Source organism: Balaenoptera acutorostrata, chromosome 6, assembly GCF_949987535.1.
Source record: "Balaenoptera acutorostrata chromosome 6, mBalAcu1.1, whole genome shotgun sequence".
In the NCBI taxonomy this organism is placed as follows: Eukaryota; Metazoa; Chordata; class Mammalia; order Artiodactyla; family Balaenopteridae; genus Balaenoptera; species Balaenoptera acutorostrata.
This window is the reverse complement of record NC_080069.1, coordinates 28,079,152-28,204,757: the sequence shown is the minus strand read 5'-3', so window position 1 is coordinate 28,204,757 and position 125,606 is coordinate 28,079,152. Positions and strand designations below refer to the sequence as shown.

Genomic DNA, 125,606 nt, shown 5'->3' with positions numbered 1-125,606 from the left:
CTGAAGTATATGCAGAAATGAAAGGGTTAAGAGGAGGCAGAAGCAGAAGAAAAGGCAAAAAATGATGAAAGGACTTACCCTATCAGATACCAAGACTATCATAGGGCTGTAATAAATAAGCAATGTGGTATTGGTTCACAGATAAAAACAGATAAATCAGAGAAACTTATTCTTAGCAATCTTGTATTCTTAAAATATTCATTTTGTGCTCATGTGGCTAAAATTCTGTAAGCACTGCAGTCACAGAGGTGACTAACAGTGCCACAGTCACTGCCCTCCAAACTCTTATTAGAGGGCAAAGCACAGTAAACTCCAGTTGTTGCTTTCAGGGAAGAGTCTGAGTGTCCCATATGTCTTTAAAGATGTTTTAAGGATCTGGCCTCTGCCTGTCTGTCCAGCCACATTTGTAGACTCTAAGCTTCAGTCTAGCTCAGTTTCTGGTGTCCCTCACCTTCGTATGAATGCAAGGCTGTACCCAAACCCTGACCACTGACCCTCAGCCAGTTCCACTCACAAAGACTCTAAAGCTTCCACCCTGACACTGACCCTCACCTTTACCTTAAACCTTACACTTAACCTGACCCTATCACCCTGACCCTGACATATACACTGACTATCACCCTCACTGAATTCTTTGCCAGCCCCTTCCCCACCCATGCCTGGCTTTGATCTTGGCATTGACTCTGACCCTCACCCAAACTCTGACCCCGTTTGACCTAGAACTAAACCTTGTCCATGAACTTGTCTCTTATCTTAACCTTAACCCTGAGTCTCTAATTGACATTCCTCTTACCTTGATGCTCATTATGATCCTGATCCTGACCGTTAACATGTCCCTTACACTTGCCCTGAACTTGACTTATCTTTGACAATGACAGCTTCTCTCACACTGATTGTGAATACTGTGATAAATGAGATACTCACCACCTTCAATCTGATTCTGACCCTCAACTTCACTCTGCCCCTAGACTGAATCCTCACCTTGACAAGGACCATCATACTGACACACCCTGTCCTTGAACTTGCGCCTTGGTGCTGAACTACACTGAACACTCAAGCTGAAACTAGTCAGCACCCCAAGCCTGACCATGATCCTGATCCTGACCCTCATCTTGACCTAGACCTCAATTTCATCCTGACCTGGGTCCTCATCCTAATGCTGAGCCTCACACAGAACATGGACTCACACTTGGCTGTCACCATTGACACCCTAATCCCATCATGACCTTGAACCTGATCTAGACCCTGACCCTGAAATTGAACTTCACACTGACACTGACTTTCATTATTATGATGACTCGTCCTCAGCCTGATCGTCACCTTCATCTTGACCCATCCTCACTTTGAAACTTAACCTTGAACTTGATTTTGACTATAAACCAAACTCTGACCCTCTGTGGTAAGCAGAATAATGTCCCCCCCCCCACCAAAGATGCCCATGTCCTAACCTATGAATACATTGCATTACACACAAAAGGGACTTGACAAATGTGATTAAAGGGTACAGACTTTGAGATGGAAAGAGTATCCTGGATTATGCAGATTGGGCCAATGTAATGGGGGTTGGGAGGAGGGTGAGTTGGAGGAGGAGGACTTAATTCCTTCCAGCAGCAATGGAAAAGGGACCCACCTTGACTTTTAATTGACCTTGACCTTCACAATGAACATCATGCTCACCCTGACATTACCTCACATTGATCTTGACCCTGAACCTGACACTGACTCTAATCCTGAACATCAACCTCACCCTCACCTTGACCCTGAATCCTACACGGAACTGGACATCCACTGTCAACTTGTATCCAACTTTCAATCTTACTTTCACCCTGACAATAACCATCATCCTAATCCTGACATTCATCCTCTCACTGATCCTCTCTAATGGAGCCTCAACCTGATCCTAACCTTGGCTCTCACACTGATCTTGAACTTGATCTTGAACCTAACCCTGCATCTAAAATTTCCCTCATAGTGATCTTGTCCTCGAACCTGATTCTGACACCATGACCCTGACCATTGTCTTATCTTGATCCTTAACCTGACATAGAATTTTACCTTGAACTGGACACTCACCCTCACACTGATTCTGATCTTCATCACTCTGTCTCTGACCTTACCCTCATCCTGACTGTGACCCTGGCTGCTCTGACATTGAGCTTGATCATGACCTTCACCCTTACACTAACTCTGATCTGATCTTGGCCAGGGCCACGACCAAAACCAGGGTGAGGTCCAGGGTTGGGGCTAAGGCTAGGTAGGGTGAGAGCCCGGGCAGGGGCCATGATGAGGGAAGTACCAGGTTAGAGCCAGGGCTTGGGCAAGGGCCAGTGCCAGTGTAAGACGGAGGCTGAGGGTCATTCTGAAGGTGATTGTGAAGGCCAGGGTCGGGGCTAGGGCAAAGCTCAGGATGAAGGTGTGCATTAGGGTGAGTCAGGGTCAGGTGAGGGTAGGGACAGGAGTATGGTAGATGTCAGATGCTAATGAAATCAAGGGTGATGATTAGGGCGAGGTTGAGGAAGAGGGTCAAGGTCTGGATAAGGGCCAGCACCAGGGCAAGGGCTCGGGAGGTGCTGGGTTCAGGGGCACCACAAGGTCCCGCGTGGGGGTCAGGGCGAAGGTCAGAACGAGGATGAATGTCAGTATAAGGGGGTGGGCGAGGGTCTCAGCGAGTGTCAGGACAAGGGTTAGAAGCCAGTCTAAGGCCAAGTAGAAACGGGGCTGGTGAGCGGATTAGTAGAAGTGGGTGTTCCTAACAGAAGCGCGGAGGCTGGGCGAGGATGAAGTGAGCGGGTGGGGCTCGGCCTGCGGGGGCGGAAGCGCAGCGAAGGCGTAGCCCGACCCAGGCAACCACGGGGGCTGGCGCCGTGGAGCCGCAGATGGGTTTGCCCGAGCTGCTGCACGTCTTCTCCTTCTTGGAGGCCCGAGACATGCTCTGCGTCGCCCAGGTGGATAAGGTAGCGCGTCCTGTCCCAGGCGGGAGGCAGGGCTGGGCTCCTGGTCACTGGCGTGTCCATGGTCGGCCCGTCCCCTCGGAGCCTCCGTTTCCCAAATCTGGGAGGGGGCGTCGGACGGCCCTGAATCCGCGATCTGCAGAGGACGCTCTTGGCCCCTGGGGTGGCAACCTCGGCACCTATGAAGGCGTTGCTCTGAAAACCTCTTATCCCTCTGTTCCTCCGTCTGTCGGTGTGTCCAGAGCCCCTGCGCGGTTGGCTTGCACTGGGCACCTGTGAACAGGGTTCACCCCTAAGATTGGCCTAGGGATCCCACCTCTTCTGGAATATTCTGGAATTTCCCTTCTGGGGCCTGCCTGGAAAGCCGTGCCCTCCCTGTGAGTGGCACCTCTTCCTGCGGGCTCCGCCTGTCCCTTCCCAGCCAGTCGAACTCCTGTACTGGCTGTGCTCCCTAAGTGCCTGTTCAGTGCGTTAGTCTGATCTGCGCTTCTGCCCCTGTTGTGTTCCGAGCTCTTCCTCCTCTGTGCTCTTCCTCAGCACAACTGTGACTAAATGATCACATACTGTGCTTGTTAAATGTTTGCTTCCCCCCCACCCCCGCTAGACTCATTCTTTTGTCTCTTGCATCACTGTGTGTATAACCACCGTATGATCACTGTGTGTATACACTCAGCGTATGGCTTGATATTTAGTGTACTGTAAGTAAATGTTTGTTGAGTAAATGAATTTCTTTACTTTTAAAATACATTATTATATCATTTTACAAAAAGATTAATAAACAGACCCTTACCTGAATTGTGTAATTATAACTTAAATGTATCAAGTAAAATACTGGGTTGTTATCCCCATTTTTACCAATAGGGAAAGTGAGTATCGTGCTGAGAGTGCATTGGCTGAGGCCACCCAGGTAGTCTCCCAGCAGATTTTGAAAGGGGGGTGCCTTTTACCCTTTGATAGCAGCAACTTCTCCAGGTTCTGGTTTCCCTGTTAGGTAAAATGAGGTCAATAAACCCTGCCTCACAGTGTCATCATGAAGATCAGCATCTAACAGAGGCATTCTCCAAGGTGGGTAACACCCATTTTGCAGGTTATATTACATATTATAATTTTATGTTAGGGAAGTAAGGACATCTCAGTTGGGTTTTGAACTGGGAACTATAGAAAAAAAAGAATGCGGAAATCTTCTTACCTGGTTTGATTATTGCAAAATATCAACTTTACATTCCTACTAGCCAAAAAGATTTCTTAAGGACTGAGAAACTTTGATCTCGGGTGAGTGAGGGCTGTGGAAGTAGGAACCTGGGCTCAGACAGGGTGGTTGTTATTTCTGCCCGGGCCTGGAAAGCCACGTATCTGGCTGGGACCCTCAGTAGGTCTGGGCCACAGAAAGCTCCAGAGTGGTTTCTACTGAAGCTGTATAGGCTCCAGAACCCAGGGTGGCCCAGCTGGAGAGGCCAAGAAGTTCCAGGATGCAGGTGTGGGCCTGAGGGAGGGGGAGGCAGGGTACTGTGATCCCTTCCCAGGGCCACCTGAGCCTCTTCCAGATACTTCTGCAGAGAGCAGTTTGTGGGAATACGGCCTGTGTGCCCTCCCCAGGTAGCAGTTCTGTTCCTCCACCTTGGCATCTCTGGGACATCCCTTTAGCCAGAGCCTTAATTTACTCCATTGCAGCAGCCTTCTTATGGGTCCTGCTGCTCTGCCCTCATTTCCAGTCCTTCCTTCTCTCTCTCTTTTTTTTTTAATTGGCCCTACCACGTGGCTTACAGGATCTTAGTTCCCCAACCAGGGATCCAACCCGTGCCCCCTACAGTGGAAGCTCAGAGTCTTTTTTTTTTTTTTTAATATTTATTTATTTATTTTGCTGCATCGGGTCTTAGTTGCGGCACACGGGATCTTTGTTGTGGCACGTGGGATCTTTCGTTGCGGTGCACGGGCTCTCTAGTTGTGGCGCATGGGCTCTAGAGCGTGCATGGGCTTAGTTGCCCCCGCATGTGGGATCTTAGTTCCTCGACCAGGTATCCAACCCATGCCCCCTGCATTGGAAGGCGGATTCTTAACGATTGGACCACCAGGGAAGTCTCCAAGTCCTTCCTTCTCATAGCAGCCTAAAACACAGTTTGACTTGCCACTCTTCCATTCACAGTTCTCAAGTGACTTCTCACTGTTTTTGCCCTTCTGACTTCCAAGAGTTGGTCTAAGCCTGTCTCCAGCTCCTTTCTCTATGTTCTGATTAAGGCAACTTACTCATCATCTTTTTCATACTTCTGAATCTTTGCCCAAGTGGATCTTTCTCTCCCTGAAATGCTTCAGCCGTTTGCTTAGAGGATAACTACTCATCCTTCAGGAGTTGATCAGTAGTTACTTCTGAACCCCTTGGCTCCAACTGAGTTGGTCATTCTCTCCTTTGTCATTCATTATTTGGTGTGTTTTATTTGATGGTCTGAATTTGTCTCTAGCTCCCCAGGGTGAGTGTTCTTGAGTGCAAGCACTGGGTCTCATTTAGCTCTCTGTCTCCTCCACAGGGCCTGGCAGGCTAGGCACTAATTGCATGTTGACTGACCAGATACTCTTCTAGGTCTGGAATGAGGCTTCAAGGACCAAGGAACTGTGGAGGTGAGTGGAGGAAGAGCCAGGCCTGCTCAGGAGAGTATCCCTCAAAGGAGAGAGGGGTGTACTTTTCAGCACTCACTGCGTTTCTGTTAAGTAGACAAGAAGGGACAATCCACAGCCCTTACCAGCAGGAAACTCCTCCCTAGTTGGGGGTGTGAGACTTTTTTTTTTTTTTTTTTTTGACTTTTTTTACAGTATATTGAAATATAAGCGATTTTGTTAATCAAGTGGAGGTTGATGTAGGTGGGGGTACCAAACTCAGGGGCAGAAATGTACAGCAAATTGAATGCAACTGGCTGATAGACAAATCAATAGACAAATAAACCACTTTTATTTGATTTCAACTTTGGTGTAACAACATAGTTATATAAGCATGTTTGATATGAGAACTTAAATAAAATTCAAAAAATTAAAAGTAGAAAATAAAAAATATTTTAATCATTAAATTATTAAATTTTTCTTTTCTGTTCATTCCTCCTTTGGAACCTGACATCTTTTCTTTTGTCCCAAGAGGTAAGTGTCAGATCTTCTGCCTCTTGCAGAATATAGGACAGACTATATAGCCTTGACTATCAACTAGGAGCTATATTTAGTTTTAGTCTTTCCTGATGGAAAACAACTGTTCACATGAAGTTTCCTCCAAACATGGAGGGAATCTTTGCTTGATGGTTTTTATTTTTAGAATAACTGTGAATTGATATATTTGAGAATTGTGGAATGCCAATCTTGCCATATTTATTTTTCAGTATCATACAGTACTGTTCTGTTTGTTGCTTTTTATTCATTTTTTTTTATTGCTAATAATATTAATTAGAAAAATGATGTTAATCTCTAGTCAATTTTGAAGTAAGGGAACTTTTATTGGATTTCAGTCTTTATCTCTACAATTTGGGGGATGTACTCTAGATAGAACATTCAGTTCTGGAAATTGATTTCTCTGTAGATAAGTGGACAAGAGAATGTCTTGCCAAATGTGATTCTCAAAGACACTGTGTCACTAGAAATAAATGAGTTGACTCATAGATTGGTGTAACTATTTGTGGAAGCCCTTGGAGGGCAATTCTCACAGTTGAAATGGGTAGGATGCCAACCTTAAACCCTAGTCTTTGTTCTCATCTTTACTGATAAGCTGGGGTAGGAATTTCCCTTTGAGTAACATAAGTAATATATTTCTTTCAGCAGTTCAAAAAATCTCTTGAGCAGCTTATCACCTCACCCCCACATGTATGCATGTGTTACCATATTGTGTGTACCTCCAGGTTCCTCAAGCAGATTCTTCAGCTGTCTGCAAGCCAAGTCACGAATGGGTTTTCGGTTCATTACTATTTTATAGTTTTTGGTGCTAAACTCTGTTTAGCATACAGTCATTCTTTGGGATGGTATCCTTGACCTATGTTCATATAAAAAACACTGGGTTTATGTTTCTGGAACTGGGACAACTGCAACAGCATTCCAGGAGCATCGTCACATGCACGTGTCATTTCTAATGTTGTACCTGTCATGGGTACTAGGCCCCAAAACTCTCCAGGCCCATAGGAACTCTTACGGACACGGTAAATGAACATGGTTAACCAGTCATATGTTTTTAATATGTACTCTATAATTCTAATTTAAAACACTGCAAGTTACTTCTTTAAAATGCTTCATGACCTTTTAAATTCTGCCATCTCTTTAACACACTATGTGTTAGCTTTTTGGTTAAAAGAAAAATTGCAAATATTTGCTTTTGTTTAAGGTACAAATATTTTTTTTTGTTTGTGTACAGTAGATTTTTTTGCTGTTAATTGCTATCTGAAAGGTTTTGGTGCCATGGTGTTTTATCACTTGCATCCTTGTATTTCAGAGGCTTGTATTTCTCATACTTTACTCATGTGCACACTTTAACCATGTTGACAGTCTGCCCTTTTTTTGGTCAAATCACTTGGTTTTATTTCTTCTGAATATTGGTCATGGTTCCTACTTATGGTTTGATGTATAATGGCCTTAAATATGTAGAAATAGACTTCACTTCCACAAAGAAATGTTATCCCCCCTTTTTCTTAAACCACATTATCTTCTTAGTCTAGCTTTTATTTTCACACTGTTTAGGTTGAGATATGGGTACAAGAAATTTCCCTTTCCGATTATTTCAACTAAAAGAAAATCAACAACATAAGAGTGATGATGTGAGGCAGCTGATACTCAGCCTCTTAGTCCAAGAGATAAACGGGATGGTGAAGGCCACGGTGGAGCTGAAAGCTCATTCTTTTTTTTTTTTTTTTTTCGGCTGTGCCATGCGGCTTGCAGGATCCTAGCTCCCCGACCAGGGATAGAACCCAGGCCCTCAGCAGTGAAAGCGCAGAGTCCTAACCACTGGACCACCAGGGAATTCCCTGAAAGCTCATTCTTATCTGAAGAGTACCATTCTGTGTGGCCCCAGATAAATTTTTCCAGGTGAGAATTTGATTTCAGTATAGTTAGATCTTCTTCTTTTACCTAATTAGTATGTGAAATCTCTCGATTTTTAAGTATTGGCAGCTAGTTCACATAGGCCAATCCTATGCAGGCCAGACAAGGTAATCTGGATGCCCGTTCTGCCTGCAGGCTGTGAGTATGCTACTTCTGGTAGAAGGAACAGGGTTTCAGAGGGTACAGGAAAACCCATATCCAACATAAGCACTGGATCCTTCACAGTGTGTTAGAAGGTCACTGGTGCCTAGTACAGAGCCTGACACATAGGTGCTCAGTGAGTGTACAGGCTTTGAATGGAGAGAAACTCTTTGCGTTGTACTTATTGGGACCATGGGCTGTGAGCTACTTATTTCCCACCCAGCCTCATTTTTCTCCTCTGTGAGATATGACTGGAGTCCTCTGATGCTGTATCAACTCTGGTGACTGTAAATTTTGAAAGCCTTTGTCCATGGGGCCTCCCTAATCCTCTCCCAGATGTTCACTCTCCTTGTGTTTTACTCCCATGGCACCATAGGCTGCCCCTTCTGAAACTTAGCATTTCTTTCCAGAATTTTAGTTTTACTTATCCTCCTAACCACCAGCTGCGAGTACTCATAGGGCAAGGACCATGTCTCACTTACTTTGGGGTCCACAGACTAGGTGGGGATTCAGTATTCTCCATAGTGTGGATGAGCTAATGTTTTATCTTCAACAACCTTATAAGCGAGTTGCTATCATAGAATTCACAGTAGTTATTGATACATACAAGTTAAGGATGCAGACTCTTGGAAAATGGTGGATTAATGACTTCTGAAAATTTTCTCCTCCGTAAAAGCAATGAGAAAACTGGCATAAATTGTCAAAATCAACTTTTACAGAACTCTGGAAATTAACCAGAGACTTACAGTAGTCTGGGAAATGTTTATTCAAGAAAAAAATGGCTTATTCTCAGTAAGAGCAGCAAGTGTTCACTTGCCCTGTTCCCATAACAACCTTCCAGCTTTGTGTTAGCCTTGAATACCAACAGTTCACAATCAATCACAGTGAAAGCAGGAGCCGCAGTCACTGGAAGGGTAAGAATGGGATGAGAGATTCTTCAAAGCCTTATTCCCAGAGAATTGTCATTGTTCGACCTGTCTGGTGTTTCCTGGAAGAGCTCACGTGTAAGCTGTCTTTATTTTACATTGCTTGGAGTTCACCCAATGTGAAAAACCTTTACCTTGGGGCATTTGTCAAAACAACTAAAGAGAATTGATTAACTTTTTAATTAGTCTTTAATCAGAGTTGATGAATGATAGTTAAGGAAACAATAGGCTAACCAAAGAGTTTAAAAGGAAAAGCTGGGAATGTGATGTCCTTAGGGGTTTTGGAAAGCTCCAACACATTCCTAGGAATCTAGAAGGCCAAGTGCTTGTGCAGGGCTGTGTGCTAACTCAGGGAAGATATAAAAGGGCTCTAAACTTTTACCTCTGGTTAACCTTGAGGTTCTGTGGAAGCAGGAAGTGAAGACTAAGGCAGAGAAGTCAACTGCCTGGCTGAGTGTTGCACACACGCCCCAACCTGCACATAGAGCCTTTGGCAATGACTAGGAAACTTAGTGGTTCCAGAAATTTAGGAAACCTCTGTCCTCTCATTACTGCACATTAATTTAACTGAGCAGAGACATAAGTGGCCCTACATAACAAAGAATACAGACTTTCAGAGTTACTTCAGAAACTTTTCAGAGTTACTTCACTAAACAAACAAAAAATAATAACGGCAATAATAACAACCCGGGGGTGGGGTGGAATCAGATTTCCAGAGTTCTACATTATGTTATTTAAAATGTTCAGTTTTCAACAGAAGTTATGTCATGCAAAGAAAGTGTCGCTAATATGCAGGAAACAAAGCAAACAATAAAGACTGTCCCCAAGGAAGCCCAGGCATCAGACCTACTAGACAAAGACTTTAAATCAACTATTTTAGTATGTGCAAAGAACTAGAGGAAACCACGTGAAAAGAACTAAAGGGAAGTATGAGAAGAGTGTCTCATTTAATAGAGAATATTAATAAAGAGAAAGTATAAAAAAAATAAACAGAAATTATGGAGTAGGAAAGTACAATATCAAATTGAAAATTCAAGAGCAGATTTGAGCAGGCAGAAGAAAGAATCAGTAAACTGGAATATAGGTCAGTTGAGATTATCCAGTCTGAGGAATGCAATGAAGCTAAAGATGAAGAAAAATGAATAGTGCCTAAGAGACCTGTGGGACACCATCAAGCATGCAAGCAACAGATAATAGGGAGTTCCAGATGAGAGGAGAAAGAAAGTAGAAAGTACTTAAAGATATGGCTGAAAACTTCCCAAATTTGATGAAAAATGTTAATTTACACATCCAGAAGCTCAGTGAGCTGCAAGTAGGATAAAGTCAAAAGAGTTCCATGTCGAGACACATTATAATCCAACTTGAAAGCCAAAGACAGAATCTTGAAAGCATCAAGAGAGAATCAACTCATCATGTATGGGACAACCCCAATGAGGTTAACGGTTGATTTTTCATAAAAAACCATGGAGCCCAAAAAGGAGTGGGCTGATATATTGAAGGTGTGGGAAGAAAAAGATTGTCATCAAGAATTCTATATCCTTTGCTGTGAAAAGCTTTGAAGTTTCATTAGGTCCCATTTGTTTATTTTTGTTTTTATTTCCATTACTCTAGGAGGTGGATCAAAAAAGATCTTGCTGTGATTTATGTCAAAGAGTGTTCTTCCTATGTTTTCCTCTAAGAGTTTTATAGTGTCCAGTCTTACATTTAGGTCTTGAATCCATTTTGAGTTTATTTTTGTGTATGGTGTTAGGGAGTATTCTAATTTCCTTCTTTTACATGTAGCTGTCCAGTTTTCCTAGCATCACTTATTGAAGAGACTGTCTTTTCTCCATTGTATATCTTTGCCTCCTTTGTCATAGATTAGTTGTCCATAGGTGCATGGGTTTATCTCTGGGCTTTCTATCTTGTTCCATTGATCTATGTTTCTGTTTTTGTGCCAGTACCATATTGTCTTGATTACTGTAGCTTTATAGTATAGTCTGAAGTCAGGGAGTCTGATTCCTCCAGCTCTGTTTCTTTTTTTTTTTTTGCACAGCAAAGGAAACCAAAAACAAGATGAAAAGGCAACCCTCAGAATGGGAGAAAATATTTGCAAACGAATCAACGGACAAAGGATTAATCTCCAAAATATATAAACAGCTCATTCAGCTCAATATTAAAGAAACAAACAACCCAATCGAAAAATGGGCAGAAGACCTAAATAGACATTTCTCCAAAGAAGACATACAGATGGCCAAGAAGCACATGAAAAGCTGCTCAACATCACTAATTATTAGAGAAATGCAAATCAAAACTACAATGAGGTATCACCTCACACCAGTTAGAATGGGCATCATCAGAAAATCTACAAACAACAAATGCTGGAGAGGGTGTGGAGAAAAGGGAACCCTCTTGCACTGTTGGTGGGAATGTAAATTGATGCAGCCACTATGGGGAACAATATGGAGGTTCCTTAAAAAACTAAAAATAGAATTACCATATGATCCAGCAATCCCACTACTGGGCATATACCCAGAGAAAACCGTAATTCAAAAAGACACATGCACCCCAATGTGCATTGCAGCACTATTTACAATAGCCAGGTCATGGAACCAACCTAAATGCCCATCAACAGACAAGTGGATAAAGAAGTTGTGGTACATATATACAATGGAATATTACTCAGCCATAAAAAGGAACGAAACTGAGTCATTTGTTGAGACGTGGATGGATCTAGAGACTGTCATACAGAGTGAAGTAAGTCAGAAAGATAAAAACAAATATCGTATATTAACGCATGTATGTGGAACCTAGAAAAATGGTACAGATGAATGGGTTTGCAGGGCAGAAGTTGAGACACAGATGTAGAGAACAAACGTATGGACACCAAGGGGGGAAAACCGCTGTGGGGTGGGGATGGTGGTGTGCTGAATTGGGCGATTGGGATTGACATGTATACATTGATGTGTATAAAATTGATGACTGATTATAAATAAATAAATAAATAAATAAATAATTGTATATCTAGCAAAATGAAGGAGAAAATTAAGACATTCCCAGGTTAACAAAAGCTCTGAGAATTTGTTGCTAGTAGACTTGCCGTACAAAAAATACTAAAGAGAGTCTTTCAGATTGATATGAAAGGACATTAGACAGGAACTTGAATCCACTTGAAGAAGTAGCATCAGTAAAGTAACCATATGGGTGTATATAAAAGGCAACATAAATGAATTCTTTTGTTTGTAACTCCTTTTTTCCTATGTGATTTAAAGGACAACTGCATAAAACAATAATTGTGACTCTCCATTGGGTACATAATGTATGAAGATGTAATCTGTATGACAATAACAGCATGAGTGAGCGGGGCATAAAATGGAGCTACACAGGAGCTAAGTTTTTTGATACTATTAAGTTGCTATTAATCAAAACTAGATTGTCATAAATTAAGATTTTTATCCAGTAACCCCCAAGGCAACCACTAAGAACTAAAAGAATATACAGTTGAAGAAATGACAAAGCAATAGGACACAAGAAAATACTTAATACAAAAGAAGGCAGTAACAGAGGAATAGAAGGAAAAATGCATAGAAATAAGCAAAATGACATATGTAAATCCTATCTTATCAGTAGTTGTATTAAATATATATGGATTAAATACTCCAATGAAAAGGCAGAGATTGGCAGAAGGGATTAAAAATATCCAAGTATATGCTGTCTACAATAGACACACTTTATATTCAAAGATACAGGTTGAAAATAATAGAATGGAAACATATACCATGCAAACAGCAACCAAGAGAGAGCTAGAATGACTATGCTAATATCAGACAAAACAGACTTTAAGACAAAAAGTGTTACTAGGGACAAAGAGGGGTATTTTATAATAATAAACAGATCAATCCATCAAGAAGATCTAAAAATTATAAATGTATATGGACCTAATAACAAAGCAACAAAATGCATGAAGGGCTGACAAAATTGAAGGGAGAAATAGACAGTTCAACAATAGTTGGCAGCTTCAAAAAAATGCAGACCCTTGAGTTCCAGTTGCATGACCAAGGCTGCATGACCCTGGGTTAGTTGTTTAACCTCTCTCTCATGTCTAAAATGGAGATGAGGACCGACCTTATGGGGTTGTTATATAGATTGACTGGAAACACAAAAAGCACCTATTCCTGACATGTGGTGAGCACTCGTTCAGTGTCATATCATTATCCCCATTTAACGGTGGAGGAAACTGAGGCCTACATAGGCAAAGTGAGTTGTCCAAGCTAGTAGATGGTGAAGCTGGGAATCAAAGCTAGGCCTATTGATGCCAAAACACTCCTGTTCTGCCTGGGACTGTGGGTCTTTGTTTCAGGCAGCTGTGTCTGAGACGCTGGTTCTCCTGTAAAGCCTCCCAGACGACCCTGGGCACACAGACATGGAAACAGCACTATCTCTGCTGATCCGAGCTGGAGTTCCGAATGGAATCTGGGTGGCCAGAGAAGGACTTTTATCTGCAAAGCCATTGCTGGGCACAAAGGTATGGGGTGGGGAAGGTGGTAACTCTGTGCATTCCCACTCTTTCCCTGGTCAGATCTCTAGGGATTTGGTTTTTCAGCCAATTAGTTGGAAAATGCCACATAATGAGGACATACCCTGCTATGTTCTATACCTGTGTTTTCATTTGATCCTCACAGAGATCATTACATCTATTTCAGGGTAGAAAGAAACAGAAACTAAGAGATAAGGATGTTGTAACTGTTGTTCACAGTAACATGGCTGGTGGGTGGTAGGCAGTCCTGGGCATGATACCCAAATTGTAAGTCTGAAGTCCCAGCTCTTTCTGTCCACCACTGTCCCCAGAATCAGCACCTGTCATGCTCCTGAGAGAGAAGAGGAATGACTTGCCTGCCTCCCCTTCACCAAGTTGACTGTTCACATGCCAGGCATCCATGTGTGTGCTTAAGGCAAGTCTGTGTTCTCTTTCAGGAGAGACAGATGAGCTGGCCTACATCTCAACCAAAGAGTACTGGTTTGATGGGCGGGAGAAGTCCGTGGTGTGCACCGTGTCGTCAGATGGCTCCGTGTGTGCCTGGGATCTGCAAGAGGTGAGCTGTCCAGGAGGGGGCCAGGATGAGAAGGGACCAGATGCTGCTATGTCCTCAGTCTTAGCGAGGCCCTTTGCCTTTATTCTCTTTAACCATCACAGCCAACTTGTGAGGTGAGGAGTGGGAGCCCCATTGTACAGATGAGAAATCTGAGCTGCAGGAGGCTCAGTCGCTGTGCCAGGTCACACTTCAGACTTGAGTCTGATTGATCGCAAATGCCCTTGACTCTCTGCTCTCCTGCCTCAGGGAGATGGGCATTTTTGCAGTGCCTGATGGAGGCTGTTTATGCAAGGGGATGACAGCTGCCATGCCCAGTTCTGTGATGTCCACATTGGAGCCAATGCCAGCCTCTGGGTGGTTTTGCCCAGATAATGCAGCTTTTACTCACCCCACTTGCAAACTTAAGTGTTAAAACCTCGATAACTTGATTAGTATTTTGGACTTGGTTGGTACTAATTGTTAAAAAGCTTTCCTATCCATTTTCATATTCTCTGATTGCTCTTTTTTGTTGTTTAAAGGATACAGTTATTTGCATCATATGTCTTTCCTCCATGGTCTGTTTTTCATTTGTTTATCATGTTTTTTTTTCTCTTCCACGTGCTTTATTTTCCTCATAGACAGTGATGTTTGACATTATAATTTCGAGTGAAGGTCTCTGGTGACTGATGGGTGCAGGTGTCTGGTTTCTGTTTCATTGCAGTTGTGTTGCCCTGAAAGAGACCCACCTTAGGCTGTGGACATGAGACCACACAGGCTTAGATGAGGGGCTCTTGGGCAGGAAGAAGACCTGAAGGCTGGGAGGTTCCATAGTTGCCAAAACAAAAAGGTCTTGACTTGAACATAAAGAGCTTTGGTGCTGGGGTGGCAGACCTTTTCTGTAAAGGGCCAGAGAGCAAATATTTTAGGCTTTGTAGACCACATGGTCCTGTTGCAACTACTTAACTATGTGGCTGAAATGCAGAAGCAGCTGTAGACAACAAGTAAACAAAAGGGGAGTGGCTGTGTTCCAATAAAACGGTACTTATGGACACTCACATGTAAGTTTCTTGTTTTTTTCATGTGTCATGAAATATTCTTTGATTTTTTTTTTTTAACGAAAATACAAAAATGGTTAGTGGGCTGGGTTTGGCTGCAGGCTGTGGTTTGTTGAACTCTAGTGTGGTCCGTTGGTCACAGTGTGGGACTGTTAGACAGGGCTAGACCCCTCTGCACCCATTCTGCCTGGCTTGCCAACCTTAATCCTCTTTGTGAACACATCTCCAATCTTATTTTATTTTTAGAAAGCTCAATCATTTTGTTGGAGTCATGCAGTATGTAGCCTGTTTCTGTGCTCTGTTCCCCTGGTTGCTACTTTCTATTCTGAAATGGGAAGGGGAGTTTCACTGCTTCTTTGCCCACTTCCATACTACTAGCCACTGGTGAATAATGTGTATTCTCCGAGACCTAGTTGACATGACACAGTCACCAGTGCCGAGTTCCTACTAGTAATAGTCTTGTTAGCTGTTTAAGCAACAGAAATCAACTGTTGATTTGTTGATGTGAGGGGGAAGAAAGAAAGGAATGGAAGAATACTGGGATATCATGATTGGAAAAAGATCATGCTAACATGATAACACCTGATAGAAAAAGAACCGTAATAACTCCAAATTGGAAAGAAACCCCATGTGGCAACTCTGAGAAACTCGGAAAGAGCAATTAGAGGATTGGTTCTCTGACGCCCTGTCCTAATGTGCCGTGGGCCTGCTGGACCCGGGCTCTTTACCTCGCTGTTCTAGCTTTCAGAATCCTGGGAGAGACCATGTATCTGGGAATCAGCCCATCTCGGACCAGTCATTTTCCTCTGTGCTAATGGCCGTGACAGGGCATGGGCCTTCACCAGGCCTGGCCCGCGGTGGCACTGCTGGGTACACCACTGGGAAGGGCATGTTCTGAGCAGGGCAGTTGCAGATATGCAACAGAAACTGTTTACAACCACAAGGCTGAATTAGCTTATCTGTAAACCTGGGTTCCTTGGGGACCAAGTGAGACGTTCCACGTGGAAGTTCACTTTATGCAGCCCTGCAAAGCCCAGGTCCTGAGTACAGCCCAGGTCCCCAGCACAGCCTAGGTCCCAAGCACAGCCCAGATCCCGGGCAGGGTGGGTAGTGTTGGGTCCTGCCGCCCTGCCCAGCCTTCTTCAGTTGAGCCATAGGTAACCACTGGGAGTGCTTCAGACATCCTGTGCCCAGTGCACATGAAGGACCCCACCCTCAATCCCCCTGCAATGGCGCCAACCCCAGGCAGTCTCAACACCCACGCTCAGCCACTGCTCTCCTCCAGGACACACCTGTCTCCTCTATGGTGGAACATTGCTTCTGTGTTGTGTTCCCTACCATGCTGTGCAGCCTGTGAGGATGGGGATCATATCCTTTACAGCTACATGTCCCCAGTGTGCACTGGGTGATGGTCGAATGAATGAAAATAATAAGTGTTTAGGAAATAAATGGGCCCTATGTGAGTTGTTACATTAATTTTGTTGTTGCCTAGGGCACGGAGATCTGTCGAGCCCTCTACAGCCTGCAGCTCTGGTGAATTTGGTGACTTACCCTCGGCTGCAACTGGTTGTCACCGTGGACGAGCGGGGACTGATCAAAGTATGGAAAGCAGAGAACGGGTGTGAGCAAGCCTCCTGCCTGCCTACATACTGTGACTTTCCAGAAGGCCCCCTCCTGCTGGTGAGTGACCCAGCTCTCAGGAACCTCTGCTGTTTCCCAGGGTCTGTGGACCTGGCACCAGACCACTGTGCCAGGTGGCACTTCAAGCCAGGCCCTCCACATGGCAGACCAAGTGACCACATAATTCTGCTCGGTCCCCCAAGCTCCTCCTTGCCTGCCATGTGGAGGGCAGACTCCTCATCCCCCTTCGGCTCTAGTGTGCCACAGCCTGTTCCTTGGCCCCATCTCTGCAGCCTCTCACCCTTTCAGAGTGAGGTCCAGCCCTGTGGGCTGCCTGTGTTTTCTTGTCCACGGGCCCCTGCTTTCCTGTCTCCTGGTCCTACTCATAGTCTTTCTTCCCCTTGCAGTTCCTTCTCACTACTGCATTCTCACCCTTCTTTCCCCCTTTTCAAGTCTCCACGAGGGCCCAACTCAAAGGAAAACTGAGGCATGTTCGACAGAATGCAAGCATTTGCCTCAGATGATGAAGGCCTTCTGCTGCCAGGACATTTGTTTTAGAGGTGATTCTTGGGCATTGGGAGGGAGCATTTGGCCAGAGAGAAATGGCAAAAGTGGGTGTTAGCTGGCAGATTGAGGAAGTAGCTCTCACCTGGGGGCAGTATCCTCCTCCTGGAGGGAAGGAGGTCTTTGAAAGTGTGGGCAAACTGGCATCCCAAATATCAAGATGAGCAGACATCCAGGAACAGTTTCATATGTAAACAGAACTAACTCTGTAAAAGAACTAAGCTCGTAAACAAAAAAAGTAAAACCTGATGAAACAGATTTCACATAAACAACTCTAGTTGTTTAAAGAAGACTTTGGAATAAGTGTAATTAACATCTCCAGAGCAATTTGAGAATATATTGTTTAGATGAAGAGGATGCCACTAAGTTTCTCTCCTGGGAATGGTAGAGCACATGATTCACACATACTTGTCAGTGAAGGACAATTAGAAATATTAGAATATATATCAAGTCAGAGAGCTAAAAAGAGCAAACGGTTTCTAGGCCAAGATTCAGAAGATGGCAGAAATCAAAGTGCTGAGCCTAACAATGGGGCTGCTTTTGCCCTGGAGATGTTTACTACAAAGCTAAGGGGCTGAGCAGAGCTTAATAGCCAAGTAGACAAAAGTTGGACTGCAGGGCCACCAAGGAATGGAGCCCTGTGAATCCTCTTACGTTGGGTGGGTTATCAAGTTTCAACCTAAGAGTGAGGGTGGTCTGAAAGTAAACAGTCCCTGAACTGGCTGCAGCTGCCCAGTTACTGGCTGGGAGTAAATGAAAATCCTTTCTGGAGAAGGTTAACAACTCCCAAGGCCTCTCTTTTCAAATACAGTGTTCAGCACTCACTTAGAGATAAGTAGGCACATGAGGTAAGATGATATGAACTACCCAAGGCAATCTACAGATTCAGTGCAATCCCTATCAAACTACCATTGGCATTTTTCACAGAACTAGAGCAAAGTTTTTTTAAAATTACATGGAAACACAAAAGACCCCGAATAGCCAAAGCAATCTTGAGAAAGAAAAATGGAGCTGGAGGAATCAGACTCCCTGACTGCAGACTATACTACAAAGCTACAGTAATCAAAACAGTATGGTACTGGCACAAAAACAGAAATACATATCAATGGAATAAGTTAGAAAGCCCAGAAATAAACTCACGCTCCTATGGTCAATTAATCTATGACAAGGGAGGAAAGAATACACAGTGGAGAAAAAGCAGTCTCTTTGATGTGTGGTGCTGGGAAAACTGGACAGCTACATGTAAAAGAATGAAATTAGAACATTCTCTAACACCATACACAAAAATAAACTGGAAATGGATCAAAGACCTAAATGTAAGGCCAGACACTATAAAACTCTTAGAGAAAAACATAGGCAGAACATTCTTTGACATAGACTGAAGCAATATCGTTTTTGATCCACCTCCTAGAGTAATGAAAATAAAAACAAAAATAAACAAATGTGACCTAATTAAACTTAAAAGCTTCTGGACAGCAAAGGAAACCATCAACAAAACAAAACGATACCCATAGAATGGGAGAAAATATTTGCAGATAATGCAACTGACAAGGGGTTAATCTCCAAAATATACAAACAGCTCATGGAGCTCTATGTCAAAAAAACAAACAACCCAATCAAAAAATGGGCAGAAGATCTAAACAGACAGTTCTCCAAAGAAGATATACAGATAGCCAAAAAGCATATGAAAAGATGCTCAGCATCACTAATTATCAGAGAAATGCAAATCAAAACTACAATGAGGTATCACCTTGCACCTGTCAGAATGGCCATCATCAAAAAGTCTACAAACAGTAAGTGCTAGAGAGGGTGTGGAGAAAAGGGAACCCTCCTACACTGTTGGTGGGAATGTAAATTGGTACAACCACTATGGAGAACAATATGGAGGTTCCTTAAAAAACTTAAAATAGAGCTACCATATGATCCACCAATCCCGCTCCTGGGCATATAGCTGTAGAAAACCATAATCCGAAAGGATACATATGCCCCTGTGTTCATTGCAGCACTATTTACAATGGCCAGGACATGGAAGCAACCTAAATGTCCATCAACAGAGGAATGGATAAAGAAGATGTGGTACATATATACAATGGAATATTACTCAGCCATAAAAAAAGAATGAAATAATGCCATTTGCAGCAAAATGGATGCTAAAACCTAAAGATTATCATACTAAGTCAAGTAAGTCAGACAAAGACAAATATCATATGATATCACTCATATGTGGAATCTAATTAAAAAAAAAAAGATACAAATGAACCCATTTACAAAACAGAAGCAGACTTAATAGATATCAAAAACAAACTTATGGTTACCTAAGGGGAAACGTGGTGGGGAGGGATAAATCAGGAGCTTGGGACGAATACATACACTACTATATATAAGATAGATAACAATGACCTACTGTATAGCACAGGGAACTCTACCCAATATTCTGTGATAACCTGTATGAGAAAAGAATGTAAAAAAGAATGAATATATGTATATGTATAACTGAATCACTTTGCTGTACAGCTGAAACTAACACAATGTTGTAAGTCAACTATACTCCATAAAAAAGAAAAAAAGATAACATGAATTAGAACCTGCAGGATAAACAGCTGACAATGTCAGTAGAGCCCCAGGGGATTTGGATATTGTAGTTAATAGACACAAACACTAGCACACCTGTGGTTGCCCTGCTCAAGGAGATAAATTTCAACAGAGAACTTAAAGCCGTGAAAAATGACATACAGATTTGGAAAAGAACCAAATAGAAAGAAATTCTGGAGTAGCAAAACTGAATAACAAACGTTAGGACTCAGTGGATGAATTTAATAGCAGAGTGGACAGTTGAATCCCACAAAAGTCTGGGGTGGGTGGGGGGAGCTTGTGGGCCACTGGCAGTGTTCTTAACTTCGGTGGTGACATGAATATTTACTTTGTAAAAATGTACTGGGCTCTTATGTTTATGTCTTGTGCAATTTTCTATGTGTATTATATACATCAATTAAGAAGTTAAGAGTATGAAAGAATTAGTGAACTGGAAGATAAAAGTAATTATCTACAATGGAATGGGGAGACGAGGAGTGGTAAATGTGGAAGAGAGGCTGAGAGATGGAGACCAGTGCTTCTCAGACTTGAATGGGATGTGACTCACCTGTGGATCTTGTTTAAATGAAGATTCTGATTCAGTGGATCCCTGGGGATGCCTGAGATGCTGAGTTTTTAGAAGCTTCTTGAGAATATTGATGCTATCAGGTCATAGACCACACTTTGAATGGCGAGGCCATAAAGGATCCATGAAAAAATTTTAGTATTTGTTTATTTTATATCCTAGGAGTAGGTGAGGCAGGGGCGCATAGGAAACATTTGAAGAGATGACGGTAGATATTTTTCCAAAATAGACTAAGGACAGTACTCCATGGAATCAAGAAGGCCCTGCAAACCCCAAGCAGGGTAAATAAAAGTAAATCTGCATATAGACCCATCAGAGTGAACTGAGATAACTGAAGGCTAAGAAAAATGTATTTAATAGCAGCGAGAGGAAGTAAAATGACCTTCGGTGTAATACTAATGAGACTTCTTCAGGCAGAGGGAAAATGATCACAGACGAAATGTCAGAGAAGCAGGAAAGATCGATGAGCAGCAACAGTGGTAAATATGAGGAAATCTAAATATTGACTGTATAAAACAGCAACAACAATGCCTTGTGGACTTTAAACTATATGTAGAAATAAAATGCATGACTTTAGCATTTAGGGTAGGGGAGGTTTATGAGGAACTAAAAGGTCTAAGCTCCTTGAATTGTTGGAGAAGATTAAATGTACCAATTAGCAGTATACTTTATAAGGCAGGCTGCAAATAGTAATCTCTCGTCTAACTCCTAGAAGAATAGTATACAGCATATAGCTTCTAAATCATAAGAGGAAGATGAATGTGTTTTGTGGTTGCACCATAGGGAGCAGGATCAACCTGACCCAAAATGTGGCTTGGTTATTGTTGACTGAAAAAAAAAAATGCACAACCTAAAAGTTGAGAGTTATGTTTTATTGGGTGGACTTTCTGAGGACTTCAGGCCCGGGACATGGCATCTCAGATGACATTGCAAAAACTGTTCCGAAGAGGCAAGGGTGGGGAGCCAGGATATATAGGAGATTCTCAACAAAAGACCAGGTAGTCAGAACATCAAAAGATTACTGTTAATAAAAGAAAACCAGATTTCTCATGTTATGGAATTTAGCACTTTTCTATGTTGGGGAAGATGCAAGAGCCTGGGCTCACTGAAATCATTCCTTTGATATGCACCTTAAATATCTGGGGCCAGTATCCTGTGTTTTCTCATCCTGAGTTTCCTCAGGGTGCACTCGCAGAACCGGGGGGTGCGGCAGTGGCTGAGGGTTTGGCAGTGAGCAGCCTGTTTGTCTACATCCTGGGTTCCCTTAGGGCTCACCCTCCGGTGGCTGTAATGTGATGGCTTGATGGCTGCAACATCCTTTGTTTACTGATATGGCAGGCAACATTTTAGTTCTCATTATCAAGACTGATGATGCCACACATGCAGCGAGTGGGAGTGAAAAGGTCCATTTTTCACATAATGAGACTTTGCTGGGAGAGCAGAGTGGGCTCCCAGGAGGCAGCTCTGGAAATGGCTTGAGGAAGCAGGGAGGAGTTACTGACTCTGGCTTTCCCTGTGGTTTGGGAGGTGGAGTTCTTACCCTGGGCCAGGGTTTACTGGTGTGAATTCTCTGCAGGTGCCCCTTTCTTATCAGCTTGCCCTGGGGTAAGAGAGGGGGGTGGTCCTTAAAGGCTATCAGCTGTCAAACATCAAAAATGGAGTAAGTTATTATGATGCATTTCGGATGTTTGATGACTGACAGGTGCATGTTTCATTTCCCCGAACCTGAACTTGTATAAGTAGGCCATATGGTCCTCTGTGAGGCCTGCGTTCTAAATTGGCAGATGAAGGGAAGTTCTCTTGAATGACTTGCTCAAGAGCTTGGTGTTGTGTGTTTTTAAAGTAAAATGAGAGTCTTGGTCACTGTTGGTAATGTCTGGGTCTCCAAAGGGGATAGGAGTGCCTGCTATGTGCAGACATGTGTGACTATCATTTATATTTGGGGTGTTTGGGGGGCAAGAGGTCCTGAGGTCTTCCTCCCAAACGGGAAAGCTTGGATGAGAATTTAGTTTCTGCTTTGGCTGGCCACATGGCCATGCCACTGGCAATGGCCAAAGAGTGTAAACATGCTGGTTGTTTGCTGGGGCATCAAGGGCTAAGGTGACTGAGATGACAGCCTGAAGGTCAACCATTTGTGTGGACTGTTGTGTCTGTCCTTTATCAGGGACACCCGGTAAGGTACGGGCAGCAGCAGTGCTCTGGTGGGCCGTGTGGCATGGGACAGTGGCAGTGCTGTCTATACCACGAGAGAATCCCCTTTCTTGTCTACTCAGAGGGTGGCCTGCTCTAGTGTCATTGCCTGTGGCAAGGGTCTGAGGACAACAGGAAGCTACTTCCTCCTGCACCAGATGGCCAGGCCTGCCTTCATCCTGAAGATGTCATTTCTGTCTTAGCAAGGAGGCTCCAGTGGCTGTGCGGAGCCTGCAGGATGCTACCTCCACGTCCCAAGGCATAATACGTACCTGGGAACAGAGAGCCACCTGTGATCTGAACCCGAACCTGTGATCACCTCTGTCACCGCTAGCGCCCAGATGTGGCCTGCAGCTTTCACTTTGATGGTGCGTTGTGTGGGGCTGAGGTCGGTAGGTTTTGTATCAGAAGCACTGATTTTCTTGAGGTTGCCCTGTCGGAGGATGGGGCAGGATCAACCCCCTACACAAAATTTGGCTCAGATTTGGAGACTGCTGACTTTACACATGCACCAGTGGGGTACGGAAAAGGGTATCCCCCCAAAATTCAGGTCTACCCAGAGCCTCAGAATGTGACCTTTGGAAATGGTGCTGCTGCGATGTATGTATGTATGTATGTATGTATGTATGTATGTATGTATTTATTTATTTATTTATTTAACATCTTTATTGGAGTATAATTGCTTTACAATGGTGTGTTAGTTTCTGCTTTATAACAAAGTGAATCAGCTATACATACATATATACCCCCATATCTCCTCCCTCTTGCATCTCCCTGCCACCCTCCCTATTCTGCGACGTGTTTAGTTAAGGATCTCAAGATGAAATCATCCTGGATTTAGTCTGGGCCCTTAATCTAACGGTATCTTGCTAAGAAGAGGAGAGGGCACAGAGACACACACAGAGAAGCCATGTGCAGATGCCGCAGACATTGGAGTGTGCTGTTACACGCCAAGGAAAGCCCTAGAACCTTCAGAGGAAGCAGAGCCCTGCTGGTACCTTGACTTTGGGCCTCTAGCCTCCAGAACTGTGAGGGAGTAAATTTTTGTTTTTTTAAGCCACCCTGTTTTGTTACTTCAGCTCTAGGAAATTAATACAAGACTCATCTAAAACAGAACACTTAAGGAGGATGGAATTAAAAGGATGGGAAAATGACAGGCGTTGGAGATGCCAACCAGAAGCAAGCTCACACAGCTGGTAATGTTAGACGAGAAGACCAGAAGATAAAAGTTTTTACTAGATCTTAGGGGTCATTTCAAAATAATAATTTGATCAGCCTCCCAGAAAGATACAGCGAGGCTAATTTTGAATGCACTTTAAAGTATGGCCTAAAATATATATGGAACAAAAATGTGTGGAATTTCAAGGAGAAATGGTTAAAGTTACAAGCATCACGAGAAATTTCTGTTACCTGGCTAAAGAGAGATGATCTGGGCGGGCCCACTTTAATTCCATGAGTGCTTCAAAGGCAGAGAGTTTTCTCTGACTGGTCACAGAAGAGGAAGTCAGAGACTCACGGGTGCGGGGGCCTCACGTGCTGGCTGCCAGGCTGTCGGTGGGCCTGAGAACAAGAATAGTCTCTGCCACCAGCCAGCAGGCAGGGAAACCTTAGTTCTGTAGCCACAATGTCCTGGACTGCCAACAACCTGAATGGGGCCCCAATGAGAGCCCAGCACCTTGACGCCTTGGCTTAGCTTTGTGTGACTTCGTCTCACGGGTTATTGGGAAGATGATCTACATATAGGTCTGTGGCTCATTTCAAGTTAAATTATATTTGTGTGCATGGTCAGTGTCAGGGTTCATTTTTATTTACAAATGGGTATCCAGAATTTGTAGGAAAGACCATCCTTTCTTCATCAAATTATATCATCACCTTCATTTGTCAAAATATCAAATGACTGTATGTGTTATATGTGTTATATGTTGAACATGTGGGTCAGTCTCCACTGATCTGTTTGTCTGTCCTCATGACAGTAACACAGGGTCTTGTTTCCCGCAGATTACAGTTAAGTCGTGACCTCCAGCATTTTCTTTTTTGGAAAATATATCCATTTCCATAAAATTTGTCAAGTCAGCTTGGAAATTTCTACAAAACTGCTTACTGGGATTTTGATTACTTTGAATCTATAGATTGATTTGGGGATAACTGACATCTTAATGTTTAGTCTTCTAAGCCATGAACATGGCATATATGACCCCATTTATATAGGCCTTCATTTATTTCTCTCAACAAAGTTTTGTAGATTTAAGTGAACAGGGCTTGCACATATTTTGTTAAAATTATTCGTAAGTATTTTTATACTATTTAAATGTTATTTTAAAATTTGATTTTCCAATATTTTCATTGCTAGTATACAGCATATATAGAAATACATAAATAATTGTATGATCAAGCCACCCAAGATGGCTCTTCTCTTGCTCGCTGTACAACCCCTGCCCGACCAGTCCTCCTTCATCTACACACTACTCACATCACCAAGCTTCCCTCCTAATACATACTTGCCCCCGGCCCCAGCTAGTGATTGTTCTAATCTTTAGATCAGAGCACCTCCACCGTGATAGCTTATCAAAGGGACGGTGAGGGACGTGCCCCTGCTTGTTTCCCTGGTAACCGATGAGCCAACCTGATGTCAATTCCCCCTATAACCGGTAACCTCCCCGAGCCCTGGGAGCAAAGACTACTACCATGTCCTGCCCGCTGTCTGCCGCACACCGTGGAGTGTTGCTCCAGGACATGTAAGCTCCTCCATCCATTAAACCATTGATGTCTATGTCGCTGACTCCAGGCTCTTTCTTCGGTGTCGAGGCTGGGCAAGTGCAGGGCTTGCAGGCCTGTAGGGTGCAACGCAACAGTAATACATAGGGGAATGTATAGTTTTGTATTTACAGAAAAAATTCTGTGCATACTATATGTAGCATACATAGAAATCATTTGTGTATAAATATAAATAGAAATGCATTCGATTTTTGTATATTGACCCATATTCAACTGCCTTGCTAAATTTACATATTAATTCTTTTTTTATGTGTGTGTGTGTGTTTTGAGCACTTAGAGTAAATCTAATTTCTTGTTTTTTTAAACATCTTTATTGGAGCATAATTACAAGGTGTTAGTTTCTGCTGTATAACAAAGTGAATCAGTTATATGTATACATATATCCCCATTTCCCCTCCCTCTTGCATCTCCCTCCCACCCTCCCCATCCCACCGCTCTAGGTGGTCACAAAGCACCGAGCTGATCTCCCCGTGTGATCCAGCTGCTTCCCACTAGCTATCTGTTTTATATTAGGTAGTGTATATATGTCCATGCCACTCTCTCACTTCGTCCCAGCTTACCCTTCCCCCTCCCCACGTCCTCAAGTCCATTCTCTACATCTGCGTCTTTATTCCTGTCCTGCCCCTAGGTTCTTCAGAACCTATTTTTTTTTTTTTTAGATTCCATATATATGTATTACCATATGGTATTTGTTTTTCTCTTTCTTACTTCACTCTGTATGACAGACTCTAGGTCCATCCACCTCACTACAAATAACTCAGTTTTGTTTCTTTTTATGGCTGAGTAATATTCCATTGTATATATGTGCCACATCTTCTTTATCCATTCATCTGTTGATGGACACTTAGGTTGCTTCCATGTCCTGGCTATTGTAAATAAAGCTGCAATGAACATTGTGGTACATGACTCTTTTTGAATTATGGTTTTCTCAGGGTATATGCCCAGTAGTGGGATTGCTGGGTCGTATGGTAGTTCTATTTTTAGTTTTTTAAGGAACCTTCATACTGTTCTCCATAGTGGCTGTATCAATTTACATTCCCACCAACAGTGCAAGAGTGTTCCCTTTTCTCCACGCCCTCTCCAGCATTTATTGTTTGTAGACTTTTTGATGATGGCCATTGTGACCAGTGTGAGATGATATCTCATTGTAGTTTTGATTTGCATTTCTCTAATAATTAATGATGTTGAGCATTCTTTCATGTGTTTGTTGGCAATCTGTGTATCTTCTTTGGAGAAATGTCTATTTAGGTCTTCTGACCATTCTTGGATTGGGTTGTTTGTTTTTTTGATATTGAGCTGCATGAGCTGCTTATAAATTTTGGAGATTAATCAATCCTTTGTCAGTTGCTTCATTTGAAAATATTTTCTCCCATTCTGAGGGTTGTCTTTTCATCTTGTTTATGGCTTCCTTTGCTGTGCAAAAGCTTTTAAGTTTCATTAGGTCCCATTTGTTTATTTTTGTTTTTATTTCCATTTCTCTAGGAGGTGGGTAAAAAAGGATCTTGCTGTGATGTATGTCATGGAGTGTTCTGCCTATGTTTTCCTCTAAGAGTTTCATAATATCTGGCCTTACATTTAGGTCTTTAATCCATTTTGAGTTTATTTTCATGTATGGTGTTAGGGAGCATTCTAATTTCATTCTTTTACATGTAGCTGTCCAGTTTTCACAGCACCACTTATTGAAGAGGCTGTCTTTCCTCCACTGTATATTCTTGCCTCCTTTATCAAAGATAAGGTGACCATATGTGTGTGGGTTTATCTCTGGGCTTTCTATCCTGTTCCATTGATCTATGTTTCCGTTTTTCTGCCAGTACCATACTGTCTTGATTATTGTAGCTTTGTAGTATAGTCTGAAGTCAGGGAGCTTGATTCCTCCAGCTCCGTTTTTCTTTCTCAAGATTGCTTTGGCTATTCAGGGTCTTTTGTGTTTCCATATGAATTGTGAGATTTTTTTTGTTCTAGTTCTGTGAAAAATGACAGTGGTAGTTTGATAGGGATTGCATTGACTCTGTAGATTGCTTTGGGTAGTAGAGTCATTTTCACAATTTTGATCCTTCCAGTCCAAGAACATGATATATCTAGAGTAATATAATTATATATATATATATATATATGTATTTTATATATATAATATATTAGAGTTAGATATATTTATAAATATATTATATATTATAATTATGTTATTTATATAATAAATATAAAATAAATACATTTATATTATAATTATATATTTATAAATATATATTATATAATATATATTTTTTATATATATAAAAATATATATACTTTGTGGTATAAAATTGGTTAAATCAGTCAGAAAATAACTACCCATGAGGAATAGATTTATAATTGAACTACATTAAAATGTAAAAGTTCTGTACATTAAAACACTATTTAAAAGTTGAAAGATAAAGTAATGAGTGTCAGAGAATATTTTCTAAAGATATAAACAATAAAGGATTAAAATGTATATAGATATATATATTTTTAAATTTAAACATATAATTTTAAATCTCTTTGATTCAATAGGAAGGCAGGCAACATATAGAAAATAGGTGGTGCTTCATAATAGAGAAAATAAAAATGGCCAAAAAGATATGAAAATTTACTTAAAATCATTATTATTCAAGGAAGTGCATATTAAACTATGCTGAGCTACCACTCTATCCCCTCAGACTGGCAAACATTAAAAACCTTTAGAGTTATGAGTGTTGTTGAGGATATGTCACAACAAGAACTCATTCAGCACTGGACGCAGTGCATATTAATCCGTCCCTTTGGAAAACAAGTTGTTATTAAATGGTAAAGTGGTGATATTCCTATCACCACCCCTAGGAATATATAACTTTGAGAAGCTCATGCGCACATGAACCATTACAGTATGAACAAGATTGTTCATAAAAGCAAGCATAGTAGTCCCAAATTAGAAACAACCCAAGTATTCATAAATAGTAAAATGGATAAATATGCTGCAGTAGAGTCATACAATGGAAATATTCTACAGAAATGCAAGTAAACAAACTAGAGCTCCATACAACAACATTGATGAATCTTACAAAAGGTTGAACAGAAGAAGGCATAAAAAACTAAATCTATGATTCCATAGATTCCATTTATATGCAACTCAGAAATAAGCAAAACTAACTTGTATTGTTTAGAGATGTAAACATAGGAGATAAAATCATAAAGCAAAGCAGAGAAATGATCACTATGACAATCAAGATTGTGATTGCACATAAACTGGAGCAAGAGGGTTTTGATCATGAAAGAACACTCATATTCTTTTAGGGGACCTGCAATTTTTAATTTCTTAAGCTGGGTAGTAATTACATTAGTGTTTGCTTTATAATACTTTGTTAAATTGTACATCTATGTTTTGTTTGCTTTTGCACATACATTGTGTTTAACAATACAAAATTTTAAATTATATATTACTTATATGTTGTAAAAAGATTTACCACAAAATTCAACAGTTTAAGTAGGCAAATACTTATTATCTCACATATTTTCTGAAGGCCAGGCCTTTGTGAGTATCTTAGCCGGGTGGCCTTGGGGTCAAGCCATTGGCCAGGGCTGTAGTCATATGGCTTGACTGGGGCCGGAGGATCCACTTCCATGAAAGTTCACACACATGTCTGTTGGTTGGGGGCCTCAGCTCCTTACCATGTGGGCCACTTCACAGGGCTGCTTGAGTTTCCTTACCACATGACAGCTGACTTCCTCCAGAGTGAATGATTCAAGAGAGAAAGAGAAGAGGGCAATGCCTTTCATAACCTACTATCAGAAGTCAAACACTGTCACTTTGCCACATTCTATTCATTAAAAGGAAGTCATTAAAGTCCAGTCCATGATGAAGATAGAGGAATTAAACTCCATCTTTTCAAGGGAATGATGTCAGAGTATTTGTGGACATATTTTAAATCACCATAAATTTTATCAGAAGTCTACTATAAACAAATTCAATGTAGAGTACCTATATTAGGAAAAGTATTTGCAACATATAGGAAAGCAAAATGACTTTATCTATTATAAATGAGGATAGGAACTCAATATACACACTGAAAAAAGACATGAAAAATTCTAATGAGCATATAAGAGGAAAATATAAACATTGCTAGTGAAAATGAAAATCTGAGTTTTTACAGCTTTTCTGGAAGAAATGTCACATATATTGTATATTAGTGTGGAGACTTAAACCACTTAATATACGAAGAATGTATTTCTTTAAAAGGGAATAAAGACACAGACCTACTAGAGAATGGACTTGAGGATACGGGGAGGGGGGAGGGTAAGCTGGGACAAAGTGAGAGAGTGGCATGGACATATATACACTACCAAATGTAAAATAGATAGCTAGTGGGAAGCAGCCGCATAGCACAGGGAGATCAGCTCGGTGCTTTGTGACCACCTAGAGGGGTGGGATAGGGAAGGTTGGAGGGAGGGAGATGCAAGAGGGAAGATATATGGGGACATATATATGTTTATAACTGATTCACTTTGTTATAAAGCAGAAACTAACACACCACTGTAAAGCAATTATACTCCAATGAAGATGTTTAAAAAAAAAAAGGGACCAATATGTATAAAATATGTATGGAGATGTTTATTTTACATTATTTGTAGAAGAAAAAAGCTGAAACAAATTGAATGACCAATAAGTACGGAAATGTTTGAATACATTATGACACATCCATGATGTGAAAACATTTTTTAAACTTTCTATTGACAAATAGTGTACATACAGAAAAGTGCAATATTGCATGCATAAAGCCCAAAGAAATATCACTATCTGGTCATACTCATGATATCAGCATTCTAATCAAGAAAGAGAACAATGCCAGGACCCCCAAAGCCCTCTCAGCTTCCTTGTAATCTCAAACTTCTCTGAGTAACCACTATCCTGACATCTGAGAACATAGATTAATGTTGCTTTTTTTGGTACTTTGCATGCGTGAAATCATAAAGTATGTTATGTGGTATATTATATAGTTGACGCTTGAACAGCACTGCTTTGAACTGTGGGTTCACTTATATGTGGCTGTTTTTCAATAGTAAATAGTATAGTACTACACAGTCAGTGGTTGGTTGAATCTGCAGATGCAGAGGAACCAGGGATATGGAGAGTTGACTATAAGTTATACATGGGTTAACTCCCATGTTGTTCAACGGTCAACTGTAGTTTTATTTTCCTTTGTATTGTGTTTGTCAGATTCATCCATACTACATGTAGTTATAGGTAATTGATTCTCATTGCTGCATAGTACTTTACTGTGTCTCAACTTATTTATCCACACCAGTTTTAACAGGTATTTAGTTTCCAGCTTGGGACTATTATGATTAGTGCTATGAATATTCTAGTACATGTCTTTTGGTAAATAAATGTGCATATTTCTGATAGATATATACCTAGGAGCAGAATTGCTGGGTCATAGGATATGCATGTGTTTGGCTTTGGTAGACTCTGCCAAACAGTATTCCAAAGTGGTTGGACCAATTTATGCTCCCAGTAAGAGTGTATGAGATTTGCTGTTGTTCCACATTCATACCAACACTTGCTTATTCCATGTTTTAGATTTCAGCTTTTGGATGTGTGTCATGAAGTGGTTCTCATATATTTTCTTCTAGAAGCCTAATTGTTTTTTCTTCACATTTAGGTATGCAATCCATATGGAATTGATTTTTATGTATGGTATGAGGTAAGTGTCAGGTCACATTTATTTTTTCATATGGATATTCAATTTACCCAGCACCACTTATTGAAAAGATCCATCTTTACCATGCTATTTTGATGATGATAGCTGTTTAGTATAGTTTGAAATCAGGGACCATGATACCTCCAACTTTGTTTTCTTATCAAGGTTGTTTTGACTATTTGGGTCTTTTGTGTAGAAAGATACACTGTGTTCATGAATTGGAAGAATTAATATTGGTAAAAATGACCATACTACCCAAGGCAATCTGCAGATTCAGTGCAATCCCTTTCAAAATACCAACAGCATTTTTCACAGAACTGCAATAAATTATTCTAAAATGTGTATGAAAACACAGAAGACACAGAATAATCAAAACAATCTTGACAAAGAAGAACAAAGCTGGAGGTATCATGCTCCCTGATATTAAACTATACTAAAAAGCTACAGTCATCAAAACAGTATGGTACTGGCACAAAAATAGACACATAAATCGTTAGAACAGAATAGAGAGCCCAGAATTAAACCCACACTTATATGGGCAATTCCTCTATGCCAAAGTAGGCAAGAATATACAATGGGGAAAACATAGTGTCTTCACTTATTGGTGTTGGGTAAACTGGACAGCTCCATGAAAAAGAATCAAACTGGAGTACTTTCTCACACCATTAAAAAAAATAAAACCAAAAAACTCAAAATGGATTAAAGCCTTAAACGTAAGACCTGAAAACAAAACATCTAGAAAAACATAGTCAGTACACTCTTTGACATTGGTCTTAGCAATATTGTTTTGGATATGTGTCTTCAGGCAAGGGAAACAAAAGCAAAAATAAACAAATGGGACTACATCAAACCAAAAAGCTTTTGTATAGCAAAGGAAACTTTTAACAAAATGAAAAAACAGCATGCTGAATAGGAGAAGGTATTTGCAAATGATATCCAATAAGGGGTTAATATCCAAAATATACAAAGAACTCATATAACCCAAAAGAACTCATATAACTCAATACCAATTGAAAAATTTGCAGAGGACCTAAATAGACATTTTTCCAAAGACATACATATGGCCAACAGACATATGAAAAGATGTTCAGCATTACTAAATATCAGGGGAATGCAAATTAAAACCACAATGAGATATCACCTCACACCTGTCAGAATGGCTATTACAAAAAGACAAGAAATAACAAGTGTTGGTAAGGATGTAGAGAAAAGGGAACCCTTGTGCACTGTTGGTGGTACAAATTGGTGTAGCCACTATGGAAAACAATATGGAGGTTCCTCAAAAAGTTAAAAATAGAACTACTATATGATCCAGCAATTCCACTTGGGGTATTTTTCCAAAGAAAACAAAAACATTAATTAGAAAAAATATATGCATCCCTATGTTTATTGCAGCACTACTTACAAGAGGCAAGATATGGAAACAACCTAAGTGTCCATTGATAGATAAATGGATAAAGATGTGGTATATTATACACAGTGGAATATTAGCCGTAAAAAAGAATGAGATCTTTTGTGATTTCGATGTGACAACATGGATTGACCTAGAGGTTATTATGCTAAGTGAAATAAGTCAGGCAGAGAAAGAAAAATGATGTATAATTTTAACTTATATGTGGAATGTAAAAAACAAAGCAAATGAACAAATGAACAAAATAGAAACAGTCTCTTAGATACAGAGAAGAAATAGTGGTTGCCATAAGGTAGGGGGTGGGGGGTTGAGTGAAATAGGTGAAGGAGATTAAGAGGTGTAAACTTCCAGCTGCAATATAAATGAGTCGTGAGGATGAAATGTACAGCATGTGGAATATAATCAGTAATATTGTAATCTCTTTGTATAGTAATGTATTGTAACTAGATTTATCATAGTAACATTTTCTAATGTATAGAAATATTGAATCACTATGTTGTACACCTGGAACTAACATAGTGTTGTAGGTCAATTATACTTCAATTAAAAAAAAACAAACTAGTTCTTTGAAAAGATCAATAGAGCTGATGAGCCTCTAGCCAGGCTAACTAAGAAAAAAAGAGAGAAAATACAAATTAGTAACATCCAAAATAAAGGAGGGACATTACTACAGAGCCCATGGATAGTAGAAGGATAATCAAGGAATACTATGAACAACACTATGGCCACAAATTTGATAACCGAGATTAAATGGAGTAATTCCTTGAAAGACACATCTGCCAAAACTCACACAAGAAGAAAGAGATGCTGAATAGGCCTGTATCTATTAAATAAATTGAATCAACAATTAATAACCTTCCAAAACAGAAAGCAGCAGGCTCAGATAGGTTCACTGGTGAATTCAAACATTTAAGGAAGAAATTATGCCAATTTTATACAATCTCTTCCAGAAGATAGACACAGAGGGGAAACCTCCTAACTCATTATATGAGGGCAGCATTACCCTAAAACCAAAACCAGATAGTCTTTAAAAGAAAACTACAGACCAATATCTCTCATGAACACAAATGCAAAAATCCTCAGCAAAACATTAGCAAATCAAAACCAAAAATGTATGAAAAGAATTATACACCATGACCATGTGAGATTTATCCCAGGTGTGCAAGGCTGGTTTATCATTTGGAAATCCATTAATGTAATCTATCACATCAACAGTCTAAAGAAGAAAAATCACATGATCATATCAATAGATACAGAAAAAGTATTTGACAAAATCCAATACTCATTCTTGATAAAAACTCTTAGCAAACTAGGAATAGAGGGGAACTCTCTCAAATTGATAAAGACCATCTATACAAAATCGATAGCTAACATTATACTTAATGATGAGAAACTAAGCTTTTCCACTAAAAGCAGGAACAAGGCAGATGTCCTCTCTCACCACTCCTTTTCAACATCATACCAGAAGTTCTAGATAACTCAATAATACCAAAAAAGGGAAATAAAAGTTATACAGAGTGTAAAAGAAGAAATAAAACTATCTTTGTTCATGGATGACATGATTGTCTATATAGAAAACTCAAAAGAATTAACAACAAAATTTCTGGAACTAATAAGTTATTACAGCAAATTTGAAAGATGTAAGGTTAATGTACAAAAGGTTAACACTTTCCTTATCCCAGCAATAAACAAGTAGAATTTTAAATTAAAAACATATTGCCATTTACATTAACACAAATACTTAGGTGTAAATCTAACAAAATACATACAAGATCTATATGAGGAAAACTACAAAATTCTGATGAAACAAATTAAAAAAAGAACTAAATAAGTATAGAGATATTTCATGTTCATGGATGGGAAAACTCAATTTTGTCAAGATGTTGGTTCTTCGTAACTTGATTTATAGATTCAACGCAATCCCTATTAAAATGCCAGCATGTTATTTTGTGGATGTCAACTAAGTGATTCTAAAGTATATCTGGAGTGGCAAAAGACCCAGAATAGCCAGTATTGAAGGAGAAGAACAAAGCAGAAGGACTGACACTGCCTGACTTCAAGACTTACAATAAAGCTATAGTAACCAAGTGTGGTGTTGATGATAGAACAGTTAAATAGACCATTGGAACAGAATATAGAGCCCAGAAAGAGACTCACATAAATATCACTATATTTCTGTGAAAGTATCACTGATCTTGATGAAATACAATGGTAAAATGGAGAAAAGACACTCTCTTCAACAAATGGTGCTGGAACAACTAGACAGCCACATATTAAAAAACATAAGAATCTAGAGACAGACCTTTCAAAAATATTAACTGAAAATGGATGATAGACCTTAATATAAAATGCAAAATTATAAAACTCCTAGGAGTTAACACAGAAAAATTCTAGATGGCTTTTGGTATGGTGATAACTTTTTAGATACAACACCAAAGGTATGGTCTGTGAAAGAAATAATTGATAAGGTGGACTCATAAAAATTAAAAAAAAGAAAAACCTTCTGCTCTGTGAAAGACACTGTCAAGAGAATAAGAAAACAGCCACAGACTGCGAGAAAATATTTGCATAAGATTTATCCAATGAAGGACTGTAATTCACAATATACAAAGAACTCTTAAAATTAAATAATAAGAAAATGAACATCCTGATTTAAACATGGGCAAAAAACCTGAACAGATACATCATTGAGGAAGATAAACAGATGACAAAATAGCATGCAAAAAATGCTCAACATTATATGTCATTAGGAAATTGCAAATTAAACCAATAGTAAGATACCACTACACACCTATCAGAATGGCCAAAATCTGTAACACTGACAACACCAAATGCTGACAAGGATGTGGAGCAAGAGGAACTCTCATTCATTGCTAGTGGGAATGCAAAATGTTACCACCACTTTGGAAGACAGTTAAGCACTTTCTTACAAAACTAAACATACTCCTACCATATGATCCAGCAGTTGCACTACTTGGCATTTACCCAAAGGAATTGAAAAGTTATGAACCTGCACATGGATGTTTATAGCATCTTTATTCATAATTGCAAAAACTTAAAAGCAACCAAGTTGTCCTTCATTAGGTGAATAAATAAATAAACTGTGAAACATCCAGGCAATGGAATATTATTTAGCACTAAAAAGAAATGAGCTTTCAAGCCATGAAAAGACATAGAAGAAACTTAAATGCCTATTACTAAGTGAAAGAAGACAATCTGAAATAGCTACGCACTGTATGGTTCCAATATATGAAATTCTAGATAAGGTAAAATTATGCAGACAGTAAAAAAGAACAGTGGTTTCCAGGGGTTCAGAAGGAGGGAGGAATAAATAAATTTGTGGAGCACAGAGGATTTCTGGGGCAGTGTAGCTGTTCTGTATGATACTATAATGGTGATACATGTCATTATGCATTTGTCAAAACCCACAGGGTGAACCTTGATGAACTTTTGGTGATAATGATGTGTCAATGTAGGTTGATTATCAAATAACCTGCAAATGTACTCTCTGGTATGAGACATTGGTAGTGGGGGAAGCTGTGTGTATGTTGGGGCAGGGGGTAACTTTTATACTGTCTCCTCAATTTTTCTGTGAATATAAAATAAATAGAGCTTCTTAAGAAAATATTTTCAAATTAAAAAATAGAAAAGGAGAGATTCCTAACTCATTTCTGAGGCTAGTATTAGCCTTAAAAGGCCTTGTAAGAAAGTTACAAATCAATATCCCTTATGAAAATAGACATAAAATTTTCTAATAAAATTATAGCAAATTAAATCCAGAAATTTATAAAAGGAATAATACATCACAATCAAGTGGGGGTTTTCTTGTGATGCAAAGCTAGTTAAACAGACAGAGATCATTGATGCAATCCACTATATTAATCAACTAAAGGATGATTTGGCAATTGTTTTTCAGTAAAGAACCAGATAGTAAATAGTTTAGGCTTTGTGAGTGACATACAGTTTTTATAGCATATTCTTCTTCTTTTTACAATACTTTAAACATATGAAAAAATCATTTTTTGGCTTGTGGCCTCTAAAGAAATAGTCAAAGGGCAGGGTTTGGCCTGTGAGTCACAGTATGCTGACCCCTGGACTAAAATAATTAAAACCACATGATTATATCAATTGATACAGAAAAAGAACTTGAAAAATTCAACATCCATTCAACATTAAAACTCTAGTAAATTAGGAATAGAAAACATCTACAAAAAGATTCTATAGCTAACATCATACTTAGTAGTGAAAGATTTAATGTTTTACCCCAGGATCAAGAACAAAGCAAAGATATATATTTTTACCACTCCTATTCAACACCATAGGTTGGTTGACAAGCCAGTGCAATAAAGCAAGGGGAAAAAAGCATAGAGATTGGAAAGGATGACATGATTGTTAAAGTAGAAATCTCCAGAATCTATTTTAAAAGCTACTGGAATGAATAAGTGACTGTAGCAAAGTTGCATAATAAAAAGTCAATGCACAAAAATTAAAATGTAATTTATATAATATTAATGAAAAATAGGAAACCAAATCTGTTTTTTAAATACCATTTACAATAGCTTCTTTTAAAAAAAGGAAATACTTTGATATAAATCTAACAAACGTGCAGGAGCTGTACAGTTAAAACTAAAAAAAGCTAATGAAAGAAATCAAAGGATGTCTAAAAAATCTAAATAAATGGAGAGGTATATCATGCTCATGGACTGAAAGACTCAATATAGTTAAAATGTCAATTCTTTAGAAAATGATCTATAGACTAACACAATTCCAATAAAAATCCCAGCATCACTCACTGTATATATTGACAAGTTAACTTTAAACTCTTTATAGAAAGTCATAAGAATGAGAGTAGCCAAAATAAATTTGAAAAGAAAAGAAATTTGACTTTAAGACTTACTATAAAGTCACAGTTATTAAGACAGTGTGGTAATGGTGAGATGATAGACACGTAGATCAATGGAACAGAACAGAGAGTCCAGGTATGAATCCACGCAAATACAGGCTTTTTTACTAAGGTAAAATTTACATGAAATGAAATTCATCATGTTAACCATTTTTAAGAGTACAATTCAGTGCTATCGTTAGTACTAAGGTCTGTAGTAATTTCCTCACTTTCATTTCTGATTTTAGTAATTTGAGTTTTTCTCTTTTTTGGTCACTCTAGCTAAAGGTTTGTCAATTCTGTTGCTCTTTTAAAATAAATTTGGTTCATTTATTTTCCCTCTTGTTTTTCTATTCTCTATTTATCTCCACTCTAATATTTATTATTTCCTTCCTTCTACTAGTTCTGTGTTTAGTTTGCTCTTCTTTTTCTAGTGCTTTAAGGTGCAAAGTTAGGTGACTGATTTGAGATATTTTTTAATGTAGGCATTTAAAGCTATAAATTTCCCTCTGAACTTATCTCACTGCATCCCATTAAGTTTTGGTATAGCATGTTTATGTTTTTGTTTTCATTTGTCTTAAGGTATTTTCTAACTTCTCTTGCGATCTTTTCTTTGGCCCGTTCGTTGTTTAAGAGTGTGTTGTTAGTGTGCACATATTTGTGAATTTTCCAGTTTTCCTTCTGTTAGTGTCAGGGCAATTTCATAAGAATTTCTTGACTTACTTGGGCAAGGGAAGAAATTCATGAGTAGACCAGAAGAAGCAGAAATTTTGTGGAATGGATTCTGGCTCTCTTCACAGGGCTACTTTTTTCAACATTTAATAAAATAAGATTATATTTTACTGAAATGACTCTCTCCAGCATTGACAGTGACAACTACAGGGAAACTTAATTTTTGATCCTGAGATGGGGGGGAGGAGAAAAGGTCGACTAGAGACCTGCCTTCTCCCATAAGAATGAGAGATGATAATAAAGATGCTCATTCCTTCTACTCCAGCAATAAGATGTAAACCTTGCATTTGGTATGGTCTGGAAATAGAGCACTTTGTTTAGTCAGATATTACTGTTGTCAGAAAGTTACATACTTTCGTTTAAAATGCCAACTTTTCTACATTTCACACTAGTAAAGGCACATTTAAGTTGATTTTATTTATAACGGTCATGAGATAATGATAGCTGTAGTACCATAGTTCATTTCACCGCATCTCCAATTCCTAGAAATTCGACTTCATAGAAATGCCCAATGAACAACTGACTGGTAGCAGTTTAATGGTTCTCCTGTGAAACCTCTTAGAACTGATTTCAGATTGGAAGTATTACTACAATGAGAAGTGAATTACTGTAATACCTTCTTTGTTGGCTAACATTTTACAAATTTTTCTCTGAAGGGTTTCACAGATGTGATTTCAGGATGGAGTTGGAAAAGTGAGAGTCCACTACTGCAGAAGAAACAAAAGGACAGATTCCTCTTCAGGTATATAATACCATAAATAAATGATCATATTCGCCACTTTTTGAAATTACGATGGCTATCCTCAAGGGGAAATTGGAAGAGGTGAATTTCGAATTGCCAAAATATCTTGGCCTGTTTTTAGTTTCCTGAACAAGGTGCTGAGCTAGAGGAGCTCTGAAGTCCATTGCATCTCAAGGTTTTTATTCTCCCTGACCAGAGAGCACAAGGGAAGCTGGCAGCCATTTCGGGGATGATGGAAGTGTGCTGGGTTTACAGATGCCAAGCTGGCAAGCCCCAAGCTGGCTCCATGGGGTGAGCCTCTGCTCTCAGTTCATGCTGGAAGCCACCCCCAATTAGGACATAACCTGCACTGAGGTTAATTACTGAGGATATGGGTACCCTGTGGATATTTTCAGAAATGCAAAGTTCACACACTGTGGTTGACTATAATGGCTAATAAACTTTAACAATGTTTTTGCAAGGAACTTTATGACGAACACCATACTAGGCTGATTGTATGGTATTGTTAATGGTGTCTTCATGAAATTTATTACATATATTTATTTACTCATGAACTATTAATAATTTATGGGACATCATATTTGCTTTCTAATCCTAGTGATATTCTTTCCTACCAGAACAAAAAATTAATTCTGTGTCAAAGAAGCCTTGGTTTGATTAGATTCTTATGGAAATACTCAATATTGATAATCCTCTAACAGATGTATTCTCACCAATTTTTCTTCTATTATGAAAAATTGTGTCACATTTTATATTTATATACAAAGTGTGTGTGTGTATAGAGACAGAGAGGTTGGCTTTCAACTTTCAGAAGTGACCTAAATTTGTTTTTATTCTCATTTTGTATTATACAACTCTAAACCATTATTAATATTTTACTTCATTTTAAAGTAAAAATAAAATGATGGTGTTTGTTTTGAGGCTTCAAGTTGTTTCAGGGATTGAGGCAGGAGGTAGTTGGGTCCCAGGCTGAACAGTTTCTCCCCTGTGGACAGGAACTCCATAATAGCAGGAACCCCATAAAAGCAGGATGATGGAGGAGGTTGGGCCCTGCTCAGATAAGAGATAAAAGACCACATGTTCCTCATTCTTGAAGTCAAGGAGACCTTCTCGACTATACATGCACAGAAAGGCTCCATGGAGGTCAAAAAGGGAGGGGGGGCCACCCCATAGTAAGTGATGTCAACTACCTATAGGCCTCTTCACCAGAATCCAACTTGGCTAAGAGATGCGCACGCACACATGGGAGGACCCTGAGATAAACCAAATACAGACTCAGAACCAGGCAAAGCAAGATGATTGGTCTAAGGAAACCCAGAAGAAATGCCCCATAAAAGTGATACAAACTACCACGAGGGAGCGACTCTCTCTCTGAGCCCACCTGTGTGTCTATCCACATGTACTGTACTCTTTTCCTCCTAATAAACACTTTACTTGTTTCACTACTTTCCGTCTCTATGTGGAAATTCATTTCCACACAGCTGACGGGCCAGGAACTTGTCACTGGCCACTGGTCCCTGGCAGTGTGGTGGCTAGGATTCAGTGCTCTCACTGCCATTGCCCGACCTCAATCTCTGCCTGGAAACCGAAATCCTGCTTCAAGCCGCTACAGGCCAAGGCCACCTGTGATCAGGATGATGCTGTTTTACCAAACAAACATTCTTTTCACGTTAACAGGTTTAAAAATTGCTCAATATCAAAGTATTTCTTCAAGTCATCCTTTTAGAAATTAGATTTCCCCACAAATGCCGAACTTTGAATTCCAGCATATAATTTATTAAATTCTTTTTTCATACTTGAAATAATCACAAGAGTTGGTGGATGCCACATTTCTGAAGCCCTGACATTAAGGAACTAAGCTGAAAGGATATTTCCCAGGCCTAGGGTTTCAGGAAATTGCAGGTGGAGTAATGTCAACAATTCACAGGACTCTGATATAGATCACTAGTTTTCATTCTCCCAAATAGAAAAACTTGCCATGTGACCCTTCGTTGGCTGCTCTAGTAAAGCAATTTGAATTTTGCTGACCTAAAGTAAGTGAACAGTTTATACAAGCTTTAAGTATTGGTCATTTGAAAGAATTCTCTTGTTTCTGAGTATCGTGCCTTTTATGTTTCTAATGATACTTGCTTGGAATTCCTAAAAACTATAATTATTTTTACTTTGGAAAGTGCTGAAGTATAGAGTACAGTATAGGATAGATATGTGGTACGAGGTTTGTTATTTAATTTCCTTAATTTAGGGTTGTTAATAATTTTCCTGAATCAAACCATTTCATTTGTATACTGCCTTTGTCATGATTTTGGAAATGTACTCTATGTCTTATTGTCATTATTATGCATGAAATTCTTTAGGAATTTACATTCTTTCTTTGGTTGGGCTGTGCAAATGGGAAGCCACTTTTCTTCCTGCCATATACAAATTTATCCAGCCCACCATAGATATGTAAAACTGCATGAGATTTTTTCAAAGAGAAAAGTTAATACACATCTTCTTTTTTTATTTCCACAATTACCTGAACCATAACCATTTTATTTTGAGGGATGATTAGTGTACTGAAGGAGAGTGATGATGACAACTGCTTTTCTTGCTGAACTTGAGAAAATAATAAAAATAAAGAGGTGAAGAACAGGTTAGTGAGGTAAGATTATATTTTTATTTGTTATTTCCATGCTACTGAACCTCAGTATTAAAAATACTTCAGGTTAAACATTATCTTCCTTACGATAGCAATTATACTGCCCTTGTGAATGTTTTACTATACCTTTAGAGCTATGAATCTGAGATTGTAAGTCTCCATGTCATGATAGGAGTTACTCATCTGTACTTTTGTCCAACTCTCCCATTTTTCTGCCATGTTGCCTATTTTTCATTAATTTGCAAGAGTTGTTTATACATTCTTTCAATGAGCTGTTTGATACTTACAGCGTAAACTGCTGATCACTTTTTTTGTGGTGGTTTATGATAAACAAAGTATTCCATTTTAAGTTCCTAAACATCAATATTCTCTTTAAAGCTTAGGGCTATTTATTCATTGTTTTGGTGACACATTACAATTTTATTTCATTTTCTTACTTTTAAAGTTGAGGTAAAATTCATACAACATTACATAAAATTCACACAAAACAAACCATTTTAAAGCAAACAATTCAGGGGCATTTAGTATTTTCACAAGGTTGTGCAAACACTGTCTCTATCAAAACATTCAACACATATTCATCGCCCCAAAAGAAAACCCCATACTCACTGAGGAGTTACTCCCCACCCCCCTTATTGTTAGGGCTGAATAATATTCCATTGTATGTATACACCACAATTTGTTTATCCATTCATGTGTTGACGGACATTTGGGTTAACTTTTTGATTATTGTGGATAGTGCTGCTATGAACATTCAATAAGTTTTTGTGTAGACAGATGTTTTAAATAATCTTGGGTATACACATAAGAGTGGAATTGCAGGGTCATGTTGTAACTTCATGCTTTCCAAGTTGGCTGCACTATTCTACATTTCCACTACCAATGAATGAGGATTCCAATTTCTCCACATTTTTGCCAACACTCGATACTGTCTGCCTTTTTAATATATCCATCCATATAGGTGTAAAGTGCTATCACATTGGTTTCTTTTTTTAAACATCTTTATTGGAGTATAATTGCTTCACAATGGTGTGTTAGTTTCTGCTTTATAACAAAGTGAATCAGCTATACATAAACATATATCCCCATATCTCCTCCCTCTTGCGTCTCCCTCCCACACTCCCTCTCCCACCCCTCTAGGTGGTCACAAAGCACTGAGCTGATCTCCCTGTGCTGTGCGGCTGCTTCCCACTAGCTATCTATTTTACATTTGGTAGTATATATAAGTCCATGCCACTCTCTGACTTCGTCCCAGCTTACCCTTCCCCCTCCCCTTGTCCTGAAGTCCATTCTCTACGTCTGTGTCTTTATGCCTGTCCTGCCACTAGGTTCTTCAGAACTTTTTTTTTTTCTTAGATTCCATATATATGTGTTAGCATACAGTATTTGTTTTTCTCTTTCTGACTTACTTCACTCTGTATGACAGACTCTAGGTCCATCCACCTCACTACAAATAACTCAGTTTTGTTTCTTTTTATGGCTGAGTAATATTCCATTGTATATATGTGCCACATCTTTATCCATTCATCTGTCGATGGACACTTAGGTTGCTTCCATGTCCTGGCTATTGTAAATAGAGCTGCAATGAACATTGTGGTACATGACTCTTTGAATTATAGTTTTCTCAGGGTATATGCCCAGTAGTGGGATTGCTGAGTCATATGGTAGTTCTATTGTTAGTTTTTTAAGGAACCTCCATATTGTTCTCCATAGTGGCTGTATCAATTTACATTCCCACCAACAGTGCAAGAGGGTTCCCTTTTCTCCACACCCTCTCCAGCATTTATTGTTTGTACATATTTTGATGATGGCCATTCTGACCCGTGTGAGGTGATACCTCATTGTAGTTTTGATTTGCATTTCTCTAATGATTAGTGATGTTGAGCATCCTTTCATGTGTTTGTTGGCCATCTGTATATCTTCTTTGGAGAAATGTCTATTTAGGTCTTCTGCCCATTTTTGGATTGGGTTGTTTGTTTTTTTGTTATTGAGCTGCATGAGCTGCTTGTAAATTTTGGAGATTAATCCTTTGTCAGTTGCTTCATTTGCAAATATTTTCTCCCATTCTGAGGGTTGTCTTTTCGTCTTGTTTATGGTCTCCTTTGCTGTGCAGAAGTTTTTAAGTTTCATTAGGTCCCATTTGTTTATTTTGGTTTTTATTTCCATTTCTCTAGGAGGTGGGTCAAAAAGGATCTTGCTGTGATATATGTCATTGAGTGTTCTGCCTATGTTTTCCTCTAAGAGTTTCATAGTATCTGGCCTTCCATTTAGGTCTTCAATCCATTTTGAGTTTATTTTTGTGTATGGTGTTAGGGAGTGTTCTAATTTCATTCTTTTCCATGTAGCTGTCCATTTTTCCCAGCACCACTTATTGAAGAGGCTGTCTTTTCTCCATTGTATATTCTTGCCTCCTTTATCAAAAATAAGGTGACCAGAGGTGTGTGGGTTTATCTCTGGGCTTTTTATCCTGTTCCATTGATCTATATTTCTGCTTTTGTTCCAGTACCATACTGTCTTGATTACTGTAGCTTTGTAGTATAGTCTGAAGTCCAGGAGCCTGATTCCTCCAGCTCCGTTTTTCTTTCTCAAGATTGCTTTGGCTATTTGGGGTCTTTTGTGTTTTTATACAAATTGTGAAATTTTTTGTTCTAGTTCTGTGAAAAATGCCATTGGTAGTTTGATAGGGATTGCTTTGCATCTGTAGATTGCTTTGGTTATTATAGTCATTTTCACAATGTTGATTCTTCCATTTCAAGAACATGCTATATCTCTCCATCTGTTTGTATCATCTTTAATCAGTGTCTTATAGTTTTCTGCATACAGGTCTTTTGTCTCCTTAGGTAGGTTTATTACTAGGTATTTTATTCTTTTTGTTGCAGTGGTAAATGGGAGTGTTTCCTTAATTTGTCTTTCAGATTTTTCATCATTAGTGTATAGGAATGCAAGAGATTTCTGTGCATTAATTTTGTATCCTGCTACTTTACCAAATTCATTGATTAGCTCTAGTAGTTTTCTGGTAGCATCTTTAGGGTTCTCTATGTATAGTATCATGTCATCTGCAAACAGTGACAACTTTACTTCTTTTCCGATTTGGATTCTTTTTATTTCTTTTTCGTATCTGATTGCTGTGGCTAAATCTTCCAAAACTATGTTGAATAATAGTCGTGAGAGTGGACAACCTTGTCTTGTTCCTGATCTTAAGGGAAATGCTTTCAGTTTTTCACCATTGAGAATGATGTTGGCTGCGCGTTTGTCATATATGGCCTTTATTATGTTGAGGTCAGTTCCCTGTATGCCTACTTTCTGGAGGGCTTTTATCATAAATGGGTGTTGAATTTTGTCAAAAGCTTTTTCTGCATCTATTGAGGTGATCACATGGTTTTTCTCCTTCAATTTGTTAATATGGTGTATCACATTGATTGATTTGCATATATTGAAGAATCCTTGCATTCCTGGGATAAACCCCACTTGATCATGGTGTATGATCCTTTTAATGTGCTGTTGGATTCTGTTTGCTAGTATTTTTTTAAAAAATAAATTTATTTATTATTTTTGGATGCATTGGGTCTTTGTTGCTGTGCTCAGGCTTTTCTCTAGTTGTGGTGAGGGGGTCTACTTTTCGCTGCGGTGCGCGGGCTTCTTAGTGTGGTGGCTTCTCTTGTTGTGGAGCATGGGCTCTAGGCATGCGGGCTTCAGTAGTTGTGGTGCACAGGCTTAGTTGCATCCATGGCATGTAGGATCTTCCTGCACCAGGGCTCAAACCCGTGTCCCTGCATCAGCAGGTGGATTCTTAACCACTGCACCGCCAGGGAAGGCCCTAGCTAGCTTTTAACTATTCACCCACATTGTAGCATTTATGAGTACTTCATTCCTTTTTATGGCTGAATAACATTTCATTGTATGTATATATTACAATTTGTTTATCCACTTCTCTGTTGATGGACATTTGGGTTGTTTCCATCTTTTGGCTATTATAAATAATACTGCTGTAAAGATCTGTGCTCAGGTTTTTGTTTGAACCCCTGTCTACAATTGGTTTGAATCTATAGTTAGGAATGGAATTGCTGGGTTGTATGGAGTTCTGTTTTTAACTTTTCAAGGAACTGTCAAACTGTTTTTACACAATGACTGAACCATTTTATACTCCCTACAGCAATGTACAAAAGTTCCAATTTCTGCACATCCTTACCAACTCAGAACTTGTTATTTTTTTCTTTCTTTTTTAAAAAATTTTAGCCATCCTAGTGGGTGTGAAGTGGTATCTCATTGTGGTTTTGATTTTCATTTTCCTAATGACTAATGATGTTGAACAATTTTCATGTTGGAGAAATGTCTATTCAAGTCTTTTGCCCATTTTTTAATAGAGTTGCTTTTTGTTGTTGAGTTATGAAAGTTATTTATATATTCTGGATACCAAACACTTATCAGGTATATGATTTGCAAATATTTTCTTCTATTCTATAAGGTTATCTTTTCACCTTTTGATAATCTCATTTGGTGCACAAAAGTTTTTAATTTTAATGAAGTTCAATTTTTTCATCCTCAATAATATTAACAGCTGATTTCTCATCGGAAACCATGGAGGCCAGATGCAGTAGTATTGCAGGAAAATGGGGCATAAGAGGATGGTCAGGTCTCAGGTGAGTTCCTGGGATGGGCTGCCAAGAAAGGGTCCCTGGCTTCACGCAGGAAAGAATTCAAGAACAAGCCATCGTAAAGTGAAAGTGAGTTTATCTAAAGTGATACACCTTCAACAGACAGAACGCAGGCCATCTAAGAAAGTGAGAGTGGCCCTGAGGTATGGGGTTGTTAGTTTTATGGGCTGGGTAATTTCATAGACTAACAAGTGGGAGGATTATTCCAACTGTTTTGGGGAAGAGGCAGGGATTTCCATGACATGAGCCACTGCCCACTTTTTGGCCTTTTATGGTCAGCCTTGGAACTGTCATGGCACCTGTGGGTGTGTCACTGAGCATGCTAATGTATTACAATGAGCATATAATGAGGCTCAAGTTCTACTGGAAGTTGAACCTTCTGCCATCTTGGACCTAATCAGTTCTAACCATGTTTTGTCATATCCCATTCTTCTCAATGGCTATGTCATTCTTTTAATGGTTGTGCCCTGCCTCCTTCCATCTTGTCTCAGTATGAGGATATATTCGAGTGCTGAGAGGAAAAAAGCTTGTCAAATGAAGTATTCTATATCCAACAAAACTATCCTTCAAAGATGAAGAAAAATTAACATATTTTGAGCTATACAAAAACAAAGAATTCATTGGTAACAGACCTACCTCACTAAAGGGGTGACATTAGCAAAAATGTCAGCGTAGATAGTTCCAGGGGCCTACCCCTCAATAGAAACAGTGAAAAATCGAGTAAAAGTGATAAGAATCAACTTAGTCAGAATTGTTGAAAACAGGTTTATAGCAACCAAGAGAAGGCTGAATCAAGAAAAAGTCAACTTTAAAATGGTAGGAAAGCATTGCAACATTTTTACTTGTACTTGACCTACACCCTTCCTCAGCTTGGCAGCGGTCTTGAGAAAAGAAGCTTTCATTCCCAGCATGGGACCCTTGTCCCTGGTTCTAGAGGGAGCAGAGAAGACCTTATTTGCAAAGAATTGTGTTTGTCTGCTTTGACCTGTCTTGGATACTACCTGAAAGACTGATAGAAGGTGCCTGAGAAGATTCTGAGCTTTCACCTCTGGCTGATCTCTAGGCTCAGCACAAACAGGAAGTGAAGGTGAAGGCAGAGTTGTAATTGGCCTGGCTATGCAATAAAGGAGTGCCTATACACGGAATCAATCTGAGAAAACTGGGAGAAGTTTTTATTTTCCTTTTTTTATTCTTAGGCATTAGGGGACTTTTAGCTTCCTAGCAACTTTTCAAACCCTTATGAACATCTCATTACCCAGTTTTTCCTTTTACACTATTTGGCTGGTCTATTGTTTGCCCCCACTATTATTCACTGCCTCAGGTCACTGCAAATGTAAACAATTGCCTGTAATTGTTCTTGACAAACACCCCCAAAGAAGGCTTTTCACACTGAGCTCTAAGGTCAAATAAAGTTAGTCCTCAAAGCAGGGTTTCCAGGGAACCACTGGTCAGATCCAGTCATGATAATTCTCTGGTAATGGAGCTTTGAAAAATCTCCAAACGTGTTCTGATCCTTCCAGAGGCTGGCAGGCTGCTGGTTTTCACTGTAATTGGGGGCTGTTAGTTTTCAAAGCTACCATGGATCTGGAGAGTGGAGGATGGAACTCGTGCAAGTTAAAACACAACAAAACAAACTTAAAAGTTTTTGCACAGCAAAGGAAAACATAAACAGAACAAAAAGACAAGCTATGGACTGGGAGAAAATATTTGCAGATGATGAGACTGACAAGGGCTTAATTTCCAAAATACACAAACAGCTCCTACAACTCAATAACAAAAAAACAAGCAGCCCAATCAAAAACTGGGCAGAAGATCTAACTAGATATTTCTCCAAAGAAGACATACAGATGGCCAACAGGCACATGAAAAGATGCTCAACATCATTAATTATTAGAGAAATGCAAATCAAAACTACAATCACCTCACACCAGTCAGAATAGCCATCATTAAAAAGTCTACCAATATAAATGCTGGAAAGGTTTTGAAGAAAAGGGAAACCTCCTACGCTGCTGGTGGGAATGTAAATTGGTACAGCCACTATGTAAAACAATATGGAGGTTCCTTAAAATACTAAAAATAGAGTTACCATATGATACAGCAATCCCATTCTTGGGCATATATACAGAGAAAACTCTAATTCGAAAAGATGCATGCACCTCAATGTTCATATCAGTACTATTTACAATAGCCGAGACATGGGAGCAACCTAAATGCCCATCAACAGATGAAGGGATAAAGATGTGGTATGTATGTATATGTATGTGTATATATATTGATTAACCAAGATGGCGGAGTAGAAGGACGTGCTCTCACTCCTTCTTGCGAGAACACCAGAATCACAACTGGCTGCTGGAGAATCATCGACAGGAAGACACTGGACTTCACCAAGGAGGATACCCCACGTCCAAGGACAGAGGAGAAGCCACAGTGAGATGGTAGGAGGGGCGCAATCAGAGTACAAACAAATCCCATAACTGCTGGGTGGGTGACTCACAGACTGGTGAACACTTATACCACAGAAGTCCACCCACTGGAGTGAAGGTTCTGAGCCCCACATCAGGCTTCCCAACCTGGGGGTCCGGCAATGGGAGGAGGAATTCATAGAGAATCAGACTTTGAAGCCTAGTGGGAATTGACTGCAAGACTTCAACAGGACTGGGGGAAACAGAGACCCCACTCTTGGAGGGCGCACATGGAATAGTGTGCGCATCGGGACCCAGGGGAAGGAGCAGTGACCCTGGGGGAGACTGAAGCAGACCCACCTGCTAGTGTTGGAGGGTCTCCTGCAGGGGCGGGGGCTGGCTCTGTTTCACCGTGGGGACAAGGACACTGGCAGCGGAGGTTCTGGGAAGTACTCCTTGGTGTGAGCCCTCCCAGAGTCTGCCATTAGCCCCACCAAAGAGCCCAGGTAGGCTCCAGTGTTGGGTTGCCTCAGGCAAAACAACCAACAGGGAGGGAACCCAGCCCCACCCATCAACAGTCAAGTGGATTAAAGTTTTATGGAGCTCTGTCCGCCACAGCAACAGTCAGCTCTACCCACCACCAGAGCCTCCCATCAAGCCTCTTAGATAGCCTCAACCACCAGAGGGCAGACAGCAGAAGCAAGAAAAACTACAATCCTGCAGCCAGTGGAACGAAAACCACATTTACAGAAAGATAGACAAGATGAAAAGGCAGAGGGCTATATACCAGATGAAGGAACAAGAAAAAACCCCAGAAAAACAACTAAATGAAGTGGAGATAGGCAACCTTCCAGATAAAGGATTCATAATAATGATAGTGAGGATGATCCAGGACCTTGGAATAAGAATGGAGGCAAAGATTGAGAAGATGCAAGAAATGATTAACGAAGACCTAGAAGAATTAAAGAACAAACAAACAGAGATGACCAATACAATAACTGAAATGAAAACTACACTAGAAGGAATCAATAGCAGAATAACTGAGGCAGAAGAACGGATAAGTGACCTGGAAGACAGAATGGTGGAATTCACTGCTGCGGAACAGACTAAAGAAAAAAGAATGCAAAGAAATGAAGACAGCGTAAGAGACCTCTGGGACAACATTAAACGCAACAACATTCGCATTATAGGGGTCCCAGAAGGAGAAGAGAGAGAGAAAGGACCAGAGAAAATATTTGAAGAGATTATAGTCGAAAACTTCCCTAACATGGGAAAGGAAATAGCCACCCAAGTCCAGGAAGCGCAGAGAGTCCCATACAGGATAAACTGAAGGAGAAACACGCCGAGACACATAGTAATCAAAGTGACAAAAATTAAAGAAAACATGTTTCTAATGTAGTTCACTTTGCATATCCACATAGCAATTTTAGACTGTAATTGAAAAAATATTTGGATTCTTTTAAAATGAGAACAATGAGGGAATTCCCTGGAGGTCCAGTGGATAGGACTCGCATGGCGCTTTCACTGCCATTGCGTAGGTGTAATCCCCAGTCAGGAAGCTAAGATCCTGCAAACCGTGTGGCGAGGCCAAAAATAAAAATAAAATAAAAGAGAACAATGAAGAAATTGTTTTAGGGGTAGGACTTATTTTTAAGAGTATTAGATTATTTTAAAACAATGGGGAGGATTAACATAAAAGTAGCAGAATATATGACAACTGGGATATTTATTTTTTTAAATTTATTTATTTATTTATTTTTGGCTGTGTTGGGTCTTCGTTTCTGTGCGAGGGCTCTCCCTAGTTGCGGTGAGCGGGGGCCACTCTTCATTGCGTGCGCGGGCCTCTCACTGTCGCGCCCTCTCTTGTTGCTGAGCACAAGCTCCAGATGCGCAGGCTCAGTAGTTGTGGCCCACGGGCCCAGTTGCTCCGCGGCATGTGGGATCTTCCCAGACCAGGGCTCGAACCCGTGTCCCCTGCATTGGCAGGCAGACTCTCAACCACTGCGCCACCAGGGAAGCCCGGGATATTTATTTTTAATTAATTATTTTTTTGGCTGTGTTGGGTCTTCGTTTCTGTGCGAGGGCTTACTCTAGTTGCGGCGAGCGCGGGCCCCTCTTCATCGCGGTGCACGGGCCTCTCACTATCGTGGCCTCTCTTGTTGCGGAGCACAGGCTCCAGACGCGCAGGCTCAGTAGTTGTGGCTCACGGGCCTAGTTGCTCCGCGGCATGTGGGATCTTCCCAGACCAGGGCTCGAACCCATGTCCCCTGCATTGGCAGGCAGATTCTCAACCACTGCGCCACCAGGGAAGCCCCAACAACTGGGATATTTCTAATAATCTTGGAGGCATGATTAATTTGTTTACATTGCCATCCATTCAAGTAACTTAACATTTAAAATTTGTGACTTGCTTTTTATCTAAGGTTGAAAAAAAAAGAAGTAATTAGGAGCCTCTGTTGATCCTTAGAATTACAAATGTCTTCAAGCAAATATTTAGTGTGAGGATTTAAAGGTCCTCAGTATGAAAGATTAGGGTTCGTGACAGTGCTCGCCTGCCCTGTCTCAGTGTTTCCACCAGGGCACTTGCTTCCTGGCTAAAGAAATTATGTTTTTAAATTCTGAAGCCCCTTGAATGGACAGACTGGTTATTAAATGGTTTCCTCATTCTTGGGAGTCTACATTCATGCCAGAAATTTCTGTCTAAGACATCATAAGAAATCAAGCAAGTGAAAAATTCCCAGTTGGTTGACAGCTTCTTATACATTATTTTAGGTCTTGTAAACACTTACTTCATTTGTTTTTTCAGCTTTTCTGATCATGAAATTTAGTTAATTCTGACATTGTTAGAATTGCTTTCCTGACTGTTCTGATTTATACCTGATTACCATTCATTATACTCGGCATGTATGTAGGTGTGATACAATTCAATGACAGCTACCTCCTTTCTAAAATGAGAGATTTGGGTAGTTTGTTATGTTATGCCAATTATGCTAGGGCATAATTTGCAGTAGAAAATAAAAGCTTCTACAATGACAGTAACGTTTGACTTTTTTTTTTAAAAAGGACACTTATATGATCTCTGACCTTTCATTCCATCCCCCTTCATAAACTCCTTTTTTTTTTCATAGTTTTTATGATACTATTTAATCATGGCATTTTATCTTAACAGACTACATTTTGTCAGATTTCTTTTGTGAGTTTTGTCACTTCTGCTTAAAGTTAAGGATTCCCTTCTCCATCTCTATCTACTTTGCTAAGTGCTACCTTTTCTGTAAAGCTTTTTCTTTTCTCTTCTAAGTGAGAACCATTGCAGGGTCTTTCCTGTGCTCCCACAGACCCTCAGCACACATCTGGTAGAGCCCTTACCTCCCCCTTCTCCATATAAAATTGTGAACTCTTGTGGGAACTCTCCCTCTTTACCTTTGTTTTTGTATTCTGGGTCCTTGAAACAATGTGACTTATAGTAAGAATTAAACATGTTTTTGGTTTGATGAAGGGGATTATGAGAAGTTGTACAGATGCAGGCATATTTTATAAATTCAATGAAAAATTTCATACTTTTTGAGTGTTCCATATAATAATAGATACGATAAAGTAGAGAGAGGTTCTTTTTGGTAATACCAGAGAGATCATTTAGACTGTTGTCCTGTTTGACAAGAACTGACTTTTTTGTGTTTCTTTCCAGCATACAAGACGGTATCAGGAGTTAATGGTCCACTAGTGATCTTAGATCATGTTAAGGTAATACCACCATCATTATCGTCTAACCATTTAAGAAGTTAAAAGCATAGTATTAAGTACTGTTTAGTACACTTTAAGTTTTTTGTTATGATTCTTTTAAGCCATTCCTTGGTCGGAATGTCAGTGCTATATGGAGACAAGAATTTTAGGTCAGAAGTCAGAAGATGGGATTCTAGTACTGGATCTGTTGTGGATTCTGTTTGTGGCTTTGAGTCCCTTGTTTGTAAAATTTAAAATTTTATTTGTTTGTTAATCATACCTCACAGGTTTATTAGGAAAACAACAGTAATATTTGTGTGTTTTATGACTTGTAGGATATTATTTAGATATACGGTATCTTGTGGCTCTTGTCATAGACTACTGTGTGTTCTAACTACTTATTACATTTTTGTCTTCTCTACTAAATTTTAAGGTCTTTGAGTGAGTAAACAATGTTACTTTTGTCTTTGAGGGCCTGACACTGGTATTCAAGTAATGAATAAACAACAGATTATCTCAACAGTGACTAAAACCATAAAGCAGAGAATAGTTTTTACTTATTCAGTTTGTTGAAAGACTCTTTAGTTACATGGGTTTTTTTTTAGCCACACCTATACATAAGAATTATCTTAGAAAAAGAGGCATAGAATATAGTCTATAATTGAATAGACTTCACCCTGGGTGAAGCCTCCTGCCTGAGTTCAGTGATTAAAATATCTTCAGAGGAGATAATTTGTATACTATGCTCTGTAGAACAGTAATTCTGCATTGGTTGTTGTTGGGAGTGGATGAGGGGGAAAGGTACACAGTTATGAGTTTGTGGAGAGAAGTAATGGCAGAAGTATGTTTGGCATGTGGCCCCTCTGGAAGCAGAAAATAAATTGAAAACCATTTCTTAAAAGAAAGGGCAAAGTGCACTGTCTCTTCAGCTTTATCACTAAGATATTTTTGTGCATGACAAGGTACCTATACAAATTAATTGCAAGATTAAGCATATAGCATACTCCTGGCCACAGTTTCATACTAGTCTGCAGTTTGATTCAAAGCCTCAGTATACAAGTTGTACAGGGTTTAGGCAGGTGCCCGTTAATATTTTGTGAAAGGATGAAGCATACACTTTTATTTTTGGGGGAAGTATTGAAAGCATTATTTGCTTCTTTGTCCTTTATTTCTTCTTTTTTATATACTTTTTATTGGATAAAATTTTTGACTCATATTTTAAAAATATGAAGCTTTTATATTAGTAAATATATTTTCAAAAACAGTTAAAAATATTCATGCTTCAACTATGTTAAGCGCTGAACTCAGCACCAAAAATACACAATACAAATACGTAAGTGTCTAATTGGTAAGTGCTATGAAGGGTGAGTGCAGGATGCTATGAGAGTCAATAATGGGAAGGACTTAGAAAACATCTTGGGGGAAGTAATTTTAAGAAAGCTGAAAGGGCTTCCCTGGTGGCGCAGTGGTTGAGAATCTGCCTGCTAATGCAGGAGACACGGGTTCGAGCCCTGGTCTGGGAAGATCCCACATGCCATGGAGCAGCTGGGCCCGTGAGCCACAGCTGCTGAGCCTGCGCGTCTGGAGCCTGTGCGCCGCAACGGGAGGGGCCGCGATAGTGAAAGGCCCGCGCACCGCGATGAAGAGCGGTCCCCGCACCGCGATGAAGAGTGGCCCCCACTTGCCGCAACTAGAGAAAGCCCTCGCACGAACCGAAGACCCAGCACAGCCAAAAATAAATAAATTAATTAATTAATTAATTAATTAATTAAAAAAAGACCAATATGTTTAAAAAAAAAAAAAAAAAGAAAGCTGAAAAAGTTTTATTGAATGTTTGTTTGAGGTATAACTCCAGCTGAGGAAAAACTGGTAAATAAAGTTTATGTAGTTGTAAGAATGGCTTTATACCACCAGATTTAGAGTGATTTTTGTTTGTTTTTAGTTTTTGGCTCCTGTTTTTAACTTAAAACATACACATAGGATCAAGGAATAGATAATTTTATACAAATTGTATCAGAATAGATGATGATGGAGACTGCTGTCCAACTCATTTTCTGAAGGTAGCACATCTTTGATTCCCAAACCAGACAAAGGCTAGTATCAGAAAAGAAACAATGTAGCTATTCTCATTTACAAGCACAGATTCCAAAATTCTTAAGAAAAATGTTCTCATGTATTGGATATTAGCAAAAATACACTTTAAAAACTCAACAGAATTATGAAAAGTAGAATTTATCCCAGTAATACAAAGATGATTTGATATTAGCAAATGTCAGTATAATTCAGGTCATTCATAGATTAAGCTAGAAAAAGCTTACGCTCTTCTCAGTAAATACGGAATATGTACCTGATAAAATTACTTGTTTCTAAAACACAAAACAAAACAAAAGAAGAAGGTGGTCTTAGAAATAAGGGATAGAACAAACTTTTAAAACCTCTTTAAGGATATCCACCATAACCTACAGCAAACAGCGTACTTAAGGAGAGACTCTAGCAACATTCCCATTTAAATCAGGAACAAGATGAGGACCCCTGTTGTCAGCACCACTATCCATCTTTGTTCTGTCTTTGTGCTTGGACCCTAATCAATGCTGTGGGAAAAAGGGATTAAAAGGAAGAGGCACAGCTGTCATCATTTCTTGGTAGTATGATTAACTAAACAGAAAACACAAGTCATTCAGTGGACAAACTATTAGAAACAATGGTGTAAAACAGTGTTGCCGGATACAGAGGATGTCTATAGAAATCAGTAGTGTTTTGTATGCCAGAAGTAACTACTAGAATAATTAGGAACTTTTTACAAAAAACTGAAAGTTTGTTGAAAGACATAAAAGAAGACTTCAAATAACTGGAGATTCCACATTCATGAATGGAAAGACTCAGAATAGAAAAGATGTTGATTCTCTCCAGGTAACAAAATCAGTTAGAAATAGAGTAAGAATAAAGATTTGGTGAGGGAGTAAGCAGATATTTCAATGGAGCAAAGTTAAGATTCTTAAAACCAACTCTCCTCACACCTGAGAATTTGACTTGGTAAATGATAAAGGCTACATTACAAGTCGTGCTACTTGTAGCACAAATTACATTTGTGCCACTCAGTAAATATTGTTGGGGTATTTGGCTTCCTGTATGAAAAATAAAGATGAAAATGAGAAAAATAAAATTACATACCAAAAATAAATCCAGATGGATTAAAGACCAAAACATGAAAAACCTATTAGAAGACAGTATAGAAGGCCATTTTTATGACTTCAGATTGGAAGGTTTTCCTACACAAAAGACACAAATCATAAAGGAAAACAAGTCATTTTATTGCAAAAACTTCTGTATGATAGGATACCATAAACAAAATAAAAAGACAAGGAAGACTGGGAGCAGATATTCGCAAAAGGATTGATATCCAGAATCTATGAAACTTACCTAAAAGTAAATAAGAAGAAGCAGATGTAGTTGAAAAGCGAGGAAAAGATATTATTAATAAGGCCATTATAGGAAATGAAGTCTGAATTGTCAGTAAACATGAAAAGATGCTCAATATTAGTAGAATCAGGAAAATGCAAATTGAAAGATACTATTTTTTATTTTATCAAAATGGTAAAAATTAAAGTTTAATAATGTAAGATTGGCAAAGATGTAGGGAAAAGATACTTTTCTATCCTACTAGGGAGTTTGTAAAGTAAAAGGTTCCTTTGCAGAGTAATTTCACATAACAATGGACACAGCCTATAGCCCACCACTACGGAACCAGCTACCTTAGGGAAACTTGGGCCCACATGTGAGAATGTTCATTGCAACATGTTTGTAGTAGTTTAAATTTGGAACAGCCTTGAACACCAGTGGCAGAAGAACAGCTGAATAAAATGTAGTGTCACTTGATTTTATTTTAGCTATATCTGTTCTAACATTGGTTCTAGATGCCCATTTATTCATATTAGCATCTCCAGAATCAAGTGTCCTACAGTCAGTGTTGATTCACAGATGCATTGGCAGATGTTTTCCTTCACATCACACAACGTAGTGATGCATTTTTCAAAAGATTCTGTTAATCAAATAAGGTAAATATGACTATGACAGATCCAAAACATACGGTCAAGTGGGAAAAAAACGAGTCGCAGGATGATACATTTAGTATGTTGCCATTTAGGTAAGTGAAACACTACAGTATATTTTTGGAAACATGCAATTTAAAATATTAAAAATGGAATAGAAGAATACATTTCTGGTTAGGAGAATTAGATTGAGGAGGGAATATTAGCATTATTTGTTATAATAGTAATTATTTTATTGTTCAGTTGCATTTTATTCCTGTCCTCCCAAGGCACAAGGTGATTACACAGCCCAGAAGCAAACATCATTTCTGAGTAGTGGGAACATAGTTTTTTAACTTTCTGTAGTCTCAAAACTTAAAAACGTACACACAGAAGGAAAGAATTTAATTGCCGTGGTTTCATAGATTTAAGATCCTTCTCTCTGTACCTTATGCTGTGTTTGCCAGTATATGTGCCAGTGATCAGTGTTCTAAGGACTTAAACTACCTGAGGATATTCTAAACTCTGGATGTATACCTGTGTGCTTTGGGGAGGTGTGGGGTCTGCATGTGCATACATGCTGTGAAAGACATAGAGCATATAGAGTATTTTGAGGAGCTTTTAAAATGTTGGTTATTGAGCCTTTATTTTTTTCCTATTTAGTTTCCCAGATATGCTGAGATTGTGCACTTAACACTACCTGATGGCACGAAGAGGAGTGGGCAAGCTCTAGAAGTTAGTGGTTCCAAAGCAGTGGTTCAGGTAAGCATTGCTTTCAAAACCTGGCCAGTTGAACATTTTTCTGATCACAACAAACATAAGAAACACCATTAGTTCTTTTTAGTAATTATCACATAAGTATACAGATCTTCATCAGCTTATAGGTGGGGTGACATCTTGATAAACCCATCATAAGCTGAAAATATCGTAAGTTGAAAATGCATTTAGTACACAGAACCTACCGAACATCATAGCTTAGCTTAGCTTACATTAAAGGTGCTCAGAACACTTATATTAGCATACGATTGCACAAAACCATATAACACAAAGCCTATTTTATAATAAAATGTTAAATATCTCATGTGATTTTTTTTTTTTTTCCTCGTGATTTTTCTGAAGTACGGTTTCTACCAGATGTGTATTGCTTTTGCACCATCATGAAGGTGAAAAATCTTAAGCCAGGGACCCGACTGTTTACTGGCTGTGAGGGAAGAAAAGTATTTTTTCATGTTTTCTTGCTGAATGCCAGCCACCAATATCCATTCTAGCCCAATAGCTCCACTGGTAAAATGGCTTTTTTAAAAAAATTTTTTAATGGATAAAATGAAACAGTCACATAGAAGGGGAGAGATGAAAAGTAGAATTCAGAGCTTATGGGCTGAAACCAAAATGAGATCTGAGTCTACTCCTTTAAATTGTCTCTGATAATTCCTAGTTTTTAATGTTACTGATTATAGGAAGTGCCAGTTTTCTCAAATAACATATTGCCCTAAAAAGTAATCTAGAGCAGAGGTCAGCAGAATTTCTGTAAGGGGCCAGATAGTAAATTTTTTAGACTTTGTGAGGGTTGTGCCTAAGGTCTCTGATGCGTGTTCTTATGCTTTCTTTTCCTTTTTTTTGTAAAAACAACCCTTTAAAAATGTAAAAACCATTCTTAGCTTGCTTGATGGATTTGGCCTGCAGGCATGACTCTGGGTAAGAGGTTGACAGTTTGGTTCGTCGTCCACCAGGAACACTTCTTCAGTCATGAGGCTACAAGTAGTATATACGTTGATGTATTTTACTTTATAAGGGCTGACAAATAAATCTTAAGCACTTATGATCTAAATTTCTTTTTTTTTTTTTTTTTTTAAAGGATTTTCTTATTTATTTATTTATTTATTTATTTATTTATTTTTGGCTGTGTTGGGTCTTCGGTTCGTGCGAGGGCTTTCTCCAGTTGCGGCAAGCGGGGGCCACTCTTCATCGCGGTGCGGGGACCGCTCTTCATCGCGGTGCGCGGGCCTTTCTCTATCGCGGCCCCTCCCGTCGCGGGGCACAGGCTCCAGACGCGCAGGCTCAGCAATTGTGGCTCACGGGCCCAGCCGCTCCGCGGCATGTGGGATCTTCCCAGACCAGGGCTCGAACCCGTGTCCCCTGCATTAGCAGGCAGATTCTCAACCACTGCGCCACCAGGGAAGCCGATCTAAATTTCTTTTACCCTTCTGTTTACTTTTCTTTCTTGATAGGTATTTGAAGGGACTTCAGGTATAGATGCCAAGAAGACATCCTGTGAGTTTACTGGGGATATTCTCTGAACGCCAGTGTCTGAGGATATGCTTGGTAAACGGATATTATTATTCATGCTGAGCAGAGATCTGCTTCCTTTTTAACATATTTCCATGAAGTCTTTTTAAAGATTGTGAACATTTGAGTCATTGTCCACTCTGTACTGTCTCGTTACTGTTTACCAGGTCGGGTATTCAATGGCTCAGGAAAACCCATCGACAAAGGTTCTGTTGTACTGGCTGAAGACTTCCTTGATATCATGGGTAGGGACAGAAAATGGATTTCTGTGTTTTGGGGAAAGTAGCATCTACCTACCTTATACCTTTGTCAGATAAAGGGTGATTTTTATGATACTTTAAGTAGATAACCAACATACTCCATGTTTGATTAATTATGTTTTGTTTATTATTTAATAAATTTATTTTTCCTAGAGGTTATCTTAAAATTTTATATTTTATTTATTGTAAAATATCACCAGGATATATCTGAGATGTAAAAGCCATAATGGCTTTGAAATTAGGATTTCTCTCGTATTTGCTATACCTTACGTTTCACTTTACTACCATATAATTTGTGAATCTACAGAAGATTAATGGAAAAGAATATTTAAACAGTTTCAGATTTCAAAAATAACTGATTTTTTAAGAGTAGAAAGAAATGCTTTATATGCTTTATATGGTTGTAGTCTTAATGTAGAGACATATTAAAATTTTCCCTTTTGGAAATGCATTAGGCCAGCCAATCAATCCTCAGTGTCGAATCTATGCAGAGGAGATGATTCAGACCGGCATTTCGGCCATAGATGGCATGAACAGTATTGCTAGGGGGCAGAAAATTCCTATCTTCTCTGCTGCTGGCTTACCGCACAATGAGGTGAGACCTAGAATCTGTTTGGTATGAAATTTAAGGAGAAAGAATTTCCGAGTGCTTCACTCTTAGTGAGAAACCAAATATAGGATTTTCAAGGTAAATGCCCAATGTTACTGTTTATATAATCCAATTACATTGACTCTTTATCTACACATATCTGACTTCTTGCTTACTCTTAGGAATCTGCAAAAATTACAAAATAGTTTCATTGGGTAAAGCCCTTTAAGACAACCCAGTTTCATTTATGATTACAGTTCCCCAAAGTTTAGGGTAAAAGTTATTTTGTTGTAGAAATATTATTTTAGATTTTAACTTGGTTCTTTTGTACTCCTCATCAGATTGCAGCTCAAATCTGTCGCCAGGCTGGTTTGGTAAAAAAATCCAAAGATGTAGTGGACTACAGTGAGGAAAATTTTGCGATTGTATTTGCTGCTATGGGTGTAAGTATTATCTTTTTCTGTTTTAGTATGAAATGTAAAAGTGCTTGTGTTCTTAGAACAATGTAGAAAACTACACATATATTATTCGATTTATCTCTAGGCAGAGAAGTTGCAAGTTGGCATTTTGGGCAAACCATGGATTCGTATTTAGCATTTGACTGTGGAATGTAAGAATAATTCCCTTTGTGCCCAAAGCAAGCTGTTTACTCTGTTGGCTTTTGTGAACGTTTTGGGGGTACTTGAACCTTTAAAAGAAGGAGCAGTGCAGATCTGTAGCTTGGCCTTCATCAGAAATAAATACTGGGGGGGAAAAAAAAAAAGAAAGAAAGAAATATTGAGAATTTTTCTTCTCCCAGCACTGATGAAGTCATTGCCATTTAGGTAAACATGGAAACTGCCCGGTTCTTCAAACCTGACTTTGAAGAAAATGGCTCAATGGACAACGTCTGCCTCTTTTTGAACTTGGCTAACGACCCAACGTAAGTAAACAAATAGAGCTGTTTTCCCCCTAGTCATGCAGCCTTCTGGTCAAAAATGTCACCTTACACTAAGGAGGTAGAACATTAGAGTGAAAGCTGCACAGGCCTAGGTATGAGATAACCGTATTTAAATTCCAGCTCTGCTTCTTGCAAGTTATTTGGTTTTGGGTAAGTCACTTAGGCTGTGAAGCTCAGTGTCTTCTTTCATAAAATGTGATAAATAATACTTGTCTCACAGAGTTGTTGTGAATATGAAATGAGATAATAGTGTAAGTTACCTAGCACACAGTCCATACTCAATAAATGGCCTTTTCCTCTTACCTGCAAAATCTGGCCCCTACTTCTTTCATCCCTTTCTCCTTCTCTCTCTCTTCCTTTCTTGCTCAGTTTTGAGAACTATATAGTTCTGAGAAATTATGGGGCATTTATAAAATAAATCAATTTAGCTGTGTAGCACTAAGTAATTCTTATTATGTAAATGCATAAAAGAACTCTGCCTTACTTAAGAACTTTTAAAGTAATAATTGCTTAACCTTCCTCAATTTATGTGAAACTTTAAAAGGGAGACTGTACTATTATTTCTGGAATCATTTTGTTTTGTTTTCGGCCTTTTTGTTTGAGTGACGTAGGACTTAATGTTTCATTTCAGTATTGAGCGAATTATCACTCCTCGCTTGGCTCTAACCACGGCCGACTTCCTGGCCTATCGGTGTGAGAAACATGTATTGGTTATCCTAACAGACATGAATTCTCATGCTGAAGCACTTCGAGAGGTAATTTTTTTCTTAATTAAAATGGATTATCTTGTCAGGGTTATCTTGTCCCTCTGCAAGTTTTCATTTTTTTTTAAATCATGTTTTTTAAAATGCATTGCTCATATATTAGTAGAATACCTTAATTAATCAGAAAAGAAAATATTACTTTTGTCAACCTAGTTGAAATGATTAGAGGACGAGATTTAAATTATTAGCCTATTTATCATACTCTCACTGTCTCCATTGGTTAAGACTGGATTCTTAGAGAGAGTAAATGATGCAAGCTATTTAATCAGTTACTCTCCCAGGTAGTTCTGTCTCTGTCCAGACTGTCAGTTTCTAGCCCTTTTCAAGAATTCCATTTTTAATGATGTAAATTTTTATTTATTTACATAAGTAAAGACTATACTGTGGCAGAACCCTCTTCAGAACTTTTTTTGCCTTCAGAAAACTCAGTGATTATTTAGAAACAATATAAGATTCTAGCAGTTACCATCCAGAAGTGTGGGGTGTTTGTTCTAATGCAAGTTACTGAAATTGTGAGTGACTTGCTCTTTTAAGTGTGCAAAAAAGGGAAGAAGACTTTTGAAGAGACAGGCTACATAAATATCTAGCTTAAGATTCCCTAAGATCCATCATCATATCTCACTCGGCTATAGTGCTTTTTCATTGAAGGACTTCTTTTCTCCCATCCATCACAGATACTTTTCTAAAAGGCAGTAAAAATAAGTATTAGAAAAGTGAAAATTAAAAAAAAAAAACAATTTACAAACCCTTTTATTAGTATTATTAGATTCGACAGACAATTATTCTATCAAATTGCCACTAAAGTTTTCTATATGTTTATCTTGCTTTCTGCATTATCTCCTTTCACGTTGATAAAAGCTGGTCTGCAGGCAGGCCATGCTTTGAGTAGCACTGCTGGAGCATACTCTTGGAGGAACCAAAGTAGCAGTTAGAAGTTGGGCTTAATGACTTACAGTTCTTGTTGGCTGTAGATTAAAATGTATGCATATATTCTAGTGTGCATGTCTCTAAGAGAAAGACCATTTATTACAATTCTTGTCTTGTGCGGTGATCCAGGGAAATCATCTGGCCCTTGATTCCGGTTGTAAGTTGGGGTTAATAACATTAACTTCCTCATAGGGTTGTTGTGAGGATTAAATTAAATAATGTATGTAAAGTGCATCAGATGATTTCTGATATATGTATTTCCTTCCCTTTTGATCTTTTCAGGATTAGCTTATGTAAATCTGGCAAGATCCATGACATGAAGGAAATCTTGTGAACTGAGAATGTTCTCTTAGTTTTAAAATGTACTACCTTTGATGTATAAAATTGCCAGCAGATTTTCTTCTAGCCAGCTATTTGAAGATTTGTGTTACGGCAGTATGATTTTAGCAAAAAAACTTCTGGTCCCCAATTGTCAACATTTTTGTTGCAGAATAATCTGAATTTATGTTGCTAGATTTTTCTAAATCGTTTCTAGAGGTGATATTTAAAACGAATAAGATGATATTTCCAACTTTGTAATTTGGCATGTTCAAACAAATGTTTTCTAACCAAGCTTTAATTTTCATTTTCTGGTATGTGATACTGTTCTCCTTGACTCACTGTCAGGTTTCAGCAGCCAGGGAAGAGGTTCCTGGTCGACGAGGTTTCCCAGGTTACATGTATACAGATTTAGCCACAATATATGAACGCACTGGTAGAGTGGAAGGTAGAAATGGCTCTATTACTCAAATTCCTATTCTCACCATGCCTAACGATGGTAAGTTTTGGGTCTTTGGATTATAGCATCCCTAATGGTTGTAAGGACTTTGATTTGAAGAGAGAAGACCATCTATCTTTTTGAGTTGAAATTCTTTTGAGAGTTTATCCTCCAGAAGTTTACCTTACCTAGTGATTTGTTTCTAATAAAATTTTTCATTTCAAAACTACCCATAGTTTTGAAATTTTTCATTTCAAAACTACCCATAATTATTATGCTTTTGTAGAAAAATTTTCTTGTAATTTTAATTTTTATTTATTAGCTAGTATTTAGTGTCTACTATTTGCAGGACACTGGTCTAGATGAAAGAAACGAATTTTTAAAAAATGTATGGGCTCTACTTAATGTAAGCCTCTCATTCTAGTTGGATATTTTTTAAATGTCTGTGCATCAGTCATTTAAGGTAGCTTAAGTGCCAGATACGGAGCACAAATGGTAAATGCCACGAGACTCTAGAGATAGAACGATCATCAAAGACTTGCTAAAAATTACTTTGTTTTATCATGTGTGTGTAAGTGCACAGTGCAGTGCCTGCCTGGAGGTATGCCCAGCAGCTCCCGGGTGAGACTTTCAGCATTCCCCTTATGTTAGTGTCTTTTTGTCTTTATCTCAGTCTTTTAAAAACACTTTTTCAAACTATTTTCAGAAACAGTAATAACTCATTATAACTGAGCACTGTTCTAAGTGTTTTGTAAGTTTTGACTCATTTGATCTTCATAGCGACTTTTTAGATGCTCTCGTGTGAGGCACAGGGAGGTACAGTGTCACAGTTAGGAAGTGGCGGCTTTAGAACCCAGGCAGGGGCTTCTCTGGTGGCGCAGTGGTTAAGAATCCGCCTGCCAATGCAGGGGACACGGGTTCCAGCCCTGGTCCGGGAAGATCCCACATGCCGCAGAGCAACTAAGCCTGTGCGCCACAACTACTGAGCCCGTGCACCACAACTACTGAAGCCCGCACGCCTAGAGCCTGTGCTCCACAACAAGAGAAGCCACCACGAGAAGCCCGCGCACCGCAATGAAGAGCAGTCCCCCCACCCCCGCTCACCGCAACAAGTGAAAGCCCTTGCGCAGCAACGAAGACCCAACAACAGCCAAAAATAAATAAATTAATAAATTAAAAAAAAAAAACAACCAAAAAAACCCAGGCAGTCTGAATACTACCTCTGATGTGAAAATGATTTGTTCCAAGGAAGTAGCTACAAAATTATTCTCTGTAATTTAACAGACTTAGAGATGTCTTGCTCTGTAGGACCTGCTTGGTGCTGCCTGTGTAGTGTTGCTTAACTTGTTTAGCCTCTCCGTATTTTCCATGTTGAAATGTTGTGTATCCCTTTGGGATGGCTTATGGACTGAGAATGTTCTCTCAGTGTATATCAAATTGGCAAATCTCTGCAAATGAACTTTGTGTTTAAAATGGAACTTTATATTTGGGGGAGAGACAGCATAACTAGGAGAAATAGTACTTTTTATGAAGATAGCTAATTTAACTTGTGTCAACACATGTCTAACTGTGCTGCAACCAGATAAGTGAGACTGGCCAATACGGTAACCTCTAGCCACATTTGGCTGTTTAAATTCTAAAGTTTATTAAAATCAGATAAAGTTTGAAATAAAGTTTTTCAGTCACATTAGCCGCATTTCACATGTTCAGTAGCCACATTTGACCAGTGGCTGCCATATTGGACAGCACAGATAAAGCACTTTTCCATCATCACAGGAAACTATTTTCTATAGCACTGTTTTAAGTAGTGCAGATTGACTTCCTGTGGTTTTGTTTATATGAGATGGACACTTTAACTAACATCAGGTGTCTTTCTCTGGCAGATATCACTCACCCCATCCCTGACTTGACTGGATATATTACAGAGGGGCAGATCTATGTGGACAGACAGCTACACAACAGACAGGTATTTGAGAGTTGAATGATGCTATAAGCCTACAGATCTATTCTTCAGTTATTCTTTAGTGACTCTGACTTTGCTCTTAGGAATTATTTATTTAGAAAATATCAAATTGAATTGTTTTTAATATGGCTATAAAATTGTCATTTCTGTAATACTAAAATCCTGGTGTGGAAAAGAGTACCAGAATTAAGAATTAAATTTCCACTTTCTTGATTTGGGTTTTCCACGTTGGACAAGTGCGGCGCGGCGGGCGGCGCGCGCCCCTTCCCGCACTCGCTCGGCCCCGGCCCCGGCTCCGGCCCCTGCGCCGGTGTGCGCGCCCGCACGCCCGCCTGCGCCCACCCCGCGCCTGAGGCCGCCGAGCGCCGGTCCGGCCCGCCAGGCGCCGGTCCCCGGGCCCAGGCAGCGCGGCTCGCAGATGTAGCGGCGCGGGGCCGGCTGGAGGCGGGGCGCCGGCAGGCGGGAGCCTTGCATTTTGCAGCGCTGGGCTCCGAGGGGGCGGGGGCCGGAGGAAGCGGAAAGCCGCGCGGAGTCGCCGGGGACCTCGGTGAACCATGTTGAGCCCTGCCAACGGGGAGCAGATCCACCTGGTGAACTATGTGGAGGACTACCTGGACTCCATGGAGTCTCTGCCTTTGGATCTGCAGAGAAACGTCTCTCTGATGCGGGAGATCGACGCGAAATACCAAGCCTGTTTCACCGCTTCAGAGCCGGAGTATCTTCCGTCGAGTTAATACACGCTCATTGCGTACTTGGCTCCTTCGGAGAAAATCAGTCCCACCCGCACCCTACCCGGCTCACGTGGAAGCCAGTGCCCTGAGTGATCACGCTGCAGAGCCTTCACATCCGTCATGAAATCCTGCAGGAGCTGGATGAGTATTGCGAGAAGTTCAAGCGGGAGACGGACGGCGCCCAGAGGAGAAGGGTGCTGCCCTGCATTTAGAGGGCGCTGATTCGGAGCCAGGAGCTGGGCGACGAGAAGATCCAGATCGTGAGTCAGATGGTGGAGCTGGTGGAGAACCGGGCCAGGCAGGTGGACAGTCACGTGGAACTCTTTGAGGCACATCAAGAGGTCAGTGACACCACTGGCCACAGCAAAGCTGGCCAGGATAAGTCAAAAACTGAGACAGTCGCGCAGGCAGAAAAGCCTAACAGCAAGCGGTCCCGGCGACAGCGCAACAACGAGAATCGGGAAAACGCAGCTAATAATCACGACCATGATGACATCACCTCCGGAACGCCTAAGGAGAAGAAGGGGAAGGCCTCCGAGAAGAAGAAACGCTCCAAGGCCAAAGCCAAGAGGGAGGCATCCCCTGCGGACCTTCCCATTGACCCGAACGAGCCCACGTACTGTCTGTGCAATCAGGTCTCCTATGGAGAGGTGCTCGGCTGTGACAATGACGAGTGCCCCATCGAGTGGTTCCACTTCTCCTGCGTGGGGCTGAACCATAAACCCAAGGGCAAGTGGTACTGCCCCAAACGTCGAGGGGAGAACGAGAAGACCATGGACAAGGCCCTGGAGAAGTCCAAAAAGGAGCGGGCCTACAACAGGTAGTGGCGGGCCTGGCTGGCCCGAGGCGAGCAGGACGAGCCGTGTATTTATTGCATCGCCACCTGGACGGGCGCGGGGACTGCACGTGTAGCCTTCTAAAGACTGTTGGAAGAGGAGCTCTTCCTCTCGTAGGGACGACCGGGGTTCTCTTTGCTTTTCCCTTGGTGCACATGCGTAACGAGAGAGTGGTCTGTGGATAAGCATTTTAGAAACTGCAAATATAGGTTGGAATTAAAAATAAATAAATAAATAAATAAATTTCCACTTTCTTTATTATGCCTTAAAATGGAGTGAGTTGTTCAAAGAACTTTTTTGGGTCTTCTGTTCCATAACGGTATAATCTACCACTTTTGTTATTAATACAAGAACAGATTTTTCAGAGTTTTTTCTTTGTCTTTTATTGTTAAAATTTTTTTTAATTGAGGTATGATTGACGTAACATTACATTGGTCGCAGGTGTACAATGTCATGATTTGATGTTTGTATATGTTGCAGAGTGATCACCACAATAAGTCCACTTGACATCCACCACCTCACATAGTTACAACACTTTTTTTCTTGTGGTGAGAATTTTGAAGAGCCACTCTTCTAGCTACCTTTAAATATGCAATACAGTATTATTAACGTACATAGTCACCATGCTGTGAAAGTCCCATCCCCATGACTTACTCATTTTATAACTGGAAGTTTGTACCTTTTAACCTCCCTCACCCATTTGGCTCACTCATCCCCCGCCTCAGGCAGCCACCAGTCTGTTCTCTATCTGTGAGCTTGACATTTTTTTGTTTGTTTTTTAAGGTCCCATATATGTGAGATGATATGGTATTTATCTTTTTCTGTCTGGCTTATTTCACTTAGCATAGTGCCCTAAAGGTCCATCCATGATGTTGCAAACAGCAAGATTTCATTCTTTTTTATGACTGAATAATCAACAACAGATTTTTTATTGGTTCTTTAATAGATGCCAGCTTCTGAGATCAGCTTTTAGGTGAAATTATTGTTAATCTTTTTATGTGTGATTTTATGAGTCAGAGTTCAGAAGACCATTTGGATTTGCTATTGTAGGCAGATGTTGAAAATTCAGTTTTTTAATAGAATCTTGTACTGTTTTGTAGCTCTTACTTTTTGGATTTGATTCTCAAAAAGAAATCTTAACCTGTAAAATGTTTCTTACTTCCTTTTCTTACCAGGAAGAGATATTAGGAATCATCTAGGAAACAAATGTAGCAGTTTTATGCAATTTAAGCAATAAAAATGAGTTTCAAAATCCTCCTTTACTACCAGTAAAGCTTGAATTTTGTACTTAAATATAATATTTTCCCCCTTCCCCTTTTACCCAAGATTTACCCGCCTATTAATGTGCTGCCCTCGTTGTCTCGGTGAATGAAGTCTGCTACTGGAGAAGGTATGACCAGAAAGGATCACGCCGATGCATCTAACCAGCTGGTACGTATGTTTTCTCCAGGATTGTGTTTAAAGAAATGAATACTTTCTCAGTTCATGCTGCTGTCTTATACCTCTTGTCTTTCTTCCATATCACTTGTCTTCTCCCCCCATCAAAGTAGAATTTTAATATAGAATATATAATATAGAATACTGGAATACAGAAACATTCATTAGAGCCAAACAGTCTTTTTCATAAGGATAACTGCTCATGACAAAGATTAAAGATCACATGCTTGAAACCCACCTCTAATGCTGTATGAGGTAGTTTTTAAATAAAAAAGGCATAAGACGATTAAGTTTTTATTAGTAACCTTTATTATAGAGTATTTCTGAAAGACTATTCTAACTAATTTTTTGTTTAACATATTAGGCAATCACCAGAACGCTAAGGGATACAGCTGTGTATATTCTATGAAATCCTTGGTTTCTATAGTCCTGAGATTGTATACCAAGCATAATTAAAGAAAAATACATTTGACCTTAAAGTAGAAATGATAAATAAACCTACTGATAACCCAGATCTTTTTTTTTGAATAGAATTTAGAGATGTATTTCTCCTATTGTGTAAGTTGTGATTTTTAAATGCTCTACAAAATGGAAGCTCATTGATATATTGAGGGAGTGTATTTTTTGTAGAGTGTTAGTAATGTCTATGTATTGCATGCCTGAAGACTCCTTCCTTAGTAAGACTGCTGTATAATAAAGTCTTTCCAATACTTGCATATGTGAATTATGTTTGGAAATAATGTGAAATACTGTGAAGATAGCTACAGCAATAGACTTATAATGCCCAGAGTACCGTTACCATTTGTAAAGGTTCATGTAAACCTTTTTTTCTCTTTAGTATGCATGCTATGCTATTGGTAAGGATGTGCAGGCCATGAAAGTCGTAGTTGGAGAAGAAGCCCTTACCTCAGATGATGTGCTTTACTTGGAATTTCTGCAGAAGTTTGAGAGGAACTTCATTGCTCAGGGTAAGATTACTATTTTCCTATGAATAGAAACAGCATCATATGTAGTTTTGAGGACTTCTTTCCTAGTCTGAGAGAATTTACATTGGTCTCCATACAATTTTCCTTCTGATTAGAGAAGAGGTTCTTCCAGCCGCCTGCCATGTCTTTGTTCTTAGCCCTCTGGTTCCTTCCCCTCTACCTTCAATTTCTTTATCCATTTATTTAGCTCCTGTCTTATTTTTTATCTTCCTTACAACCGGCCTTCTGCTCTCCTACCTCCATTGCCACTTCTCCTCGCTCTTAACCTCTCTGCAATGCTCTCCTCTGGCTTTGGGGGTTTTGGACTTTCCCAGTCCATCTGTTTTCATCCTCCTGATTTCTTATCTTCCTGCTTCTTAATTGTTAATGTTCCCAAAGGCTTAATTACCTGTTCTTTCTGTGCTTTTTTCCCCCTATGCTGATGACTAACTTGCTATGTATGAGCCTTTACCCTCTTTCTGAAGCTCTAATCCCACATCTCCAGCTAGGAAGCCTGTGTTTATGCCGCCATCCTCTCTGGCTCAGCGTGGTGAGAACCAAAGTCTTTTCCCAACTGACCACCTGCCTAGCAATTCCCTTTTCAATTTCTGTCTACCTCTGGCATGACCATTACCCTAGTTAGCCCAAGCTCAGGAATTGGGCATTCTTAAGCCTCTTCATTTATTCTCCAGTCATCAAATATTTGCTAATTTGCATTGTTCTCCTTTGAAACATCTTATCCTGGTCTCTTTTCATTCCTATTAAAAAAACTTAGGCCAGTGTTTCTCAAAGTTGAATATGCTTTTGAATGTACCAGGGATCTTGTTGAAGTGCAGATTCTGATTCGGTAGGTGTGGGTGGGGCCAGAGAGCCTGTATTTTGACAAGTTCCTGGGCGATGTTGAAGCTGCTGATCTCTGACCACTCTTTGTGTCCCAAGACCTAGTCCAGACCTTTGTCCCATCATCCTTGGCCGTTAGTGCCAGCATCTTCACCAGTCTCCCTGACTCTCTATGTGCCATTGCCGGGGTAAATTTAGTATTAATTTTATTGATTGTCCTTCTGTTAAAAAGTCTATAATGGTTTTTATTACATAGCATGTGTAGGGCTTTCAAGCTGTTTTGTTTGGTCTCTTCCCTACCACCCCTGCTAATGCTGGTAAACTCTATTTTTGACCTCAGTGATACTTACAAACGATGTGTTTATTTTGGAATAATGCATCAGCTGCACACTTAGGATTTGTGCACTTTTCTATTTGTGTGATACATTTTTTAAGTACCATTAAAATCCCCAGAACATATGATTGTTGGGTTTTCTAAAAAAAAAAAAAAATTTATGCAGAACCTTAATATCTTAAAAAGATAAAAATTATTCTGGTAGAGAAAAGAATGCAGAACTCTAGCCACTCTAACTCCTTAGTTAAAAAATGAGATTTATTTGCAGGATAAGAATGATGCTGCTATTAAAAATAATAATAGCAATAGCAAGTTTGAAAACTTTCACGTGGACCTATTCAGGTGCTTCATTGGCATTTAAGGCCTTCTAAGTATCTGTACTAGCCTCCTTCAGGTCAGCCTGTGTTGCTGGGAAACTGCTTTTCTCACTACTCTCTGGACAAAACTCTGGGTCTAGTTTCCATTATTCCGTGGAGTGTTTTTAGATCCCACCCGTTGTTAAACACACACATGCACGCACGCACACACGCACGCACGCGCCCAACGTCTCGCCTGCGGGCTTTCTCGCTTTTCTCTGATTCCCAGGGGTACTTACTGTCTAGACCCTCATTTCCACATTTGGTCACATCCAGTCCTGGGAGACCTGACTGCTTTGTATTTCTTTTTTATACTTCATGCTCACAGTGCTAGACCCATAACAATAAATTTTGAATAACTCTGATAAGTTGGAAGTACTTGGCCTTTATTCATCTAATCTCAATTTTTTGTAAGGTCCTTACGAAAACCGCACTGTCTATGAGACTGGACATTGGCTGGCAACTGCTCCGAATCTTCCCCAAAGAAATGCTGAAGAGAATCCCTCAGAGCACCTTGAGCGAATTCTACCCTCGAGACTCTGCAAAGCATTAGCTGCTACTTCATCGCTGGCTCGATGCTCTTGTGAAATACTGGTTCTGTTTTCTTTATTCCTTTTGCACTCCCCCATCCCCACCTTTGTGTTAGAGTTTACTGTGTTACCCTGTAATTAAAAACAAAGAATAGGTAACATATTGTGCCAGTGTTGCAATGTTTTAAATTGCTAACAGACTTTAAAATATCCCCTGTTCCGAAAACCTGGAACTGCAGTGCTTTGTTTAAAGTAGCTGAGGGTTGGAGGTGAAGTTTTCTTACTGATGTGTGTATTTGTACGTAGTGGTGTAGTTAGCTGCCTAGTGTCCTCATTATTTGGGTCTCTCAGACCTTCCCTGTCCACCCCCTCCAGAGTATCACTATCTGAAGTTACAATGCTTTGATCTCCAAACTAGGGACAAGATAGGGTCTGAAAGACGCTTCCTCTCCGAGCCGAGACGCTTTCCTGAGCGCTTGTTTTTAGACTTTGGTATGCCTCTGGGTCTGCTCTAAGCAGATGGCTTTTCCTGTCCACCTGCTCTTTCCTATTTAATGAATAGGTTAGAAAAGGAGTTTCCTTTTCCTCTTTGGTGCGGATAAGTTTCAACTCCTGTGTCTTACTGTTCTCCCTCCCTCTGAGTAACACAGAATCATGCAGCTTTTGCCCAACTGGCATTGATCTGATAGTAGTGAGATGCCCTGTCTTTTTTTTTTTTTTTTGTCAGAGTCTTTTCCATGAATTTCTTGAAGATGAAACCCTTTAATAGGAACATATTTGCAAAAGCATCAGAGTACACCCAGAACTGTCTGTAAATGACAAAAGACTTAAAAATGACCACAGTTAAAGATTTGATGAAAGTTCATAATAATGCAGTTGACAAGAAAATTAGTTATTTCTGAGATATACATTTTAAAGTAATAACTAGGATTATTACTTATAACATTATACCAGAACATATAAGATTTTTAGAAATTTCATGTAATGTCTGAAACATTTATATTAACATATTTCCATACATATTTCCATACAAATACAAATATAAGATTTTTAGAAATTTCATGTAATGTCTGAAACATTTATATTAACATATTTCCATACAAATAACCCAATGAAAGTTTAGTATTAGTTGTTTTGTTTGTTTGTTTTTTTATACTGCAGGTTCTTATTAGGCATCAATTTTATACACATCAGTGTATACATGTCAATCCCAATCGCCCAATTCAGCACACCACCATCCCCACCCCACCGCAGTTTTCCCCCCTTGGTGTCCATATGTCCATTCTCTACATCTGTGTCTCAACTTCTGCCCTGCAAACCGGCTCATCTGTACGATTTTTCTAGGTTCCACATACGTGCATTAATATACGATATTTGTTTTTCTCTTTCTGACTTACTTCACTCTGTATGACAGTCTCTAGATCCATCCACTTCTCAACCAATGACTCAATTTCGTTCCTTTTTATGGCTGAGTAATATTCCATTGTATATATGTACCACAACTTCTTTATCCATTCGTCTGTTGATGGGCATTTAGGTTGCTTCCATGACCTGGCTATTGTAAATAGTGCTGCAATGAACATTGGGGTGCATGTGTCTTTTTGAATTACGGTTTTCTCTGGGTATATGCTCAGTAGTGGGATTGCTGGGTCATATGGTAATTCTATTTTTAGTTTTTTAAGGAACCTCCATATTGTTCTCCATAGTGGCTGTATCAATTTACATTCCCACCAACAGTGCAAGAGGGTTCCCTTTTCTCCACACCCTCTCCAGCATTTGTTGTTTGTAGATTTTCTGATGATGCCCATTCTAACAGGAGTGAGGTGATACCTCATTGTAGTTTTGATTTGCATTTCTCTAATAATTAGCGATGTTGAGCATCTTTTCATGTGCTTCGTGGCCGTCTGTATGTCTTCTTTGGAGAAATGTCTATTTAGGTCTTCTGCCCATTTTTGGATTGGGGTGTTTGTTTCTTTAATATTGAGCTGAATGAGCTGTTTATATATTTTGGAGATTAATCCTTTGTCCGTTGATTCGTTTGCAAATATTTTCTCCCATTCTGAGGGTTGTCTTTTCGTCTTGTTTATGGTTTCCTTTGCTGTGCAAAAGCTTTGAAGTTTCATTAGGTCCCGTTTGTTTATTTTTGTTTTTATTTCCATTACTCTAGGAGGTGGATCAAAAAAGATCTTGCTGTGATTTATGTCAAAGAGTGTTCTTCCTATGTTTTCCTCTAAGAGTTTTATAGTGTCCAGTCTTATATTTAGGTCTCTAATCCATTTTGAGTTTATTTTTGTGTATGGTGTTAGGGAGTATTCTAATTTCATTCTTTTGCATGTAGCTGTCCAGTTTTCCCAGCACCACTTATTGAAGAGACTGTCTTTTTTCCATTGTATATCTTTGCCTCCTTTGTCATAGATTAGTTGACCATAGGTGCGTGGGTTAATCTCTGGGCTTTCTATCTTGTTCCATTGATCTATATTTCTGTTTTTGTGCCAGTACCATATTGTCTTGATTACTGTAGCTTTGTAGTATAGTCTGAAGTCAGGGAGTCTGATTCCTCCAGCTCCATTTTTTTGCCTCAAGACTGCTTTGGCTATTCGGGGTCTTTTGTGTCTCCATACAAATTTTAAGATGATTTGTTCTAGCTCCGTAAAAAATGCCATTGGTAATTTGATAGGGATTGCATTGAATCTGTATATTGCTTTGGGTAGTATACTCATTTTCACAATGTTGATTCTTCCAATCCAAGACCATGGTATATCTCTCCATCTGTTGGTATCATCTTTGATTTCTTTCATCAGTGTCTTATAGTTTTCTGCATACAGGTCTTTTGTCTCCCTAGGTAGGTTTATTCCTAGGTATTTTATTCTTTTTGTTGCAATGGTAAATGGGAGTGTTTCCATAATTTCTCTTTCAGATTTTTCATCATTAGTGTATAGGAATGCAAGAGATTTCTGTGCATTCATTTTGTATCCTGCAACTTTACCATATTCATTCATTAGCTCTAGCAGTTTTCTGGTGGCAGTTTTAGGATTCTCTATGTAGAGTATCATGTCATCCGCAAACAGTGACAGTTTTACTTCTTCTTTTCCAATTTGTATTCCTTTTATTTCTTTTTCTTCTCTGATTGCCGTGGCTAGGACTTCCAGAACTATGTTGAATAATAGTGGTGAGAGTGGACATCCTTGTCTCGTTCCTGATCTTAAAGGAAATGCTTTCAGTTTTTCACCATTGAGAATGATGTTTGCTGTGGGTTTGTCATATATGGCCTTTATTATGTTGAGGTAGGTTCCCTCTATGCCCACTTTCTGGAGAGTTTTTATCATAAATGGGTGTTGAATTTTGTCGAAAGCTTTTTCTGCATCTATTGAGATGATCATATGGTTTTTATTCTTCAATTTGTTAATATGGTGTATCACATTGATTGATTTGCGTATATTGAAGAATCCTTGCATCCCTGGGATAAATCCCACTTGATCGTGGTGTATGATCCTTTTAATGTGTTGTTGGATTCTGTTTGCTGGTATTTTGTTGAGGATTTTTGCATCTATATTCATCAGTGATATTGGTCTATAATTTTCTTTTTTTGTAGTGTCTTTGTCTGGTTTTGGTATCAGGGTGATGGTGGCCTCATAGAATGAGTCTGGGAGTGTTCCTTCCTCTGCAATTTTTTGGAAGAGTTTGAGAAGGATAGGTGTTAGCTCTTCTCTAAATGTTTGATAGAATTCACCTGTGAAGCCATCTGGTCCTGGACTTTTGTTTGTTGGAAGATTTTTAATCACAGTTTCAATTTCATTACTTGTGATTGGTCTGTTCATATTTTCTATTTCTTCCTGGTTCAGTCTTGGAAGGTTATACCTTTCTAAAAATGTGTCCATTTCTTCCAGGTTGTCCATTTTATTGGCATAAAGTTGCTTGTAGTAGTCTCTTAGGATGCTTTGTATTTCTGCGGTGTCTGTTGTAACTTCTCCTTTTTCATTTCTGATTTTATTGATTTGAGTCCTCTCCCTCTTTTTCTTGATGAGTCTGGCTAATGGCTTATCAATTTTGTTTATCTTCTCAAAGAACCAACTTTTAGTTTTATTGATCTTTGCTATTGTTTTCTTTGTTTCTATTTCATTTATTTCTGCTCTGATCCTTATGATTTCTTTCCTTCTGCTAACTTTGGGTTTTGTTTGTTCTTCTTTCTCTAGTTTCTTTAGGTGTAAGGTTAGATTGTTTACTTGAGATTTTTCTTGTTTCTTGAGATAGGCTTGTATAGCTATAAACTTCCCTCTTAAAACTGCTTTTGCTGCATCTCATAGGTTTTGGGTCGTTGTGTTTTCATTGTCATTTGTCTCTAGGTATTTTTTTATTTCCTCTTTGATTTCTTCAGTGATCTCTTGGTTATTTAGTAACGTATTGTTTAGCCTCCATGTGTTTGTCTTTTTTACGTTTTTTTCCCTGTAATTCATTTCTAATCTCATAGCGTTGTGGTCAGAAAAGATGCTTGATATGATTTCAATTTTCTTAAATTTACTGAGGCTTGATTTGTGACCCAAGATGTGATCTATCCTGGAGAATGTTCCATGCGCACTTGAGAAGAACGTGTAATCTGCTGTTTTTGGATGGAATGTCCTATATATATCAATTAAATCTATCTGGTCTATTGTGTCATTTAAAGCTTCTGTTTCCTTATTCATTTTCATTTTGGATGATCTGTCCATTGGTGTAAGTGAAGTGTTAAAGTCCCCCACTATCACTGTGTTACTGTCGATCTCCTCTTTTATAGCTGTTAGCAGTTGCCTTATGTATTGAGGTGCTCCTATGTTGGGTGCATATATATTTATAATTGTTATATCTTCTTCTTGGATTGATCCCTTGATCATTATGTAGTGTCCTTCCTTGTCTCTTGTAATATTCTTTATTTTAAAGTCTATTTTATCTGATATGAGTATAGCTACTCCAGCTTTCTTTTGATTTCCATTTGCATGGAATATCTTTTTCCATCCCCTCACTTTCAGTCTGTATGTGTCCCTAGGTCTACAGTGGGTCTCTTGTAGACAGCATATATATGGGTCTTGTTTTTGTATCCATTCAGCCAGTCTATGTCTTTTGGTTGGGGCATTTAATCCATTCACGTTTAAGGTAGTTATCGATATGTATGTTCCTATGACCATTTTCTTAATTGTTTTGGGTTTGTTTTTGTAGGTCCTTTTCTTCTCTTGTGTTTCCCACTTAGAGAAGTTCCTTTAGCATTTGTTGTAGAGCTGGTTTGGTGGTGCTGAGTTCTCGTAGCTTTTGCTTGTCTGTAAAGCTTTTGCTTTCTCCATCAAATCTAAATGAGATCCTTGCCGGGTAGAGTAATCTTGGTTGTAAGTTCTTCCCTTTCATCACTTTAAGTATATCATGCCACTCCCTTCTGGCTTGTAGAGTTTCTGCTGAGAAATCAGCTGTTAACCTTATGGGAGTTCCCTTGTATGTTATTTGTCATTTTTTCCTTGCTGCTTTCAATAATTTTTCTTTGTCTTTAATTTTTGCCACTTTGATTACTATGTGTCTCGGCGTGTTTCTCCTTCGGTTTATCCTGTATGGGACTCTCTGCGCTTCCTGGACTTGGGTGGCTATTTCCTTTCCCATGTTAGGGAAGTTTTCGACTATAATCTCTTCAGATATTTTCTCTGGTCCTTTCTCTCTCTCTTCTCCTTCTGGGACCCCTATAATGCGAATGTTGTTGCGTTTAATGTTGTCCCAGAGGTCTCTTAGGCTGTCTTCATTTCTTTGCATTCTTTTTTCTTTATTCTGTTCCGCAGCAGTGAATTCCACCATTCTGTCTTCCAGGTCACTTATCCGTTCTTCTGCCTCAGTTATTCTGCTATTGATTCCTTCTAGTGTAGTTTTCATTTCAGTTATTGTATTGGTCATCTCTGTTTGTTTGTTCTTTAATTCTTCTAGGTCTTTGTTAATCATTTCTTGCATCTTCTCAATCTTTGCCTCCATTCTCATTCCGAGGTCCTGGATCATCTTCACTATCATTATTCTGAATTCTTTTTCTGGAAGGTTGCCTATCTCCACTTCATTTAGTTGTTTTTCTGGGGTTTTTTCTTGTTCCTTCATCTGGTACATAGCCCTCTGCCTTTTCATCTTGTCTATCTTTCTGTAACTGTAGTTTTTGGTCCACAGGCTGCAGGATTGTAGTTTTTCTTGCTTCTGCTGTCTGCCCTCTGGTGGTTGAGGCTATCTAAGAGGCTTGATGGGAGGCTCTGGAGATGCCCTGTCTTGATGATCCCTTACTGGGTTTCCATGCAGAGGAATCATAATGAAAATAATTAATAGAATTCTTGGTTGGAAAGAGTTGGGAGACAATTTTTTAAGAAAGAAAAAACCTATATCGGTTCTACATTCGGACATGCTAACAGTGGTTTTAAGTATCTAAAGTGTTGACCGGATGCTAAAGGCAAGGTGGGGAAGAGAAAGCTCTTCTGTGTATGGAATCTTTTATATATATATATATTAAATCTATGGATATTTTAAACTCTGTTAGATAGCAGCCTTTGGAAAATCCCCTATTTGGTCCTGCTTTCTGACCTATCTGCCTTTTCAGGGTAATATTGTGGCACAAGTGATAGCATTTAAAAGCTTTAGTCTTTTAATTCCTCCTCCTTCCTGCTGCGAGCCCTGAGCTGTCTTCTGTGCACTTCTGACATGTCTACTGTTTGGTCTCTCTGTGTTCTTTGTTACTTGGGTGCAGTAGCAACTTCTCTGTGCATTCCATCTTTCTTTCAAGTTGTGTAAAGTTCTTCACTTTTTTTCTCTGAGGGTGTAGGGGGTGGGGGGAGTCAGCATGATTATATTTTAATGTAGAAAATGTGACCTGGATATAAAATGAAAATAAATATTAAATTAAATGGAAGTTACCTAAAGTGACTCTGTATCTTCTAATCAGAAAAGCAATAGCAACAAGCAAATATATCATAATGCACCTCTCTTTGATTGACAGTTTTGAACATCATAACCAGTATTGTGAACCAGCCCCTTGATTCTCAATATTATGAACCATGTCCCCTTTACAGGGACATGGCCCATGTTCTGTACCCTCTGCCTTTTAGGCTGCCCTTTCAAGCTCTTTTCAGTAATACGTCTTCCAACATATTGTAGTTTGATCCAAGGTTGAGAGTTGCTAGGGTGTGGGGTTGTTTGTTTGTTTATTTGTTTGTTTTGCAGATCGTTAGTGGCTGTAAGTTCTCTGAAACTTGAAGTTTTGATTCAGGGTCCAGTTAGCATTTTCGAGAGTTACTAAGGTGTTTTATAGCATTCTTTGTTTCAGACATTCTCAGGACCTCTAGAGCCTGTCTGCCATGAATGAAAGAGGGTAATAAATAGAAAATGAAATACATACTGAAGCAAGCCAAAACTTGCTTCAAATAAAATCTGAAATAGATGGTCCAATATATAAAGGAAACATACTGGTTAAAGCACAGGGATGTGGCATCACGGTGGCCTCCCATTTCTTTCCCCTCTTCAACTCAGAGTGACATTTAGGAGATGGAGAGGAAGAGGCTCAGTCATAGCAAGAGTAGGTACACCTGTGTTCTGATTCTGGTGCTGCCACTAACTGTATGGTCTTGCTTAGTCATTTAACAGATTTGTGTTCCTTTTAGGGTTATTATAAGGACTAGAGATTTTGCTTTTTATATCGCTTTTTAACTTATGTAAAAAAAAACAGTTTGTTGTATTGGCATGTGTCTATTTCTGTATTCTCTATCCTATTCATTGAACTATGTATCTATCCTTCCACCAATACCACACTGTCTTACTTACAGCTTTACAGTAGGTCTTAATATCCTCTATATTCTGCTTTCTCAAAATTGTTTTACTTATTCTGGTTCCTTTGCCTTTACCTTTTGTTCATACATTTTAGAATAAGCTTGTCCATGTTGACAAAAAAATTCTGTTGGAAGTTGACCTTTTATTATGTTGAGTCTTCCAATCCATGAATGCGATATGTCTCTCCATTGATTTAGGTCTTGTTTGGTTGTATCATACAGATCCTCTATTAAAATATTTATAATCAAATATTTCATGTTTTGGAAGCATTGTGTATGGCATTGTGTTGTTTTTTTTTTTTTAATTTTTCTTTTTTTTATTTTTGTCTGTGTTGGGTCTTCGTTTCTGTGTGAGGGCTTTCTCTAGTTGTGGCGAGTGGGGGCCACTCTTCATCGCGGTGCGCGGGCCTCTCACTGTCGCGGCCTCTCTTGTTGCAGAGCACAGGCTCCAGATGCACAGGCTCAGTAGTTGTGGCTCACAGGCCTAGTCGCTCCACGGCATGTGGGATCTTCCCAGACCAGGGCTCAAACCCGTGTCCCCTGCATTGGCAGGCAGATTCTCAACCACTGCGCCACCAGGGAAGCCCCGGCATTGTGTTTTTAGTTTTGGTTTCCAGTTGTTCATTGTTAGTATTTGGAAATATGACTAATGTTTTTGTGTTGATCTTGTATCCTGAGACTTTGTTAAAGTAATTGCCACTTATTAATTGCTTTTTAGAGATTTCTTGGGATTTTCTATGCAGACAGTCATGCTATCCATGAGTATGGACAGTAATATTTCTTCCTTTCTAATCTGTGTGTCTTTCTTTCTTTTTCTTGCCATGTTGCACTGGCTAGTACCTACAGTACTAAGTTGAAAAGGAGAGATGAAAGAGGACATTCTGGCCTTCTTTTGAATTTAGGAGGAAAACATTCATTTTCTCACCATTAAGTATGATGTTCACTGTCGGTTTTTTGTAGATATTCTTTACTGAGTTGAAGTAGAGCCCTTCTATTCCTGAGAGTTTCTGACATGAATGTGTGTTGAAGTTCATCAAATGCTTTTTCTTCATTAATTGATATGGCCATGTAGATTTTCTTCTTCAATCTATTAATATGGCAAATTACGCTGATGATTTTTGAATAGTAAAGCAAGCTTGTGTTCCGAGAATAGACTCCAGTTGATCAGAGTGTATTGTTATTTGCTTCCTTCTTCATGTGTTGATTTTATTGTGCAATTTTTTTCCCGTTTCCATGTGTGAAAGCTTAGATTATTGATCTGAGACCTTCCCTCTTTTCTATTATAAGCATTTAGTGCCATTCGTTTCCCTCTTAATAACGTTTTATCTGGATCCTTCCACATTTTATGTGTTGTATTTTCATTTTCACTCAGTTCTATTTATCTTAAAAATTTTCCTTGAAATTCCTCTTTAACCATGGATTATTTAGAAGTGTGCATCTTAATTTCCAAATGTTTGGAGGCATTCTACTTCTCGTTCTCATTTTTATACAATTTAAAGCTTAGACTGTGGACACAGTGGAATAAAATGTGATTATGTTTGTTTAGTTATTTTATAGAGGTTCTTCAAATATCACTGGAGTGAAGTTTTCAAATATTAGTTTTACATAGTAGTTCTCAGTCTTTTGCACTTGTAACCATAAGAGAGTTCCCTAAAAATATGTAACCCTGGCTGCTGGAGCCATGTTTATCAGGGGCAGTTCACAGTCACAGGAATAGTGGGGAGTTTGTGGGTCCCCACTGCACACTTTGTTCTGGGCCAGCACACAGGGATCCAGTAGGGATCCAGGGTCTAGGAGAGGGACCCAAACTTTGGGCTCTGGTGTTTATATTGCAGAATCAGGGAAGCCCAGGTCCCGTGTGGGCAGGAACTAGGACCAGCAGTGGGACACACAGGACCCAGGTCCAGTCCCTCTCCATGGAACGAGCAGTCAGGCTGAGGGAGGCCCAGCCTCTCTCCTGCTGGTCAGGGCTGAGCCAAGCTGCGGTTGCAGCTGTATTGCTCAGTAGGCCCATGGCTGAGTCATCAGCTATGACAGCCGTAAGCCCTGGCTATGGGTAGTGTCCATGAAGTCTTGAGGAAGGCCAGCCTTCCTCCTGCAGGGAGGCAGTCTTGAACAAGTTAGCCCTGCCCTGTCACTACTTCAACAACCAAAATTTTCATTACTCCCTCTTGCTCCCCAACCCCACTCAGATAAAAGCATAGTTTCTCATGGGGTGGCCAACCTTTTATTTTTCAAACATTATCAACATCATTTCATACAAGAAAGGACATTCGAACCCCAATTAACTAAGAAGCACATATTGCAGAATAAGCTCGTTTGCCCTAAAACAAGACCCTTAGCTATTTCCATGGACCATCCTTGATTTCTCCATTATGCTGCTGAGTAGTGCAAAGTTGGTGCTCAAGAACTCCTTGGATGATGGTGTGCTATCAACAGCTGCTGTGAAAGCAAGCAGCTGGCACCCTCGGTGGCTATATGGGCAGAGGAGTTGAGGAGACAGTAGGTGATGGCTCTGTGCTGTCAGTGAGGGCTGTCCTCTGCCCGCACCCCTTTTAATCCCTTTGTATCCCTACCACCTGAGGAATGAAGGCAGTGATGAGTTATTGGCAGAATTGCCCTGTCTGATAAGAGGGTCACCTGCAAGCCAGAGGGCCCAAATCCTCCGTGGAACACATCACTCCCTACCCACCACTTAACAATTCCCTTCAAACAAAGGTGCAAATTTGTAATAGCTGTACCGTTAAGATATGCCATCTGTGATTCGGACAATTGTGACTCCTTGCCCTGTTCTTGGAGGAACATGACATTTTGTAGGGAGAACCCAGGCCAGGTGGCCAAAGTCTCTGTCAAGTCTGTTTCTTCAGCCAATACTTTGATTCAAGTTGAGGGTGGTGGAGATGAGTGGGCCTTCACCATGATAGCCTTTCCCTGGTATCACTGGCCAAGGTTCCCTTTGGTGAACATTACATACAAAAGCTTGCCCAGCACATGCCTCGCTCTCAGCCGAGCCGTGGCCATGCTGCTCCTGGCATCAGGCACCTCCTTTGCACACCCTGTGGATGGTGCTCAGTTCCTTGATTCTGTGAATGGGTCATTTGTTAAACTATTATTTCTTGAGGTCTGTAAACTATTATTTCTTGATGTCTGTGCAAGTTTCAATTCTGCAATTTCTATTTCCTTCTTCTTACAGATTGAAAAACACTAGTGAAATTCCTCATCTTACAATCTCTGCTCCTTAACATTAACCGTAGTCTTCTTAAAGTCCTTGGTCTTGCTCTCTCAAAGGCTCCCTGGGGCTTGATTCCAGTGGGCTGGTGAGGTGGACACCACTGAGCTTGACAACATGCCATACTCCACCCAAGCCTGGAGATCTCCGGTGTCTGGGGGAAAAGGCAGGGGCCGTGAGACAGGAGACAAGAATGGAGGTAAATTCAGGGGTAAAGCCCAGGGAAGAGTCCATATGTCAGTTGCAGGTCAGCTATGTGCCCTGTGTCCGAGAAGACGCCCCTCAGTGTGGGATGACCAGCTGCTCTCAGAGAGAGCGAGGCTCCTGGGCCCGGCTTCTCATGTGATACTGGGGCAGATCCTATGCACAGAGGCTGTGGCCTGCAGGGGGCGTGTATCAGCACCTCTGCAGGGTCGAGGGGCCAAAGGGGGCCATGGGCAACCTCTCCCAGGAGAAGTCACCTGCCCTGGGGCTGGGGCATCAGTCCCTCAGACCCACACCATCTACCTTTCTACCTGGGTTCCAAGCCCAGCAAGGCACAATCCTGACTTCCCCAGTGTAGGATTTCCCCAGTGTGTGACAAGCCAGGCTGTGGCCACCTACCCCGAGGGTATAGTTCAGCGGGGCAAAGCCCGTCACTGCCCCCTGGTGAGGCAACTACAACAGAAAGGTGAGCTTTTGAGAGCAAGGGTCAGGAGTCAGGGAGGAGAGGCAGAAACCCAAGAAAGGACCCATCGCCTGAGCCCACGTCCTTGTCCACCTCTGTGGGGTCAGTCAGCCTCCAGTGTCTGCTCTGAGATCACAAGACCCCACAGTACTGGCCGTCACAACCACCTGCCTGAGAACAAAACAAGAGGGCACAAGAGCACGAGGCCCATATGATAAGTGTGGTCCGTTGAGGAGGTGCTCCCTGGGCCAAGTGACAAGACGTGGCTTCTCAGGGCACAGCTGCCCCCAGACTCAGCATAAATGTCTGGGCTGTGAGCCCATTGATTCTGGGAAGGGCACCAGCACAAGGTGAGCAGATGCTCCACACTTTGCGTCAGGCAAGCCGGGAGCCAAGCACTGACAAGCAGCCTGCGTTACACCCTCGTGTTTCACAGGGCAGGAGCCTCGGGGTGGGCGGATGGGGCCTGCCCTGAGGTCACAGCAGAGAAGGTTTGCTGCTGGAGGGCCACACACAGGACAGCTGTATAGAATGTGATCAAAGGCTCTCTGGTGCTTCATGCCATTCAAAACCAGGGGCTCTTAAACAGCCCGAGGGTAAGATACCGCCAAATCCTTGCTGAAATTTCTGAGCCCATCCTCAGATCCCAAATTTTGCCCAGATTGCCAAAAGTTTCATGGATTTCTGGTCAAGGACCCGATTCATCTGGACTGCTCAGTGCACAGCAAGATTGCCAGGACGGGGCCTAGGGATCTTGCCCACACAACCGTCCCTGACATTTGCTCCTGGAGAACCACCTGCCCAGCTACCGACATCTCCTCCTTCCCTCTCATCAGGCTAAATGCACCTGGGAGAAAGGCAACACAAAAGGAGGCAAATGTGGAAACATAAACCCGACAGTGCTGTCTCCCCCAGCCAAGACTAAGAGTCCATGAGTCTACCCACTGCACTCACCTGAAAGCCCCCACATATCACCAGGAGCACAGAGAGCACACAAGCCATCAGATACACCTGACCTCAATTTCCTCCTGAGAGAGCACTCGGGGGCCTCCCTGGGATTTGGAGGTGTCAACAATTCACTGCATTGTGGCTTATGCCACAGAGCAATTTTGAACAAGGATTATAGTACCGGTAAACTTTAAGCACTGCTTTAAGTCCAATCACTTTATGTTTAAAGAGAGAGGAATTGGGACTTCCCTGGTGGCGCAGTGGTTGGGAATCCGCCTGCCAATGCAGGGGACATGGGTTTGATCCCTGGTCTGGGAAGATCCCACATGCCGCCGAGCAACTAAGCCCGTGCTCCACAATTACTGAGCCTGCGCTCTAGAGCCCACGAACTACGACTACTGAGCCCGTGTGCCACGACTACTGACGCCTGCGCGCCTAAAGCCCGTGCTCCGCAACAAGAGAAGCCACCGCAATGAGAAGCCTGCTCACCGCGACTAGAGAAAGCCTGCGCACAGCAACGAAGACCCAACGCAGCTAAAAACAAATAAATTAATTAATGAGTTTGAAAAAAGAGAGAGAGGAATGGAATATTTTAAACAGAGACATATGAGCCCTTTAAAGGGCAAAAACATGTTGCTTACAGCTTTTCACATGGAAAAGGAAACAAAAAGTGACTGGGTTTGCCGTTTTCCTTGAATTTGTCTAGTACTAGCACTAGATAATATTGACGATCTTCACGCTTGATCACAAACAACATGATGCTGTAATATTCAAACTGTTGGTGAAACTTTTTTAAGCTCATGATTTACTCTGGAACAATTGTGTTGACATAGGTACTGATGGTGCAAAAGCAAAGGTGGCAGAAGCGCTGGCACCTTAACCCAAATCAAGGAGTAGCACCAAACTGTACTAGTTGGGCTTGTATTCACTATCATACACTTGTATTAACAGTGCCAGTTCCAGTTAAGAATGTTCTGTCTTCAACAGTAAAAATGATTTATGTTAGTAAATCTTGACCATTGAAATTGAATATTTTATAGTGGATGATGAAATTCAACATACAAACATCACACATCTGTATATCAAAGGGAGTGGGAAAAAGTTAGATAAGATACTGATAAAGAGGAAGTGGATGACATGGATGATAGATGTGAAAAATTAGCTAAAATGTAGCACAGCAAAGAAACGGTCAGAAATTATGAATGAGAAATTTAGGGACCTAGAGTCTGCTGGTGGCTTGATTTTGGACTTTGCAGCCTCCAGAACTGTGAGAAATATACGTCTTTTGTTTAAGCCACCCAGTCTGTGGTAGTTTGTTATAGCCCTTTGAGCTAAGACATATTTTAGTACCAAGAAGTAGCAAATACCTAAATATGTGGAAGTGGCCTTGGAATTGGATAGTAGGTAAAGGCTGAAAGAGATTTGAAGTGCATGCTAAAAAAGAGCTGAAATCGCCATAAAGTCCTTTCAGCCTATACCTATTAAAAGTGATTCTGGTGATGGCTCAGAAAGCAAAGAGGCACACTGGAGAGAAAGTCCCCATCTTTGTAGAGAATACAGAAATAGTCATGAACAGATAGAAATATGGACGTTAGATGCTATTCTGGTGAGGTCTCCAACATAAATGAGGAGCACATTATTAGAAATTGGAGGAGAGGCAATTCTTATTATAAAGTGGCAAAGAACTTGACTGAACTGTGTTCTAGCGTTTTGGGGAAGGTAGACCTTGTAAGTGATGAAATTGAATATTCATCTGAGGAGATCTCTGAACAAAGTTTGGAAGAAGTAGCTTGGTTCCTCCTCACCGCTCCTAGTAAAACACATCAGGAGAAAGATAAATTGAAGACCAAATTGTTAAGCAAAAAGAAATCAGAACTTAGAGATTTGGAAACTTCTCAGCCTATCCATATTTGAAAGTGAGAAAGCTTGTTCTGAAGAAACTCTAAGGGTGCAGCTGAGCAACCCTTTGAAGAAGAGATCATAGGTGTGATATTAATTTAATTAGTCATCTCAGCAGAGGCCAGGAGTAGAGAAGGGACACTGCCAGTTTGAACTAAAGGGGACAGAGAAAGCCAGGCAGAATGAGGAAGGCTGTCAGAATTCTTGGATTCTACAGAATGGGAGACTAGAGCAATTTGGCTGTGAATGTGTACTCCTCTTGACGAAAAGGGAAGAAGGACCCCAAAGGTGATTCCGAGGTCATCGGGTCTGTCAATCCCACCACAGGCCCAGGGGGCCTCAGTTTCAAAGTGTGAGATTGTCGCCCTCACAGAGAGTCATGGTGTAGGTGGAGGCCCTACAGAGAGCTGCAGTGTGGGTGGCACCCCACCAAGCTGAAGGAGTGGGGCTGCCCCACCGAGCTGTGGGGATGATGTTGCCACCCCAGCGGGCCTGGAGGGCAAAGCCTCAAACTAAAGAGGGTTATTCTCGTACCTTAAGATCTAATGGGATTGGCCTTGCTAGGCTTTGGACTAGCTTGGAAACTGTCACCCCTTCCTTCTTTCCTATTTCTTCCTTTTGGAGTAGGGATGTCTATTCTATGCCAGTCCCAACATCGTATTTGGAAACACTTAACTTGTTTGGGTCACAGATTTACAGCTACAGAGGAATTTTGCCTCAGGATGAATAGGACCTCCAGTCTCACCCATATGTGATTTAGATGGTGTTTAGATCAGACTTTGGACTTGAAATTTTACAGTTGATGTTGGAATGAGTTAAGGCTTTTGAGGCTGTTGGGATAGAATGAATGTATTTTGCATACAATAAGGACACGAATTTTGGGTACCAGGGGCAGAATGCTATGGACGTATATCCCCCCCACCAATTCTTATGTTGAAGCCCTACCCTTCAATGTATTTGGGGATAGGGCCTTTGGGAGGTAATTAGGGCATGGGAATGGAGCTTTCATAATGGGTTTAGTGCCCTTAAAAGAAAAGACACAAGAGAGATCCCTCTTTCTCTCTGCCACGTGAGGACGCGGTAAGAAGACAACCATCTGAAAAGTAGGAAGAGAGCTCTCACCAGGAACTGAATATGGCACCTTGACCTTGGACTTCCAACCTTCAGAACTGTTAAGAAATTACCGTCTGTTTTTCAAGCCACCAGGTCTATGGCATTTTGTTATAGCCGTCCAAGCTGATGAAGACACAGAGAATATATAAGATGGTCTAATATACATATATCCAGGGTTCTAGAAGTAGAGACAGGAGAGAATGAGTAGAAGTAACATATGAAAAAGATAATATTATGTTCTAGATGAGAAGAAGAATGTGTATTATCAGTGAATGAAGCAAAATAGGTCACATGGAGGATACACTTTTTTAACCTGAAACTAATCACACGTCAAGAAACTGGAGAACACAAAAGACAACAGACAGTCTTCCAAAAAACAATTAGCAAGGAAACTGATCACCCACCATGAAAGGGTGTATTGATGGCATAATTTGAAAAAAACAGTAACAAAAGCCATATTCGATGGAATAAATACTCAAAGTTCTGAAAGGAAAAACTTTTCCTCTGGAACTGATTACCCTGTCACATTATAATTTATAAAAGTTCACCAACAAGGGACCTGATAAATTATTTTTAATGTATGCATACAATGCAAAATTATAAATAATTAAAAAATTAAAGAACATCTAATATATCCATTTTTCTTAAAGTAAGAATGTTGAAAGAAGAAGCCAAATGCAGTATGATTTACATGACACCATATATAACCAAAAATATTGTTATTATACATAATTTTGATTATCTACAGCTCTGCCAAAAGCATAAACATTTTTATAAGATGGATATATACCAAGTTCTTGATGGTGGCTATCTTTCTCATTGTTGGTGAGAGGTGTAAAATGGGACAACCCTTACGGAAAACAATATGAAGTTTCCTCAAAAAATTAAAAATATAACTACCATGTGATCCAGCAGTCCCACTTCTGGGCATGTGTCCAAAAGAATTCAAGGCAGGATCTCAAAGAGATATTTGCACACCCGCATTCGTCGTAGCATTATCCAAAATACCCAAGACGTGAAGAAACCCAAATGTCCATCAACAGATAAAGGGATAATGGGGTCTATAAACACAAGGAAATATTTCCTTCCTTGAAATAAAAGGAAACCATGTCTCATGCTACAACATGGATAAACCTCTAAGACATTATGCTCAGTGAAATAAGCCACTCATCAAAGGACATATCATAGCCACTCACATGAAGTATCTACAGTAGTTAAAATCATAGAAACATACAAAGGTGATTGTCAAGATCTCAGGGAGGAGGAGGGAGAATTAGGGAGTCTCTGCTGTCCCAACCCCCGCCTGGGTCCTGGGGAAGGAATCAGAACTCAGAACTGGGAGAAGAGGCTTTGGCCAGCAGGGAAGGGGGGGGTGAGGCCCAGGGCGGGTCCACAAAGGGTCACAGCATCTGAGTGCATTAGGAGGAAGGGGCTTCAGAGGTGGGCCAGCACAGGCCATGACGGGGGCTAAGCAGGCTGCGAGGGGGGGCAGTTCAGGGAAACAGCAGGGGTCTGCTCCCTGCCCCTCATTGTTTGCTCGTCTCACCCTTATGAGCGGGTCATGTCCCCTGCTCTGATGATTCAAAGTCTCTGCCGGCACCCACAGGATGGTGACTGAGGCCTCCACACTCCTCAGCATGGATCCCAGCTCCCAGCCAGATCTGGGGCCACAGACACCTCTCCCCCACCCCTGCTGCCCCTGTGAGCAAGCTGTTCTTGTGAAACACGGTCATAGTTTGTCAGGAGGAACTGTTTTCTATGGGAATACAAATCAGTGTTGATACCAATACACACACATGTCCAGCCATGGGTGGAAAGGGAAGGGACAGTAGTTCTGGGGTGTCTTTGCACACCCCTAGGCCCCTAAGGCCAGTCCCCACAGCCACAGCCAGATGGGTCCTCCTCCCTCAGTTGAAAGAGATGCTGCTGCACAGAAATCCCACAAGTTCCACAAAGGGGCCCAACTGTCGTTTCCCTTAGACACACCTGTAACAGGTGCCCCATGAATTTCCCCGCGCCCATTCCCCTCGTTGCATCCTCACTGGGATTAAGAGGTAGCTGCCTCAACCACTCTCCACATTGCAATAATCCCAGTGGGACTAGAGAACGCTCCCGCTATGACGAGGCAGACAGTCCTGTCCCCATGGCCAAGACTTTTCCTCTCTGGTCAGGCCACCCACACAGGAAACCCTGGATGAGCGGAGGGTCACCGCAGCGCCATCGCCTGGCCACTTCAGGGAAGCAGAGAGAAGCTCCATAAAGACAAGGGCCGTCAACAGGCTCCGTCCTAGAAACTGGTTAGTGTCCAGAGGGCTGAGAGGCACAAAAGCAGCTCTCCCTCCCCAGACGGTTCAGGGATGCAGAAGATGCTACAGATGCCCCAGAAGGCCCCTAGCCAAGCAGGCTTTAGAGAAGCGGATGATGAGGGGGTCCCTGGGGAAAGTGAGAGCTGTGCGTTCCCAGGGGCAGCCTGAGGAGTCCTTGTCTATGTGGAGGAAAGGTTTGGCCACCTGTAGATCCATAGCTCCTGTGACCTCCCTCACCCTTCCTTCCTCTCAGGATCGCTCTCTGTGGAGCAGCTCCACACGAAGAAGATGACAGTGGCCTGAGAGCATTTCCCACCAAAACTATCTTTATTCACAATTTTCATACATCACTCCAAAGGTCCTGCCCACACCCACCTCCCCCACCTCCCTAACCCCCCCCACAATCCCAGGATCAGCGCTGGGGTGAGGAGGCGCCCCTAGGCTCCCCTGGGGGCCTCCCTGGGGGGCTCGCCCTGGAGGGCCGGCCCGGCTGTTCCCTACAGGCTGCAGTGCTTCCTCTTCTTCGTCCTCCTCTTCCCTGTGACAAACGGGTCACCCTTTCTCTTTCTCGGCTGTGAGGGGCGAGCCAGCCCCAGAGCCAAGGCTGGCCTCTTAGAGACCCAGTGGCCAGCCCCGGGGATGGGCAGCTTCTCAGCAGCGGCTGGGCGCCCACACAGAGCCCGCTTCCTCGACTTGGGAGCGGCTGGTGGAGCTGGGCTGGGGCCTCTTCTCTGAGGGGAGGGGGCCTGGGGAGCACTCTGGGCCCCCCAACCTCCAGGGGAGGCCAGGCCTGAGGCAGGGGCAGCACTCTGGGACAGACCGCAAGGCGGCAGGCTCTGCGGAGAGGCAAAGAGGAAGGCCAGGCTGGAGAGCGCCTCCTCGTCCTCACTGGACGCGTCCCTGGGCCCTCGGGCCTCCGGAACAGGAGACGCCTCTCTGAGAACAGATGCATCCCTGGGTCCCAGTAGAGGGCCAGTGTGCCTTTGACCCTGGGGAGGGGAGGGCCGTCCGGCCCGGAATGGAGAGACCTCCTGACGTCCTCGAGAGGGAACAAAGACTTTGGGCCCGAACGGGCCAGTGTCTGTTCGGATGGGCCTATGAAGAGCCTCAAAATCAATCTCCGGTGGGCAGGCTTCATCACTGACCCCTAGATGGCGGTCTTGGTCATGCCTCTGGGCACCTTGGCCGGCGTGGGACTCAGATGGACTTGAGCCCATTCCGGGTGCACTGTGGCTCGGGGCTGCCGGCCCACCTTCGTCCTCTTTCAAGTCCAGGAGTTGTTTCTGCACCAGCTGGTAGGAGGGAGGAGGACAGTGACAGCTCCACGTGCACGTGTGAGAGGAGGAGCACTGGGCAGTGGGACAATGGCCCTGGGGGGTGGAGGGGACGGGTGAAACCAGGACTAGACTCCAAATACAGACACGGTGGCATTCCTGCCATCCTCCTGCACCTTATTCCCAGCTGTGTGTCCTTCCCTCCGCTCCCGGCTCCCCATCCTCTCCTTCCTATCACCCTGCACTGCACCCACCCCAGAGAGGGCCCTTCCCCATGCCAGGCCTCCGAGGCAGGGAAGGGACGGACAGAGCCATGTGGGCCTCCTGTTCTGGGGCCCTACCTCTCCCCTGCTCACTGGGGTCCCTCCGTGCCCTGGTCTTCCTGGGTGTCCCTTGTCGCCCCTGTTCTACCTGAGATCCCTCCCTCCTCTGGCTCCCCTGGGCCACCTGGTTTCCCCTGTCCCCTGGATCCCCTGGGGTCCCCCCTCCCCTGGAGTCCCCTGGCTCCCTAAGTCTCCCTCTCCCTCCCCTGGCTCACTTCTTCAGGGGTGAGTCCTTCCTTCTGCTTCAGCTCCTCAGCAAGGGCCAAGAGATCCAGATGTGGGTCTGGGGGAAACAATTCTGCCAGGAATCGAGGGTGAATGATTGCCTCCACCTTTGACAGAAAGAAGAGGCTGTGAGCATCCTTGGCCAGGAGTGGCCTGTGACACAAGAAGACCAGGAGGGAAAGTGAAAAGCAGAGACCCACCCCCACTCTCCTCCACAAGGCGGGGATGGTCAGCACACACACACACACACACACACACACACACACACACACGCACACACATGCACATACACAGTCACACACAAAAGAGCACATATACAGATGCACATACACAGACACACAAAGGCATACACACAGACACAAACATATCCACACATACATCTGCGTAAACCTCCCCTAACACCGGGCTCAGGAACAAGGAGCTGAGCTGAAGTCCCATCGGCTTGAGCAGAACCCAGATCTTGGGTGCTGAGAGTTCCATGCCCTGGCATCTTGTAGACCCCAGGCTCCAGGCCCAGCCTACCTTGGTGACAGAGTCTTCCCGGGAACGCTGCTTGTCCATGTAGCTCAAGAGACACGGGTCCATGTAGGTGTCGTCCTCTTCCTGCTTCGGCTCATTTCCGTCCTTTCCACATTCTGCATGTGACTTGCCTCTGCCTGAGTGGACGGGCCCCACCAGCGCCTCCATCCTGTCCACATACTCCCTCACAGTCTCAGGGGGAATCTCCTTGGGCGCCTTGGGCTCCGGGGTCCGCTGGGATCTGTGTGGCTTCGGGTGCGAGGGCTGGGCCCTGGGGCCGGACATCCTGGGAGCACAGGCTGAGGCAGAGCAGGAGGAAGGGAAGGAAGGTGAGGGACTCCCGGTCCACCTCCTGACCACCGAGCGCACGTTGGTGAGGGCATTGTTTGGGGGACGTTGATGTGGGTGTGGGAGGGGTCAGGACCATCTGAAGCCTCATGCACAGTTGGAGAGGGGAGGTTAGGGGGTCATCTAAGAGAGTCACAAGTAAGGAAGTGGGGAACCTCCAATTTTCTAGGGGTCTCCCCATCAAGCCCACTTCTTAGGCAGACTTAGTGTGGGGTCCCTTGACAGGGAGGTGTGAGAGGAGTTACAAAACTGACCAAGTCAATACCCCGTAGTGACAAAGGGCAGCTGAGACCCCACCCCCCCACCCCCCGCCTCGGTGGCTGTTTTGGTTGAAAGACCAATGCCCCTGTCTTGAAAGAAAAGGATCCACATGGGGACGGTGGCCAACCCTAGGCCCCTGTTACCTGTGCCTTCAGCTCCAGTGGGAACCTGGGTGCCTGGCTGAAGGTGCACTTTTGGGGCTGGGGGCCCCCGAGGATCCAGCTTCGGTGGGGCTGGAGGAGGCAGGTCCTGCGCGCACTGCATGCACTGCAAATTCTGAATGTGTATCTCCTCCTCAGCCGCAAATTCCATGAACCTGGGGGGTGACGGAGGCACAGGCCACCCTGAGAAAAAGGCCTGGGTTCTGGAGCCCAACAAAGGCAGCCAGGACTGAGGCAGTGGGAGAGGGTGTGCCTTGGGGCCGTCAAGGCCCTGTGAGGTGCTGTCCGCAGCAGAGAGCTGCTCCTGGAAGTGATAACAAGATCTGGGACCCTTCCTGCCTCACCAGCACTGGAGGGCATTCAACAGCACAGACCCAGGTCGCTGAATTGAACCAGGTCAACGGGACACATGGCTGACCCAGGGGGCACCCTCCTCATGCCCCCGGCCCCATCCAGAACCACATGAAGGGCTGACAGCCAGAGGCTGGAACAGGCATGTGTTCCCCACAGGGGTCCTTGCCCGAATCCAGGACCCTGGGCTAGGACTGAGAGTCCTGGAACATAGACCTGGAGACAGGGCCCAGGAGAGGCTGGACGATGTGGATGCTGAGCTTAGAGGAGAGGCCTTCCCTTCCTGTGAGAGGCGCTCGTTTGTTTGCTTTTGTTTCTTAAACCAAGGGGATTACCATGGAGCAAACACTGGAAGGCCCGGAGACCCTTGGGCCGACGACAGCTGGCTTCCCCAGCCTCTTCAGGGATGCCAGGGTACCCACTCAGGGCACTTTTCATGAGCAGAGGTGGTCCCAAATCTATGTTAGTGGCCGCCAGGCACCCACCACTAAGGAAGCAGCACGCTGGCGGGTGGAGCTCTTTCCCCGGCCTAGCCCATATGGCTGGAGTTGGACCCCTACTGGACTCACAGCTTCACCCTGCCCCGTCCTGAGACCTTCATGTCAAGGCAAGGGTAGGTCAAAATCAGGGGAAGGCAGAGCTCCTGGTGGAGGAAGGACAGAAGTCTCAAACTCTCAAGGTGAGGGAGGGGTTTCTGGAGGACAGTAGGGCCCCTGGGCTGCGGGGACCCTGTGCTGGGTGACAGCCCTTCTCCTCTGTCCTCTCTGATCAGCACCCCCACGGCCAGACCCTGCCCTCACCCACTCGCCTCACCCTCCACGCAGCCCCTGGGCCCAGGACGCTGACTCACTTTTCTGCCCTCTCGTAGTAGATCATCCGGTCAAGGTTGCTCAAGCGCCGCCATTCCTGCACGGCCCTCCACAGTCCCTCCTCCAGCGGCATGGTGGGATTCAGGCGGGTCACGGATCGAAGCACTGGGCTGTAAGCCCTCGGGGTCAGTCTCCGGGCCCAGCCCAGACCCCTCCTGCCTGACCCCACCCGCCCATGTGGACCACACATCACTCAACCCAGAATGACTGAGCAACAGGAGGGTGAGAGGCGGGCGTCTGGGAGGGCAAAGACAAGCCTTCCCGGCCACTGCTGTCACCGCCTCACACTCACTCAAGGATGACCATCCACTCCCAGGCTAGAGCTGGGACATTGTGCCTTGGGGAGCTCTTTTCCTCCTCAAGGCTGCATTTTCATAATAAAAATCACCATCATCAATGAGGCATGGCCTGTGCCAAGCAATCTGCTCACACTTCATAGATTAGCCCAAGGCGTCTTCTGCACAGTCCTCTGAGTGAAGTGTACTTGTCCCCTTTTTACGAGGGACCGGAGGTTTAGGATGGAAATGCCTGCCAGGCTCACAACTCTAGTGGGAGAGAGCCCACGCCCTTAGGAGAGCTCTACCATCACCCTGTTCCTAGTGGAATTCTCCACAACGAAGTGGAGGCATGCATAAAGCGCTCTCCTGGGCCCCGCGCTCCTCCCCCTCCTCTGAAGTGGCCTCCCCTGGCCATGTGCGCTCACGTCCTGTATGAAGGACACGGCACCACAGGAGAGGGCGGCATCCACTCCTTGGCTCCTCACCTTACACCACGACCCTCTCTGACTGCAAGGCTTCAGTCCATATTACCATGAGATTCATGGAAGAGCAAGCTGGCCAGACTCACAGGGTGGTGGGGCCCGTTGAGATAGGGCACATTTCGGTCATGATGTCACGGACTGGCAGGCCCACCCATGTGACCGACAGTGTGCCTTCTCATAGCATGGACATCGTCCTCTCACCTTCCTTCCAGTAGCCCTAGAAACCTAACGTGCGAGTCCATCCCCAGTTCCTCTTTATCTAAAAGCTCCCATAAGCTCAGGACCCCCTGAGCGTTCACTCACATGAGAAAGCAGGAAAAAGCTTCTGCATCAGGACTCAGGCGAAAGTGTCTCCGGGCCAGGGGCTTGAAGCGCTGCCAACGTCGGAAGTTACTGTACTCTCTCTGGGGGTTAGAGGAGCCATCCTGCGAGGCGTTGGGCTGGTTGGTGGCCAGGCGGCCCTCCCTGGAAGTGTCATGTGGCCATGGCCCAGGGTTCACTGGGCGAATGATAGGGGCCAGCTGGGCAGCTGGTGGTGGAGCTTGAGGAGGAAAGCCTGGGGTCCAGCCTCCCTTGCCAGCCTGACGTCCTCGAGAGGGAACAAAGTCTCTGAGCACGAACGGGCCAGTGTCTGTTCGGATGGGCCTATGAAGAGCCTCAAAATCAATCTCTGGTGGGCAGGCTTCATCACTGACCCCTAGATGGCGGTCTTGGTCGTGCCTCTGGGCACCTTGGCCAGCGTGGGACTCAGAAGGACTTGAGCCCATTCCGGGTGCACTGTGGCTCGGGGTTGCCGGCCCACCCTCCTCCTCTTTCAAGGCCAGGAGTTGTTTCTGCACCAGCTGGTAGGAGGGAGGAGGACAGTGACAGCTCCACGCGCACGTGTGAGAGGAGGAGCACTGGGCAGTGGGACAATGGCCCTGGGGGGAAGGAGGGGACGGGTGACCCCAGGACTAGACTCCAAATACAGACACGGTGGCATTCCTGCCATCCTCCTGCACCTTATTCCCAGCTGTGTGTCCTTCCCTCCGCTCCCGGCTCCCCATCCTCTCCTTCCTATCACCCTGCGCTGCACCCACCCCAGAGAGGGCCCTTCCCCATGCCAGGCCTCCGAGGCAGGGAAGGGACGGACAGAGCCATGTGGGCCTCCTGTTCTGGGGCCCTACCTCTCCCCTGCTCACTGGGGTCCCTCCGTGCCCTGGTCTTCCTGGGTGTCCCTTGTCTCCCCTGTTCTACCTGAGATCCCTCCCTCCTCTGGCTCCCCTGGGCCACCTGGTTTCCCCTGTCCCCTGGATCCCCTGGGGTCCCCCCTCCCCTGGAGTCCCCTGGCTCCCTAAGTCTCCCTCTCCCTCCTCTGGCTCACTTCTTCAGGGGTGAGTCCTTCCTCCTGCTTCAGCTCCTCAGCAAGGGCCAAGAGATCCAGATGTGGGTCTGGGGAAAACAATTCTGCCAGGAATCGAGGGTGAATGACTGCCTCCACCTTTGACAGAAAGAAGAGGCTGTGAGCATCCTTGGCCAGGAGTGGCCTGTGACACAAGAAGACCAGGAGGGAAAGTGAAAAGCAGAGACCCACCCCCACTCTCCTCCACAAGGCGGGGATGGTCAGCACACACACACACACACACACACACACGCGCACATACACAGTCACACACAAAAGAGCACATATACGGATGCACATACACAGACACACAAAGGCATACACACAGACACAAACATATCCACACATACATCTGCGTAAACCTCCCCTAACACCGGGCTCAGGAACAAGGAGCTGAGCTGAAGTCCCATCGGCTTGAGCAGAACCCAGATCTTGGGTGCTGAGAGTTCCATGCCCTGGCATCTTGTAGACCCCAGGCTCCAGGCCCAGCCTACCTTGGTGACAGAGTCTTCCCGGGAACGCTGCTTGTCCATGTAGCTCAAGAGACACGGGTCCATGTAGGTGTCGTCCTCTTCCTGCTTCGGCTCATTTCCGTCCTTTCCACATTCTGCATGTGACTTGCCTCTGCCTGAGTGGACGGGCCCCACCAGCGCCTCCATCCTGTCCACATACTCCCTCACAGTCTCAGGGGGAATCTCCTTGGGCGCCTTGGGCTCCGGGGTCCGCTGGGATCTGTGTGGCTTCGGGTGCGAGGGCTGGGCCCTGGGGCCGGACATCCTGGGAGCACAGGCTGAGGCAGAGCAGGAGGAAGGGAAGGAAGGTGAGGGACTCCCGGTCCACCTCCTGACCACCGAGCGCACGTTGGTGAGGGCATTGTTTGGGGGACGTTGATGTGGGTGTGGGAGGGGTCAGGACCATCTGAAGCCTCATGCACAGTTGGAGAGGGGAGGTTAGGGGGTCATCTAAGAGAGTCACAAGTAAGGAAGTGGGGAACCTCCAATTTTCTAGGGGTCTCCCCATCAAGCCCACTTCTTAGGCAGACTTAGTGTGGGGTCCCTTGACAGGGAGGTGTGAGAGGAGTTACAAAACTGACCAAGTCAATACCCCGTAGTGACAAAGGGCAGCTGAGACCCCACCCCCCCACCCCCCGCCTCGGTGGCTGTTTTGGTTGAAAGACCAATGCCCCTGTCTTGAAAGAAAAGGATCCACATGGGGACGGTGGCCAACCCTAGGCCCCTGTTACCTGTGCCTTCAGCTCCAGTGGGAACCTGGGTGCCTGGCTGAAGGTGCACTTTCGGGGCTGGGGGCCCCCGAGGATCCAGCTTCGGTGGGGCTGGAGGAGGCAGGTCCTGCGCGCACTGCATGCACTGCAAATTCTGAATGTGTATCTCCTCCTCAGCCGCAAATTCCATGAACCTGGGGGGTGACGGAGGCACAGGCCACCCTGAGAAAAAGGCCTGGGTTCTGGAGCCCAACAAAGGCAGCCAAGACTGAGGCAGTGGGAGAGGGTGTGCCTTGGGGCCGTCAAGGCCCTGTGAGGTGCTGTCCGCAGCAGAGAGCTGCTCCTGGAAGTGACAACAAGATCTGGGACCCTTCCTGCCTCACCAGCACTGGAGGGCATTCAACAGCACAGACCCAGGTCGCTGAATTGAACCAGGTCAACGGGACACATGGCTGACCCAGGGGGCACCCTCCTCATGCCCCCGTCCCCATCCAGAACCACATGAAGGGCTGACAGCCAGAGGCTGGAACAGGCATGTGTTCCCCACAGGGGTCCTTGCCCGAATCCAGGACCCTGGGCTAGGACTGAGAGTCCTGGAACATAGACCTGGAGACAGGGCCCAGGAGAGGCTGGACGATGTGGATGCTGAGCTTAGAGGAGAGGCCTTCCCTTCCTGTGAGAGGCGCTCGTTTGTTTGCTTTTGTTTCTTAAACCAAGGGGATTACCATGGAGCAAACACTGGAAGGGCCGGAGACCCTTGGGCCGACGACAGCTGGCTTCCCCAGCCTCTTCAGGGATGCCAGGGTACCCACTCAGGGCACTTTTCATGAGGAGAGGTGGTCCCAAATCTATGTTAGTGGCCGCCAGCCACCCACCACTAAGGAAGCAGCAGGCTGGCGGGTGGAGCTCTTTCCCCGGCCCAGCCCATGTGGCCGGAGTTGGACCCCTACTGGACTCACAGCTTCACCCTGCCCCGTCCTGAGACCTTCATGTCAAGGCAAGGGTAGGTCAAAATCAGGGGAAGGCAGAGCTCCTGGTGGAGGAAGGACAGAAGTCTCAAACTCTCAAGGTGAGGGAGGGGTTTCTGGAGGACAGTAGGGCCCCTGGGCTGCGGGGACCCTGTGCTGGGTGACAGCCCTTCTCCTCTGTCCTCTCTGATCAGCACCCCCACGGCCAGACCCTGCCCTCACCCACTCGCCTCACCCTCCACGCAGCCCCTGGGCCCAGGACGCTGACTCACTTTTCCGCCCTCTCGTAGTACATCATCCGGTCAAGGTTGCTCAAGCGCCGCCATTCCTGCACGGTCCTCCGCAGTCCCTCCTCCAGCGGCATGGTGGGATTCAGGCGGGTCACGGATCGAAGCACTAGGCTGTAAGCCCTCGGGGTCAGTCTCCGGGCCCAGCCCAGCCCCCACCTGCCTGACCCCACCCGCCCACGTGGACCACACATCACTCAACCCAGAATGACTGAGCAACAGGAGGGTGAGAGGCGGGCGTCTGGGAGGGCAAAGACAAGCCTTCCCGGCCACTGCTGTCACCGCCTCACACTCACTCAAGGATGACCATCCACTCCCAGGCTAGAGCTGGGACATTGTGCCTTGGGGAGCTCTTTTCCTCCTCAAGGCTGCATTTTCATAATAAAAATCACCATCATCAATGAGGCATGGCCTGTGCCAAGCAATCTGCTCACACTTCATAGATTAGCCCAAGGTGTCTTCTGCACAGTCCTCTGAGTGAAGTGTACTTGTCCCCTTTTTACGAGGGACCGGAGGTTTAGGATGGAAATGCCTGCCAGGCTCACAACTCTAGTGAGAGAGAGCCCACGCCCTTAGGAGAGCTCTACCATCACCCTGTTCCTAGTGGAATTCTCCACAACGAAGTGGAGGCATGCATAAAGCGCTCTCCTGGGCCCCGCGCTCCTCCCCCTCCTCTGAAGTGACCTCCCCTGGCCATGTGCGCTCACGTCCTGTATGAAGGACTCGGCACCACAGGAGAGGGCGGCATCCACTCCTTGGCTCCTCACCTTACACCACGACCCTCTCTGACTGCAAGGCTTCAGTCCATATTACCATGAGAATCATGGAAGAGCAAGCTGGCCAGACTCACAGGGTGGTGGGGCCAGTTGAGATGGGGCACATTTCAGTCCTGATGTCACGGACTGGCAGGCCCACCCATGTGACCGACAGTGTGCCCTCTCATAGCATGGACATCGTCCTCTCACCTTCCTTCCAGTATCCCTAGAAACCTAACGTGCGAGTCCATCCCCAGTTCCTCTTTATCTAAAAGCTCCCATAAGCTCAGGACCCCCTGAGCGTTCACTCACATGAGAAAGCAGGAAAAAGCTTCTACATCAGGACTCAGGCGAAAGTGTCTCCGGGCCAGGGGCTTGAAGCGCTGCCAACGTCGGAAGTTACTGTACTCTCTCTGGGGGTTAGAGGAGCCATCCTGCGAGGCGTTGGGCTGGTTGGTGGCCAGGCGGCCCTCCCTGGAAGTGTCATGTGGCCATGGCCCAGGGTTCACTGGGCGAATGATAGGGGCCAGCTGGGCAGCTGGTGGTGGAGCTTGAGGAGGAAAGCCTGGGGTCCAGCCTCCCTTGCCAGCCTGACGTCCTCGAGAGGGAACAAAGTCTCTGAGCACGAACGGGCCAGTGTCTGTTCGGATGGGCCTATGAAGAGCCTCAAAATCAATCTCTGGTGGGCAGGCTTCATCACTGACCCCTAGATGGCGGTCTTGGTCGTGCCTCTGGGCACCTTGGCCAGCGTGGGACTCAGAAGGACTTGAGCCCATTCCGGGTGCACTGTGGCTCGGGGCTGCCGGCCCACCCTCGTCCTCTTTCAAGGCCAGGAGTCGTTTCTGCACCAGCTGGTAGGAGGGAGGAGGACAGTGACAGCTCCACGCGCACGTGTGAGAGGAGGAGCACTGGGCAGTGGGACAATGGCCCTGGGGGGAAGGAGGGGACGGGTGACCCCAGGACTAGACTCCAAATACAGACACGGTGGCATTCCTGCCATCCTCCTGCACCTTATTCCCAGCTGTGTGTCCTTCCCTCCGCTCCCGGCTCCCCATCCTCTCCTTCCTATCACCCTGCGCTGCACCCACCCCAGAGAGGGCCCTTCCCCATGCCAGGCCTCCGAGGCAGGGAAGGGACGGACAGAGCCATGTGGGCCTCCTGTTCTGGGGCCCTACCTCTCCCCTGCTCACTGGGGTCCCTCCGTGCCCTGGTCTTCCTGGGTGTCCCTTGTCTCCCCTGTTCTACCTGAGATCCCTCCCTCCTCTGGCTCCCCTGGGCCACCTGGTTTCCCCTGTCCCCTGGATCCCCTGGGGTCCCCCCTCCCCTGGAGTCCCCTGGCTCCCTAAGTCTCCCTCTCCCTCCTCTGGCTCACTTCTTCAGGGGTGAGTCCTTCCTCCTGCTTCAGCTCCTCAGCAAGGGCCAAGAGATCCAGATGTGGGTCTGGGGAAAACAATTCTGCCAGGAATCGAGGGTGAATGACTGCCTCCACCTTTGACAGAAAGAAGAGGCTGTGAGCATCCTTGGCCAGGAGTGGCCTGTGACACAAGAAGACCAGGAGGGAAAGTGAAAAGCAGAGACCCACCCCCACTCTCCTCCACAAGGCGGGGATGGTCAGCACACACACACACACACACACACACACACACACACACGCGCGCGCACATACACAGTCACACACAAAAGAGCACATATACAGATGCACATACACAGACACACAAAGGCATACACACAGACACAAACATATCCACACATACATCTGCGTAAACCTCCCCTAACACCGGGCTCAGGAACAAGGAGCTGAGCTGAAGTCCCATCGGCTTGAGCAGAACCCAGATCTTGGGTGCTGAGAGTTCCATGCCCTGGCATCTTGTAGACCCCAGGCTCCAGGCCCAGCCTACCTTGGTGACAGAGTCTTCCCGGGAACGCTGCTTGTCCATGTAGCTCAAGAGACACGGGTCCATGTAGGTGTCGTCCTCTTCCTGCTTCGGCTCATTTCCGTCCTTTCCACATTCTGCAGGTGACTTGCCTCTGCCTGAGTGGACGGGCCCCACCAGCGCCTCCATCCTGTCCACATACTCCCTCACAGTCTCAGGGGGAATCTCCTTGGGCGCCTTGGGCTCCGGGGTCCGCTGGGATCTGTGTGGCTTCGGGTGCGAGGGCTGGGCCCTGGGGCCGGACATCCTGGGAGCACAGGCTGAGGCAGAGCAGGAGGAAGGGAAGGAAGGTGAGGGACTCCCGGTCCACCTCCTGACCACCGAGCGCATGTTGGTGAGGGCATTGTTTAGGGGACGTTGGTGTGGGTGTGGGAGGGGTCAGGACCATCTGAAGCCTCATGCACAGTTGGAGAGGGGAGGTTAGGGGGTCATCTAAGAGAGTCACAAGTAAGGAAGTGGGGAACCTCCAATTTTCTAGGGGTCTCCCCTTCAAGCCCACTTCTTAGGCAGACTTAGTGTGGGGTCCTTTGACAGGGAGGTGTGAGAGGAGTTACAAAACTGACCAAGTCAATACCCCGTAGTGACAAAGGGCAGCTGAGACCCCACCCCCCCACCCCCCGCCTCGGTGGCTGTTTTGGTTGAAAGACCAATGCCCCTGTCTTGAAAGAAAAGGATCCACATGGGGACGGTGGCCAACCCTAGGCCCCTGTTACCTGTGCCTTCAGCTCCAGTGGGAACCTGGGTGCCTGGCTGAAGGTGCACTTTCGGGGCTGGGGGCCCCCGAGGATCCAGCTTCGGTGGGGCTGGAGGAGGCAGGTCCTGCGCGCACTGCATGCACTGCAAATTCTGAATGTGTATCTCCTCCTCGGCCGCAAATTCCATGAACCTGGGGGGTGACGGAGGCACAGGCCACCCTGAGAAAAAGGCCTGGGTTCTGGAGCCCAACAAAGGCAGCCAAGACTGAGGCAGTGGGAGAGGGTGTGCCTTGGGGCCGTCAAGGCCCTGTGAGGTGCTGTCCGCAGCAGAGAGCTGCTCCTGGAAGTGACAACAAGATCTGGGACCCTTCCTGCCTCACCAGCACTGGAGGGCATTCAACAGCACAGACCCAGGTCGCTGAATTGAACCAGGTCAACGGGACACATGGCTGACCCAGGGGGCACCCTCCTCATGCCCCCGTCCCCATCCAGAACCACATGAAGGGCTGACAGCCAGAGGCTGGAACAGGCATGTGTTCCCCACAGGGGTCCTTGCCCGAATCCAGGACCCTGGGCTAGGACTGAGAGTCCTGGAACATAGACCTGGAGACAGGGCCCAGGAGAGGCTGGACGATGTGGATGCTGAGCTTAGAGGAGAGGCCTTCCCTTCCTGTGAGAGGCGCTCGTTTGTTTGCTTTTGTTTCTTAAACCAAGGGGATTACCATGGAGCAAACACTGGAAGGGCCGGAGACCCTTGGGCCGACGACAGCTGGCTTCCCCAGCCTCTTCAGGGATGCCAGGGTACCCACTCAGGGCACTTTTCATGAGGAGAGGTGGTCCCAAATCTATGTTAGTGGCCGCCAGCCACCCACCACTAAGGAAGCAGCAGGCTGGCGGGTGGAGCTCTTTCCCCGGCCCAGCCCATGTGGCCGGAGTTGGACCCCTACTGGACTCACAGCTTCACCCTGCCCCGTCCTGAGACCTTCATGTCAAGGCAAGGGTAGGTCAAAATCAGGGGAAGGCAGAGCTCCTGGTGGAGGAAGGACAGAAGTCTCAAACTCTCAAGGTGAGGGAGGGGTTTCTGGAGGACAGTAGGGCCCCTGGGCTGCGGGGACCCTGTGCTGGGTGACAGCCCTTCTCCTCTGTCCTCTCTGATCAGCACCCCCACGGCCAGACCCTGCCCTCACCCACTCGCCTCACCCTCCACGCAGCCCCTGGGCCCAGGACGCTGACTCACTTTTCCGCCCTCTCGTAGTAGATCATCCGGTCAAGGTTGCTCAAGCGCCGCCATTCCTGCACGGTCCTCCGCAGTCCCTCCTCCAGCGGCATGGTGGGATTCAGGCGGGTCACGGATCGAAGCACTAGGCTGTAAGCCCTCGGGGTCAGTCTCCGGGCCCATCCCAGCCCCCACCTGCCTGACCCCACCCGCCCACGTGGACCACACATCACTCAACCCAGAATGACTGAGCAACAGGAGGGTGAGAGGCGGGCGTCTGGGAGGGCAAAGACAAGCCTTCCCGGCCACTGCTGTCACCGCCTCACACTCACTCAAGGATGACCATCCACTCCCAGGCTAGAGCTGGGACATTGTGCCTTGGGGAGCTCTTTTCCTCCTCAAGGCTGCATTTTCATAATAAAAATCACCATCATCAATGAGGCATGGCCTGTGCCAAGCAATCTGCTCACACTTCATAGATTAGCCCAAGGTGTCTTCTGCACAGTCCTCTGAGTGAAGTGTACTTGTCCCCTTTTTACGAGGGACCGGAGGTTTAGGATGGAAATGCCTGCCAGGCTCACAACTCTAGTGGGAGAGAGCCCACGCCCTTAGGAGAGCTCTACCATCACCCTGTTCCTAGTGGAATTCTCCACAACGAAGTGGAGGCATGCATAAAGCGCTCTCCTGGGCCCCGCGCTCCTCCCCCTCCTCTGAAGTGGCCTCCCCTGGCCATGTGCGCTCACGTCCTGTATGAAGGACTCGGCACCACAGGAGAGGGCGGCATCCACTCCTTGGCTCCTCACCTTACACCACGACCCTCTCTGACTGCAAGGCTTCAGTCCATATTACCATGAGAATCATGGAAGAGCAAGCTGGCCAGACTCACAGGGTGGTGGGGCCAGTTGAGATAGGGCACATTTCAGTCCTGATGTCACGGACTGGCAGGCCCACCCATGTGACCGACAGTGTGCCTTCTCATAGCATGGACATCGTCCTCTCACCTTCCTTCCAGTATCCCTAGAAACCTAACGTGCGAGTCCATCCCCAGTTCCTCTTTATCTAAAAGCTCCCATAAGCTCAGGACCCCCTGAGCGTTCACTCACATGAGAAAGCAGGAAAAAGCTTCTACATCAGGACTCAGGCGAAAGTGTCTCCGGGCCAGGGGCTTGAAGCGCTGCCAACGTCGGAAGTTACTGTACTCTCTCTGGGGGTTAGAGGAGCCATCCTGCGAGGCGTTGGGCTGGTTGGTGGCCAGGCGGCCCTCCCTGGAAGTGTCATGTGGCCATGGCCCAGGGTTCACTGGGCGAATGATAGGGGCCAGCTGGGCAGCTGGTGGTGGAGCTTGAGGAGGAAAGCCTGGGGTCCAGCCTCCCTTGCCAGCCTGACGTCCTCGAGAGGGAACAAAGTCTCTGAGCACGAACGGGCCAGTGTCTGTTCGGATGGGCCTATGAAGAGCCTCAAAATCAATCTCTGGTGGGCAGGCTTCATCACTGACCCCTAGATGGCGGTCTTGGTCGTGCCTCTGGGCACCTTGGCCAGCGTGGGACTCAGAAGGACTTGAGCCCATTCCGGGTGCACTGTGGCTCGGGGCTGCCGGCCCACCCTCGTCCTCTTTCAAGGCCAGGAGTCGTTTCTGCACCAGCTGGTAGGAGGGAGGAGGACAGTGACAGCTCCACGCGCACGTGTGAGAGGAGGAGCACTGGGCAGTGGGACAATGGCCCTGGGGGGAAGGAGGGGACGGGTGACCCCAGGACTAGACTCCAAATACAGACACGGTGGCATTCCTGCCATCCTCCTGCACCTTATTCCCAGCTGTGTGTCCTTCCCTCCGCTCCCGGCTCCCCATCCTCTCCTTCCTATCACCCTGCGCTGCACCCACCCCAGAGAGGGCCCTTCCCCATGCCAGGCCTCCGAGGCAGGGAAGGGACGGACAGAGCCATGTGGGCCTCCTGTTCTGGGGCCCTACCTCTCCCCTGCTCACTGGGGTCCCTCCGTGCCCTGGTCTTCCTGGGTGTCCCTTGTCTCCCCTGTTCTACCTGAGATCCCTCCCTCCTCTGGCTCCCCTGGGCCACCTGGTTTCCCCTGTCCCCTGGATCCCCTGGGGTCCCCCCTCCCCTGGAGTCCCCTGGCTCCCTGATTGTCCCTCTCCCTCCCCTGGCTCACTTCTTCAGGGGTGAGTCCTTCCTCCTGCTTCAGCTCCTCAGCAAGGGCCAAGAGATCCAGATGTGGGTCTGGGGAAAACAATTCTGCCAGGAATCGAGGGTGAATGACTGCCTCCACCTTTGACAGAAAGAAGAGGCTGTGAGCATCCTTGGCCAGGAGTGGCCTGTGACACAAGAAGACCAGGAGGGAAAGTGAAAAGCAGAGACCCACCCCCACTCTCCTCCACAAGGCGGGGATGGTCAGCACACACACACACACACACACACACACACGCGCGCGCACATACACAGTCACACACAAAAGAGCACATATACGGATGCACATACACAGACACACAAAGGCATACACACAGACACAAACATATCCACACATACATCTGCGTAAACCTCCCCTAACACCGGGCTCAGGAACAAGGAGCTGAGCTGAAGTCCCATCGGCTTGAGCAGAACCCAGATCTTGGGTGCTGAGAGTTCCATGCCCTGGCATCTTGTAGACCCCAGGCTCCAGGCCCAGCCTACCTTGGTGACAGAGTCTTCCCGGGAACGCTGCTTGTCCATGTAGCTCAAGAGACACGGGTCCATGTAGGTGTCGTCCTCTTCCTGCTTCGGCTCATTTCCGTCCTTTCCACATTCTGCATGTGACTTGCCTCTGCCTGAGTGGACGGGCCCCACCAGCGCCTCCATCCTGTCCACATACTCCCTCACAGTCTCAGGGGGAATCTCCTTGGGCGCCTTGGGCTCCGGGGTCCGCTGGGATCTGTGTGGCTTCGGGTGCGAGGGCTGGGCCCTGGGGCCGGACATCCTGGGAGCACAGGCTGAGGCAGAGCAGGAGGAAGGGAAGGAAGGTGAGGGACTCCCGGTCCACCTCCTGACCACCGAGCGCACGTTGGTGAGGGCATTGTTTGGGGGACGTTGATGTGGGTGTGGGAGGGGTCAGGACCATCTGAAGCCTCATGCACAGTTGGAGAGGGGAGGTTAGGGGGTCATCTAAGAGAGTCACAAGTAAGGAAGTGGGGAACCTCCAATTTTCTAGGGGTCTCCCCTTCAAGCCCACTTCTTAGGCAGACTTAGTGTGGGGTCCTTTGACAGGGAGGTGTGAGAGGAGTTACAAAACTGACCAAGTCAATACCCCGTAGTGACAAAGGGCAGCTGAGACCCCACCCCCCCACCCCCCGCCTCGGTGGCTGTTTTGGTTGAAAGACCAATGCCCCTGTCTTGAAAGAAAAGGATCCACATGGGGACGGTGGCCAACCCTAGGCCCCTGTTACCTGTGCCTTCAGCTCCAGTGGGAACCTGGGTGCCTGGCTGAAGGTGCACTTTCGGGGCTGGGGGCCCCGGAGGATCCAGCTTCGGTGGGGCTGGAGGAGGCAGGTCCTGCGCGCACTGCATGCACTGCAAATTCTGAATGTGTATCTCCTCCTCGGCTGCAAATTCCATGAACCTGGGGGGTGACGGAGGCACAGGCCACCCTGAGAAAAAGGCCTGGGTTCTGGAGCCCAACAAAGGCAGCCAAGACTGAGGCAGTGGGAGAGGGTGTGCCTTGGGGCCGTCAAGGCCCTGTGAGGTGCTGTCCGCAGCAGAGAGCTGCTCCTGGAAGTGACAACAAGATCTGGGACCCTTCCTGCCTCACCAGCACTGGAGGGCATTCAACAGCACAGACCCAGGTCGCTGAATTGAACCAGGTCAACGGGACACATGGCTGACCCAGGGGGCACCCTCCTCATGCCCCCGTCCCCATCCAGAACCACATGAAGGGCTGACAGCCAGAGGCTGGAACAGGCATGTGTTCCCCACAGGGGTCCTTGCCCGAATCCAGGACCCTGGGCTAGGACTGAGAGTCCTGGAACATAGACCTGGAGACAGGGCCCAGGAGAGGCTGGACGATGTGGATGCTGAGCTTAGAGGAGAGGCCTTCCCTTCCTGTGAGAGGCGCTCGTTTGTTTGCTTTTGTTTCTTAAACCAAGGGGATTACCATGGAGCAAACACTGGAAGGGCCGGAGACCCTTGGGCCGACGACAGCTGGCTTCCCCAGCCTCTTCAGGGATGCCAGGGTACCCACTCAGGGCACTTTTCATGAGGAGAGGTGGTCCCAAATCTATGTTAGTGGCCGCCAGCCACCCACCACTAAGGAAGCAGCAGGCTGGCGGGTGGAGCTCTTTCCCCGGCCCAGCCCATGTGGCCGGAGTTGGACCCCTACTGGACTCACAGCTTCACCCTGCCCCGTCCTGAGACCTTCATGTCAAGGCAAGGGTAGGTCAAAATCAGGGGAAGGCAGAGCTCCTGGTGGAGGAAGGACAGAAGTCTCAAACTCTCAAGGTGAGGGAGGGGTTTCTGGAGGACAGTAGGGCCCCTGGGCTGCGGGGACCCTGTGCTGGGTGACAGCCCTTCTCCTCTGTCCTCTCTGATCAGCACCCCCACGGCCAGACCCTGCCCTCACCCACTCGCCTCACCCTCCACGCAGCCCCTGGGCCCAGGACGCTGACTCACTTTTCCGCCCTCTCGTAGTAGATCATCCGGTCAAGGTTGCTCAAGCGCCGCCATTCCTGCACGGTCCTCCGCAGTCCCTCCTCCAGCGGCATGGTGGGATTCAGGCGGGTCACGGATCGAAGCACTAGGCTGTAAGCCCTCGGGGTCAGTCTCCGGGCCCAGCCCAGCCCCCACCTGCCTGACCCCACCCGCCCACGTGGACCACACATCACTCAACCCAGAATGACTGAGCAACAGGAGGGTGAGAGGCGGGCGTCTGGGAGGGCAAAGACAAGCCTTCCCGGCCACTGCTGTCACCGCCTCACACTCACTCAAGGATGACCATCCACTCCCAGGCTAGAGCTGGGACATTGTGCCTTGGGGAGCTCTTTTCCTCCTCAAGGCTGCATTTTCATAATAAAAATCACCATCATCAATGAGGCATGGCCTGTGCCAAGCAATCTGCTCACACTTCATAGATTAGCCCAAGGTGTCTTCTGCACAGTCCTCTGAGTGAAGTGTAATTGTCCCCTTTTTATGAGGGACCGGAGGTTTAGGATGGAAATGCCTGCCAGGCTCACAACTCTAGTGGGAGAGAGCCCACGCCCTTAGGAGAGCTCTACCATCACCCTGTTCCTAGTGGAATTCTCCACAACGAAGTGGAGGCATGCATAAAGCGCTCTCCTGGGCCCCGCGCTCCTCCCCCTCCTCTGAAGTGGCCTCCCCTGGCCATGTGCGCTCACGTCCTGTATGAAGGACACGGCACCACAGGAGAGGGCGGCATCCACTCCTTGGCTCCTCACCTTACACCACGACCCTCTCTGACTGCAAGGCTTCAGTCCATATTACCATGAGAATCATGGAAGAGCAAGCTGGCCAGACTCACAGGGTGGTGGGGCCAGTTGAGATAGGGCACATTTCAGTCCTGATGTCACGGACTGGCAGGCCCACCCATGTGACCGACAGTGTGCCTTCTCATAGCATGGACATCGTCCTCTCACCTTCCTTCCAGTATCCCTAGAAACCTAACGTGCGAGTCCATCCCCAGTTCCTCTTTATCTAAAAGCTCCCATAAGCTCAGGACCCCCTGAGCGTTCACTCACATGAGAAAGCAGGAAAAAGCTTCTACATCAGGACTCAGGCGAAAGTGTCTCCGGGCCAGGGGCTTGAAGCGCTGCCAACGTCGGAAGTTACTGTACTCTCTCTGGGGGTTAGAGGAGCCATCCTGCGAGGCGTTGGGCTGGTTGGTGGCCAGGCGGCCCTCCCTGGAAGTGTCATGTGGCCATGGCCCAGGGTTCACTGGGCGAATGATAGGGGCCAGCTGGGCAGCTGGTGGTGGAGCTTGAGGAGGAAAGCCTGGGGTCCAGCCTCCCTTGCCAGCCTGACGTCCTCGAGAGGGAACAAAGTCTCTGAGCACGAACGGGCCAGTGTCTGTTCGGATGGGCCTATGAAGAGCCTCAAAATCAATCTCTGGTGGGCAGGCTTCATCACTGACCCCTCGATGGCGGTCTTGGTCGTGCCTCTGGGCACCTTGGCCAGCGTGGGACTCAGAAGGACTTGAGCCCATTCCGGGTGCACTGTGGCTCGGGGCTGCCGGCCCACCCTCGTCCTCTTTCAAGGCCAGGAGTCGTTTCTGCACCAGCTGGTAGGAGGGAGGAGGACAGTGACAGCTCCACGCGCACGTGTGAGAGGAGGAGCACTGGGCAGTGGGACAATGGCCCTGGGGGGAAGGAGGGGACGGGTGACCCCAGGACTAGACTCCAAATACAGACACGGTGGCATTCCTGCCATCCTCCTGCACCTTATTCCCAGCTGTGTGTCCTTCCCTCCACTCCCGGCTCCCCATCCTCTCCTTCCTATCACCCTGCACTGCACCCACCCCAGAGAGGGCCCTTCCCCATGCCAGGCCTCCGAGGCAGGGAAGGGACGGACAGAGCCATGTGGGCCTCCTGTTCTGGGGCCCTACCTCTCCCCTGCTCACTGGGGTCCCTCCGTGCCCTGGTCTTCCTGGGTGTCCCTTGTCTCCCCTGTTCTACCTGAGATCCCTCCCTCCTCTGGCTCCCCTGGGCCACCTGGTTTCCCCTGTCCCCTGGATCCCCTGGGGTCCCCCCTCCCCTGGAGTCCCCTGGCTCCCTAAGTCTCCCTCTCCCTCCCCTGGCTCACTTCTTCAGGGGTGAGTCCTTCCTCCTGCTTCAGCTCCTCAGCAAGGGCCAAGAGATCCAGATGTGGGTCTGGGGAAAACAATTCTGCCAGGAATCGAGGGTGAATGACTGCCTCCACCTTTGACAGAAAGAAGAGGCTGTGAGCATCCTTGGCCAGGAGTGGCCTGTGACACAAGAAGACCAGGAGGGAAAGTGAAAAGCAGAGACCCACCCCCACTCTCCTCCACAAGGCGGGGATGGTCAGCACACACACACACACACACACACACACACACGCACATACACAGTCACACACAAAAGAGCACATATACAGATGCACATACACAGACACACAAAGGCATACACACAGACACAAACATATCCACACATACATCTGCGTAAACCTCCCCTAACACCGGGCTCAGGAACAAGGAGCTGAGCTGAAGTCCCATCGGCTTGAGCAGAACCCAGATCTTGGGTGCTGAGAGTTCCATGCCCTGGCATCTTGTAGACCCCAGGCTCCAGGCCCAGCCTACCTTGGTGACAGAGTCTTCCCGGGAACGCTGCTTGTCCATGTAGCTCAAGAGACACGGGTCCATGTAGGTGTCGTCCTCTTCCTGCTTCGGCTCATTTCCGTCCTTTCCACATTCTGCATGTGACTTGCCTCTGCCTGAGTGGACGGGCCCCACCAGCGCCTCCATCCTGTCCACATACTCCCTCACAGTCTCAGGGGGAATCTCCTTGGGCGCCTTGGGCTCCGGGGTCCGCTGGGATCTGTGTGGCTTCGGGTGCGAGGGCTGGGCCCTGGGGCCGGACATCCTGGGAGCACAGGCTGAGGCAGAGCAGGAGGAAGGGAAGGAAGGTGAGGGACTCCCGGTCCACCTCCTGACCACCGAGCGCACGTTGGTGAGGGCATTGTTTGGGGGACGTTGATGTGGGTGTGGGAGGGGTCAGGACCATCTGAAGCCTCATGCACAGTTGGAGAGGGGAGGTTAGGGGGTCATCTAAGAGAGTCACAAGTAAGGAAGTGGGGAACCTCCAATTTTCTAGGGGTCTCCCCTTCAAGCCCACTTCTTAGGCAGACTTAGTGTGGGGTCCCTTGACAGGGAGGTGTGAGAGGAGTTACAAAACTGACCAAGTCAATACCCCGTAGTGACAAAGGGCAGCTGAGACCCCACCCCCCCACCCCCCGCCTCGGTGGCTGTTTTGGTTGAAAGACCAATGCCCCTGTCTTGAAAGAAAAGGATCCACATGGGGACGGTGGCCAACCCTAGGCCCCTGTTACCTGTGCCTTCAGCTCCAGTGGGAACCTGGGTGCCTGGCTGAAGGTGCACTTTCGGGGCTGGGGGCCCCGGAGGATCCAGCTTCGGTGGGGCTGGAGGAGGCAGGTCCTGCGCGCACTGCATGCACTGCAAATTCTGAATGTGTATCTCCTCCTCGGCTGCAAATTCCATGAACCTGGGGGGTGACGGAGGCACAGGCCACCCTGAGAAAAAGGCCTGGGTTCTGGAGCCCAACAAAGGCAGCCAAGACTGAGGCAGTGGGAGAGGGTGTGCCTTGGGGCCGTCAAGGCCCTGTGAGGTGCTGTCCGCAGCAGAGAGCTGCTCCTGGAAGTGACAACAAGATCTGGGACCCTTCCTGCCTCACCAGCACTGGAGGGCATTCAACAGCACAGACCCAGGTCGCTGAATTGAACCAGGTCAACGGGACACATGGCTGACCCAGGGGGCACCCTCCTCATGCCCCCGTCCCCATCCAGAACCACATGAAGGGCTGACAGCCAGAGGCTGGAACAGGCATGTGTTCCCCACAGGGGTCCTTGCCCGAATCCAGGACCCTGGGCTAGGACTGAGAGTCCTGGAACATAGACCTGGAGACAGGGCCCAGGAGAGGCTGGACGATGTGGATGCTGAGCTTAGAGGAGAGGCCTTCCCTTCCTGTGAGAGGCGCTCGTTTGTTTGCTTTTGTTTCTTAAACCAAGGGGATTACCATGGAGCAAACACTGGAAGGCCCGGAGACCCTTGGGCCGACGACAGCTGGCTTCCCCAGCCTCTTCAGGGATGCCAGGGTACCCACTCAGGGCACTTTTCATGAGGAGAGGTGGTCCCAAATCTATGTTAGTGGCCGCCAGCCACCCAACACTAAGGAAGCAGCAGGCTGACGGGTGGAGCTCTTTCCCCGGCCCAGCCCATGTGGCCGGAGTTGGACCCCTACTGGACTCACAGCTTCACCCTGCCCCGTCCTGAGACCTTCATGTCAAGGCAAGGGTAGGTCAAAATCAGGGGAAGGCAGAGCTCCTGGTGGAGGAAGGACAGAAGTCTCAAACTCTCAAGGTGAGGGAGGGGTTTCTGGAGGACAGTAGGGCCCCTGGGCTGCGGGGACCCTGTGCTGGGTGACAGCCCTTCTCCTCTGTCCTCTCTGATCAGCACCCCCACGGCCAGACCCTGCCCTCACCCACTCGCCTCACCCTCCACGCAGCCCCTGGGCCCAGGACGCTGACTCACTTTTCCGCCCTCTCGTAGTAGATCATCCGGTCAAGGTTGCTCAAGCGCCGCCATTCCTGCACGGTCCTCCGCAGTCCCTCCTCCAGCGGCATGGTGGGATTCAGGCGGGTCACGGATCGAAGCACTAGGCTGTAAGCCCTCGGGGTCAGTCTCCGGGCCCAGCCCAGCCCCCACCTGCCTGACCCCACCCGCCCACGTGGACCACACATCACTCAACCCAGAATGACTGAGCAACAGGAGGGTGAGAGGCGGGCGTCTGGGAGGGCAAAGACAAGCCTTCCCGGCCACTGCTGTCACCGCCTCACACTCACTCAAGGATGACCATCCACTCCCAGGCTAGAGCTGGGACATTGTGCCTTGGGGAGCTCTTTTCCTCCTCAAGGCTGCATTTTCATAATAAAAATCACCATCATCAATGAGGCATGGCCTGTGCCAAGCAATCTGCTCACACTTCATAGATTAGCCCAAGGTGTCTTCTGCACAGTCCTCTGAGTGAAGTGTACTTGTCCCCTTTTTACGAGGGACCGGAGGTTTAGGATGGAAATGCCTGCCAGGCTCACAACTCTAGTGGGAGAGAGCCCACGCCCTTAGGAGAGCTCTACCATCACCCTGTTCCTAGTGGAATTCTCCACAACGAAGTGGAGGCATGCATAAAGCGCTCTCCTGGGCCCCGCGCTCCTCCCCCTCCTCTGAAGTGGCCTCCCCTGGCCATGTGCGCTCACGTCCTGTATGAAGGACTCGGCACCACAGGAGAGGGCGGCATCCACTCCTTGGCTCCTCACCTTACACCACGACCCTCTCTGACTGCAAGGCTTCAGTCCATATTACCATGAGAATCATGGAAGAGCAAGCTGGCCAGACTCACAGGGTGGTGGGGCCAGTTGAGATAGGGCACATTTCAGTCCTGATGTCACGGACTGGCAGGCCCACCCATGTGACCGACAGTGTGCCTTCTCATAGCATGGACATCGTCCTCTCACCTTCCTTCCAGTATCCCTAGAAACCTAACGTGCGAGTCCATCCCCAGTTCCTCTTTATCTAAAAGCTCCCATAAGCTCAGGACCCCCTGAGCGTTCACTCACATGAGAAAGCAGGAAAAAGCTTCTACATCAGGACTCAGGCGAAAGTGTCTCCGGGCCAGGGGCTTGAAGCGCTGCCAACGTCGGAAGTTACTGTACTCTCTCTGGGGGTTAGAGGAGCCATCCTGCGAGGCGTTGGGCTGGTTGGTGGCCAGGCGGCCCTCCCTGGAAGTGTCATGTGGCCATGGCCCAGGGTTCACTGGGCGAATGATAGGGGCCAGCTGGGCAGCTGGTGGTGGAGCTTGAGGAGGAAAGCCTGGGGTCCAGCCTCCCTTGCCAGCCTGACGTCCTCGAGAGGGAACAAAGTCTCTGAGCACGAACGGGCCAGTGTCTGTTCGGATGGGCCTATGAAGAGCCTCAAAATCAATCTCTGGTGGGCAGGCTTCATCACTGACCCCTAGATGGCGGTCTTGGTCGTGCCTCTGGGCACCTTGGCCAGCGTGGGACTCAGAAGGACTTGAGCCCATTCCGGGTGCACTGTGGCTCGGGGCTGCCGGCCCACCCTCGTCCTCTTTCAAGGCCAGGAGTCGTTTCTGCACCAGCTGGTAGGAGGGAGGAGGACAGTGACAGCTCCACGCGCACGTGTGAGAGGAGGAGCACTGGGCAGTGGGACAATGGCCCTGGGGGGAAGGAGGGGACGGGTGACCCCAGGACTAGACTCCAAATACAGACACGGTGGCATTCCTGCCATCCTCCTGCACCTTATTCCCAGCTGTGTGTCCTTCCCTCCGCTCCCGGCTCCCCATCCTCTCCTTCCTATCACCCTGCGCTGCACCCACCCCAGAGAGGGCCCTTCCCCATGCCAGGCCTCCGAGGCAGGGAAGGGACGGACAGAGCCATGTGGGCCTCCTGTTCTGGGGCCCTACCTCTCCCCTGCTCACTGGGGTCCCTCCGTGCCCTGGTCTTCCTGGGTGTCCCTTGTCTCCCCTGTTCTACCTGAGATCCCTCCCTCCTCTGGCTCCCCTGGGCCACCTGGTTTCCCCTGTCCCCTGGATCCCCTGGGGTCCCCCCTCCCCTGGAGTCCCCTGGCTCCCTAAGTCTCCCTCTCCCTCCTCTGGCTCACTTCTTCAGGGGTGAGTCCTTCCTCCTGCTTCAGCTCCTCAGCAAGGGCCAAGAGATCCAGATGTGGGTCTGGGGAAAACAATTCTGCCAGGAATCGAGGGTGAATGACTGCCTCCACCTTTGACAGAAAGAAGAGGCTGTGAGCATCCTTGGCCAGGAGTGGCCTGTGACACAAGAAGACCAGGAGGGAAAGTGAAAAGCAGAGACCCACCCCCACTCTCCTCCACAAGGCGGGGATGGTCAGCACACACACACACACACACACACACACGCGCACATACACAGTCACACACAAAAGAGCACATATACGGATGCACATACACAGACACACAAAGGCATACACACAGACACAAACATATCCACACATACATCTGCGTAAACCTCCCCTAACACCGGGCTCAGGAACAAGGAGCTGAGCTGAAGTCCCATCGGCTTGAGCAGAACCCAGATCTTGGGTGCTGAGAGTTCCATGCCCTGGCATCTTGTAGACCCCAGGCTCCAGGCCCAGCCTACCTTGGTGACAGAGTCTTCCCGGGAACGCTGCTTGTCCATGTAGCTCAAGAGACACGGGTCCATGTAGGTGTCGTCCTCTTCCTGCTTCGGCTCATTTCCGTCCTTTCCACATTCTGCATGTGACTTGCCTCTGCCTGAGTGGACGGGCCCCACCAGCGCCTCCATCCTGTCCACATACTCCCTCACAGTCTCAGGGGGAATCTCCTTGGGCGCCTTGGGCTCCGGGGTCCGCTGGGATCTGTGTGGCTTCGGGTGCGAGGGCTGGGCCCTGGGGCCGGACATCCTGGGAGCACAGGCTGAGGCAGAGCAGGAGGAAGGGAAGGAAGGTGAGGGACTCCCGGTCCACCTCCTGACCACCGAGCGCACGTTGGTGAGGGCATTGTTTGGGGGACGTTGATGTGGGTGTGGGAGGGGTCAGGACCATCTGAAGCCTCATGCACAGTTGGAGAGGGGAGGTTAGGGGGTCATCTAAGAGAGTCACAAGTAAGGAAGTGGGGAACCTCCAATTTTCTAGGGGTCTCCCCTTCAAGCCCACTTCTTAGGCAGACTTAGTGTGGGGTCCTTTGACAGGGAGGTGTGAGAGGAGTTACAAAACTGACCAAGTCAATACCCCGTAGTGACAAAGGGCAGCTGAGACCCCACCCCCCCACCCCCCGCCTCGGTGGCTGTTTTGGTTGAAAGACCAATGCCCCTGTCTTGAAGGAAAAGGATCCACATGGGGACGGTGGCCAACCCTAGGCCCCTGTTACCTGTGCCTTCAGCTCCAGTGGGAACCTGGGTGCCTGGCTGAAGGTGCACTTTCGGGGCTGGGGGCCCCCGAGGATCCAGCTTCGGTGGGGCTGGAGGAGGCAGGTCCTGCGCGCACTGCATGCACTGCAAATTCTGAATGTGTATCTCCTCCTCGGCCGCAAATTCCATGAACCTGGGGGGTGACGGAGGCACAGGCCACCCTGAGAAAAAGGCCTGGGTTCTGGAGCCCAACAAAGGCAGCCAAGACTGAGGCAGTGGGAGAGGGTGTGCCTTGGGGCCGTCAAGGCCCTGTGAGGTGCTGTCCGCAGCAGAGAGCTGCTCCTGGAAGTGACAACAAGATCTGGGACCCTTCCTGCCTCACCAGCACTGGAGGGCATTCAACAGCACAGACCCAGGTCGCTGAATTGAACCAGGTCAACGGGACACATGGCTGACCCAGGGGGCACCCTCCTCATGCCCCCGTCCCCATCCAGAACCACATGAAGGGCTGACAGCCAGAGGCTGGAACAGGCATGTGTTCCCCACAGGGGTCCTTGCCCGAATCCAGGACCCTGGGCTAGGACTGAGAGTCCTGGAACATAGACCTGGAGACAGGGCCCAGGAGAGGCTGGACGATGTGGATGCTGAGCTTAGAGGAGAGGCCTTCCCTTCCTGTGAGAGGCGCTCGTTTGTTTGCTTTTGTTTCTTAAACCAAGGGGATTACCATGGAGCAAACACTGGAAGGCCCGGAGACCCTTGGGCCGACGACAGCTGGCTTCCCCAGCCTCTTCAGGGATGCCAGGGTACCCACTCAGGGCACTTTTCATGAGGAGAGGTGGTCCCAAATCTATGTTAGTGGCCGCCAGCCACCCACCACTAAGGAAGCAGCAGGCTGGCGGGTGGAGCTCTTTCCCCGGCCCAGCCCATGTGGCCGGAGTTGGACCCCTACTGGACTCACAGCTTCACCCTGCCCCGTCCTGAGACCTTCATGTCAAGGCAAGGGTAGGTCAAAATCAGGGGAAGGCAGAGCTCCTGGTGGAGGAAGGACAGAAGTCTCAAACTCTCAAGGTGAGGGAGGGGTTTCTGGAGGACAGTAGGGCCCCTGGGCTGCGGGGACCCTGTGCTGGGTGACAGCCCTTCTCCTCTGTCCTCTCTGATCTGCACCCCCACGGCCAGACCCTGCCCTCACCCACTCGCCTCACCCTCCACGCAGCCCCTGGGCCCAGGACGCTGACTCACTTTTCCGCCCTCTCGTAGTAGATCATCCGGTCAAGGTTGCTCAAGCGCCGCCATTCCTGCACGGTCCTCCGCAGTCCCTCCTCCAGCGGCATGGTGGGATTCAGGCGGGTCACGGATCGAAGCACTAGGCTGTAAGCCCTCGGGGTCAGTCTCCGGGCCCAGCCCAGCCCCCACCTGCCTGACCCCACCCGCCCACGTGGACCACACATCACTCAACCCAGAATGACTGAGCAACAGGAGGGTGAGAGGCGGGCGTCTGGGAGGGCAAAGACAAGCCTTCCCGGCCACTGCTGTCACCGCCTCACACTCACTCAAGGATGACCATCCACTCCCAGGCTAGAGCTGGGACATTGTGCCTTGGGGAGCTCTTTTCCTCCTCAAGGCTGCATTTTCATAATAAAAATCACCATCATCAATGAGGCATGGCCTGTGCCAAGCAATCTGCTCACACTTCATAGATTAGCCCAAGGTGTCTTCTGCACAGTCCTCTGAGTGAAGTGTACTTGTCCCCTTTTTACGAGGGACCGGAGGTTTAGGATGGAAATGCCTGCCAGGCTCACAACTCTAGTGGGAGAGAGCCCACGCCCTTAGGAGAGCTCTACCATCACCCTGTTCCTAGTGGAATTCTCCACAACGAAGTGGAGGCATGCATAAAGCGCTCTCCTGGGCCCCGCGCTCCTCCCCCTCCTCTGAAGTGGCCTCCCCTGGCCATGTGCGCTCACGTCCTGTATGAAGGACACGGCACCACAGGAGAGGGCGGCATCCACTCCTTGGCTCCTCACCTTACACCACGACCCTCTCTGACTGCAAGGCTTCAGTCCATATTACCATGAGAATCATGGAAGAGCAAGCTGGCCAGACTCACAGGGTGGTGGGGCCAGTTGAGATAGGGCACATTTCAGTCCTGATGTCACGGACTGGCAGGCCCACCCATGTGACCGACAGTGTGCCTTCTCATAGCATGGACATCGTCCTCTCACCTTCCTTCCAGTAGCCCTAGAAACCTAACGTGCGAGTCCATCCCCAGTTCCTCTTTATCTAAAAGCTCCCATAAGCTCAGGACCCCCTGAGCGTTCACTCACATGAGAAAGCAGGAAAAAGCTTCTACATCAGGACTCAGGCGAAAGTGTCTCCGGGCCAGGGGCTTGAAGCGCTGCCAACGTCGGAAGTTACTGTACTCTCTCTGGGGGTTAGAGGAGCCATCCTGCGAGGCGTTGGGCTGGTTGGTGGCCAGGCGGCCCTCCCTGGAAGTGTCATGTGGCCATGGCCCAGGGTTCACTGGGCGAATGATAGGGGCCAGCTGGGCAGCTGGTGGTGGAGCTTGAGGAGGAAAGCCTGGGGTCCAGCCTCCCTTGCCAGCCTGACGTCCTCGAGAGGGAACAAAGTCTCTGAGCACGAACGGGCCAGTGTCTGTTCGGATGGGCCTATGAAGAGCCTCAAAATCAATCTCTGGTGGGCAGGCTTCATCACTGACCCCTCGATGGCGGTCTTGGTCGTGCCTCTGGGCACCTTGGCCAGCGTGGGACTCAGAAGGACTTGAGCCCATTCCGGGTGCACTGTGGCTCGGGGCTGCCGGCCCACCCTCGTCCTCTTTCAAGGCCAGGAGTCGTTTCTGCACCAGCTGGTAGGAGTGAGGAGGACAGTGACAGCTCCGCTCACGTGTGAGAGGAGGAGCACTGGGCAGTGGGACAATGGCCCTGGGGGGAAGGAGGGGACGGGTGACCCCAGGACTAGACTCCAAATACAGACACGGTGGCATTCCTGCCATCCTCCTGCACCTTATTCCCAGCTGTGTGTCCTTCCCTCCACTCCCGGCTCCCCATCCTCTCCTTCCTATCACCCTGCACTGCACCCACCCCAGAGAGGGCCCTTCCCCATGCCAGGCCTCCGAGGCAGGGAAGGGACGGACAGAGCCATGTGGGCCTCCTGTTCTGGGGCCCTACCTCTCCCCTGCTCACTGGGGTCCCTCCGTGCCCTGGTCTTCCTGGGTGTCCCTTGTCTCCCCTGTTCTACCTGAGATCCCTCCCTCCTCTGGCTCCCCTGGGCCACCTGGTTTCCCCTGTCCCCTGGATCACCTGGAGTCCCCCCTCCCCTGGAGTCCCCTGGCTCCCTAAGTCTCCCTCTCCCTCCCCTGGCTCACTTCTTCAGGGGTGAGTCCTTCCTCCTGCTTCAGCTCCTCAGCAAGGGCCAAGAGATCCAGATGTGGGTCTGGGGAAAACAATTCTGCCAGGAATCGAGGGTGAATGACTGCCTCCACCTTTGACAGAAAGAAGAGGCTGTGAGCATCCTTGGCCAGGAGTGGCCTGTGACACAAGAAGACCAGGAGGGAAAGTGAAAAGCAGAGACCCACCCCCACTCTCCTCCACAAGGCGGGGATGGTCAGCACACACACACACACACACACACACACACACGCACATACACAGTCACACACAAAAGAGCACATATACAGATGCACATACACAGACACACAAAGGCATACACACAGACACAAACATATCCACACATACATCTGCGTAAACCTCCCCTAACACCGGGCTCAGGAACAAGGAGCTGAGCTGAAGTCCCATCGGCTTGAGCAGAACCCAGATCTTGGGTGCTGAGAGTTCCATGCCCTGGCATCTTGTAGACCCCAGGCTCCAGGCCCAGCCTACCTTGGTGACAGAGTCTTCCCGGGAACGCTGCTTGTCCATGTAGCTCAAGAGACACGGGTCCATGTAGGTGTCGTCCTCTTCCTGCTTCGGCTCATTTCCGTCCTTTCCACATTCTGCATGTGACTTGCCTCTGCCTGAGTGGACGGGCCCCACCAGCGCCTCCATCCTGTCCACATACTCCCTCACAGTCTCAGGGGGAATCTCCTTGGGCGCCTTGGGCTCCGGGGTCCGCTGGGATCTGTGTGGCTTCGGGTGCGAGGGCTGGGCCCTGGGGCCGGACATCCTGGGAGCACAGGCTGAGGCAGAGCAGGAGGAAGGGAAGGAAGGTGAGGGACTCCCGGTCCACCTCCTGACCACCGAGCGCACGTTGGTGAGGGCATTGTTTGGGGGACGTTGATGTGGGTGTGGGAGGGGTCAGGACCATCTGAAGCCTCATGCACAGTTGGAGAGGGGAGGTTAGGGGGTCATCTAAGAGAGTCACAAGTAAGGAAGTGGGGAACCTCCAATTTTCTAGGGGTCTCCCCATCAAGCCCACTTCTTAGGCAGACTTAGTGTGGGGTCCCTTGACAGGGAGGTGTGAGAGGAGTTACAAAACTGACCAAGTCAATACCCCGTAGTGACAAAGGGCAGCTGAGACCCCACCCCCCCACCCCCCGCCTCGGTGGCTGTTTTGGTTGAAAGACCAATGCCCCTGTCTTGAAAGAAAAGGATCCACATGGGGACGGTGGCCAACCCTAGGCCCCTGTTACCTGTGCCTTCAGCTCCAGTGGGAACCTGGGTGCCTGGCTGAAGGTGCACTTTCGGGGCTGGGGGCCCCGGAGGATCCAGCTTCGGTGGGGCTGGAGGAGGCAGGTCCTGCGCGCACTGCATGCACTGCAAATTCTGAATGTGTATCTCCTCCTCGGCTGCAAATTCCATGAACCTGGGGGGTGACGGAGGCACAGGCCACCCTGAGAAAAAGGCCTGGGTTCTGGAGCCCAACAAAGGCAGCCAAGACTGAGGCAGTGGGAGAGGGTGTGCCTTGGGGCCGTCAAGGCCCTGTGAGGTGCTGTCCGCAGCAGAGAGCTGCTCCTGGAAGTGACAACAAGATCTGGGACCCTTCCTGCCTCACCAGCACTGGAGGGCATTCAACAGCACAGACCCAGGTCGCTGAATTGAACCAGGTCAACGGGACACATGGCTGACCCAGGGGGCACCCTCCTCATGCCCCCGTCCCCATCCAGAACCACATGAAGGGCTGACAGCCAGAGGCTGGAACAGGCATGTGTTCCCCACAGGGGTCCTTGCCCGAATCCAGGACCCTGGGCTAGGACTGAGAGTCCTGGAACATAGACCTGGAGACAGGGCCCAGGAGAGGCTGGACGATGTGGATGCTGAGCTTAGAGGAGAGGCCTTCCCTTCCTGTGAGAGGCGCTCGTTTGTTTGCTTTTGTTTCTTAAACCAAGGGGATTACCATGGAGCAAACACTGGAAGGCCCGGAGACCCTTGGGCCGACGACAGCTGGCTTCCCCAGCCTCTTCAGGGATGCCAGGGTACCCACTCAGGGCACTTTTCATGAGGAGAGGTGGTCCCAAATCTATGTTAGTGGCCGCCAGCCACCCAACACTAAGGAAGCAGCAGGCTGACGGGTGGAGCTCTTTCCCCGGCCCAGCCCATGTGGCCGGAGTTGGACCCCTACTGGACTCACAGCTTCACCCTGCCCCGTCCTGAGACTTTCATGTCAAGGCAAGGGTAGGTCAAAATCAGGGGAAGGCAGAGCTCCTGGTGGAGGAAGGACAGAAGTCTCAAACTCTCAAGGTGAGGGAGGGGTTTCTGGGGGACAGTAGGGCCCCTGGGCTGCGGGGACCCTGTGCTGGGTGACAGCCCTTCTCCTCTGTCCTCTCTGATCAGCACCCCCACGGCCAGACCCTGCCCTCACCCACTCGCCTCACCCTCCACGCAGCCCCTGGGCCCAGGACGCTGACTCACTTTTCCTCCATCTCGTAGTAGATCATCCGGTCAAGGTTGCTCAAGCGCCGCCATTCCTGCACGGCCCTCCACAGTCCGTCCTCCAGCGGCATAGTGAGATTTAGGCGGGCCAAGGATCGAAGCACTGGGCTGTAAGCCCTCGGGGTCAGTCTCCGGGCCCAGCCCAGCCCCCACCTGCCTGACCCCACCCGCCCATGTGGACCACACATCACTCAACCCAGAATGACTGAGCAACAGGAGGGTGAGAGGCGGGCGTCTGGGAGGGCAAAGACAAGCCTTCCCGGCCACTGCTGTCACCGCCTCACACTCACTCAAGGATGACCATCCACTCCCAGGGTAGAGCTGGGACATTGTGCCTTGGGGAGCTCTTTTCCTCCTCAAGGCTGCATTTTCATAATAAAATTCATCATCATCAATCAGGCATGGCCTGTGCCAAGCAATCTGCTAACACTTCATAGATTAGCCCAAGGAGTCTTCTGCACAGTCCTCTGAGTGAAGTGTAATTGTCCCCTTTTTACGAGGGACCGGAGGTTTAGGATGGAAATGCCTGCCAGGCTCACAACTCTAGTGGGAGAGAGCCCACGCCCTTAGGAGAGCTCTACCATCACCCTGTTCCTAGTGGAATTCTCCACAACGAAGTGGAGGCATGCATAAAGCGCTCTCCTGGGCCCCGCGCTCCTCCCCCTCCTCTGAAGTGGCCTCCCCTGGCCATGTGCGCTCACGTCCTGTATGAAGGACAGGGCACCACAGGAGAGGGCGGCATCCACTCCTTGGCTCCTCACCTTACACCACGACCCTCTCTGACTGCAAGGCTTCAGTCCATATTACCATGAGATTCATGGAAGAGCAAGCTGGCCAGACTCACAGGGTGGTGGGGCCCGTTGAGATAGGGCACATTTCAGTCCTGATGTCACGGACTGGCAGGCCCACCCATGTTACCGACAATATGCCTTCTCATAGCATGGACATCGTCCTCTCACCTTCTTTACAGTAGCCCTAGAAACCTAACGTGCGAGTCCATCCCCAGTTCCTCTTCATCTAAAAGCTCCCATAAGCTCAAGACCCCCTGAGCGTTCACTCACATGAGAAAGCAGGAAAAAGCTTCTGCATCAGGACTCAGGCGAAAGTGTCTCCGGGCCAGGGGCTTGATGTGCTGCCTACGTAGGAAGTTACTGTACTCTCTCTGGGGGTTAGAGGAGTCGTCCTGCGAGGCGTTGGACTGGTTGGTGGCCAGGCGGCCCTCCCTGGAAGCGCCATGTGGCCATGGCCCAGAGTTCACTGGGCGAATGATAGGGGCCAGCTGGGCAGCTGGTGGTGGAGCTTGAGGAGGAAAGCCTGGGGTCCAGCCTCCCTTGCCAGCCTGACTAAGTCCAACAGCTGGAGCAGTCACAACGGTCCCCATCACAGGGGTTGCTAAGAATACGGGTGCAGGACATGCAGGACATTCAGCACTCCTGCTAAGGGCCCCTAGAGCGCTCCAGTTGAGGGGGGCCTGAGTAACGACAAAGGTCTGAGTCTGGGGGGCCTCCAGTGGCCTCCCTTGTGAGCTGACTTGGACAGTGAGGTTGCAAGCCCCAGGGGCACTGGGGCCACGGCCACCATTAGCCACCAAAGGCGTCCTGGGGAAAGCTGGCAGCAGCAGGCTGTTGCCAGGAGGGAATGCTGGGGTGATGGGACGTGGCAGGTGCTTCTGCCAGGGTGGCCGGTCCTCGGCCCCAGGAATGGGTGGAGGGAAGGGCACTGCCGTGAAAGTAGACGAGGAGGCACCGGGGTTCATGGTCACATCCGTTCCCAGCACTGGAGATGCTGTTGAGGCAAAGGAAAGGAGTGAATGGAGGAGGAGAATGGGCAAGTGGGACTGAGGCTTTCTGTGGCATCAGAGTGTAAATCTCCACAGGTGAGGGACACTTGGACAAGGGAAACTGTGCAGCGTGCAAATGTCTTCAAGTGATTTTCATGCCCTGACCTCCACTTGAGAATTATTCCACTGGTGACCCCGCGCCCATCCACCAAGGTCCCTGACCCCTGTCTGCCGAGAAGAAATCGCCTCAGCAAGCACTGACTTGGAGAGCCTCCCTAAGGCACCCCCTGGCACCTAAGCCTCACAGGCTGTCTCCCAAGACCTGGAACTGTGTGGACATCCGCTCTGTGAGAAATGCCCCTCAGCCGGCGTACTAGCAGGTAGGGACCTTCTCCAAGGTAAGTTCTAGGCACCCAAAGGCCCTTTGTGGACAGGTATTGTGTAAAATATTAGGGCCCCACCTCCTCCTCAGTCCTCCTTTTCCTGATGCTCAGTATAAATCCCCTCTTTCTTTCCTAGCCTCACAAAACAAAACAAAATGCTGGAAAATATCTCTCTAATGGAATCCCGAAACAAACCCATAACATTGGCCCAGAATGCACCTGCATCTCAGAACAACCCACAGCAGACACGTAACATGGGCCACGTCCTGCCACCCCCTCCCCAGTGCCCAGAGTCACTGTCATCACTCAGGAGTTCTGTTCCTAGGAGGCGGGGGTGGGGGGTGTGTGTGTGTGAGAAGTAGGCACGTGTCCCTTAGATTCTGTCATTTCACAGCCAGTGATGGCTGCAGAGGATTAAACAAGGGCCAGGGAATTGTCATGTTACATTGGTCATGGGAGTACAGACCGCCTGTGGTCCTTCCCCTTCCAGCTCCCAATAACGGAAAGACAATCTGAGAAGCAGGCATAAGTCAGTTGCCATGGCGATCAAATTGTCTGGAACACATCCCTGTTCAGGAGAACAAGGTACACAAAACGGTGCACCTAATTAATCAGAACAGGTGTCATAGGACGTGTAATAATAACACAGAAGATCTTCTTCCTGCCCCTGGGCTACGCTCCTTCCCCCTTTAAAAGAGGAAGCAGCCTTCACACACATTCCACCCGAAACAACCCCACTCCACATCTGTCCCCTGTCCATGAAGGAGTGACAGGAAATATGAACAAACTCTTCCTCTCAAGGCAGCCTGAGGGTCCACCATGAGATACTGGATGAGATGAAGTAAGTCTGAAGAACTGCGATTCCACAAAAGGAAGAACAATTCAGAACAACTCAGGAACCTGAGCCCTCTCTTGGCTGAAGTTACACGGTTGCCCATCCCCTGTTGAATCCCAAGCAACAGTTGCCTGAACTGAGAAGTGAGCTCTGGGCTGGGAGGAGTGGACGAGGTGTGGGCTGCGGCAGTTAGAGTAACCTCCTGCCTAGCTCTCGGAGAGGACACTTCACTGCAGGTGTGGCCACACACAGCCCCACTGAATAGTTTTCTCACCAAGACCATCTCTCCCAACGGTCCCCTTAGATACAGTATGCTCCTGTTCAAATCCCTTAGAAAGATACGGTGAGGCAAGCTTCAGGTGCCTCAGGAACACAAGACAGGTCTAGGCTTTCCTCATGACCCTCCCTGTGTCACCACCAGGACATCACACACATCCTTACACACACGTTTCAAAGTGGCTTGTCTCCCTTCTAGAAAGAATCAACCTGCCTGCTGCCATCCTTTCTCCATAGCCAGGGCAATTCCTCTTGATCCGCCTCCAATGACCCCTCCTCCCCAGTGCAGTCTCAGGTTTCTTCAGGCTCCCCAGTCTCCCCAGGTGAAATGTCCTCTTGTGTCCAGTGCTCTCTTCTCCCTCTACTTCAGTCCAACTGTGTGCCCACCGTGAAGTGTCACGTGTGAACCCGAAGGATGTGAGGGATGGCAGGGTCTCTGAGAACACACCCCCAGCCTATAGGCTTACCTCCTTCTGAAGCCATCCTGCAGGCTTGGGCACGGACTACTGCTGCCTGGTAGCCTCAATGAGAAAAGTCAAGACCAGGACCCAGAGAGTGACCTGCTTCAACAGACGCTCAGGATCCAACTGAAGGAGGGGCAGGTTTGAGTCATAACAGTAGAATGTGGCTGAAACATTCTGCAGTGGGGGAGGGGCAGAGGGCACGTGGGTCTGGGTAGGGTGGGGGTGGGGAGACATTCCACGAGGGCTCTGGCAGGTAGGCAAGAACCGGAAGTTCCTTCCACCTCACACAGTGGCAACACAACTGGCGTGTGCCTCTTTACGCAGTTTATAGACTGTTTTTTTGATTCACGGCACCGAGATTGGACTTGACGGTCCCTTCCTTTCACTTCTTTTTCCATCAACCTAGCTTTGTGTCCCTCAACACACTCTGCTTCCTACCTGGCTCTTGACTTACTTCAACAGAGACTAGACTTTCTGAACAAAATTCAGAACTGTTAGTCTGATAAACACTTGGGTATTTATGGCCACATGGAACTGAGTATTTGAAATTAGGATTGTCTCAGCAGATCCAGTGTCTTTGACTGCTGTATGTACATCACTCCTAAGGGAGTGGTCCTTGTGCTCCAACCAACATCCAGCAGGACCAGCCTTACTAATGATCCTTTGTGCTGGAAAGCCCCCGTCCATCAAAAAACCGTCATGCAGCCCCCATGTCCAAGACCAGAATTCACTAAATGTCTTTCTCATAGTATTCCATGGTTGTAAAACATTTAGTTTTTTACCTTTTAAATGATTTTAGTATAATATTTTAAGCGAGCAACACCTTCTCATGGTTCAAAATTAAATTGTGCAAATTGGAATATGCAGTGGCGAGTCCTCCTCCCACCTCTTTCCCCTGTCAACCCAAT

The 125,606-nt window shown here is 45.5% G+C and overlaps 4 protein-coding genes across 4 annotated transcripts; 2 read left to right on the top strand and 2 right to left on the bottom strand.

The window, feature by feature from the left end:
• Nucleotides 1–13,563: 13,563 nt before the first annotated feature.
• LOC102997649 (V-type proton ATPase subunit B, brain isoform-like) lies at nt 13,564–70,929 on the top strand. Its single transcript, XM_057547839.1, is given in 20 exon segments — nt 13,564–13,580; nt 14,030–14,148; nt 16,675–16,862; nt 31,143–31,184; nt 38,863–38,948; nt 41,500–41,589; nt 46,145–46,226; nt 57,055–57,153; nt 58,620–58,713; nt 58,845–58,922; nt 59,393–59,532; nt 59,868–59,969; nt 60,351–60,448; nt 61,098–61,221; nt 62,824–62,974; nt 64,798–64,880; nt 67,771–67,875; nt 68,720–68,849; nt 70,792–70,819; nt 70,821–70,929. Coding segments are annotated over 14 exon segments (1,371 nt in total). The 5' UTR covers nt 13,564–13,580; nt 14,030–14,148; nt 16,675–16,862; nt 31,143–31,184; nt 38,863–38,948; nt 41,500–41,589; nt 46,145–46,196.
• LOC103007416 (inhibitor of growth protein 1-like) lies at nt 64,890–67,761 on the top strand. The gene is given in 2 exon segments (XM_057547840.1): nt 64,890–65,566; nt 65,731–67,761. Coding segments are annotated over 2 exon segments (837 nt in total). The 5' UTR covers nt 64,890–65,431; the 3' UTR covers nt 66,433–67,761.
• Nucleotides 70,930–89,370: 18,441 nt separating the features above from the next.
• Nucleotides 89,371–97,899, bottom strand: LOC130708405 (NUT family member 2G-like). Its single transcript, XM_057548380.1, has 10 exons — nt 97,808–97,899; nt 95,836–96,005; nt 94,268–94,664; nt 93,186–93,314; nt 91,992–92,139; nt 91,218–91,421; nt 90,686–90,802; nt 90,126–90,165; nt 89,646–89,912; nt 89,371–89,534 (listed from the first exon to the last, which is right to left on the bottom strand). The coding sequence occupies exons 1-10, from the start codon at nt 97,897–97,899 to the stop codon at nt 89,371–89,373; spliced, it is 1,728 nt and encodes a 575-aa protein (XP_057404363.1).
• A 10,250-nt stretch (nt 97,900–108,149) lies between these two features.
• On the bottom strand, nt 108,150–124,717 carry LOC130708404 (NUT family member 2G-like). The gene is made up of 9 exons (XM_057548379.1): nt 124,702–124,717; nt 122,022–122,745; nt 120,940–121,068; nt 115,151–115,271; nt 114,350–114,526; nt 109,728–109,931; nt 109,214–109,330; nt 108,666–108,692; nt 108,150–108,254 (listed from the first exon to the last, which is right to left on the bottom strand). Exons 1-9 carry the CDS (start codon nt 124,715–124,717, stop codon nt 108,150–108,152), a joined length of 1,620 nt encoding a protein of 539 aa, XP_057404362.1.
• Nucleotides 124,718–125,606: the final 889 nt, after the last annotated feature.

Excerpts from the sequence above, each read along its gene's own strand:
- LOC130708405 (XM_057548380.1), bottom strand. The coding sequence starts at position 97,899 with ATGCCGCTGGAGGAGGGACTGCGGAGGACCGTGCAGGAATGGCGGCGC. Across the intron at positions 92,140-93,185 it reads TACTACGAGAGGGCAGAAAA|GTTCATGGAATTTGCGGCTG; the intron begins GTGAGTCAGCGT and ends GTCACCCCCCAG. Across the intron at positions 90,166-90,685 it reads AAGGACTCACCCCTGAAGAA|CTGGTGCAGAAACAACTCCT; the intron begins GTGAGCCAGGGG and ends CCCTCCTACCAG.
- LOC130708404 (XM_057548379.1), bottom strand. Across the intron at positions 121,069-122,021 it reads GCTTTTTCCTGCTTTCTCAT|CCCAGTGCTTCGATCCTTGG; the intron begins GTGAGTGAACGC and ends GAGGGCTTACAG. Across the intron at positions 109,331-109,727 it reads GGGAAGACTCTGTCACCAAG|GTGGAGGCAGTCATTCACCC; the intron begins GTAGGCTGGGCC and ends TTTCTGTCAAAG.